Genomic DNA, 137,113 nt, shown 5'->3' on the forward strand with positions numbered 1-137,113 from the left:
GATGTTAGAAAATAATATCTTAGTTATCAGATGTAAGAATTAGTACGAAAGAGTATAGTTACAATGTACAAATCATAAACTAGATTGTGGATGGCTCATAACCAAGAGATTATGATTTGTAATCTTTCCATTTATCTATGACGGTGTAATCTCCTATATAAGGAACCTCTATGTTATGATAAAAATAGACTTTTCCATTACTTTTATAACACATTATCAACACGAAACTCTAAATCCCTAAGCTAATACCCAAATCAAAAAAACCCTAAAACCCTAACCGTAGTCGGCGATCCGACGAACCCTAAACCCCGATCGCGTCTCTTGTTCCCGCATCTGTTCCAGCTCGCGTCTCCGATCAGCTTCAGCCCAAGGCGTTCCTGATCCTAGCTCAGACGTTCGCGAACCGAGAGCAGCTCCAGCACGCGACCTCTTCCTCGTTCGTGACAGCATCAGACAGCTCGCGTCCGACGATCAAGGCGTTCCCGATCAAGCAACAAAGGACGTCCGCGACCCGATAGAAGCGACTCGATCCATTCCAGCTCACGTCCCGTTCGTGTTCACCTCGCGGCTCAACTCCTTTTGTGGTCCGATTCAACAATCATCTAAGGTTAAAAGGTAATTCAAAACCTAAGAACGCATAATCGAACATGGATTAATTGATAAAGAATGAAACCCTAAAACCCTAATCTTTATGAATTAAAACCATAGGGTAATAGAACAAAAATCCTAATTGAGTAAATCGAAGCTCTAAAAGTTCGATACCCCAAACCCTAAATCATGTTCCTACATGATTAAAACCTCAAATCGGTTTTTACAAGTTAAAATCCAATAAACCCTAACCCTATATCTATAAACCCTAAATAATATAAGTATCAGAATTAATTATACTATAATTATCAAATCACATATTAAAACCCTAATCAAATATTTTGAAATCAAAATTGTTTTCGGATTTGATCATTGAGGTTTTAAATCTGATTGAATCTGATGCTATGTTGATAGAATTGTTTGACCGTTAAATTGATAGATTTATTTTCTCATCCTGCTTGGTTAATTGTTCATCTGATTTAAAATTGTTTAAACCAACCAGCCTGTTAAAACATTGATTGAATCTGATAGGTTGCTAGCTTGCTTTGCTTATATAATCCGATAGGTTGATAGATTGATTGAGGTTTACTTGCTTAAAATTGGAATGATCTGATTGCATGATTCTTGAGGTTTAATATCATCTACTAGGATTGATAGTTTTGTAATCTGATCTGTTTTAAATAGAAACCCTAAATAATCCGTATGATAGGTTATATTGATCTGATTTGGATGTCTTTGAGAATTGAGAATCCGTATGCTAGGTTGATAGATTCATGATAAAATCTAATGTCTTGAGGTTTAAGATTGTATGCTAAGTTCGATTAAATTGATTGATCTGATTATATGTTTTTGAGGTTTGATAAATTCGGATACTACATAAATTATTTACACATGGTTTATGCTAAATACCAATCAGCCTTGAAACTGATTCATTGAAATTCATGCTTAAAATCTATATTCTAATATTGCTAAAATCAGCCTTGAAACTGATTCAGTGAAATTCATGCTTGAAATTTATATTCTAGTATTGCTAAAATCAGCTTTGAAACTGATTGAGTGATTAATAAATCTCATTACTAGTCTTGCGAAAATCCATTGATTGTTAAACCCTAATTGCATGATTAATTGAATCCGTTTTTGCTAGTCTTGATAAACCATAATATTATGAACACATAGAAATAGTATTGCTGAGACCTGCTAGAAATTGACTGATTGATTAAATGCATTTAAGATTGATAGTCTCATTATCCTCACAAGATTGAAATCCGCATTGATTGTTTTTAAGAGTAAGACCGCATGAAAATTATACCTAAATATTGAGTGATATATGATTTGAGATGTCGAAAATCAACCTGGATTTTGCTGCCCTAAATCTCTCTGGAGATAATTTTTTACGGTGGGCATTGGATACAAAGATTATCCTAAAGTCAAAAAGACTTGGTGAATGTATCATAGAAGGCAATAATGCCAATGAGAAAGATTGATACAAGGCAATATTAATTATTAGCCATCATCTTATTAAGAGTCTCAAAGATCAGTATATGACTATAGAGAATCCTCTAGACTTTTGGACATAGTTAAAAATCGAGATATGATCACCAAAGAACGGTGTTATTACCAAATATCTTATTTGATTGGAGGAATCTCAGAATCCAGAACTATAAGTCCGTGGATGAGTCTATTGCTAGCTGGGCAAAATAATGGATTACTGATGAGAAACAGTGAATTGAGACCTCCTGGATTAACCCCATTACCTGATACCAATAAGGCCGCAGAAGAAAAAAAAAGGTAACCACGTCCAGAATGATAGACCACACGGTCATGGCCGTGGAGGGTGGAAAGCACGTGGCCATGGCCACTATAACACATTTGGCCGTGGGAATCACTATGGCAGAGGTCGTGGGTATCAACCCAATTCGAGCCATGGTCAAGGCAGTGGCCGTGGTATATCCTTTAAACCACAAAGCTCGACCAAATCAGTGTGCCAAAGATGTGGAATGGGGAACCATTGGGCTAAGATATGAAAGACTCCCAAACATTTTTGTGACCTCTATCAAAGAGAGTCAGAAAGGGAAGAATCCAGAAACCCACTTGGTCTATAAAGATGGTGAAAATAATTTCGAACATGATCAAGATGATCTTATGGAATATGAGACTTATGATTGCCTAAAAGAATCAAGTTGATAATCTGATTTCGACATCAAACTTGTGTGATTGCTTTGCTTGTAAGCGTTCTCTGATTTTTATCTCCTTGAATTTATTTATATTACATTGTCTGCTTAGATTAAATGAATGAATGATTTTTCTATATGAATACACTGAAAAACGCCAATATAAGTACTAAAGCAGGTAACGCCAGTCTGAAAGAAGACTATGGCTAGGCTAATATATTATTTCCTAAGGGTATGCATCTAGAAATCAGTGATGCCTTATATTCACCCAGCTCTAAGAGCAAGAGCAGCCTATTGAGTTTTAAAGATATAAGAATAAATGGTTTCCATATTGAAACAATGGGCGAAGGAAACAAAGAGTTCCTTCAGATATATGTATAAAATCGCCTAAGGCCATAATAATTCCTAAAGACTATACATGCATTCTCTACTGACCTAGACTATGCATAGATCAGTATGATAGAGGCTAAAAACCTGCGAAAATATGCACTTTATGGCACGACCGGATTGGCCATCCTGGTCCAAACATGATGCAAAAATTGATATTCAAAAGGCACACATTAAAAGATAAGAAGAGTTATCCCAAAGAATCTCACGTGTGTAGCATGTACACAAGGGAAACTCATTAGGCCATCACCAGTAAAACGGCTACGAGCCCCTTTTTCATAAATAAAGACTATATGTCTAGATAATACTGGTGAATACATGTCCCAAGCGTTTAAATGATTATGGTATGTCCATGGAGGTAAGTGTGGACAATTCTGTGATACATGTCCATACCAAGAACGGCTTGGCCGAAATCTTTTAAAACTCAAATAGCTGATTGATAGACCATATCTTATAAAGTCAAAACTCCTATTCACAGCTTGGGCCACACAAAATTTACATGCACCTAAGTTAATACGTATCAGGCCATTTAGTGAGCATAGATATCCCCTATCATAATTATTAACGGGTCAAGAGCCAGATATACCCCATCATAAGACTTTTGGATGTGCTGTCTATGTACTAATTGCTCCACCACAGAGAACTAAGATGGGACTTCAAAAAGAGGATGGGGATATATGTTGGATATGATTCTCCCACAATAATAAAGTACTTTGAGCCAACTATGAGTGATTATATTTGAGGCCAGGTACACAAATTATTTTCAGACCAGGAGGAGAAAAAAATAATAAAGCTGGTAAAAGAATGGTAAAAAAAATAGAATGGAATCAACCATCAATGTCTTGGCAAGATCCTCGGACTAAAGAATGTGAAATAGACGTCCAAATATTATACATTTACAAAGCTAGCTAATCAAATGCCAGACACATTTGCTGACCTGAAAAAGAATGACGAAGTCATATATAAACCAGCTTGTAAAGCACCAACGAATTTGATGTCCAAGAAGAGACACAGTCTAGTTGCTACAGAGTCTAGACAAAGTATGAAACGTGGTAGACCAAATAGGTTCCAAAAGATAAGAATCCTCGGAAACAAAAGAAAGGTGCAGAGAATGATAATCAAAATCCAAATTCGAGGTTACTAAGGAAACCATCCCAGACATGGAGATAAGGCCGGCCGGCTCTAAGGTATAGGTACCAAACAATGTAGCTTGGGACGCCAAGATGCAAAGTAATAAAGGTCCTGATAATAATGAATCTCAATCGATTATATCATGTCTGGAACATAATGGAACCAATAAGGAATGTCTACATAAGATGATTTATTTGCATACAAGGTAGCACTTGAATTTATGAATATAAGCGAGGATCATGAACCCACGTCAATATAAGAGTGCGCACTCGTAGAACAGATTGGATTGAATGGAAACGTGGGGCTTAAATAGTTTAAGGAAGAAAGGCGTATTTGGCCATATGATTAAGACGCCATATGATGTTAAAACCAGTGGATATAAATGGGTATTGTGAGGAATAGAAATCGTTAGATATAAAGCTGATGTTGCACAAGGATTCTCACAAAGACCAGTAATAGATTATGAGGAGACATTCTCTCATGTGGTGGATGCAACTACTTTTAGATTTCTCATAAGTCTGGCTATATAAGAGAGAAAATTAGACTTGCAGCAAGTTGATGTAGTGACTGCATATTTATATGGTCCACTGGATAATGAAAGTACTAGAGGGTATTGAGCTGTAAGTACAGCAAGTTCTCGAGAACAATATTGATAATCATCAAAGTATATGATCTGAATATCCTATGAACCTCTGGATACAATTTCCCAAACAGTTGAATATCTCAAGAAAAAGTTTGAGATGAAAGATCTTGGAAAACAAAGTTTTGTTTGGGATTACAGCTTGAGTACATTAACAATGAAATCCTTGTGCATCAAATAGTATATACAGAAAAAGGTACTCAAGCGATTTAATATGAACCAGTCTCACCCATTATCTAGTACATGGGCGTGAGATCACTTGTTTTGGACATTGATCCATTCAGTCCAAAGGTGGACGATAAAGAAGTCCATTTAGTCCTGAGATGGACGATGCAGAAGTCTTGTTTTAGACACTGATCTGATTGGTCAATAAGAAGGACGATGAAGAAGTCTTTGATTTTGGTTTATTTTATACTAACCAGCCCAAAGAGGGGTTATTTGGTTTTGTTGATTTGTTTTCAGACAGGTTATGTTTTACACATATCACAGCAACATCATCCAAAATTTCGTGTGTGTGTATTTGAGGTTGATGACTCAATATGTTCGATCAGATTGTGGCATGGCCGATGGTAAAGAAGAACCAACTATCATGTCCGAGGACAAAGCATATTCTGCCCAAGATCTTCATCACCCACGGATTGCAAGAAATTGGAGAGGTCCAAGGGACCTTCAGTAATGTCCAAATCAGGGGGAGTAATGTGTGTTGTACTCTTTTTCCTTCACCGTGGTTTTGTCCCAATTGAGTTTTTCTGGTAAGGTTTTAATGAGGCAACATTAAAGCACATTACAAGCTCTAAATGGTTATGGCATCTAAGGGGGAGTGTTATGAACCAGATTGTGCATGGCTCATAACCAAGAGATTATGATTTGTAATCTTTCCATTTATCTATGACGGTGTAATCTCCTATATAAGGAATCTCTATGTTATGAATAAAGATAGACTTTTCCATTACTTTTATAACACAAAACAATGTTTGTTAACTGCTAAATTTATTATTATCTTTAGAATATTGCATACATCTACTTCACTTATGGTCCACACTTTTGCTCGGTTTTTAAGTGCTAAAAATATTATTATCAAAATAATAATATTTTTTTAAAAAATAGATAATATAAAAATATTTTATTAATAGAATAACAGTATAATTTATTAGTTGATAGGATTGACAACATAGATTACAATCGATTGCAAGATCTTAACATTTCTAAAATCTACAATTCGTTCTAAATTTTAATACAAGTGTTAAATTAATTATTATTAGTTAACTATTTTCTTAGAAACTGCATTTAGGAAATAACCTTGTTTGTTGCGGATACATAATTCTTTAGCTGATACATGTTCTGTTAACTGATACATTGTTTGATAGATAGTTTTCTAATTGATATATTGTTTAGCATATAGTCTTTTAGTATATGGCCTTTTAGATAATACTTGATACAACAATATATCAAAACATGTAGAATATTAAAATAGTAATACACATTGATGTACTCTTTTCTCCATTATACTCTTACATTCGCTCTCTTCTTTTATCAATTCTCTTTCTTCCTGTTTTTTTATCTCTTACATTGCCACTATTTTTAAAAAATTTGAATTTTCTCCTTTGCTCATTCATCGATATCAAACTATGTGTCACCTATCAAAACATAAACGCATAACAAATCATGTATCAGATATAAACATTAATCAATTATTTGGTATCAAACAATGTTTTAATTCACAAACCATGTATCAAACCATTTGACACGTAGTTTGATATCGATGTAGAACTACACAGCTACACACCAAATACAAGCAATGTAGAAGCTGACAAACCTATCATGTACACAAATCGTGTATCAATTAATGAAAAAATATTTTGTATCAACTAACAAAATATGTAGCAGGTATCATTTGCTAGATAACAAATGATTTATAAAACAATATACCAAATAACAAATCTTAGACCAATTTCAAGTTTAGACAATCAAAGTGAAAAATAACATCAAACTTATAGCATAATCACTATAAATTAATATTCACTCATGAAAAAAAGAACACGCTCAAACAAAAAAATAAGAAGTAAAAAAAAGAAAGAAAATTTACCAGTAGTAGAAGCATAGTCATGAGCTTGAAACTCCTTTGTTTTGCTTTTGATAAGAAATTTTACCAGTAGTAGAAGCATAATCATGAGCTTGTGTGACTTGTACACATGATTTTAACTTGTACACACGAATCTAAAGGACCAAAAAGATAAAAGAAAAAAGTTTTGAGGAGACTAATAAGAACCCAAAAAAAAATTCAATGGAAACAATAAACTTTAATTTGAATCTTTTACTAAGAAGAGTGAGAAAAGAAGAAATAAAAGCATAAAAGAATGAAAATAATTAAGAAAGAAGATGAGAGTGAACTAGGAAAAAAAATAAAAAAGAAATGAGGCACAAATGACTGACAGACTTACTGACACAGTCCACATGACACAGCTAAGATAGAGTGGTGGGATTAGGGTTAAAATCGTCATCTAAAATGCTTCTTTCACTTCAAGTGTAGTCCTCTAAATAAAAGATTGGTTATGGGCATAGACACCAATTATCTCAACTTTTTGTTCTTCTTTATTTTCTCACATGTTCGTTTCTTCAAAAACCCAAAATTCATCATCACATAAACTTTAAAAATATTAATTTTCTAATTTGACCACCACAACATTTCACTACCAATTCTAGACACTTCATTTTAATTAATCTTGTTGGAAAATGATTGTAAGAAAAGCTTGAAAGAAAGAGTATACTAAAAATTCTCTGATTTTATAGTTTTGATGTTAAATTTATGAAACAGAATTAGCAAAAATTTATTATGTTTTATGTTTTCTTGTTATAAACATTATTTTTAATATTTTTATTGTAATAGTTAATTTATATACTGCATGTTTCTCTTTAATATATTAAGGGGCATATTTTATAATTTCATCCCCCGGTCCATAATATTGTTGAGCTGGTCCTGTTAAGATGATGCATGCATATAGTATATTCCATCCGTTCCTAAAAGATCCATGTTTTAGAATTTTCTCATTTTTTAATAAAACATATTAAAACTTAGTTATAAATGCATGATTTTTTTTGTAATTTTATATTTCCTATATATTTTTAAACCAATAAGATTTTAAGAAATGCAATTAATGTTTTTGAACTTCACAATTTCTCATTATTAATTGACAAAAATTACATTGAAAATATAAAATATGTATCTTTTTGAAACAAAAGTTTTCTTTAGAATATGAATATTTTAGGAACGGAGGAAGTATGTATTAACCCTTTGTAGCGCAGTGGTAAATGTCGCAGAAAATGTTGTTTAGAGTGAAGGGTTCAATACTCTAGCCATGCAAACCATTTAGAATTTTTTTTTTTTTTTTTAAATGCATATATTATATTTTTCAAAGTATATACATTCTGAGGTTAAAAAATGGAAAAACAAGTACGAAAAAGAGTGAAGAACAGATGGCTTCCAAAAATGCTAGTGTGCATGATCTTTATGCGATAAGTGATTACTGATGATAAGAGACCAAGCAACATGAGTTGTGAAACTAACGTTTATAATTTTTAACATGATACAACTTAGTCAAACTGAATTCCAACTCAATCAAACTCTCTCCTAAATCCTCTCTAGAAACTCTCTTTTTATTTCCCAACTGTCTCCCTTCTCCCTCCTCGTTTGTATTTTGCCTCCCTTCTTCCTTCGCTTTCCCTCTCCAATATGACAAAACCCTAGTCTCGTCATTGAATCTGCAAAGCGGTTTTGGGGCCCAGTGAAGCTTTTCCTTGAAAGTGACCATCTCCGGTGTTGAGTCGATGCTAGAGAAGATTGGAAGCGGCAGTGGTCGGGTTTTAGAATATAGTTATTTTGGTAATTTGAGCTCTATCTCTTCTGTTTTAGTGATGCAGTTTTAAAATATACTTGTGAGTATGTTGATAATTTTGAGATATTTTCTTATTTTTGATTATCTGATAGATATAAAAAATTTAAAATAATTAATATATTTAAGTATATAATATTGAGATTTAGATATTTTGGTATCCAAAATATTTTAGTTTGGATTAGATTCGAGTCTGGTTATTTGGATATTAAACTTTTAGATCGATCCGAGTATACTTAATCAATTTTATTTTGTGATTAGTATTACTTTCAAATCTAGTTCAGTTCGGTTTTAGATCAAAATGAGTTAATTAAAAAAATAGTGTGTGAACATATTAAATTGTTTACGGTGGAGTTAAAAAATTAGTGTGTGAACGCATTAATTGTTAAATGATTGTGAGGCCGACACGTCATCATACTCAAATTGAAATCGATGTGAGACTGACACGTGACGAATATAGTGTAAACGCATTAATTACAATTACATCTCTTTTAATATATAGGGGATTCACCAACCATAAAGGTGAACTGGAAAAAAATACAGCATTTGATTGTTCTTCCATTATACGTTTTGATAGAACATGAGCAGCCATGTTTCTTTCTCTATTGACACTCCCCATTGACATTCCAACAGTAGTGACATCCAATGACGAATATCATGTAATATATGTTGCCCAACTGCACATGTTATGTTACCACAGTATTGATCGATACGATTAAGTTCTTTACTATCTCCTTCAAACCAAACATTTCTCCATACCTGTTGTAGGACATAAAGAAATTCCAGAGCCTTGCTTACGTAAAGGGGATGTAACATTCTTTATTTTAGCCATTCCAGAGCTTTGATACGAACCATGAACATCTCTTATGATCCAGCCAATTCCAGCAATACTTCAACCTCCTCTATAGCTACAATCAAAGTTACATTTAGCCAACCCGGGGGTGGAGGTTCCCAAATGAGGGATCTTAAAACCTCGTGAGGCACTTGTTTTTGAGGACACAAAAAGCAGATTCCACTCTTCGTTAGCTTCCATTGCTCGTTGATCATCTTCCATAGGATGTACATTTCTCTTCGCAAATAGGAATTCATTTCTTGATTTCCGGATAAACCAGATAACCTAAAATGAAAGCTACATACCCGTGATGGAGTATCATGCCTTTTCAAAAGATCGAAGAGAGATTTTATGTTCTATTCCAATTCAATTGATTGAATATCTTGGACCGGTAAACCTGAACATCTCCGTATTGCAAATGCATGAGGACATATAAAGAGAACATGATTTATGGTCCCTTCCTCCATACAACATCTCTGACATGTGGGATCAATATTGATTCCACTAGAACAAAGCTGAACATAAGTAGGTAAAATACCAGAATTACCCTCCATAGAAATTGTTGATTTTTAGGAAGTATTTCCAAATCCCAAATTTGTTGCTTTAGAGTTAATGATCGATGTTTGTGGTGGTACTATCATCTCACTTTCATTGAATATATGTGTAGATGTCCAATAACCTGACTTTACTGCATACTTCATATCCGAAGTAAAAGGCCACATGTACTTATCCTGATGATTAAATTTTGACAATCTGATCATCTCTGTTTCTTCAGGAAGAGAAATCTCCGTCAACTTATTCTCATTCCAAGAGTGAGATGATTGATTGATAAACTTTCATATTCAGGCAGACACACGGCGAGCTGAGTTTCCTTGCTGGAGTAGCTTGTATACATGATCTTCCCAAACTATGTTATTATGTCCATCAGCTTGTTGCATTATCAGTCCTTTCTTTAGGAACTCCTTACGCACTTGGATGGACTTCCATCCACTTTAATAGATATTTTACACAGTTTTCATTGAATAAGTGAAGATTAAATTTTGACAAAAAAAATTAAATGAAAACATTAAACATAAGAGGGTTCTCTTAAATTTTTTGGTTACCCAATTACCCAATTGGTCTTTTTTTTTAACGCTGATTTATTATGATATTGCAACAATGAGAAAAATTACATAGACAACAACCGACAAATACTACCTGTCTTATGAGATCTACGCTTAACTGAATCAGAATTTGATTTGATAGTTGATATAAAAATAAATAAACGCATTTCGGTCCATATAAAACAGCCACGGGTATCGGTCGCATGTATAGTTGCCCTAAAAGACCCGATAGAAACCAGTCACTGCATCTCTATTTCCTTGTTCTTTATCTATCTCAGTTTCGATAGTAAGAGATGCCAGTGGTTTAGATTTATCTGTTTCGATAGTAAGTGCGAAATTGTTTTCAGGTTGAAAATCATCGATTCTATGAATACGAACGAGATGAGTAACAAAAGGGCAAGGAAGGAGACAGAAACATTGGTGCTTTGGGACATCAATGGATGTCCGGTTCCCAAAAACTGTAATGCTGGTCTGGTCAGTTCGTGTATAGAATCGGTGTTGAAGAAAGCAGGCCTCACTAGAGGTCCTCTCACTGTTTAAACTGAGACTGTCAATAAACTAGTAAAGAGAAGAGACGAGTTCTCGTCGGTGGGTCAAGACAAAGACGTGTTTTATTAGATCAGTGAGTCGGAACCGAGTTACAAAAGGGGAAGAGAACAGAGGAAAAAGTCCGGCGAAGACAAATTCGTCAGACCGTACAAGTCGGCGAGATGTAAGATGTAAAACCCTAATTCTAGCCGAAAGTGAGTGTAGTAATTTGCGGGATCCCCTCCTTGTTGCCTTGTCTCCTCCTTTTATAGGTGAACGCTCGTTGACCTAATGTGTCTTGTCTCGATGGGCCTCCTCGAGTAATTGGGCCGACTCATCGGGCCGTTGTGTCAGGTCGGCGAGCCGATGATGTTCAGTCAATCATCTCATCGACTAAAAGTAGTCTGGAGCCGAGCCGAACACCGGCTTTCAAGTCGACGAGCCGATCTTCTTTGTTGTAATCATGTGTCTGGGTAATTGTGTTGCGGGCCTTTTGGGAGGGCTAGGCCCATACCCAACAGTAAGTACCCCCAGTTCGCTGGTGAGTAGCGTAGCCGACTCAGCGAATTTGATAGTAGGGTTTGCGAGACAATTATCTCAAATCTTTGATTTCAATCGACTCCTCGACTATCCAATCGACTCCTCGACTGTGCAGTGGACTTTGTATGCTCACATTCGAGGATCTGACTGATTTGATTTTGATGATGATTTTTTTTTATTTAAACCGGTGGTTAGTTCCAGTTTTGATTTGAACCGATTTCGGTTCTCCTCGAGAAGCTGAAAAGTCGCGACGTTTGGTGAGCTCCACGCGCCTTAATGGGCTGACTCTAGGCCCATCTAGGTCTAATGATAACGCCTCGGGGTGCGATGTGCTCCTCTCTCTATAAATACCCCTCTTCCTTCTCATTTTCTCCACTCTTCATCCGGCTCAGGTACTTTCTCTCTCTAACTCTCCGCTTCTCTCTCTAACTTTGTAGTCTTAGATCTGAGAATGTCGTCGGGCGGTAGAGGTAAACTTTCTAGGGCCAAGAAAGGGAAAGCCGCGGTGAATGCGACCGAATCGATTCCTGCACGTGTCGTCGAGTCGAATTCCTCGCCCGATTTTGAGACGATTCATCGTGTCGCCATGATGGATACGGAGAATATGGACACGCCCCAGCGAGTCCTCGTTGCTGATTCGGCGCGGCAGCTCCGCGAGGAGAGAGAAAATGTAACATTAATTCCGAGAGACGGTCAGGGTGGAGCTGATGTCGGAGAGACTTCCCTCCCCGATTTCGTTCCGTGTTGTTACCATCCGGGGGGAATCTTCGAGGATCTTCCGGCTTTGGCGGTTGAGCAGATACGTCCTTCTGTCGTAGAGGGACAATCAAGGGAGAATATCGAGGAGACTCGTTCGACTCCTAGTAGCGTGAAAGCTTTATTGAGGGAATGTGAAGGAACCGGGGTGACCTTTTTGATCCCAACTAAATCTCAGAGGCCGTGGTCCCCTCCTTTGGGATTTCAGTGCGTCTATGAGTCATACTTTCAGGATGAGACCAAACTTTTGTTTCCAATTCCTCGACTCGTTACGTCTTATGTGAGAAGTCGTGACGCGGCGATAAGTCAATTTTTCAATGGCGCGTTCCGTACCTCGGTGGCATTGATGGTGACTGCGGCGGAGATCGACGTTTCGATGAGTGTTCGGACAATCGAGGAGTTGACCTATACGAAGTCCATGGGCGATGGTATATTCTCGGTCCAGATGAGGCCCAACTACAACGTGATCGTCGATCACCCGTGTAGGACGGCGCACTGGCAGCGTTTCTACTTTTACGTCAAGTCTGACGGTTTTGCCTTCGAGGAGCCGCCCGACGTTTTCTTTCGATTTTTGTGGAATCATAAACTCGGTAGAACGCTGTTGTCAGCTCATCGACTGTCTCTTTTCCTTGTTTTCTGACGAGTTTTCGTCTATTTGCAGTTGATCACCCGGACACGGCCTCTTATCCGGAAGATTTCGTGTCTGATGCTCGTTCAGTCGTTTCGCGCGTCCAAGTGAGCTGGAAGGATATCACCATCGAGAGGATTCGACGAGTGCTTGACGGAATCTCGAGGAGTAAGTTTCCTCTTGCGATCACATATTTTCTTCCAACTCATGTCAGTTCCGAGATTTATCTGAACCAGCTTGCTGATCTTTTTCAGAGGATTGGAGGTCTGATCTACTGCCTTTGATTACCGGTAACAAGCAGCGGTTTTCGATATTCAGTAGCGCCGAGCAAAAGATCATCAACGCGGCCAGGGAAATGAAAGAGCTTCCAGACTTGAGTGCATTAATCAAGAAAAAACTGAGCGAGGCGAAAAAGGTATCCTCTGCGACTCCTAGCGAGACAACTCTTAGTGGGACGACTCCTCGCGAAGAGACTCCTCGCGTGAAGACTCCTCGTGGAGCAATTCCTCCCGCTCCTCTTTCTCTTGTGGTTTCCCCCGGACCGTCTACAGGCCCGGCTAACGTCGACTCTTCGAGGGAGGATCTCACATTGATCTCTGAACGAGAGACTGCTGAACCATCGGTGACTGGTGGTAATAAGAAGAGATCTGCTCCTGACTCCTCTGCATCGGCTGCTTCTCAAGCGAGGACTGAATCTGATGGTCCTCCAAAAAAGAAAAAGAAAAAAGAGAGGAAGAAGAAGAAATCTGTTGAGGAACAGTCGGAGCCTACCGAAGGCGCCGAGAATTGTGAGACCGTTATCGAGAAAGGTTCTTCTCGCGATGCTGCAGCTCGGGGAGTCGTCGACACGGACAACTCCCCGTCCATCTCTCTGAAGAAGAAGAAGACTGCCCGCAGCCATGAGTCATCTACTCCGACTGCGTCTGCTTCTGCTGCGAAGATTCCTCCAGCTGCACCTCGGACTCTTGTTGAAGGCGGTTCGGCCTCTGAGGATCGTCGGGTCAAATTTCATGACCGCGTGGAGTTCAAGTACGTCGGCGAGACTCCTCTTTCCTTTGCCCCGACTGACTGTGCTGAGCTTGTTCGACAAATTAAGGGTGGTCGCAAGGACTTGCCCGCTGTCAAGGACCTTATTTTCAAGGACGCATACGTCGATGCGGCGAGGACTAAAATTCTGGTAAGAATTATTCTCCTTATTTTATCTTTTTCATGTTCCTGGTTCTGATCTTTTCTTTCGTTCATGCAGAGCGACGGGAGCATGAACTACGTCGTCGAGTTATACGACTCAGCCCTTAAGGAGGCCACGTCCAAGTTAAAGCAAGCCGACAAACTCGCTCGAGCGAAGGATGTAGCTATTGACCGCAAGATGAAGGAATTTAAAGCGACAATTGATAAGGTCGCGGAGGAACGGGCTCAACTGATTGAGAGGAAGAAGGCTCAGAAGGCTCATTTCCTGGAGAGAAATTCGGGGAGTTGAAGGATAAATTTGAGGCTGTGGGTGCAAAGATACGAGGACTCGAGGAGGAGAAGAAGGCTTGGTTAAGAGAGAAGGCAGCCATGGAGGAGAAGATGGTGTCCACCGCGCTGAGACACTTGAAAGAGGTCAACAGATTGAGGGACTCTCGAGGTTATGAGGTTACTCACGAGCGGTTTCGTGTACAAACGGCCATGATTGCTAAGAGCAATAAGCGTTTCTCCCAAATTCGAGATCTCGAGAAGCATCGTAGTGAGTTCGAAACAGCCAGATCCTTGCAGAGCCAAGCTTTTGGGACAAAGAAATGTCTCGAAGCGCCTAAGGAGAGCGGGATCGACATTCCGCAAGAGACGATTGAGTTGTTCGCCGAACAAGAGAAGGAGTACGAGGTTGCGGCTGAACGCTTAGCTGTCTTTCTCCTCTTCATCTTCGATTTCCTCTTCTAAACGAGAATGTGTGGGCGACGATCGACCCATATGGATCGAATGCGGGCCTGATTGATGCTTGGACCGCTGCTTTCCTTCAAACTCCCAGTAGTTCTCAAGGAGATCATTCGAACGAAGGATCTGTAGAACCGACTGGAAGAGAGCTCGGGGAATTGCCTCTTCAAGAAGGTGGGATCGCTGGCGAGGTCGTAAGGCTCGAGGATATGACCGTTGCATCTGCTTCGGATCCGACTACGCTCTCCACCAGCCTCGTTGTGAATGAAGATCCGCTGGTCCCGGTTCTTGGGACTAGTGTCGAGACGGAGACAAAGCCTGTTAATCTACTTGAACTCTCAGACTCTTCGACTGAAGAAGAGGGTGGCAAACAATTGGAGGACACCGAATCCGGCTTAGTTGGTAACCCGCAAAATGAAGAGGGAGTGGTTGACGGAACTGATAATATGCCAGTTCTGCCAGCGGACGTGACTGGGGAGGCTTCGGATCGGCTCACTGCTCAGGTCGTCGAGGGGGGCTCCGACCGTGTCGAGGACTAGTTTAATATGTTGTTGTTGTTTCCTTTAGACTTTTGGTTTTTAGCCATCGGAGGCTTTTGTTGATGTAATATCTGGATTTATTTTGCTTTTGCGGCTATCCGTTGTTTCAGACTTTCAGTAAGTTTATCTTCCTTAGAAGTTATTTCTGAACAAGAGTTTGCCTTAGTCGTGAGATATAGTTTCGTGGACTCGAGAATGCGAGTTAGCCTTCGACGAGTCGCTGAAATCTATTTTGAATGTTGGGTTTAAACGATTTTGGTTTGGCAATCTGGTCGATGTCTTGAATTAAACCGAAGAGTCGATGACTCGGCTTTATCAAATTTTGACACATCATGCCGTCAGTTCGAGTCCTCGATAACAACATAAATTTTCTAGTTTCGAAGACAATCGTTTATAATTTCGAGCGACAACGGTTTTCAAATCGATCCTTAAGTAATCCAAAAAAGAATATTAGGTTGGCCAAGCCCGGCTTTAGAGGATTATAAGATGATTGAAAGTTGTCGTCTCGATCGCACGGGTCGGGACCGCGATACGACTGAAGAATCCCTCGAGCATGTGTCTGATCAGGACATGCCCGTTAGTGGGTGCGAGTGCTAGTACGTTTGTCCGAGAGACAAGGTTGTGCTCGTACGTAAGCATCGCTTAAAACAATTCGCGCTCCTACTTGTTGGGAGATTGTTTTTGTTATAGCTGGACCCGGTAAAGGGCTGCCTACGTACCTCTAGGAGAGGATCAAGCCATTCGTAGTTCGTTTTGGTTAGTGAAAGTGGCATTGGATGCGCATTCACTTTTTTTTTTTTTTTTGGGAGTGAAAGTGACAAGGGTGTCATTCACTCGTCGATTGAGCAAGACTCCTTGAGTGTTCGATCTTCGGGCTTGTGCCTAAGAGTAGTATCGTCGGAGGTACATTGAGTTCCACGCTCTGGGGACGGGTTTTCCGGTCGACGTCTCGAGTCGGTAGACTCCTGGTTTGACGACTTGAGAAATTTTGTACGGCCCTTCCCAGTTAGTTCCGAGTTGCATGCATTCAGCTCCTTGGTGTTTTCGAACACTTTACGTAGTACCATGTCGCCCAGTTCGAGAGGTCGAGACTTGACCTTCTTGTTGTAGTAACCTTCGATCTGATGCTGATAGTTCTGGATGCGGAGTAGTGCTTGGTCGCGGCGTTCTTCTATAGCGTCCAGGGCGTCGAAGAGCATTCCGCTGTTGAGCTCGACGTTTTGTGGCATCCTCTACCTTCGTAGACTGGTTACGTTGACTTCGGCGGGAGCCATGGCTTCGACTACGTGTGACATCGAGAAAGGAGTTGATTTCGTTGCTCCTCGAGGAGTTGTTCGATGTGACCCGAGGACAGCGTCGAGTTCATCTGCCCAACATCCTTTTTTAAGATCGAGGCACTTTTTCAAATCGTCTATTATGATTTTGTTGGTCGCCTCGGCTTGGCCGTTGATCTGGGGGTATCGCGGACTTGATATGAATTGGGAGCCGTTGTCAGTCACTATCTCGTAAGGTAAGCCGTGGCGACAGATGATGTTCTTCCACACAAATCGTTGGACCTCTTTTTCTGTAATGCTTGCGAAAGCTTCCGCCTCAATCCACTTCGTGAAGTAATCTGTCAAGACCAGGACGAAGCGTTTCTGTCGAGAACTCGGCATCGGGCCGATTATGTCCATTCCCCATCGCATGAAAGGGTATGGAGCTGTCATCGTTCAAAGCAACTGTGTCGGGGAGTGTATCGTTGAGGCATGTCGCTGGCACTGATCACATCGCTGGGCGTAAGCTTCGCAGTCTGCATTCATCGTTGGCCAGTAGAAACCGAGACTCTTTACTTTTAAAGCAAGTGCTCGACCTCCAGAATGATTTCTTGCAGCGCCTTCGTGCGTTTCAGCCATGACTAAATGCGTCTCTTCGCCATTGATGCACTTTAGAAGTACCTTGGTTGCGGTCCATCGGTGGAGTTCTCCGTCGAGGATGACATAGTGGGCACTCCGCGTCTTGAGTCATCGTGCAATCCATTTCTCGGGAGGTAGCTTTCCATCGACCAGATAGTCGATAAATTCTGTTCTCCAGTCGTTGGTGTCGTTTGACACCTCTTCGAGGACTTGGTTCGCGGGTGTGGCTTCGGTTATTGGTGCTACGATGGCAGTCTCGATGGGAGTCAGGTCGATGCTTGGTTTGTCGATCTTGTGGATAGGGATGGTACGTTTCACCTGATCGCGCAACCTGCTACCTAAGGCAGCGAGAGCATCAGCGCATACGTTCTCTCCTCTGGGGACTTTGATGAGTTCGAAGAATTCGAAATATTTGGCAAGTGTTTGAACGATCTTAAGGTATGCGTCCATTCGTTCGTTGCGGGCGTCGTAGTCACCACTAAACTGACTAGTTACGAGTTGCGAGTCGCAGTATGCGCTGAGGCGTTTTGCCTTGACTGCCTTGGCGAGTCTTAGTCTTGCGATCAACGACTCGTACTCTGCTTCATTGTTTAAAGCGGCGAAGCCGAAGCTGAACGACTGTCTGATCAGTTCTCCTGTCGGGGATTGCAGCTGCACTCCTGCTCCTGATCCTTTGTTTGTCGATGACCCGTCGACGTGGAGTATCCAATTTGGACTCGGGAGGATTAGATCTTGCTCGAGCTCTGGTGCGAGCTCGATGAGAAAGTCTGCGAGGACTTGAGATTTCGCAGCTGTTCGATTCTTGAAGACAATGTCGTGCTCGCTGAGTTCGATAGCCCACTTCGATAACCGTCCGGATTGATTTGTATTCTGCATTACCGTTCGCAATGGTTGATTTGTCAATACTTCGATTGTGTGCGACTGGAAGTAGGGACGCAGTTTTCTCACCGATGTTACAACGGCGAGAACCATCTTCTCAAGGGCGGGGTATCGAGTCTCTGGATCAGTCATGCGCTTGCTCGTGTAGAAGATAGGTTTCTGTTCTCCTCGATCCTCTCGGATGAGGACGCTGCTGACCGCGGTTGAGGATACGGCGATATAGAGTGAGAGTGTATCGCCAGTTTCGAGTTTGGATAATACGGGAGGAGTTGTAAGATACTCCTTGAGTTGTTTGAACTTCTCTGCTGGTTTTTGGGCTGGGAAGATCAAGTATGGCAGAGATCTGTTTAGGATTTGCCTCGATTCCTCGCTGGGTGACGATGTACCCTAAAAACTCTCCTGAGGTGACGCCGAAAGTACACTTGGCTGGGTTGAGTTTCATACCGTATTCGTTCAACGTCTTGAAGCATTCTTTAAGATGATCCAGATGGTTTGTTGCGCGGAGTGATTTTACCAGCATGTCGTCGATGTAGACTTCCATCGTGTTCCCTAATTTGTCGGCGAACATTCGATTGATGAGTCTTTGATAATTCGCACCCGCGTTCTTGAGACCGAACGGCATTGCTTTGTAACAGTACATCCCTCTATCGGTGATGAACGCCGTCTTCTCTTGATCATCCGGATGCATCATGATCTGATTATAACCAGAAAATGCGTCCATGAAAGTCAGGAGTTCATTCCCAGCAGTCGACTCGACGAGTCTGTCGATATGCGGGAGGGGGTAACTGTCTTTTGGGCAAGCTCTGTTCAAATCGGTAAAATCGACGCAAATGCGCCACTTCCCGTTCTTCTTCTTTACGACGACCGGGTTAGCTAGCCACTCGGGGTATCGCACCTCGGTGATTGAGCCAGCTGCGAGGAGTCGCTCAACTTCTTCGTTGACAGCTTTGCTTCGGTCGTGACCTAGCTTTCGTCTCTTCTAGCGAATGGGTTTGATGGTTGGATCGACATTCAACTCGTGGGATGTGATGGCGGGGTTTATTCCTTTCATATCCGATGTCGCCCAAGCAAACGTTGAAGTGTTCTTCTTGAGAAAGTCGATGATTGCGCGTTGCATCTCTTCGTTGAGGAAGGCTCCGACTCTGACTACTTTGCTCTTATCACAGTCGTCGATGGTGACTTCTAAAATTTCGTCTTTCTGAGGTTGAATTTGCTTTGCTATCGCGTTGATGCGAGGAGTTGATTGTTGCACTTTCACCGTTGCGATGAGTAGTTCGCGAGAGGCCTGCTGGTCTCCGCGAAGCGTCTGCACTTCACCGTTTGGTCCTGGAAACTTCACGCACTGATGATATGTCGAAGACACTGCCTTAACAGAATGTAACCAGGGGGTTCCGAGGATCGCGTTGTAAGGAGCTTTCGTTCGGATGACTGAAAATTTGACCGTGCGTATCACTCCACAGGCATAGACGGGGAGTTTGATTGTACCAATCATTGTCTCGGAAGCACCGTTGAATCCTGTAAGGGAGCGAGATGATGGTTTCATGTCGCGCAGGTCGACTCCCATCTTATCGAGCGTATCTCGAAAGATTAAATCGACTGAACTGCCTGTGTCAATCAACCCTTTAGCGACGTCACACTTCGCAATTCCTACCTCGACTAGCAGTGGGTCGGTGTGAGGTAAATGGACGCCGATGGCATCGTCTGGCGAGAAAGTGATTGAGGAATCGTTCTCGGGTTTCGGTGGCCATTTCTTCGAGGTTACTGCCTGTCGTCGATGGTCCTTTACAGACCGGACGGAATCACCGCAAGTAGGTGAGCCACCCATGATTACGTTTAGGAAGTTAGACTCGACGACTTGTTTATTTCTCAGTCGAGTCCTCAAGTCGCTAGGCGAGTCTTCGATGATAGGTGAATTTTTTACGTTGGGCGAGTCCTCGACAACAGATTTGTGTCCGTCCTCATTCTTGGACCTCGCCTCCTCGATTCTTTGTCGTAAGTATGAATGTTTTGGTCGGTTGAGCTTGATTCTGAGGTCTTCTGACTTTGAGTTGAGCTTCTCACGAAGATCGATGACTCGTGGCCGGGATCGAGCACTCGAGTCCTCGATTTTCCTAGCCTTGGATTTTTTGATGATTGAGCGGAGATCTCCGTGTGAGTCTTATGCACGATCAGATGTCTGCGACTTTCGCCTGAGCTTGTTTCTTAAGTCGTTTGACCCTTCTGATCCTATGCTCTCGTTTGTTCGTTTGCTGGAATACTCGCGTGAGTCATGGACCTGTTTATCCTCTTCTTCATCTGAGGAGGAACTGGGTCGTGCGAGGATGACTTGTACACGTCGACGATTACGCGGTTGCTCCTCGTCGATTTGTGCATCGCCGTCTTCTTCTTCATGCTCTTCTGGCTTGTTATCCTCAGTATGCTTCGGCCGGTTTCCAGACTTATCCTGATTCTTGTGAGTTTTCTTTTCTTTGTTTTTGCTCCAGCTCTTGGTGCCGTTGGGCCTAGGGTTAGGGAGTTCGACGTTTGACGTTCCCTTTTCGTACGACGAGAAGAGGGCATCTAACAAATGCCTGCAGTTCCTTGTATCATGTGCCTTAGACTTGTGGAAGCTACACTACATGTTTGGCTCAGCTGGTCCAGGACTTGACGCCGGAGGTTTCGAAGAGGTTTGCGGCTTTTCGTCGTTTTCCCAGACATTCCAACCTTTTTCGCGTACAACGACAGTGGGCTGTGGGGACGCGTTTTTGTCTTCAACCACGTAGATGAAACTTTTCGGCTGGTTAGGTTTACTGCATGAGGCGTGCTGACGAGGTTCCTGGTGTGCCTCGGGAGCTTTGGGGACAGTTGCCGGTTTGGTTGTCGTGTTCAGTTTCTTAAGTATCGCCGTTGTGTCTTCTTCCATTCGGATGAAGTTGTTAGACCTGGCGATTGCGTCCTGGAGCAAAGTGGTTGGATTTCTGAAAAGATCCTCGCGAAACAAGGACTTGAAATAGAGAGTGTTCATCAGTGCGTCGACGGCAACGCTCTCGGGGACTTGGAATTTCGAAGCGACTGCTTTGAATTTTTCCATGAAGTCGCGGAGGCTTTGGCTCGATCCTTGAGATAGATTCCATAAATCGGATAGAGTTGCTCCTTGTCTTGTAAACATGATGTAGTGCTTGAGGAACGCAGTCGTCAGATCGTGGAAATCGTTGATGGAGTCGCGCTCCAATCCAGTGAACCATCCGAGAGCTGGTCCTTGAAGACTTTCCACGAAGAGACGACAGTAGCCAGCGTCTCTTTCTTCCTCAGAGAAGTTGGTTCGACCCATCGTGATGTTGAAAGCAAGGATGTGGTCGGTTGGGTCCGCCTTTCCGGCGTAAGTCGGAAGGCGAATTTTCTCGGTCGGCCGGTAACGTACGTCGGTGATCTTCCGGGAAAATGGGGTTTTTAGGGTTTCGGCGAGGACACGTTCGATCAGCGGCGCTGAAGTAGGTCCTTCGAGCATCCGGTCTTTCATGTCCAGGACTGATTGCTTAAACTCAGCGAGTTCCCGGACGGTAACGAGGTCGACGCCGCCGGGAGTTTGGACCTATACGGCACTCGTGTTTGCGGGGTTTCCGGCACTGGCTGTTCAGTAAGTGTCGAACAGTTGTTTTCGGACCGTCGTAGCCGGATCTCCTGAGCCTCCGGCCAGCGGAGCTAGAATGGCGGCGATGGCGGCGAGTTGCTCGGTCGTCGCCTTTTGGGCGGCGTCTTGCTGCACCATCCTCTCGAGTATGGTTTCTGCAAAGGCCGCTGCTGTTGGAGCGCCTTCGGTCACAGGCGACTCGTCGTCGGACGGCGAGTCGGGTCGAGTCATGATCTTTTGCTGACGCTACTCTGTCTGCCCCACGGTGGGCGCCAACTGTTTAAACTGAGACTGTCAATAAACTAGTAAAGAGAAGAGACGAGTTCTCGTCGGTGGGTCAAAACAAAGACGTGTTTTATTAGATCAGTGAGTCGAAACCGAGTTACAAAAGGGGAAGAGAACAGAGGAAAAAGTCCGGCGAAGAAAAATTCGTCGGACCGTACAAGTCGGCGAGATGTAAGATGTAAAACCCTAATTCTAGCCGAAAGTGAATGTAGTAATTTGCGGGATCCCCTCCTTGTTGCCTTGTCTCCTCCTTTTATAGGTGAACGCTCGTTGACCTAATGTGTCTTGTCTCGATGGGCCTCCTCGAGTAATTGGGCCGACTCATCGGGCCGTTGTGTCAAGTCGGCGAGCCGATGATGTTCAGTCAATCATCTCATCGACTAAAAGTAGTCTGGAGCCGAGCCGAACACCGGATTTCAAGTCGACGAGCCGATCTTCTTTGTTGTAATCATGTGTCTGGGTAATTGTCTTGCGGGCCTTTTGGGAGTGCTAGGCCCATACCCAACACTCACCAATACTGCCATTGGCAACCACAATCACACCTTACAGCTAAACCCTGATGTTCTTCCGGCCATCTTTTCCACTGGAATTTGTATTTATCACGCCCCCCACGGTTAATCTTCTTATCGATTCTCATACAAATTAGGGTTTATATAATTACTGTTTTTAATTAGGGTTTAGATGGATTGTATTTTTCTTGTGGTTTTGAATTGCTTTGCTTTAACTGAAACAGGTTTTGGTGACTTTTTTGGTGAGTTATTGTTTTTTTCCCTTCAGCGATCCACTTCCCGTTACATTAATGATCTTATCCCATGAGAGTTATTACACACTAATGGCACGAGATGACGGATATTTTGTGATCGATTCTAAATTGTTTCTCTGGGAAAATATAATGAAATGCCTCTCTCTCTCTGTCTCTCTCACAACCAGCAATGATGTTTCTGAACTAAAAGTTTTTTTTCCACCAGATGCAGTGGGTTCAGAAGAAGAGACAAGAAGACAGGCACATCAGGCGAAGCACTCTGAATCTACCTGGTTATGCTCATTATGCCAAGTTGGTTTCCTACCCAGTATGCTGCAACGCGTAACCTCCGAGGGCGAAAGGTCTGGAGGCATACGCTTTGAGGATTTTACCAAACATATCAAGAGTAGAGAACATGCGATAAATGTAAGCATCTTTCCCTCGGTTTCAGAATTAATAATTTGTTTTTATACAATAAAATAGAGTATCATTTAGTATATAATTAAAAACAATGTAGCCACCATTGAAAATAGACAGTAGAATACAATTCTCTTTAACATCTCTATACATTTTTCATGCTCTATGTTCATTTGGCCGCACTTTCCCTCTCTCACTTCCCACTTACCTTTGCCTTTCAAAGAAAATACCTCGATATCTAATTTGACCTCCATGTTTCTTTTCGTCTGCTAAGCAGGAGATGGAGATGGTGAGATGTCCTCTAAGACTGGATATGGAGCGTTTTTACGCTTATGAAAAAGCCAAGGAAAAAGCTGAAGGAGAAGGAGAAGGAGAAGAAGAAGGAGAAGGAGAAGGAGAAGGAGATGTGGAGATGATGATGATGATGATGATGAGTGGGATCACCTCTCCGTCTAGAGGACATAAACTAATAATCTATGGATTAGTTGTATGGGATGAGCGGATGGCCCAAATGGGTGTTACTATTTAGTATTTACAATAATAATGCGATAAAAAAAAATTATTATGGCCACGCGTGTAGGGCGATATAAACAAGGCTGGTTGTTTGCCCTATAAAGGTTTTGATATATCATATAAGAAATAAAAATAAATGGTTGCGATTAATGGGCCACGGGTGCCGACGCATATAAATCAGTCACGAGTATCGGTTACAGATGTATAGTTTGCCCTAAAAAGTCCCATATTAATATTTCTTTTTCGGTTGAAAGTCTTGAATTCCATAAATACGAACGAGATGAGAGACAAAAAGGCGAAGAAGGAGGCAGAAACATGGGTGTTTTGGGACTTAAACAGCTGTCCGGTTCCCAAAGATTGCGATGCTCGTCTGGTCGGTTCGTCTATAGAATCGGCTTTGAAGAAGGCAGGTCACTGTGAAGGTCATCTTACCATCTCTGCCATTGGCAACCTCAATTACATCTTACAACTAAACTCTCATGTACTTCAGGCCCTCTTTTCCACTGGAATTTGTCTTTCACACCCCTCCCGGTTAATCTTCCTATCTGTTTCTCCCAGAAAAATAAGGTTTAGATTCATACAATTTCAAATTCGTCTTCATCAAACCTTACAATTAATCTCTATAATTTTTATTTTAATTAGGGTTTTTCACTGACGCTATTGATGATTTATTGCGGTATGACATTAATATTCCATCTCGGGCTACTGTAATGAGACGGGAACCGTAACGGATAATTCCCGAACTAGAAACCCTTCTTGAGGATTCGAAGAATGGGGATACACAAGCGTAGAAGAAGATCGTTAAGGTAGAGAGATCTTCTTAGATGAATGTGTTCGTAAGCGTAGTTTTGTAAGAGCTTTGCAAGATAACTTGAGAGATAAGGAAGTTAGGGAAAAATAGTTTATTGATGGTGTTCTCTTAGCTATCGTAAGAGTTACATATATAGTAAAACCAAAATATAGATAAGGCTAGAACTAATCCTTATCCTAATAGAAATCATAAATAAGAACTTGATAATGATAAAACATAACGATAAAGCCGTTAAAACCGTTAGTGACGTGTCCTGTCACAATACTCCCTCCTTCAGAACAGACTTGGCCTCAAGGCTGAAACTCAGGATATTGCGCAATGAAGTCTTGGTAGAACTCCCAAGTCGCCTGTTGAGGAGTAAAACCTTTCCACTGGACGAGAATCTTGGTCACTGGTTTATTTTGCCGATTGACCATTTTCTTTTCCAATATGAGTTCAGGTTCTCTACTTGAACCAATGTCGTTGAGGTATTGTGGCAGAGGAGGCATTGAAGTTGAAGCTGGTGGGTTGGGACACAGTTTCAGTTGACTCACATGGAATACATTATGTATGGAAGTAGTTGGTGGTAGTTCAAGCTTGTAAGCCCGCGAACCAACTCTGTCTTGTACGCGAAACGGACCGTAGTAACGTGGTGAAAGCTTGTGAGGCAAGTTACGACCCTTCAGCGAATGTTGACGATATGGTTGAAGTTTCAAGTACACATAGTCACCAACAGAGAACTCACGATCAGAACGATGAGAATCAGCGTACTGTTTCATTCGATTTTGAGCCCGCAAGAGGTGGAACTTCATCATATCAATGAGTGCTTCCCTTTTCTGAAGCGTTCGGTCAATAGCTTGTGATGAACTTTCTCCAGGCAAGTAAGGTATGTGTATTGGCGGAGGCTGACCGTAGACGATCTCGAACGGTGTACTGTGAATAGCCGAGTGATAGGTTGTGTTATACCACCATTCCGCGAGAGGAAGCCAAGAGCTCCAAGAACGAGGCGAGTCAGAGACCATACATCGTAAGTATGTTTCCAAAGTCTTGTTTGTAACCTCTGTCTGACCGTCGGATTGAGGATGATAGGCTGTTGAGAAGTTGAGATCGACACCATGGACACGGAACATCTCTCGCCATACTTCACTTAAGAAGGTGGGATCCCGGTCGCTAGTAATGTCTTTGGGCATTCCATGGAGGCGGAAGACCTGATCCAAGTAAACTTTGGCGACATCCATAGCAGTGTATGGGTGTGATAGAGCCATAAAGTGGGCGTTTTTACTTAGCCTATCAATGACCACGAGGATGCAATGTTTGCCGGCAGATGGGGGCAGACCTTCTATGAAGTCGAGACTTATTGACTCCCAAAATCCTGCAGGGACCGGAAGTGGTTGCAGCAGACCTGGCTTTGCTGCCAAATCGTATTTGTTCTTCTGACAGGTTGGGCAATTTCGAACATAGTTTTGAGTTTCTAAGCTCATCTTCGGCCAAAAGAACAGAGTTTTGATGCGCTGCAGTGTCGAATCACGACCCGAGTGTCCTCCAATAGCTGAATCGTGTAGCCATTTATATATGTGAAGCTTGACTGTTGGATCATCACCTACTATGAGTTTCCCTCGACGGCGTAGTTCTCCATTCACGAACGTGTATGACGGGTGAAGGGATTTGTTGTCCTGCAGCTCGGAGATGATCTTTTTAAGAGACGGATCAGTGTCCCACAAAGCTTTCAGTTCCTCATAAAACCCATGATGGGCTTGAGATAGCGTGATCTGAAGCAATTGGGAGCCAGAAACGCGAGATAACGCGTCTGCTGCGACGTTCTCCTTGCCTTGTTTGTATTGAATTTCAAACGTGTATCCCATTAATTTGGACAGCCACATGTGTTGAAAAGGAGTTGTGATCTTCTGTTCCAGGAGAAATTTGAGGCTCCTCTGATCAGTTCGAATTATAAACTTGTTATGAGCCAAGTAAGCATTCCAAGTTTGGACCACGTGAACCACTGCAAGAAGTTCCTTTTCGTAGACTGAAAGGTTTTGGTGTCGTGGTCCCAATGCTCTACTAATGTAGCAGATAGGATGGTTATCTTGCATGAGCACGGCGCCTATACCCGTCTTGGATGCGTCCGTTTCTACTATGAATGGCTTAGAGAAATCAGGTAAGGCGACGACAGGTGCCGTTATTAAGGCTGTTTTTAAATCTTGAAACGCTGAGTTTGCTTCTGTACACCACGAGAATCCATCTTTCCGGAGTAGTAAGGTGAGTGGTGGTGCGATTATACTGTAACCTTGTATAAAACGTCTGTAGTAGTTAGCAAGACCTAAGAAGCTCCTGATCTGCTTTTGGTTACTAGGAATGGGCCAATTTTCGACTGCTTTTATCTTAACTGGATCGGTGCTGACGCCGGCAGAAGATATAAAGTGGCCAAGGTATTCAATCCTTGTTGCTCCGAAGGTGCACTTGGATTGCTTGAGGTAGAGCTGGTGGTGTCGAAGTATTTCGAAAACCATGTCGATATGAATGAGGTGATCTTCCCAGGTGTTGCTGTATATCAGGATATATTCGAAGAAAACTAGCAGACACTTACGAAGAATCGGTTCAAACACATGATTCATCAGGCCCTAGAAGGTACACGGGGCGTTAGTAAGTCCGAAAGGCATGACGAGGTATTCGTAGTGGCCCGCGTGGGTTTTGAATGCTGTTTTGTACACGTCTTCAGGAGACATGCGTAGCTGATGGAAACCGGCGCGTAAGTCCAGCTTGGAGAAAAATTTGGCACCTCCCAGTTCGTCTAATAGATCTTCTAGTAGGGGAATAGGGTATTTATCTTTGATCGTCTGTTTGTTTAAGCCTCTATAATCCACACATAAACGCCATGAACCGTCTTTCTTTTTCACAAGGACTACTGGGGAAGCGTATGGACTGGAGCTGTATTGAATGATTCCTTGAGTTAGCATCTCACGAATCATCTTATCGATCGAGTCTTTCTGCATCGACGAGTATCGGTATGGCCGTAGGTTGACAGGGTTAGTTCCTGCTTCGAGTGGGATTTTATGATTGAAAACCGTCTCGGAATGGAGGAAGAGACGAAGGCTCATCAAAGATATCAGAGTAAGAGTCAAGGATTCGTTGGAGTGATCCGTTTTCGTCGAGCTGTGGGTTGCTTGCTTCTATGTGGTAGAAGATAGTCTCGGGGTTAAGTGGTTGCTGCGGTGAAGTAGTGTCGTTGATCTCGCGTAAGTGGAGGAGGGCGAGCTGAGGTTGTTGTAGTAATAACTTGTTTAAGCTGTTTCCTGTGACGACTTTGGGGTTGTTTGGTGTTGCTCCTCGGAAAACATGTTTTAGACCTTTGAAGTTGAATTCCATTCGTAGATTCAGAAAATCCCAAAGGATAGGGCCCAAGTTTGATAGCCATTGAACTCCTAGTACCAAATTACTGCATCCCAGCGCCAAAGTTCTTGTTTCAGTTGTAAAGTCGTAGCCCTGCATCTTCCACGTGAACGGGCTGCATTTGTATTTGGTTATCAAGTCACCGCTGGCTGCAACCACTGCCATTGGTTTGATTGGTGTTAAAGAACAGCCCAAGCTCTTGGCAATTTGTAGGTCGAGGAAGTTATGTGTGCTGCCGGGATCGATCAGAATATGCAGTTTTCTTTTTCCGTATTGACCCATTAGGCGCATACAGTTGAACGTCGGACAACCGTTTAATGCGTGTACCGAGATCGTAGGGACCTTATCATCATCTGCAATTGTTGTTTCGCGTATCTGTTCGTCGAAAGCGATTTCTTCGTCGAATTCTGTTTGGTCGGCTTCAAGAAGTAAAAGCTCTGAACGTCGATGTTTCAGTTGATGGCCAGGTGTGAAAGGTTCCTCGCAATACATACACAAACCTTTACGTTTTCGTTCCTGCATCTCGTCGAAAGAAAACCGTTTCTGAGGTGCATTAGGTATTAACGGTTTGTTGTTTTGATTGTCGCTGGTGTTGGACGATGTTGGTGTTGTTGTGCTGTATTGATTCTTGTTTTGTTGAAAGTTTGATCTCTGAGACGTGTTGAAGGTTGGCCGTGATGTCTTTGTCGGAGCATGGAGTAGGGATAGCTCGTGGAGTTTCGCGATTCGTGCTGCCTCTGGTACTGTGGAAGCTTTGAACTGGCGGACATGAAAGGCTAGATGCTGATTCATGTTTGTGAGGAAGATACTTAAGGCGTGAGCAGGAGCCAAAGTAATCCTTGTCATAGCACAATCAAACTTTTCCAGATAGATGTCGATGGAGTCGTTTGCTTGTTTTAGACTGACTAATTCAGAGAGAGGATCATCGAAAAGTTCGCTGAAGCGTTCCGATACAGCAGAGACATAGTCGGGCCATAGTGGAAATATGTTGTAGCGGTTGGCTATGTAGGCGTGATGCCATTGAAGAGCCTTGCCGGTCATATGAAGGGAGGCGAGACGAACCTTCAATTCTGGTGGAGTACTATCGATCGAAAAGAATTGTTCGCAACGGTAAATCCATTCACGAAGTGCTGTTCCATCAAACATCGGGAACCCTATTTTTGTTAACCGTGACGAGAGTGTATTGGGGAGCTGTGGAGTAGCGTTTTGGTCGGAGTTCATTGGTGTTGTTTTTGCTGTACTCTGTTCTCCTGTGAAGCGATCTGGTGGGTCTGGTTTCTGGGATTTGTCAGCAGCTGTGAGGCCGGAACTTCCCTCTTGTTGTGTTGACTGCGAATTGCTATTAAGGAATTTTTCCATCATAGCTTTAAGCTCGGCGATTTCTCCTCCAAGATCCTTGCGTATTTCCTCTGATTGTTGAGTTTGTGATAAACGCAAGTCGTCAAGGTTTTTGTTCATCTCGGCCAGCGCGGTGGTTTGCCTTGTGTCCATAGTTTGGTCCTAAGGTATTGAAATGCTCTGATACCACTGAGACGGGAACCGTAACGGATAATTCCCGAACTAGAAACCCTTCTTGAGGATTCGAAGAATGGGGATACACAAGCGTAGAAGAAGATCGTTAAGGTAGAGAGATCTTCTTAGATGAATGTGTTCGTAAGCGTAGCTTTGTAAGAGCTTTGCAAGATAACTTGAGAGATAAGGAAGTTAGGGAAAAATAGTTTATTGATTGTGTTCTCTTAGCTATCGTAAGAGTTACATATATAGTAAAACCAAAATATAGATAAGGCTAGAACTAATCCTTATCCTAATAGAAATCATAAATAAGAACTTGATAATGATAAAACATAACGATAAAGCCGTTAAAACCGTTAGTGACGTGTCCTGTCACATGTAATGATCATTACCGGTGCTGTGCACGTGGATCGTGTAACTGCTCATTTCCCCTACCTACGGTCTGAGGGATACACCCCTCTTCTGGCATATCCGGGCAATTCTAAAGAGCTTACTTCTAGAAAGAACTTTTCCTGGGAGACCTTATTGAAAGGTGTTTGTCCTCTCTCTGTCTCTCTCTCTCTCTTGAAGAGAAGCTGTTGTTCTGAACTAGTTTTTTTTTGTTCTACCCAAACGTTTAGAGGAGATGGGCCCCTCTGATATAGATGAATCTTTTCAGAGTTTGTTTTCTTGCAAACTATGCTCAGCTGATGGCGAAGTCTTTGAAGATTTCAACACGCATCTCAAGAGTAGAGATCATTTAGAGCGTGTAAGCCATATCACCCTTGCCTCCTTGTATCAATTACATGAGCACAAGATTCTCTTTCTCTCACTTCCTAGTTATGTTTTTCTTTCTAATTTGAACCCCAAGTTACCTTTTTTTTTTCTGTCAAGCAGGAGTTGTGCAAGCAGAGGAGACCTCCACTCAAGAGGAAGATGGAGAAGCCAGATTTCAATGTTTCTGAATACAATAACTGTTGGGGTCAAAATCGGTCACGACGGAATCAATGTTTAAAAGTACCCAGAAAATATTTACCGCAGTAAAAACAAAAAAAGAAGTCAAGAAAAAAATGGGTAAAAACACTTCTAGGAAAAGTAATTTTCGTAAAGAAACTCTTGCGGAAATATTTTCACATCGAGCCACCAAACACCAATTGTCCGAGAACATCGGACAAACCGATCAACGTTGCGACCAGTCCACACGGATCAGGTCGCAACGTTGCGACCGGTCCACGCACAGACCAGGTCACGAGTGTTGGGGCCAAAAACGGACACGACGAAGTTAACATCCAAATATTCGTAAAAATCAGCATGAACGTTTTCACGAAAAATATTCATCCTAAAGATTTCTTTTACGAAGAATATTGCGGTGAAATATTGCATTAATCTTGGTTCATTCATCGAAACTAAACACTCGCAGCCCACGATCACGTTCATGGAACATCAGAAAAGGATTCAAACAAGGTCGCCACGTAGCAATCGACCCGCGCACGAGTCGGTCGCTACGTAGCGACCGACCGGAACTACGTAGCGACCGACCAAGACGTCCGGTCGGTCGCTACGTAACGACCGACCCATGCACGAGTCGGTCGCTACGTAGCGACCGATCTGTAACGAGTCGGTCTCTACGTAGCGACCGACCAAGCCTCTTGGTCTGTCGCTACGTAGTGACCGATCCGCAATGAGTCGGTCGCTAGCGACCGATCCGCAATGAGTCGGTCGCTACGTAGCGACCGACCGAGCCTCTCGATCGGTCGATACGTAGCGAACGATCTGTAACAAGTCGGTTGCTACGTAGCGACCGACCAAGCCATTCGTTCGGTCGCTACGTAGCGACCGATCCATCGCGGACCCAGTCGCTACGTAGCGACCGAACTGTTTCGGGCATCGATCAACGGGTACGACCCAAAACTTTGCATTCTCGTCAATTCCTCAATGCAAGTTCCCGAGTACCGCAGCCATATCATTTCTCACTCCCATCGATTGGAGTTATGACTTAAACTTTACGATAAAAATCGTGGAAAGTTTATTTTTATCGATAAAGATCGTAATAAACGTTTCGAGTTGAAAGACGGCCCAAACAGGTCTAAAACACGATTAGAAACCCACTTACGATTTTTTAAGGAAAAGCCCATAGATACTATGGCGGTTTATACTTTGTCCGCAAGAAAGGATACATGTCAAATTTCCGCAGATAAATGTTAAGTTTCCGCGGATAATCATGAAGATCGAGAAAAATAGAATATCTCCATTTTCGAGTTATGACGGCGTAAGGGCAGGAAGGGAAAAGCTCAAACCGACATTGGAGGGAGTATATAAGGAGTCCTAGGCGAGAGACACGAGAAAAAACTACTTAAGAGCAAACTTAGCACTTAGAGCAATAAGGCAACTTTCCGTTTTTGTTATTTCGAGCTGCGACTCAACTAGGTTCTGCAGTCTTAGGTTATTAGAACTAGGGAACTTGCCGACAGCTCTTGTAGCCAAGGCTCCTACCTTGCTGTAAATGCTCATACGCAAATTCGGAATAAGATTTATTTTGCTCTCTTTACGATTTCTTATTTCTTTTCGTCTTTACTTTCGTGTTCTGACCGCTTGGCGTGTGGTTTAGCAGATATCCGGGACCTTTGGGAAATAAGGGTTTTCCTAACTTTCTTTATTTAAAAGGAAATCAACAGTGCGAATTTCGGTTCCCACAATAACGAACGATCAAAGGCAAATTTTAAAACCTCGACCGAGGAAACTCTTCAAAGAGTTTTCAGCCTTCAATTTCTTCTTCTTATATATATATATCGAAATCATGATTTTGATTGATTTTCTGCTTTGGTTGATGCTAATAGAGGTGTGAATTTGGGGAAAGAGGCACCGTCGGCACAGAAGAGAGAAAAGCGTCTAGAGGACTACATTGTTGTGGTGTGTTTTGTTTCTTCAAGGCAAACTAATGCTATTTATGCTTGCTTATAGTCTCCTTTATAATTTTTAAGTTCACTAATAAATTAGGTCATGCACATTTTTCCGAAACCGAAGAACCAAACCGAACCGAAAAAGAAATTTGGTTCGCAATTCAGCTTTAGTTCCTGTACCAGTTATTCAAACGAATCATATATCTTTAGAACCAAAGAACCAAACTGGAACTGAATCAAGAACCGAATCGGTACCCAAATTTGTATAATATAGTTTATATAATTATATATATAACTATATTTAGTTTTGTAATAATCAAATAATTTTAAATAATATTTATAAACCGAAATATCCAAAAATGCCTAATTACCAGAATACTCTTTATCAAAAATATTTAAATTTATCAGAATAATTCAAATTTGTATCCCTAAACCTTAAAAGTCTGATATTTGATATGAAAACCCCGAATTTCTAACATTTTAATTCAAACTAACAAAAAATCAGAACGGAACCAGAACCGAATGAGATCTGAAATTATCTCGGATATTACTTGGTTCCTAACTTTGTTACTAGAACCAAACAGAGAACCGAAAAAAACTAAAATAGAATCGAACCAAAATTTTTAAATACTCGAATGAATCCTAAACTTCTAAAACCGAAGAACCGGAGCCGAATTGCCCATGGCTAAGAGAAATCATTTCTTGCGAGATATGAAATGATGGAAATACCATCGTCGTTCGTAATTGAATAAGTAAGCGTGTATTCGTCTTGGCCAGGCTTGTAGAACACTTTTATGATACTTGTACATGCATCTAAGACGAGCAAGGAGCCCATCATATGTGTAGTTTCTTTTTTAGATAATTTAAATCAGAACTAATTCATAATTTATCGCTCTTAATATCTACGAATGAATTTATAATTTCTGATTTTCGTAGTTTTTTATTTGACCCTTCTAGCTGACACTGAAAGAAAATTAAAAATTCTTTAAAAAATTTCAACATGGTAATGATATTTCTCATGGTCCAGGTCTTCATTTGCCATACTCTTTACAGAGCTTATCTGTTGGGAATTATGATCGAGTTCACGTCAAGGAATTTGTCAGAGATTTTCTGTGGTTCAGCTTCCATTGGAAATTCCCTATCTCTTTGTAGCGGGTCTTTGAACGTATCCATGTATCCAACATTCTTTGAAACGTATCCATGTATCCAGGGGCGGATCTACTTAAGGTAAGTATGGAGCAGTTGCCTTCCATGAAATTTAAAACTTTCCTTTAAATGATGAGTATATATTTTAGTTGCCCCCATTGAAAAAATAATTTCTGCCCCGTAACAAAATCTGTTCTCAATGCTCAGTTCAAAATCTCCATTATTTCCATCTTTTACGAGGCCATTTATGATATTTCTATTAGAATTATTATGTTTCCATATTTGATTTACGAACATTAAACCATTGTTTCCGTTTTATTTAATAAATAAAATCAATTTGTGTTTGTTTGTTTTTTTTTGTTTTTTGAACTTAAGAAAATCAACTTGTTGCTTAAAAATAAGTAGTTTTATAACATCAAATAAATATCTATTTATTTAATAAGTTATAATAATCAGTTTTCTTTACTTTATCATAATATATGCAATGACAATAAAAATATTATTTTCATTTTAGTTTTTCATATATAAGTATTAGTCCATGATTGAGAAATAAAACACTATTTAGGAAAAAAATTATATGATCTGAATATATATACTTGTATTTTTCATATCATGAAAAACGTGACTTTTTATATTTATAATTTCTGATATTTTTTATTTTGTAATTCAATTATATAAGAACAGTTTTAGTTTTCTATACAATGGATCTTGTATAATACACTTATAAGTTGATAGAAAATATATTTATTAAATATTTAATACAAATTTTGTTAATGATTATTAAATGTTTGTCCCCCGTAAACTTTTCGGCTAGATCCGCCACTGCATGTATCCAACATAATACTATCCAAACGTTAACATTCCCAAATCTTTTGAAAGCTTCAAGTAATTGAAGAGGAATCCCAAAAATAAAATTCGATAAACACGCTTCTTTTAAATCAAAGCCAAAATCACATTCATTTTCATCCATAATATTTCTTTTTTTTTCTTTCTTTTTAATTTTTATATACTAATAATAATCCAATTCATTTTCATCCATGATCTTTCTATTCTTTTTTTTCTTTTTAATTTTTATAATAATAATACTATTCATCAATAAGTAACTTACAATAATCGTATGTATTAGTTTTAGTAGTTTTAACATACAAAAAACACTTCTAGTCACATATTTTCACTTTTTGCCGTATTTTAATCCTTTGCTTAACGTAGTTATATGCATTGTAAAGTCAGGGAGTTTTTTTTTCCTTCAAAACAATAACTAAACTAAGAGGTTGTATCTACAGGCTCGGAAGACCAAATCAGAGGTTATAAATCGACATAAAATATAGCTGAAAGAGGAATTTTCACACCGCGTACAAGATTGTCCGCCATTATATTTTGTGTCATTGTAATATGTCCGAACGTGAAAGTAGAGAATACATTTTTATTGCATCGTAATTCTTCCATATGCGTAGTATAGCCATTATTCAGGTGTAGACACCATCTTCACCAACTCAAAACAGTGTGGGAAAAACTATTAGAGAAATAGAGGGTCATCATACACTGTCTAGCCCAAATCAAATTAAACTTCACGCTCGGCATATAAATGTGACATACTTATGCTGAGATTCATCGCTCTCATCATTTTGTCATCAGAGCCAATGGTTCTACAGAACCTGACCTGTCTTGTAATAGAGTTTCTTTTCGTTGCCTTTTAATAAATCTAATAAAATTAGAAAGTCATTTTGGTTATGATCGATTTGTCATCTAGGCCCGCCTAAACCGTTTTTAGAACCCTGGTGATGCCGATTGAGAGGAGACTATCACATCCAGTTTAACAGAACAGTAAATCAAGCAAGCTCACTTGGCGTTCTTAATTAGTTATTGAAATTCGAAACCATAAATCTCAAACATTTCTTTGCTAGTACAACTTTCAAATGAAGAAACATTTTTATTTGTAAACATAACATAATAGTAAGCATTCATTATATAGAATGCGCCTTAATCAAGTAGCAGGCGACGCAATGACATAAAGAGGGTTCATGCGGCGAATCACAGCACCGATTGATTCAGGAACATCGGTCTTGGTCTGATCTTCTGTAGATTTCCAATCAAATCCAAGCATTAAGTTAGCCAAAGCTACCTCATTCAACACCACAGCAAATGATGTTCCGGGGCACATCCTTCTACCTGCTCCAAATGGAATCAGCTCAAAATCCTGACCTCGGAAATCAGCAGATGAGTTTAAATGCCTCTCCGGTTTGAACTCATCCGCATCTGGTCCCCACGTCGCAACCTCTCTCCCGACCGCAAAAAGATTTATCATAACCTGCGTACCGGCGGGTATGTGGTGACCTCTTAAGTTGACATCTTCTGTTGATATGTGAGGTACCATCAATGGAACTGGAGGATGTAGCCTAAGTGTCTCTTTGATCACAGCCCTTAAGTAGTCCATGTCTTGAATGTCGTCTTCTGATACACTTGATTTTCCCTTACAAACGGTACGGACTTCTTCTTGAAGTCTTTTCAGACACTTTGGGTGATTTAGAAGCTCTTGCATTTCCCATTCCAAAAGTGTGGAGGAAGTGTCTGTACCACCCACAAAAGCATCCTGAAAAGTGAAAACCAAAACAAGAAATGTGAAAGTCGGCTAGAAAATTGGTTTTTATACCAAATAATTATTGGATCTGAATTCGATTTTTTTTCTTTTTTTTGTTCTCCATTACCAAGATGATAGCCTTAATGCTCATCCGGCTGACCTCAAACCCCACACTCTTGTCTCTCTGAACGCCAAGTAATACATCCGCAAAATCAGCTTTATCACCGGCTCCATCTTCATGATCCTGAACAATTTTCTCCAAGAGCGTATCAAAATCGTTTGCCGTCTTTTCCAGTTTGCGCTCCAAACCGCAAATCCAATCAATCCACGCAAGTGACGGTACATAACTCCCGAAAGTAAACGTACCCAATTGCCTCATAAGCCTGTCTATCAACTCTTTGAAATCTGTTCCAGCACCATATTTTTGTCCCAAAGCAACTCTACATATAACATCGTTTGTTAAAGTAGTAGTGATCTTGCTTATATTCATCGGTGAAGAACTCTGTTTCCGGACCGTTTCCATCATCAGACTGATCTCTTCTTGTCTCACTTCTCGAAATGTCCGTACCATTTTGTTGCTGAGGAGATGGATGACACTCACACTCTTCATTTGTCTCCAATATTCTCCATATGGGGCTGAGGCCATATTACTGCTCCCATAAAGAAGCTTGTCGTAGATTTTGGAATGTGGACGACTCGCAAAGACCCGGTCATGCGTCTTCAAAACGTCTCTAGCAGCATCAGCGGAAGAGGCTACAAGAACAGGGACAGTGCCAAAGTGAAGTAGCATGAGGTCTCCGTAACGTTGGCTGAGGGAGAGTAGTGATCGGTGAGGATGATTGCCGAGCTGATGCATGTTTCCGATCAACGGAAGTCTCGGTGGTGATGGGAAGGTGTTACTTTTCTTCCATGTAGTCTGTTTTATGAAGACGAGAATGGTAATGAAAAATATCAAGCACAAGAGAAATATCATGATCATATTTTGTAAATTTGGATTCTTCAAATGTTTCTCGTGATCTTTGTGTTCTTCTTGTGGACTGAATATATAAGCCAAGTTTCTATACGTTACGTTACTACTGTCCACTCAAAAAAAAAATTTTCTCTTTTTGCTTCAGTTAGAAATACATTTGACTCAATATAAATCTTTCAAAAATCCATCTATAAAAGCTAAGGGAATCTCTCAATATAGTATGACACCCAACAATTAGATTGACACGATTACATTTTGCTATGTAAATATAAAATGAAGAAAAATGTGTTTGACCAAACAGAAGAAAAAAATGATATGTTACTCTATAATATTCCAAATACCTTATTGCAATATTTTTATAGTAATCAAAAGGTCAGAAGGTCAGCATAAAATATTTACTTACTATTAGATATATACATTATTTGCAAATAATGAAAATATATATAAAAAATATTTGACAATTCAGAAAAAAGATTCCACTTTTCTAATGTTTTAATTACCTTATTTCTTAGATTTTTAAAAGTCAAAGAGTCCACAAAACTATATATCTCCTAATATTACATTCTTTATTTGTATATTGAATTTTTTACTTTCTGAGACACTTTATCACTGTGGAAGTACATCCCAACACATTTTCAACATGTGACAACCTTTTAAGATAGTGAATGTCATATATGCCCTCTTCCAATAAAAAACCCAGAAACCAAACCAATCCATCAAACCGGTCAAATACTTTTTCGATTTTACTTTTTGAACCAAACTCATTTTGAATCTGTTTCCCAACCCTAATTTTTCATTAAAAATAGCAGCTTCTTTCTAAACAACATTTGCGGCGATTCTCAAAATCCCTAGATCTCTCTCACTAATTCTCAAAATCCTAGATCCTCTCTCACTATTCGTTCTTCACACTTTCCTCCTTTCGATTTTGCCTCTGTAACACACCTCCATTCTCAGCCCTCTGAATCACATCGTCGCTGTCATACCCTAATCTAGCATAAAAGAACAAAAGACCCATTTTTTTCCTCTTCTAGCCTACCCCTCAAACAGCGATGTCAAAGAACCCTAGATTTTCTGAAATAGTCCAATCTTCTAAATCCTTCGAATATCTGAAGCACAAACTTCATCTTTCTCCATAAATAAACCGATTTTCTCATTTCGTCTAATTCCCAAATTTTAATCCCACTCCGGTTTGCTTCGATTTCAAGACATGCGAGGTTAGTTTCTTCACAACCCATACATATTCTGATTATGGGTTTTAATTGGTTTATCCAAGTTTAGATTCTATAAGATTCGTCTTGGTTTTGTTTGTTTCTTAGTGTCGTTGTGGATTTCAAAACTTCAATTTTAGTTTTGATGGGTAAAGTGTGGACTCGGGAGGGGTGGACGGGTGGTGTGTGGATGGGCGGTGCGTGGATACTAGAGCGTGGATGGGTTGTGTGTGGACGGTTGATAAGGGGACGGGTGTTGTTTGTGGACGGTTAATAAAGGGACGGGTGATGTGTATGGACGAGGCTGTTGTGGTATTGGTCCGTGTGGATGCAATCTCCAGGGTCTAGGGGGTGGTTTCTGATGATGTCTTGCTTGGTGAAGTGGGTGCAAGTGAGCCGTCCAAAATTAGTAACATTGCAGTTGCTGTTGGAGTAATGGGAGCTATCTCATGGTTCCAATATAGGCTTCTCTTATCTATAAATCTGCATACGAAGACCTCTTTTGTTATCCTCCATGTAACGTATTTTTGTTCCCCTTTTCCAGTTTTAGAGTATGAATTATCATTTTGTAGTTGTATATCAACATAACCCAAACATCACTTCAATCTATTATGCAACTTGTGTTGTCCTTTATTGAATTCTCTATAATATGGATATAGCTATGACCACATCCACATTTCTCATGCCATCCACAAGTTCCATTCCAAACTACAGTCTTCTCCAAATTGGCAGCTTCTATCAATAAACTTAACACATTAATGCATCCTAGGAAACGAGGACCAAACCAAACCGGTTTCCCATATTGGAACATCAAACCAGCGAAACTCTCAACAGGGATATTGTTGTCCGACCACATAGAAAACGACAAAAAAATGTCTCAAATGTTGAATGTGTCTCTGAGTGTAAGACAAACTCAGAATGTGGTCCATGATGTAAACAACTCTTGTATATTTCACTAAAAACAAAAATAAATTAAGAATACGGAAGGAAGTTTTGTTTCTCTTGTTGTTGATGGCAGGGCCGGTGGTAAGAGTAGGGGTGGATACCGAGAGCTTGGTATTTTATGTGTAATTAATATTCAGTTTAGCAAAAATTTGGATTTGTACTTGATTTATCCAAAATGAGTATTTGTTAATTCAAGTATTTTCCAAAGAATGAGTTACTTGTAAGTTATTTGACATCTCTTATATATTAATAAGGAGAATTACAAAATTCGTTTGTACCCACATGTCATCACTATGATCATTCTGAGAATCTTTAGAAAAATTAGTTGGTTCAAGGAAACATATATTATACTTTTTATTAAACTAAATATAAAATTTATAGTAGTGTACACAAAAATATTTTCCTTTCTTTCCTTAAATAAAAGCTACAGAATTACCTAATATGATTAACATATATATGACAATTAATGATTTTGAATAATAAAGATTTGATAATAATTTGTGTATCCTTCACTATTTTTGTTTAATTTTATATTTTTAAAAGAAACTAAACAATCACATTAACCATATAATAAAAAAATTTATATTTTTTCATATATGTTATAATTTGAATTTTTTAAAACGAATATAAAATATTAATATTGTTAAAAGTCTCACATTAATTTTTTTTTCTTATGAATGGTTTAATTTTTTGTTATAACAAGATACAAATGATCATAAAATCTTATGAATAAGAAGTTTCATTTAATAGATATTCAGATTAAATATATATATATATATATATATATAAACACAGAAATATGTTAATTTTTTTGGTAAAACAAATATACAAATGTTAGTAAAATTGTATGAGTAGGAAGCTTCAATTAATAAATATCCATATTAAAATATACTATATATCTATTTCAATATCATTTCAATTTAATTATATAACATATAAAATAAATAAAATGTTTATTTATTTATTTACCAATAAAAGTTATTATAAATAAACAAGAAGAATTATTTTGATTTATGTGATTATTTCAATTTAATTATATAACAACACTTCACGGTCTGATATTCAAGTTGAGAACAATGAATCCTTGAAAAGTTAAACAGAGTACAGAACAAATAGCGCGTACAAAGCAAATAACGAGCATTCATGTCGAGCAATACTTAAGAGTAGATGTTGCTCAAAGAAAATATACCAATACAAAACTAAAATATATCAATGAATATAATGTAATGTATAATTATTTTCTTAAAATAAAAACTTCCAGTGTATTAAGTTTTGGCTTGTTGGATGTAAACCATGGTCCGCCATAGTTGAAAATTTGAAAAACACTTTTACCAAAAAAAAAAACTTGAATAACACTAGGTTTTCAAGTTGGCCGTGAGCTTCAAAAATTTTGAGATTCCTTTTAACATTGCTGGACCCACTAAGTTTTTAATTTGTTTCAATTGGATGATTTGCAAGGTGGGTTGAGTTTGTTGGGAAAATGGCTTATTTCTCGATAAATTATTTTTTGTTATAAATCCATGATATGGATATGTGGATTGCCATTAACCATCAGGGAGGTTTACATCCGACCAGACTATCCGGTCCGTCTACACCCGTCTCCGGTTCGTCTCATCCGTCCAAGACTAGTCAAGATGAAGACTCATTCAACCGGAGCATTTATGAGCTTTGACCAAGTCTAGATATTTGTGGTCAATATGTAATAAATGTGTAGATACTCTCCTTTATTGTAAACCCTTGGAACCTCCACTATATATTGATAGTGAGAGCTAATGAGAAAGACACAACTTTCAAAGCAACACTTCTCTCATATTTCTAACACGTTATCAGCACGATTGTGCTCTCCACCTGAGAAATCTCTCACAGCCGGCGATCCTCTTTCCGGCCAGCTCCTCCGGTGCTCAGCCTTTGCTCCACCGGCGCTCAGCCTTCTCTCCACCAGGCCACCTCTCTCTCTCCGCCGGAAAACTCCTCTCTCTCTCAAATTCCGGCCAACTCTCTCTCTCTCTCTCACGGTGGTCCTCTCAGATTCTTGTGGTGAAAAAGGTAAACAAATCAAAACCTTGAAATCTATAGAACACCATTATGTCTGAAACAATTCTAGGATCTATATGAATCCATAACTTATAAACAATCTATGGATTTAAAATATTGATCTTGTTTCTATGATCCATATGATCCATATGGAACTTGATTCTAAAAGTATCTTGAATCCATAAAACTTAAAATTCTCTAAAGGTTCTATGTTTCTCTAAAAACTTATAAACTTATCAAAATACCTAAAGATCTACATGAATCTTGTTTATAAAAACTTATGAATCATAAAATTATTAGAGAAAGCTTAAACTTTTTGATTCAATCCTTTTGTTTGGCCATTTTACCAGATGTGATAAACATAAGTGTATAATCTGGCCAAAACAAAATTCCATCAATCCCTTGCTGTGCCATTTTCGGCCAGATCTCCTAAAATCAGTCAACCCATCAATAAAATCGAAATTAAAATCATTCATTGCATATCCTTGACTATTAATATTTATTTTGTAACTATCAAAGTTTTAAAAACCTTTTATGATTTTTATAAATGCATAATCGATTTTATAAATGCATGTTTGAATTTATTAAGTGCATATCTTTGACTGAAAATTATTTCTAAAGTTTTATAAGCCATAGTCTTGATATGTCATAAGGTAGAATAAAATCTGGTTGAAATCATTTGAAATCATTTGATCATATTGTTAATTAAACCAACCATGAACAGATTTTATATCATACTGAATTTTGATCACATAGTTTGCTAGTTAAAATAAAACTTGATCTAGTTTCATCCTTGAACCTGATTCTATGATTAAATTATGAACTGATCATTTGTATACCTGATAGTATCATTTAGTAAATCATTAGATCGAACTTGAATCAGCCATGAACTGACCTTTGCATGCATCCAACTATCATATTGTTAAAACTGAACATAGGTATCACATAATTGAAACCAAACATACATGTTCGCATAGCTTTAGCAATGATGATACTAGTGCGTCTGAAGTGGTTCATGTTGTTTGCATCTAAAATGATTCACACTGTTTGCATATAGTTAGACAAAATCGGTTTCTATTTAAAATCTAGTACATTTTCTTTATTCGAAATTATAAACCAAGTTATAACCGATTTTGAAAATCTACTTTGGTTTACAAATATCTTGAACATTATAAAAGTTATTTGTCTTGTCCATGATGCATTTTAATCCATCCGTATTGATTGACAAAATTTTATCTTAATGCATATAAAATATTTTCTGAAAATAAAATGCATAATAAACCATCATTATTATAAATCATCAAACTCCTTGGCATATAAATTCAAATCCTGAATTATATTATGAATCCTTACTCCTTTATGGATATTTGATTCAGATGTCGAAAATCAACAACCTTGAATATGCTTCCCTCAATCTCTCCGGAGATAATTACCTCCAATGGGAGCTTGATACCAAAATCCTCTTAAGGTCCAGAAACCTTGGTGATACTATCACTGAAGGCACTGAGCCATCAGACAAGGATAATTACAAGGCACTTGTTGTCATTCGCCATCACCTTGCTGAAGGTCTCAAGGACCAGTATCTCACAATTGAGAATCCTCTGGAACTTTGGACAGAGTTGAAAACCAGATTTAATCATCAGAAAACTGTGATATTGCCAAAAGCCCTTTATGATTGGAGAAACCTGAGAATCCAAGACTATAAGTCTGTGGAAGAGTATAACTCGGCTTTGTTCAAAATAGTCTCAAAGTTGAAACTTTGTGGTGAGACTATTACTGATGCTGATATGTTGGAGAAAACATTCTCCACATTCCACACCAGCAATGTTGTGCTTCAGCAACAGTACCGAGAGAAGGGTTTCTCCACTTATGCTGCCTTAATCTCTTGTTTGTTGCTAGCTGAGCAAAACAATGAGTTGCTCATGATGAACAGTGAGCTAAGGCCTCCTGGTGCTAAAGCATTGCCTGAGGCACATGCGGCCGTAGAGCCAAAAGATGAGACTCCAAGAGAGTCATATTGTGGTCGCATGAGAGGCCGTGGTAGATGGCAAGGTCGTAACCGTGGGTTTCAACCACGTGGCCGTGGATTTCAACCACGAGACCATCTTGGTCGCAGCCGAGGCCGAGGCTATAGCCGAGGTCATCAAGCTAACCGTGGGTATAAGTCCGACTTCAAAACCCATGGCTCGAGCTCGACCAAATCTGCTTGCTATCGTTGTGGGATGACCAATCATTGGGCTAATAAATGCAAAACTCCCCAACACCTTGTTAAGCTCTACCAGGAGAGCATAAAGGGCAAGAACTCTGAGACAAATTTGGTCCATTATGATAATGAGAATGATCTGGACCATGAGGATGATCAAGCCCATGGCAGAGATGGTCATGAGGATTTTGAGACTTCAGACCTCCTTACAAGTGGCTGAATATGAAGATTTCGATATCATATTGCTTTTGTCTTTGCATTTTGAATTCTTGATTTGGCTTTATGTTCTATGACTTTGGCAATTCTATTTATGAAATAAAGTTTTTCTTACTTTATATATATGCCTTATACAAAGTCGAAATTATTAAGAACATAAAACAAAGCCATTAAAACATACTTTAAACCTTATGTAATATCTAAGGTGTTGACTCTTGTCTATTTTTCAGAAATGAAAGAAGACAAGAACCAGCTAGTAGTGGATAGTGGATCAAGTCACACTATATTAAAAGACAAAAGATATTTTGTTAACCTCATTTTAAAGAGTGCCAATATCAATACTATAGCAGGCACGGCCAGCCTTATTGAAGGCCATGGCCCGGCCCACTTAGTGATGCCTAAAGGCACGCATTTAGAAATTTCTAATGCATTATATTCTCCAAAATCAAAGAGAAATCTGTTAAGTTTCAAAGACATTCGCATGAATGATCTACATGTTGAAACTAGGGGCGAGGGAAAGAAAGAATTCCTCTTGATTTATGAAAATGCCCAAGGCCATAAGAAAGTCCTAGAGACTATCCCTGCTATATCAATAGGCCTCTATTGTGCCAATATAAAATCGAGTGAGGCTAACACTTCAATTCCTAATGAGTTCAGAGAAGCCTTTAAACAATGGCATGAAAGGCTTGGCCATCCTGGCAGATCCATGATGCGCAAAATAATCTCGAGCTCAACTGGCCATTCCTTGAAAGATAGGATAACTATCCCTATGAGCATTACATGTATTCCATGCTCACAAGGAAAATTAATAATAAGGCCATCACCTGGAAAGGTGAGTAAGGAAACATTAAATTTTCTGGAAAGAATACATGGTGACATATGTGGACCAATACACCCACCTTGTGGGACATTTCGATATTTTATGGTCCTCATTGACGCATCGACCAGATGGTCGCATGTTTGTCTATTATCATCTAGAAACTTAGCATTGGCAAGACTATTGGCACAGATCATAAGACTGCGAGCCCATTTTCCAGATTTTCCACTAAAGACTATACGTCTTGACAATGCAAGTGAATTCAGTTCTCAAGCTTTTAATGATTACTGTATGTCCATGGGGGTAAGTGTGGAACACTCCGTGGCACATGTACATACACAGAATGGATTGGCCGAATCCTTCATTAAAAGAATCCAGTTGATTGCTCGACCATTACTCATGAGGTCGAAGCTACCAGTATCAGCTTGGGGACATGCGGTATTACATGCTGCTGAATTAATACGCATAAGGCCATCCAGTGAACATAAATATTCTCCATCCCAATTACTCTCGGGTCATGAGCCAGACGTATCCCATATCAAAACATTTGGATGTTCTGTGTACGTCCCTATTGCACCACCACAGAGAACAAAAATGGGACCTCAAAGGAGGATGGGAATATATGTTGGTTTTGATTCTCCAACCATTATTAAATATCTTGAGCCTACTACTGGAGATTTATTTAAGGCCAGATATGCTGATTGTCATTTTGATGAATCAGAGTACCCAACATTAGGGGGAGAAAATAACAAGCTGGGAAAAGAAATTGTATGGAATCAAACATCCTTATCATGGCAAGATCCTCGGACTCAATCATGTGATTTAGAGGTCCAGAAAATAATTCATATGCAAAAGCTAGCTAATCAATTGCCTGATTCCTTTGCTGACCCGAAAAGAGTGACTAAGTCCTATATACCAGCTTGTAATGCACCAATAAGTATTGATGTCCAAGATGGACACAATCAAGTGGCTACAGAGTCTAAAGCACGTCTTAAGCGTGGTAGACCAATTGGTTCCAAAGATAAAAGACCTCGGAAACTAAAGAAAGGTGCAAAAGAAACCGAGGTCATAGATTGTCCAGACAAGGCCGAAATGGCCATGCCTAAGGTACCAACCAATGAGACTCGGGACGCCGAGCCTCATGGTACTGAAGGTGCTAATGATGAGATCTCAATTAATTATTTAATGTCTGGGACAAGATGGAACCGGAAAGATGTCGACATCAATGATATATTTGCATACCAAGTAGCCCTTGATGTTATGGACTTAGATGAGGATCATGAACCCACGTCTATACTAGAGTGCACTCAAAGATCAGATTGGCTCAAATGGAAAGAAGCCATAAACGTGGAGTTAGAATCTTTTAAGAAAAGGAATGTCTTTGGATCGATTATCCGGACACCTTATAATGTTAAACCAGTGGGATATAAGTGGGTATTTGTGAGGAAGAGAAATGAATATGGTGAAATTGTAAGATACAAAGCACGGCTTGTTGCACAAGGATTCTCACAAATACCAGGCATCGATTATGAGGAGACATACTCCCCTGTGGTGGATGCAACTACATTTCGATTTTTAATAAGTCTGGCCATCAAAGAAAATTTGGATATGCGGTTAATGGATGTTGTAACCGCATACCTTTATGGTCCACTGGATAACGAAATATATATGAGATTACCAGAGGGTGTTGAGCTCAAAGCTAATAAAGGTTCTCGAGAAGAACACTGCATAAGGCTGAACAAATCCTTATATGGACTTAAGCAAAGTGGTCGAATGTGGTATAATCGCTTAAGCGAATACCTTGCCAAAGTTGGCTATAAGAACGACCCTATCAGTCCATGTATCTTTATAAAGAAGTTTGCAAACAAAGGATTTGTTATCATAGCAGTGTATGTTGATGATTTGAACATCATTGGAACCCCTGGGGAAATCGCCCAAACAGTTGAATATCTCAAGAAAGAGTTTGAAATGAAAGACCTAGGTAAAACTAAAGTCTGTTTGGGGTTACAACTTGAGTACATAAAAGGAGGAATCCTTGTGCATCAAAAGGCATATACAGAAAAGGTACTCAAGAGATTTAACATGGACCAGGCTCACCCATTGACCAGCCCAATGGTCGTGAGGTCCCTTGGAGTGGACACTGACCCATTTCGTCCTAAGGACGAGAATGAGAATGTCCTGGGTCCAGAAGTGCCTTACCTCAGTGCCATAGGAGCGTTACTGTATTTGGCTAGCCACACTAGACCAGATATATGTTTTGCCGTGAACCTCCTAGCCCGTTTTAGTTCATGTCCGACCCAGAGGCACTGGAATGGAATTAAACATATCCTACGTTACCTTCAAGGAACTAAGGATTTGGGTCTATTTTATACCAATGAAACCAAAGATGGTTTAGTAGGCTTTGCTGATGCAGGCTACTTATCTGATCCACACCATGCTCGGTCCCAAACCGGATATGTGTTCACTCATGGTGGTACTGCAATATCATGGCGTTCCATGAAACAAACTATAGCAGCCACATCATCAAATCACTCAGAAATCTTAGCCATGCATGAGGCAAGTCGTGAGTGTGTATGGTTGAGGTCTATGACTCAACACATCCGATCAGATAGTGGAATGGTCGAGGACAATGGTCCGACCATCATATATGAGGATAATGCAGCCTGCATTGCTCAACTCAAAGATGGGTATATCAAAGGTGACCGAACCAAACATATACTACCCAAGTTCTTCTTCACACATGAGTTGCAGAAAGCCAAGGAGGTCAGCATCACTCAAATCCGGTCAAGTGAGAACTCAGCCGACCTCTTCACCAAGTCACTTCCCACCAGCACATTCAGGAAGACTCAAGGACCTTCAGTGATGTCCAAATCAGGGGGAGTAATGTGTGTTGTACTCTTTTTCCTGTCCTTGGTTTCCCTTTTTACCACATTGGGTTTTGGGTTTTCCGGGAGAGGTTTTAATGAGGCAACGTTAGCACATTACAAGCCCGATATGGTTATGGCATCCAAGGGGGAGTGTTATAAATCCATGATATGGATATGTGGATTGCCATTAACCATCAGGGAGGTTTACATCCGACCAGACTATCCGGTCCGTCTACACCCGTCTCCGGTTCGTCTCATCCGTCCAAGACTAGTCAAGATGAAGACTCATTCAACCGGAGCATTTATGAGCTTTGACCAAGTCTAGATATTTGTGGTCAATATGTAATAAATGTGTAGATACTCTCCTTTATTGTAAACCCTTGGAACCTCCACTATATATTGATAGTGAGAGCTAATGAGAAAGACACAACTTTCAAAGCAACACTTCTCTCATATTTCTAACATTTTTCGCCTTTTTATGTATACACGATTTATTCAACAATATCATAAAATATTAAATATTTAATTTTATACATACTCTTTTGAAATATGATCAATTTTATCAAAAATTGTAAGGTTTTCCGTGGATAATTACTGGCATAGATGACAAATGTAATACAAGTTTATTTTGTTTTAATGAACAATGCCAAAATACATAAATTACCTAAATGTTTTAATTTAGTATACATCTATATCTATCAATCTATATATCTATCTATATATACAAAATTAGTTTTTTTCATTTTTATGACAAGTGGCAAGAGAATTTGATGACATGTGTCCCCATGTATTTTTTTTTGTATACATTTTTGGTTTTTCTTCTTTTACACTATTGCAATTTGGCTTAATATTGCTAATTGCGCACTATAATTTTTCTCGCACTAACCATTATTATATGAAGTTTCATAATACATTTTATTGGTCAATAAAATTGAAGATGCATAAAGAAAAAATAAAATAATATAAATAGATTTTAAATATTTTATTTATTCACAACTAAAAATAACATAAATGTTTACTATTTTATTATCTACTATTCAAAATTATAAAATAACTAAACTAAAAAAACAGAGTAAGACACATAATCTAGACTTCAATCTCCACAATTACGAAGAAAAAATAAAATACTATAGTAACACTAACTCTGGAACACAAACGAACGCGATCAAGCACCAACCCAAAATATCAAAAAATGGATCAAAGGAAGAATAATCACCGGAAGACCAAAGTCACTACGAAGCAGGAAAACATATGCATAAAGCACAACCACCAGCTAAAAAGTAATACAAAGAGCTCATGCCAATGAAGAACCACAAAACTCTGAATAGAAGAGACCAAAGCACCAAAATACTAGCTCCACACACCTAGGGAAGCAGGGAAAGAAGAAAAGCAACAAAAGGAAGGAAGAATCGAAGCCAACCACAGAGAAACATAGCTCAAGTTTGAGGCAAGAAATAATTTTCCAAGCCAACAAAACATACACGAAAGAAAACACTATCCAAACCTGGAGTGGCAAACATGGTGAAATAGCGAGCCACCAGAGACGCAACCAGCGATGAAAACTGCAACGAGATGAGAAAACAAAGAATGAAAAAGAGACTACACAAAATCAGCAAACTGTGGAGCCATCCTCGAGCTATGAAGAGAACATAAAAGTCAGATCACCAAAAACCAGATCTTGAAAACGAAGACAAGCAGAGACTATCAGCGGCAAGCCAACTACGAGGAAGACAACTAAACTCTGACCCAACCCAAAGAGATGTAGTTCCTAACATTAGTCAAATCTAAGGAAGAATAGGAAAAATATTGACCATAACAGTGTACAACATCATGAGAAACAACCGCACAAATGGAAACTCATAAACCTGATCTACAATAAATATCAGATAATCTCATGAAAGAAGAAGAAGAAAAAAACAAGAGCAACAAAGGTGAGTCTTTTTCCGGTGATGGTAAGAAACACTGCATACCGGTAAGAAACACTGCATGCGGAGATGAAAAAAAAAATCTTAGAAGAATAATGTTCAATGTTGTTAAAAAAAAGAATCATGTTCACAAATGTAAAAATATGAAATACAATTTTGACGCTGAAACAGTTAATGTTAGAAACAACAAATGTTTAAATTCAAAGTTATTGAAATTCAATATACTTTACATCAAAAGCTCAATTCACCACTAACAAATACTACTATACACATAACAACACATTATTGAAAAGACGAACACATAATATATTAACCTATAACCTAATACTACATAACACAATAAAATACTAAATCATCTTTTTCACAAATAAATAGTGACCACATAATTATATCTTCCAAAAACATCATAGTTAATCATAATAAAATAATATTATGCGTGAAGCGTAGAAACCCACCTAGTATAAAGTACAGTTCTCTCGGTCCTCAGGTTGTCACGTCATCAATTATTCTCTTCTTGGAGTGACACGTGTCATTTTTAAAGTTTGAAATCTTTGTTTTATGTCGGGCTTCTAACTGGGTTTGTAATGTATTTGTAACAATTAGATTTGTTTGGGCTGGGTTATTCCTTATTGGTGGCCCATGGTCTTAGTTACGCCGTCTGTGCGAAAACTTCAGAATATGCTTCCGTTCATCTTCCCGACTAGGACAGTCAGAAACCATTACAAGAGTTAACACAGAAGCGAAGCGTCGTCTTCAGAGCATTCATCATCTATTGAATGCATCCCCCTTTACTTTCTTATCTCAGAATTTTCGACTATAAAAAGGTAATATACATCCGTTCAAGCTTCTGAATCATAAGTTTCTGGAAAATGGCTAACTCCTCTTTGGATGGTTTCTGGGTTTAGATCCTTTGTTAGTGGTTTGATTATATGACTGAATTTGATTGGAAGTTTTGTTAGATTAGGGTCTGTTGGTTTATCAATTTAATTAATATAAAATGTAAAAGCGTTATTTGTATCCGGAGAAGAGATTATATAGTTTATATTAGTCGCTTTGTAGACTGAGCTACATACAAACGTGTTTTAGGCAATTGAAGAATATAGATGAGGATAGAGTGGTTGATAACAATGAAGGTCTACCTCAAGCTTTGTTGGGAAGCTGCAATGATCGTGCAAGGCAGATATACATTAAGATGCCCATTAAAGATCCTTCAATCAATCCTCCCACTACATCTCTCTTTTGGAAGGTCCGAATGTTAAGAGGAGGTGAGGTGAGATCAAGGGATTTAATCTCACCAATGTTGGACAAGAAGCGTTTCCGCTCTCCACTGCCACACCTCACCAGATCGGACGGCTTGAATTGTATACTCTCTTTTTCTCTACACAATTGTTTTCTCCCGCTTTTTCTTTCTTTCTTTTCGCTTATGGTTTTGTTTGCAGAGCTTTCAATGAGTGTCAACATCCAGATGAGACACAGAGGATGCAACTTAGCAGAGAGTTGGGTTTGGCTCCAAGACAGATCAAGTTTTGGTTTCAGAACCGAAGAAAACTTAACAAGGTTTTGAACTTTTTACTTTCTCTCTTCCTCCCTTCTTCTCTTATCCAAAAAAAAGAAGTCCTTAGTTTTGCTTCTCCATCGTTTCTTCTTGCAAGCGCAACACGAGAGAGATGATAATTATGCACTCAAGAAAGAGAATGATAGGATTTGTTGCGAAAGAGAATGACCATTGAAGTCTATTATTTCATTGATTTGTAAATGTGTAAACACATTGTTAGCACATATATTATATTTTGGGAAACATTATTATTACTGATTTTACAAAAAAATCACAACTAAAAGAGTAGACATGCAAATCACAAAACATACCACAAACAAAACTATTATAGATCATTCCTCTACAAATACAAGCTTGGACTCCACTTGATATGGAAGAAGACTTTGTCAGAAGACTTCCTAGAAGTCGTCTAACGCATTATATTTTAGACGACTAACAGGTAAGTCATCCCAAAAGGCTTCCAGATCTGAAAAACCTGCATATCCAAATCCAGATCTGAAAAACCTGCATATAAAAAAACGTTCAAATGGCTTAAAAACAGAGAAAATGAGTGGAAAATTAGATAAATCTACCTTTATAGAACACTCAAAAATACATATCTAAAATTAATAGACATACCTTTAAATGAGTGGAAGATGAGAACCATCTGATTAAAAACCTACAAAAAAAAAGATAGATTAGTGAGAAAGACATAAGACAAAACTGAAAAATTCATATAAAATTTGATTTTTTTCAAGTCAAAGAGATTATAGTGGATTTGGAGAGTTTTAGTTTGGAAAAAAAGTAAGAACTTTATACAACAGGAAGTTACCAAATGAAGAAAAATCATACATAAAAACATACCAAAACCCTCAGATATGTTATGAAAGGGAGACCTCGTCAGAAGACTTCCAGGAAGTCCAGACGACTTCCTTGAAGACTTCCAGGAAGTCCAGACGAGACTTACTGGAAGTCTTCCTGGAACTCATCTGGAAGACTTCCTGGAAGTCGTCTAGCGCATTATATTTTAGATGACTAACAGGTAAGTCGTCCCAGAAGTCTTCCAGATCTGAAAAAACCTGCATATCAAATCCAGATCTGAAAAACCTGCATATCAAAAAACGTTCAAATGGCTAAAAAACAGAGAAAATGAGTGGAAGATTAGATAAATCTACCTTTATAGAACACACAAAAATACATATCTAAAATTAATAGATCTACCTTTAAATGACTGGAAGATGAGAACCATCTGATTAAAAACCTGCAAAAAAAAGATAGATTAGTGAGAAAGACATGAGATAAAACTGAAAAATTCATATAAAGTTTGGTGTTTTCAAGTCAAAGAGATTAGAGTGGGTTTGGAGAGTTTTAGTTTTGGAAAAAAGTAAGACCTTTATACAACAGAAGGCTACCAAATGAAGAAAAATCAGACATAAAAACTTACCAAAACGCTCAGATCTGTTATGAAAGGGAGACTTCGTCAGAAGACTTCCAGGAAGTCCAGACGACTTCCTGGAAGTCGTCTAGCGCATTATATTTTAGACGACTAACAAGTAAGTCGTCCCAGAAGTCTTCCAGATCTGAAAAACCTGCATATCCAAATCAAGATCTGAAAAACATGCATATCCAAAAACGTTCAAATGGCTTAAAAACAGAGAAAATGAGTGGAAGATAAGATAAATCTACCTTTATAGAACACACAAAAATACATATCTAATATTGATAGATGTATCTTTAAATGAGTGGAAGATGAGAATCATGTGATGAAAAACCTGCAAAAACAAGATAAATTAGTGAGAAAGACATGAGACAAAAACAATAAATTGATATAAAGCTTAGTGTTTATAAGTTCAAAGAGATAAGATAGAGTTTGAAGAGTTTTAGAATGTTGAACATTACATTTTTGTTGCAGCCATTTGAGAGGAGGAGAGAGAATGTGTAAATTTTTCTTTATATAGGGAGACAAAAAATCCAATTTGGTGAAAATATTTTTGGTTCAGACGACTTCCTAGACGAGTTACTTGTAAGTCGCCCAGAAAACTTTAATATTTTTAGCGGAAAATTAAAATATTTTTAGCGGGAACTAAAATAGAAGACTGCCCACACAACTTACATGTAAGTCGTCCAGCTAAAATTATTCACCAGGCGTCTAGACCCTAAACAAAACCCCTAAACTTAATTATCTAACTAAACACTTCATAAAATCAAATTAAACTTCAAAAGTGTTTACTATACACAAAATAAACACTTATAGGTAAAAATTTAATTTAAAAAAAAAACATTCAAGCTTTCCAAAATCTAACCCTAAGAATACATACAATACTATAACATATGTTGTCAAACCCTAGACCAAAGAATACCATGATTCACTACCTATACTCATCTATGTTGAAAACAATTCAGTTTTGTTATATTTTAATTTATATCACTTAAAACTGTTTATAATTACATGATTTTAATTTTTTGCTTATCAAATTATTTTTTTTAAAAATTTAAAAATTATTTTTAAGATCAGCCACACAAGAAAACTTACTTGGAAGTCGTCTAGAAGACTTCTAGCATCTCAGACGACTTACTGGAGCTATATTCGTAAAAATGGCTTCTGTTTTTTTTTTTGGTCACAAGGTGTTGGCTGTAATTTCACAAGACTTTTAGGTTAGTTTTGCATTTGATTCAAATTTGGGTATATATTTGTATTTAAAATCAAATTGTGAGTCATATTTGACAAATCCCTCTGTTTTCAAACTATAATATAAAAGGATTGCTAAAAGAAAATAAATAAAAAACTGTAAAAGGAAGTAAGTGAGAGAACATTGGTCCCATCCATATCTAGCCCTGGGACGGATCCGGATATCCGGGAAATTTAGGGTATCCGGATCCGGATCCGGATCCGTAGATTTAATATCCGGATCCGGATTCGTGGTTTCCGGATATCCGGGTTTCGGATATCCGTCTCGATATTCTATTATCCGCGGATATCCGGATCCGTCAAAATAAATAAAAATAATTTTTTTAACAAAAATATAATTTTTTTTAATATAATACGTAAATTAAATATTTATAAATATATTTATATATGTTTATAATATTGTAAAAACTAAAATATAATATTATAAGATTAATTCATGTATAAATATTAATATATCAAATATAAATATTAATAAAATATAAAAATTTAATGTATTTTAAAAATACGGATCCGGATATCCGGACCTAAAAATTAAGATATCCGGATCCGGATTCGGTTTGCACGGATCCAAGATTTTACTATCCGGATTCGGATCCGGGCACTCCGGATATCCTATTTTCGGAGCGGATCCGGAGCGGATCTCGAATCGAATCCGGATCTCGGATAATAAGTTCCAGGCCTATCCATATCGTATGCTTCAAGGAAGTTACGAAGTTACAGTTGAACAATATTCTAGATACAATTATATTTTAGATACAGCTATATTTTAAATTAGACACAATCTTTTATCAACTGATCATTCTGTCGTTTTAATAGAATAAATATTAACTGGAAATAATTGTCTGGTGCAGAGATAGTGAAGAGTTTCTAGAATTAGATTAAAGTGCTTCACAGTTTCATGAACTGGTTTTGTAAGCAAGAAGCCTACAAATAGGTACTTTGATCCAGGGCCGGCCCTGATAATTTGAAGGCCTTAGACCAATTAGTAAAGATTTCAAAAATTTGGGGACTTAAAATTTTTTTTTTACAAATTCGGGGGCTTTTTTATATATAAACTTTTAAAAAAAATTTGGGGACTCAAAACTAATGTTTCGTTGGGCTTGGCCTAGAACCGGCCATGCTTTGATCACGAAGAGGTTCAACCAATTAGTAAAGATCAAAACTGTTGTTCATATTAGGAACTTATTTACAAATGAACAGTATCCTACCTGCCAAGTACGACATATGAGATATTATTTATCATTTGCTATAAAGATTTGTGTTAGTTGAATACTGTTATGCTTTGGTGAAGCAATTTAGAATGTATTAGTTTTCGATAACGTATATTGTATGTTTTCTCTGTTTCACATCACAATACTCTGCAATAAAGTATCTGCCTAGCTTGAGAGCGAAGTAATATGTTAAAATATCTGCTGATGGAAATGAAACCTAAAACCATTCGATTGTTAAGATTTGGCTACCAATTGTGAAATTTGTGGGGAAAATGGTGGATATTTACTCTTTGGTTTAGAATGCTAACTGTAATTTTTTATATTGTTTGCAAAGGAAAGAGTAGTGCATGGGCAGGGGATGGTCTAACGGTGGTCACGAGCCGGAGAAGCCACGGTAGTTGCATCGGTGGTTGTACATATCTTCTTTTAATATTGAATTGTTGAAAATGGTAATGTTTTCATAATTTCATGAGATGAACAGAGCATACGCTCCATTGGATGTAATCATAAGTTGTGACATATGATAGGTGTTATTAACAATATATATATATATTTTTTTTTGGGGGGTAAAATTACAATATTATGTTATATATCTTTATATTTTTTATCATATAAATAAATATGTACTTACACGCTAGCAAACTCTCGTCAAAAAATTTCAATTATAATTTCTAGAGTTATATCAATACCTTCAAAAATGTTAGGAGATATATTGAATTGTGTACGCAATGATTTTTAGTAGGTGATGTCAAGCAAATCGGTTTGAGTAAGTTTTGCCATTTTGGTGTTATATAATTTAAAAAATTTGAATTTTTTTAATACCTCAAAACTATAAAAATTTATGTTATAATGATATGTTACATTATTTTATTATTATTTTATACTTCAAAATTAAATCTGTTTATTAAATATTTTAAATAAATTTAAAACAGCCTTTTCATCAGAAATCCTAACAAATAATAAATTTATTAAATTTATATTTCAAATATTATCAAATAATAATTTACTTTTAAATAAATATAAATTCAATAACAAACGTCTTGTTCATCAACATCTACTACATGTATCATGTTCAAAAACGCACTCTAGGCGAACGTTTAATCGCCGCAAATTCGTTACACGGCCATCAACCGTGGCGAGTTGACCATATTCGGTCTATTACTCGGGCTGTGTAAAATGTTCACGATTTTGAAGATTTCAATTTCAAAATAACATGCTATGTTAGAGATCTGATGAATTTTGATTAAATCTTAGAAGATTAAGGAAATAAAACCTTCAAATCGTCAAAATAAATAAAATGTAAAACGGGTGCAGCTTCAGAAAACAAAGGTTGAAGACGAGGGTTGTGTGGTCATTTTACTCATTAACCCTAAAATTGAAAAAAAGGATCAAAAAGTAATAACCTGGCATCGAATCGCTCAACACTACATGATTAAAGCCAATGTAAACCAATAGACTGACCTGAACAATTAGTTAACTCCCCATATTTAAATATATAGCCATTGAAATTGTATAAAGTCCATGTAATTACTCTCCGCTTAATCCCCGTATAATTTCCGAATAACAGATTCAGCGCTAGGGCTAGGCGGTACCTCACCGCACGCATTACGCCTAGCGCGATTCCGAACATGGCATGTATGCTAAATCATTATAATAGACAATTTACATAATTCAACAATGTATATATGTATATATATATATATATATATATATCTAATTAACAAAAGAAATGATTATATTGTTGTATAATAAAATATTGTGAGGATCATATTTTATAAGTTAGTGAGTAATATTTATTCCAAAATTATAATCATTTATTTTGGTCTAGAACAAACATTTATATGTATTAATAGCAATACATATATTTTGGTCTAGAACAAACATTTATATGTATTAATAGCAATACAAACATTTATTTTGGTCTAGAACAAACATTATTTCTTTTATATCGTGTATATTATTAGTTTATGAAAAAATGTATAAAAATAATTTAATTCATTAAAAAAGATATAACTGAGAGCTATTTTTTTTTTTACTCTACTAACTCCAATCTACTGCAATTATATTTTAAAAATGTATAGCATAATAAATAGTTAAAATTATTGTAACACATTTATGAATGCCAATACACTTTTAGTTAAAATAAATCAGACATTAAAATAAATTTGTACTATTAATTTATTTATTTGCATGCATGCAGGGCATATGATGTGTTTACCCTAGTAATCATATAAATTATGGTAGTTCCTTCAAAACTATAAAAAAGTTCATTTTCTTGATTACTACTGACGTGATGACAGGTTTGACATCAATTTAATCTGGATTTAAAAATTATGTAATTTCTTTCATATTTTTTTTTTAAATTTCGTTCATATTACTGGTTGTCTTTCATATTACTGGTTGTTTTTTAGAAAGACGTTTAATTATTTACCGATACTCTTCTTAGTTCTGCTTTGATTCCTACGCAATGATCTAAATTCTTATTATAATTTTTTCTCTCTCCTTTCACTTAACCAAAGCCGATTGGGGTCTCTGGATGGTTCATGTGCGTCCATTCCGGCGCCGGAGCCAACACCTTTATCCCTATTTATCCTTTGCCAGTTTGCTTCATTGGTGTTTCCTCCTTCCACGCCGTCTTGATTTGGTTCTGTTTTTGGATGTCCGAGCAGTGACGGCTTTGCTCGAGAGAGGTTCAGTCTCATTTCGTGTTCAGCTGCTCGTGGAGCTTCGGTACGGTGGTGTAGGAGTTTCGTCCAGCGGAGTCGGCGTTTTAGGGTTATGCGAACGGTCCTTTAATCCGTATCGAGAGTTATCCGCTCGGAAGGGAGTTTGCAGCTCCATCAGGTCAGATATGTGGTCTTTTGACCCCTTTGTAACACACTCGTCTCCTCCTCTCTCGAGAACGGCGTGTTACTACAGGTGAAATACCGAATTAAACCGATTTATAAAACCAAATAAAATGTCAAACCTTTTAATCAAATAATTTCCAAATGAAACGAGTTTATAATTTAAAAACCAAGTACTTTAAATCGAAAAGTTAATTAAAACTGAAATAAAATACAATGATCCCAAGACACCAAACCGTCCAGATATCCAACACTCGACAAGCTCACCTGCAATGGGAAGAAGGGGGGGGGGTGAGCAACATGAGAGTTACTCTGTGAGGTATGGGATGCTAAACACGCAAACCACTGACTTGAGTAAATAGATCTCCCACTATGAAAGTTTAGCTCTAACGTGAACACACACGACGCCTAGCGCGTCACACAAACACAAACAATGCGATGATAGCATATAGCTAGTCCATACACCCCGCATCTCCTCATACGGATATATATATACGCTGCGTCGCTAGTACAGTCTGTCTCTGTACCCTGCCCACCAAAGCTGCGTCGAATGCAAACTTCTCTGCACCCACGCCCCCACACAATCTACGTCGCTAGCCTAGACGTCTCTGGGCCCCCGCCCTCAAAAGCTGCGTCGCTAGTCCAGACATCTCTGAACCCTCGCCCTCGCACATAGTCCCTACTCATAACTATGTATTCATGTATAGAGCATTTCTTAACATCACACAATTCAATCAACGGTTGAATCTTCTAGACCCCTAGTTCAAATTTACAATGAATGATCTAACTAATAATCAAGACTCAAATAGACTCAATTCAAACAGACGGATCATGATTTGAAATCTAAACTAGCATAGGGAGAATTCTACACTGTTACGGGATTTACGGAATAGACCCCCACCTTCGCAGTGTTCCAAAGTGGATCATGAAATACTCTGGAACAAAACATACTTGACAAGTCTTGGACATAATAGAGACGAAAGATCATAATTGCTTCCTGCGAAAGAAACAAATTATACGCTTCAAGTTGGCAAGGCTGGAAAGAGACAAAAGGTCACTTAACCATCCAATAAAGATGAATTGGAGATTACCAACCAAAACCACAAAGCGGTTGATAACGAGATGATTACGAAGCTTGTAGCACAAGAATCAAGGAGGGAACCCCCACGACACTGCCTGGCAACGGTGGATCTCGGACTCCTGTGACATGGGAGGCGTCTCCGACGAGTCACAGTTGAAGGCCGTGTTGATCCGACACGGTGGTGGTGTGGATCGGCGGTGACGTCTCCCGCGGTGAAGAGGTGCAACAGATTTGGACAAAGGTGATTGACGGGGGTTACGGCATTGCTCGTCTCCATGAACGGTCGAATAAGCCACAAAGAAGAAGAAGCACACGCAATAGAGAGAATAATAAGATGCTAGAGATCGTCAAGGCTTTGCGGCTAGGCTTTGCGGCTAGGTTAGATAGAAAAAGATGCACACGTTTTATATATATGCAAACATGGTTTGACTAAACCAAAAGGGAATAATTTGAGTTTGGTCCAAATTAATTAAAGGGAGAAAATCAAACAAGATCCGGTTAAGAAAACCGGGTCGTTGCACCCGTATTGTCAGATACGGCGGAGAGGTGAGGATTGCGGCATGGCTGACTCTTACTCGGTGTCTTGGTGAGTTGAGGCCGTGGTTCCTTCACCATGGTTGCTTCGGAGGTTCCTACTAACTCGGAGGCGTGCCTAGCTAACGGCGGCGGCGGTTTCATTACTCGCAGTGGTGGCTCGTATGTGGTTGCTGTGTCGGGTTATTAGCGGAGTCATCTATGGCTCTCCGATATGGCTTAGCGATGTATCTTCCCTCTGATGGTTCATCTTCCCGGTGTCCATTCCAGTAGCACTGTGGCTATACATTGACTTTGGTGTCGTGGTGCTCAGCTCGTGTGTTGTGTTGTTTTGATTGTTGAGTTAGTTGAAGGTTCAATCCTTGGCGTTTCAAGCATATTTCCCTTTTGTTTTCGGAGGCAGCGATGAACGGTGGTTGTGGAGGTTCGTGTGGTCTTCGGTTCTCTCCCACCTCCTGGTGACTCCCACCGGCGAGGCGATGCATCCCAGGACCATGGACGGGCACTTGTTTATCCATGGTTGCTTTGCCTTGCTATTTCTTATTGTAGGTATATCAAGCTCTCACTGGTTCAGGTTGCAGTGGCCGGCTCTTGCCCGGTTTTTTTGCATTCCCATTCTCGGTTCAGAGATCTTTAACAGTCTTCTATCTATCCTCGAGCAGTTGGCGATAAAGGCTTGTTGTACAGTCATGTTTTTCAGGGTATTTTTCTTCAGTTAGTGTTCTTGGCCCTCCTCTCCTTCATTTCGACCAGATCTTCATTTTACGGTTTTGATTACAAGCTCTGATGATTTCATCTGTTACTAGCTACACGAAAGACGTCATGAGAAGTACCGACATCTGAGGAAACGAGGTCAATCTCACTTTCTCGTGGTACACGTCAAAGGTCGAGAACATTAACCGATTTCCTTAGATTTAGGATCCAAACTAGCATAACATGCTGGGGTGATGGGTAGAACAAAGCCAAGTAGGAGACTGTTGGGGTCAAAAACGGTTATTTCAAAATCAACGGCTATGATTATTTCTTATTCACGGATTTCTCGCAAAACATTCACCGAAAGAAAGATCGGAAGTGAACGAACGAGCGAATCCCACACAAAAGCCACTCGCCGGATAGCTGAACCGTCGCGTGGTTGTGTTCGCCGGCGAGTTCGGCCGTCACGCGAGTCGGCTCGCCCGGCGAGCTCGATCTGATCACGGCCTGTTCGATTTACTTCGACTCCCGTATCTTCCATATAGCTGTGATATCCGACCTTCGGGACCATATACTTCTCGTTTTGTTTTGATTAAAGTTATTCTCGAAGTTTTATGACCAAAACCGAGAAATCGTATAAACGCCAAAAGGCCTAAGAACGGTCCGCAAGGATCCAGACTGGTCTAGAGGCCCATCTACGCTCTCAGAAGGGATTCGAGCCGATAAAAGTTATGACGGTTTGTCCTAACTCGCAGAAATACGATAAATGTAAAGATTCGAGGATAACTATCAAGATCGACGAAAAATGGAATATGCCCGAAAGAGATAGACTTGCGCCCGAAGGCGAAGGATGGGCCACCAGCCTAGAGCGACTATATAAAGAGAGCAGGAGCATAAGAAAAAGGGATCCGAGAATTTAGACTTAGAGAACTCTTGCTAGCTTAGAGAACTTAGGGCTTATGTGGTTAGACTAGCACGGCAAGGCTTAGGACGTCTTGACCGCCTCTTGTCATGTTGTTCCGATAGTTAGCATATCTCTACTCCTCTCGGAGAAAATCTTGTATTCATAGTATTCAATAAAACGCATATGAGCGATTATCTATCTTTTTATCGTTCTAAAGTGATTACGCAGATAATTCGGACCTTCAAGGAAAAACGGGTTCAATCGGTTTTTCTCCATTATCATTTATTATAATCGACGGTGTGAATTTCGGTTCCCACAGAGACTTTAGAATTTGGTTATTTTGTATGATTCAGGTTTGTAATAAAAACTAATCCCCGGTTTACGAGTTGTTTAATAATTTTTTATTTAAATGATCTAAGTTCTTCGAATCTATGCATACCTGTTATTTTACAGCAAGCTGGGGTTCATTAGGCTCCTTATCCTTGTATTTTTCTTCGGGTGCTGTCTAGTACGGATCTACAGTTGCCTTTCGGCAACTCACCAAAGTTTTTCTTCTTAATGTGGCATATCCTTAACATTCTTTGACTTCCACGTACTTTTACGACTCCTTAGGCCGTCGGTAATTTTATGTAATGGTGATATATGGAAGAAAACGCTTACATGGTGTGAATCGAAGGAGCGTCGTGGACAACCACATAAATGTCAGGAGATTCTATAACCGTCATAACTCCACAACATAAGTTAGAAGCCGGACAATCCCTACTGCATCCGTTATTGAACAATTGAATGCCGTCAAAGGCTCATTAGCTGTCTTGATACAAATATCGGGGAGACCCATCCTGTCTATTGCATCATTGTAGATAACATTAACCGAGCTTCCAGTATCAACCAATTCCTTGGTTACTTTGTAATCTGAGAGTTTTACCTTCAATACCAATGCATTGTTATATGGATGATCTACGTCCTTTGTATTTTTTTTAGCAAATTTCAATATTGCATTGCTGTTGGGGATGACCTACGATTCTCGGATCACGGGGTTTACCCGTCGATCATTGCCGTCAAACACCCAAACCAATTCATTGTGGAACAATTTTACTCTCATTATCACTTTGTTTAATTTCTGAGAACAGGTGACCTGGCAGGTACTATGCTCTTCGCTTCCCGGTCTTGTTTGTTAGTGCAAGATGACACTACAATAGTACTGCAGAAAGTAAATCAAGGAGACAAAACAACTACAAGCAACACTTAAGCTTTATTAGAAATCGCCTTGTACACTCTATTACAAGATCTGCTTAATCAGCTTTACACAGTCTGTTACGCCCTAACAACTGCTTTTGAAAGATTCCTAAGCTACCCGCTTGTGTCTCTCTTCCATCAAGTACTTCAGCCACTGCTTCAGCACGACCCAGAACACTTCCAAGAGCTTATCTCTCTCTATAAGATCAGCCTCTGTGTGTCTGTCTCTATACAGACGACCCCATAGGTATCTAATAGTTATTCTCCACGTTCTCGAACCCTAATCTCCAAGGCAACACAACTCCAAGATACTCTCTTGCTCTCCAAGTCTACACGACTCCAGCTCAGCACCTTGACTCCACATGGTCTTCAACACTCACCACGACGTCTGCTTCAAAAACTACGTCAGCGACAACTTCATGGCAGACATCTTACATCTTCAATCTCCCCCTTTTAGCTTTGTGTGCCGATCAAGCACAACAATCTTCTGGTTCAGCAACCACGTTGCAACCACGTTCCTCACCTGGAAACTTCCATACCAAATGTGCTTTTCTCCCCCATGAGATATGCATTCCCTGTACCAGAACATCACCATTCTCCCCCTGCTTGATTGCATACTAAGCTAAAACAAATGCTTAGATGTCAAGCATTACAGACCCACCCATCTGTTTCTTCATGTTTAATCATGACACAGCCCCTGCTGCAGCGGAATAACAAGTACTGCATCACGACCTGACGCACCTGTCGAACTATCCTTCGACCAGATTCTGTTGAGGACCTGGCTTCCTTCATGTGTTGTCTTATTGACCATGAGCCCTTCCCCATCCACACCGAGTGCCCTCTGCACTTGTTGCTATTGTCTTGGAGTGATTTCACTATCACACCCCTGAAGATCATCTCGCATTACTTCCTGACGCACTTTGATCTCCTTCCCCTTTGTGCCACAAACAACCTCGTGTCCTGGCTCCAAACTCGATGCTTCTTGATCAACATCAAGATCACTCGTACCAGAGCTGCATCCATCTTTTGATGTCTCATCCTTGATCTCATCAAGTAAGCCACTCTTGGCTAAGGACACCTCTTCAACCCTCTTGAGTTTAGTGAACGTCTTGTTCACCTTCTTGGCCATGTTTCTGCTCTTCTCACGAGCAAAACTCTCCACCTTCATGTGTCTAACCTTCCCACAGAACCAACAGCACATCATATGTTGCTTCTTGCTTGGCCTGGCACAGTTGCTGATGCACCGATCAGTCTCCTTCCTTGTACCAGCTGCACAACCATGCTTCAGAACCTCTTGTCTGACCTTCATGTTGTTGCACTTATGTACTACTTTCGGCTTGTTACTCACAGCTAAACGCTGTAGAACTTCCTGCCTTACTCCCTATCGTACGTCCTGACGTACTTCCTGACAAGCTTCTTTGGCTCCACTTTTTGATGTGCTCCCATGCACGAAATGTGATAGTCCCTTCTGTTGTACTTTCTTAGTACTCTCAGCTCTTCGATATCCCAATCCCCAGTTCACCTTGGCTGGTAGTCCCATCGAGAGTATCATATCCAAGTCCTTGGATCCACTGTTGAGCATCCTGATCTGTTTACGATTTTCAGCCAAATCACGTTCCAGCATCCTTGCTCTCTCTTGTTCACCAGTACCAACTTCTCTCAGCTTGCTAACCTCCTTCTCTAGAGACTCATTCTTCTCATGTACAACAACAAGTTCTTCAGCAAGATCATCATACTGCTCACGACTCTGCACCAGTTCGTGTTGCAACCTCAGATTCTCATTCTTGAGATTCAACCATTGTTGAGCATCACGTGATAATCCTCAGAGTCTGTATCAACGTCTGAATCCGAGGATTCACTAGATTCCTACTTGCGTGCACCAAATGCAACAAGGTTCTTCATCACCTTTCCATCTTCTTCAGACTCTGAATCATCATACGACTGCAATGGAACACCTTTTTCCTTCTTTGAGTTTGGACATTCACGTCTTGTGTGTCAAACACATCTGCACTCAGAACACTTAAGTTCTCTCCGTTGTGCTACAGGACAATCATCCTTTATATGACCAACACCTTCACACTCATAGCCTCTAAGACGTTCTCTTCTTCTGCTATTGCCACAATCACCTCCTTGGCGACCATACTGATTCCTCCCACCAGAGGAATTCATCATCTTACCCATATTTCTAGCCAACATCCCCATGGCATCTTCAACATTCGGAGATCTATCTCCATCTTTGTCAGCAGCAAGAGCTATACTCCTTGATGCACCACCTGACGTAGAGACTGAACTACTGTCTGTCTCCATTTCTTCTGCCTTCAGCATACCCACAAGCTTGTCAAACTTGAGCTCATCCGTGTTTGTGGTCATATTCAAGACCACCTTGTGAGCTCCAAACTTCGTAGGAAGACAGCGTAGTAACTTCTTTACCAACTTCTTCTCCTTGTACTTCATCCCAAGTACAAATGCTTCATGCGCCATACCACTGAGTTTGACACTAAAGCTCGCCACAGAATCATTATCAGACCACCTGAAATTCTCAAACTGCGACCCAAGATGATCCAGACGTGTCCTCTTGACACTCTCATCTCCTTCAAACGAATTCAGCAGGATCTCCCACGCCTCTTTAGCCAAAGTACTCCCTTGAATCAGCTGGAACTGTTCTGCTTCAACCGCTTCAAAAATCACCGACAACGGCTTTGCATTAAACTTAGATGCATTGCGTTCTGCCTCTGACCAATCCTCTTTTGGCTTAGGCTTCTTCCCATCTCCTGTGACTATGGTAGGCTCCTCCCAACCAATCTCCACAGCTATCCACGCAACTTCATTGATTCCTCGAATCATCTGCTTCATATGAGCCTTCCATTGACCATACTGGTCCGAATTCAACATGATCGCCTTCTGCATCGAAACAATCGTGTCCATCTTCACCTTCAGGATTACACTGATAACTTAGGTGCCCCGCTCTGATACCACTTGTTAATGCAAGAAGACAGTACAATAGTAATGCATAAAGTAAATCAAGGAGACAAAACAACTACAAGCAACACTTAAGTTTTATTAGAAATCGCCTTGTACACTCTATTACAAGATCTGCTTAATCAGCTTTACACAGTCTGTTACGCCCTAACAATTGCTACTGAAAGATTCCTAAGCTACCAGCTTGTGTCTCTCTTCCGTCAAATACTTCAGTCACTGCTTCAGCACGACCCAAAACACTTCCAAGAGCTTATCTCTCTCTATAAGATCAGTCTCTGTGTGTCTGTCTCTATACAGACGACCCCATAGCTCTCTTATAGTTATTCTCCACGTTCCCGAAATCCTAGTCTCCAAGGCAACATGTATGGACATCTTCCATAACAATAAGTGCAACTTTCCTTTTCTTGGAATGCACTTATTCCTCTTTCTTTAAGTCATAAACTTGCTCCTCAAATTTATTCCTCTTTCCATATCTCCAAGATACTCTCTTGCTCTACAAGTATACACGACTCCAGCTCAGCACCTTGACTCCACATGGTCTTCACCACTCACCCCAACGTCTGCTTCAGCAACTGCGTCAGCGACTACTTCAAGGCAAAAATCTTACATCTGCATTGTTTTGGTGGGTTAGTGTTGTTGTGGCCCCTTGTATAGGAAAACAAGGTCTTCTTATTTGTACTTAGAAAAGTGGTGAAAGCAAAGCTCATGGCATCCTTAGGTGGGTGCCATAATAATTGTGTAGATCGCAACTTTTTTTGCGTTATCACTCTCGTGCTCACTTCTGGTCCATGTATATGACCTCGTTTATGTTAGTTCTGTTGGGGAAAAATATTCCATGAAGAGATTACTCCAGCTTCCGTCTTCCAGGTCCCTGCCCCCAGGGTCCGGGTTCCTGCCTCTGGGTCCCGGGTCCCTCCCCCCAGGTATGGGTCCTGCCTCTGGTCACGGGTCCCTGCCGCCAGGTCTGGGACCTTCCTCCGTCCTCCAGGCCAAGTGATTTCTCCTGCCTTAAGATAAATGGAAATCTTCCATTTATCATATAATCAGCTTAGAGAAGAAGAAATCTTCCTAAATCCAAGAGAAAGAGGAAGTATTCCAATATGATAAGGCGCCCTTGAGAAAAATGGAAAGATTCTATTATCTAAGGATATATGGAATATTTCCAAACCCTAAGAGAAAGGCACAAACTCCATCATAAATATAGGTTTCTAAACCTAAAGAGAGAAGAGAGGTCCATAACACAGAGAAAGACACGAGCTCATCATCTCCATAGCCGCCGAGGTAAGTTTCGCGACCTAGAGGGCCATCTTCATCAACATGCTTATAACCAATGAATCCCTGCGATTAATACCAACAAGATGAAGTTCTACATTCACGGAAGCACGTCTGCAACTCCATATAATGGCTCAGGCCACGATCACCAGCTCACCGACAGGGATACTCCATGCTCATCAAAGCATATCGAAGCTCCATGCTCCCTTCAGCATGTCGACTACTCCACCATCTGTTCCGGCCATGCGCCCCCTAGAACAGATGGCTCATATCACCTACAAAGCTACGTGCTCCCAAGGTCATGTGCCCATCAAGGCCACGTGCCCATCCAGGCTCTGTGCCTCCATTAGAGCTACGTGCTCCTTAGGCCATGTGCCCATTAGGCTACGCGCCCACTTAGGCTCCGCGCCCCCACCAATACATGAACTACGAACGGCTTGATCCCTCACTGAAGGGTACGTAGGAAATCCCCCCTGAAGGATGCAGCTATAAATCCCAAACATCTTCTTCGGTTCCTCAAGGACCAACCTTGGTAACCGGAACCCTCAACTACAGATCAGGAGGCACCCAGGGACCGACACTGGAATCGGGACCATCAATTGCAGACCCAGAAGACCCTGCGGCCTTCACCATAGACAAGCAGTCCCTGGCTAATGACCAATATCCTCTGCTATTGCTAACGCACTGACGACATATACTGGCCCATATCTAGATGGCAGTCTCCTAAGAGCAAGACCCCCCGGGTTCATCAACTATCAAGGCGGGAGAATACACTACGACGAGATGTCTCCTTCTCCCTATCATTCCGTAGAACTGAGCACGGATCGCTCGTACACAAAAATCCCCTAACAGTTTGGGGCTAGAAGGAGGGGCAGTCATATACTACGTGACGATGTGATAGGTAGGAGGAACATTACGTGTATCCTCTTGAAAGTCTCTTAACCCCAACCAACTGGGGGCATGGAACGACTTACTCTCATCAGATCTAAAGCTCGCACAACTGAGATCCCAAAACACTTCTCTAAGGAAGTATAACACCATGCTAACGGTTGTAGCATAAGTCGACACAAGAACTAGCACTGGGTCCCGGCAGGTTCCAGGTTCCAACTTGGAATCCCTCCTCAACCGCATTTGGTTTGACCGGTTCCATGTCTCAACCACGAGTCAGACCTCTACAGTCTTTGGTTCCTGCTGGCTCAAGCTCCATTCTTCTAGTATGACCTCTACAGTCCCTGGTCCCTGCCTACTCCCGGTCCCAGCCTGGAATCGACCTTCAATAATATTTGGTTCCCCCCGGCTCCAGGTCACAACCTCAAAGCCAGCCTCTACATTCCTTGGATCCAACTGGTCCCGGGTCTTAACTATATGTCACACCTCTACAAAAGTCGGATTCAATATTCCCAACCAGGGGTAGTCATCACAAACATGAAGATCAGTGGATAGTCCACTAGCATCAATCTAGCAAGCTCCAGACGCCACCAATGCGTCCAGGCTCATAACTCCGCCCCATAGAAAAGATGAAGGGCTCTGAAGCAGCACACAACACCTTTCGGTCGGGTTCACAGCTTTGATAAGTTACATAAGCAGGGGAGTCAAAAGAAGATTTCCTAGGAACACCGTAAGCACACCAGGCAACCACTAAGAGATAACTAGAGAACCACCTTTCTCTCCAGGTTCTAGAATCTAAGTGGTAGTGGAATCCTATATAAGCCTGATAGCTAGGTGGATATAACGCCTTTGAGTACTCGTCAAGTTCCGTTGGAGTTGTTCCGCGAAAGGAATCCTGCCCAAGCGCCGGGAACACTGCTGCTCCACCTCCTGCAAAGGAGCCAGAGAAAATGCTAAACTCTACATCAAGGGATGCTGGTCTTTATATCCTCAACTCATTTGAAGCAAATGGGAGTAAAAGGAGCCGGAGAACACTTGTTCCCGCTACTGTTCATCCAAAAGAAAAAAGCCAAACTTCTGGGTTCCAGATCCCAGCTTCCAGGTTCCTGATCCCAGCTTCCAGGTTCTAGATTCTAGCTTCCAGGTTCCAGATCCCAGCTTCTAGGTTCCGGATCTTAGGCTGTTCACCTTATAAGGAGGTCAAACCCAATGACCCCACGAATTAGCAAGCACTGATCACCTTACTACGCTTTCCTGGCAATGTACCCTGATATACTTCTAAAGGAAGCTAAGGCGACGTGCTTCTCAAGATTTCCAAGGCTACGGGCCTATACATATTTCCAATGGAAGACACGAACGCGGGGAAACCAGGGGCAAATGAGTTAAGCGTTAACCCAAGCGGCAACACGCATCAACAAATCTTATCAACATGCACGTGGCAAAGGAGATTCAAGACGAGGTGACGAGTCATCGAATAACGTCCAGAAAATGCTGGGAATGGCTCACCCAAGTGGGGGCAGAGAACGGCTTGGACGCATCATTAAATGACATCATAAAATGCTGAGAGTGGCTCACCTAATCAGGAGCAGAGAGCAGCCATAACGAGTCATTGAACAACGCCTACAAAAGAAGAATACACCAACCCCTGACAACGGATTCTGACTTCAGAACCGGATCAATTCCTACCTCTGGGTCAATTTGGGCTCAGGGTCTTAGAAGATAATTCAACCCTCGCGATGAAATCCCAAGGATGGAGAACTGATGTCACTACAAGATCCGAACATAAAGTCCTTCCGAAGATCATCTCCAGACGAGTCCAAAACCCGGGAATTTCCCCTAGACCCCTGTCTACCTAAGGAAAGCTGATCCTTCTCCAGGTTCAAACACGGCCCATACCAAAGAAGAACTCGGAAAAAGGGAAGCAGCGTCTTGTCCACTATAAGCATGCTGAGATGGAACGACTCCGGTTGGCCAAACTACACATGTTATCTCCCGACGTCACCCATGAAATCGAAAGAAAAGGGGCAATCTATTGGGAGTAAATAATTTTGGAAAATACTACTCTTGTTTCCGGGCAGGACTCTGGTCTCCATACACCCGCATGAAGAAGTTTTGACTCCGACTCCGACTACGAAGCTCCGGCTCCGACCTCTGCTTCTATCCTTAACACCAGGTAAAAATGAAAGGTAAAAACTTTCCAAACTCTTACGCAAACGCAATGTACTGTATTCAAACTCAGAGTTTGTACAAGGAGCGACAATAACAATGGGTATGAGACTTAAGGCATGAATAGGTCTGATCAACCTGAGTATGCTTGTCAAAACTACCTATAACCCCAGTATAGGCCTAGAGCCATAAAAATATCGGGGCCCCATAAGCAAGAGTACTGTGACACCTCCAGGTTAATTCAGGGAGTTTGCATATTGCATAAGTACTGCCACGTGCAGGGAGCAATACATAAATTCCTGCTTCTCCAGACGTGGAAAGCAGAAAAAGCCTGGCACTTGGGTTTCCAAATCCATAACCAGCACCCCTAAGTCTGATAGTGGCTTTCTGCAGAAAGCAACATGCAGCACGGGAACTCGATAGTGACAAGTTTCCGAACGGTAGAATGCGAAATCCCAACAGATACCGATAGTGGTCTCACCTAGGATGGCAGAATACAGTCCCTTAAAATACAAATCAAATACCCCTGGGTTATCAAGAACTTTCGGGTCCCCATGCAGTCTCCGGGTCCAGAACAAATTTCTTCAGGACCTGGAAAAGGTAAACCTCCAGGTTCTTTATAACCCCCGGGTCCAACAACAACCTCAGGGTCTGAAGGAACCTCCGGGTTCCCAAACGACCTCCGAGTCAAGAAGCAATCTCCAGGTTCAAAACGACCTCAGGGTCCTAAATACAACCTCAGGGTCCAGAGGAACCTCCGGGTTCCAAAACGACCTCAGGGTCCAGAGGAACCTCTGGGTTCCCAATCAACCTCCGGGTCCCAAAACGACCTCAGGGTCCTAAATACGACCACAGGTTCTAGAGGAACCTCCGGGTTCCCAATCGACCTCCGGGTCCCTAAACGACCTCAGGGTCCTAAATACGACCTCAGAGTCTATGAGGAACCTCCGGGTTCCCCATCGACCTCTGGGTCCTCACTCAACCTCCGGGTTCTAAAGGCGATCTCCGGGTCTAGGGCAGCCTCCGGGCTCCAGAAACGACCTTCGGGTCCCAACAACATCTCCGGATTCTGAAGCAGAACCACGGTTCCGTTCGATCCCAGGATCCTGCCATTAAATCTCTGGGTCCCTTAGAGAGACCTGCTATCTCTTCGGAAAAATTCACGAGTAACATATCTACGGAAGGTGGAATGTGAAGTATCCCTATACTCTAGGTTCACGAGTCTAACACATCTTGTTCCGTCTTTAAGACTTCCCAAAGGATAGCTGGACGACGTAAGTCTACCCGACGATTGGACGACTTTGAGTCGAAAAGATATACTGGAAGGTCCCCTTGAAGGTCCACACAACCATCAGGTTCTCGAATGAAAATCCGTATAACCTAAGGGTTCCTGGACTAAGGTCCATGCAAGCAACGGTTTCCTTGACTAAAGTCCATCCAGCCTCCGGGTTCCTGGATGAAAGTCTATACAACATCCTATCACATCCTCGAACCTATGGGTTTCAGAAAGATGTATCTCTAAACCTCCAGATTTTGGGAGAGCATGCCTAAGATCCTCTGGGTTCCATGAAAGCATGACGCAAGGTCATCCCAGCATTGATGGTGGCTTACCTCCGAGGGGCAGATTGCGGTACTACATAGTTGAGAGTGGCCAAGAATCAATGGCAGAGTTCAACCAATGTTTCCACCTTCTTTATTTGACATGGAAACTACTGCTCGCCGCCAATGTTTCCACCTTCTTTATTTGGCATGGAAACTACTGCTCGCCGCAAACAATATGTCAAAGAAATCTACTCCGGTACCAAGAATCAACTAGGTTATCTCCAGGCACCAAGACGAACATGCTGAACGTCCCCTCTGCCAAAAGTCAAGGTACAATCCTGGGACAACGCAAGAAGCTACAGCTACAACATCAACACCTCAAGGAGCATTCAAGTATGCTAAATGTAGCAAGGAAACCGGCACGGAGACCCTCCTGAAAGTCCATTACAGCCTTTACGAGCTTGAGAGGAACACGCAAGGCCGGTAGAATCAAGCATGAGAATCCTCAGTTTCGGCCTCCGGGTCTTGCTAAACCTACTCATCCCCCTGGTCCTTAGTCTCGCCAAGATTCTCCCTCTTAGAATTCGTGGGTCCTGACCCATACACTCCTCCTTACGATTCATGGAGCCAGAGAGCCTCAAGAAACGCAAACTGAAGTCAGGCCTGAACTAAGGCCGAGTACATCCACAAGAGAAGCACAAGCACTTGGGCATGAGCAGAAGCATCACCCTTTATGCAGGCATTCCTGGCTTCTTCATCAAACTTTCTGCCAACTCCGGAAAATCCCCACCGTTGGGGAAATGTCTCATCCTTATAAAGGAGAAGAAGAATGTCCTACAGGCCCGACCTGATCTCGCACGACGGTGATGTCCACCCTTAGAGTGTTTATTAGGTCCTACATTGTGGTCCTTCCTGATTCTCCACTTCCAGGTCATCAGAATCAAAGGTCATACATCTCTAACCAGGCTGCAAATCCTTTCACACCGAGCGCAAGTACATCTGAGAACGATCAACAAAGACAGCGTGATACTACGGTGCAACTTATAAAGTCCTATGAAGAAAGTCATGTTATTTCCTGCCTTCAAACATGAAGCCAGAAAATAATGGGCAAACTGTTGGGGAAAAATATTCCATGAAGAGATTACTCCAGCTTCCGTCTTCCAGGTCCCTGCCCCCAGGGTCCGGGTTCCTGCCTCTGGGTCCCGGGTCCCTGCCCCCAGGTCTGGGTCCTGCCTCCGGTCACGGGTCCCTGCCTCTAGGTATGGGACCTTCCTCCGTCCTCCAGGCCAAGTGATTTCTCCTGCCTTAAGATAAATGGAAATCTTCCATTTATCAGATGACCAGCTTAGAGAAGAAGGAATCTTTCTAAATCCAAGAGAAAGATGAAGTATTCCAATATGATAAGCCGCCCTTGAGAAGAATGGAAAGATTATATTATCTAAGGATATATGGAATATTTCCAAACCCTAAGAGAAAGGTACAGGCACGACCTCCATCATAAATATAGGTTTCTAAACCTAAAGAGAGAAGAGAGGTCCATAACACAGAGAAAGACACGAGCTCATCATCTCCATAGCCGCCGAGGCAAGATTCGCGACCTAGAGGGCCATCTTCATCAACATGCTTATAACCGACCTGCGATTAATACCAACAAGATGAAGTTCTACATTCACGGAAGCACGTCTGCAACTCCATATAATGGCTCAGGCCACGATCACCAGCTCACCGACAGGGATACTCCATGCTCATCAAAGCATATCGAAGCTCCATGCTCCCTTCAGCATGTCGACTACTCCACCATCTGTTCCGGCCATGCGCCCCCTAAAACAGAGTGCTCATATTACCTACAGAGCTACGTGCTCCCAAGGTCATGTGCCCATCAAGGCCACCTGTCCATCCAGGCTCCGTGCCTCCATCAGAGCTACGTGCTCCTTAGGCCATGTGCCCATTAGGCTACGCGCCCACTTAGGCTCCGCGCCTCCACCAATACATGAACTACGAACTGCTTGATCCCTCACTGAAGGGTACGTAGGCAATCCCCCCTGAAGGATGCAGCTATAAATCCCAAACATCTTCCTCGGTTCCTCAAAGACCAACCTTGGTAACCGGAACACTCAACTACAGATCAGGAGGCACCCAGGGACCGACCCTGGAATCGGGACCATCAATTGCAGACCCAGAAGACCATGCGGCCTTCACCATAGACAAGCAGTCCCTGCCTAACAACCAATATCCTCCGCTATTACTAACGTACCGACGACATATACTGGCCCATATCTAGATGGCAGTCTCCTAAGAGCAAGACCTCCCGGGTTCATCAACTATCAAGGTGGGAGAATAAACTACGACGAGATGTATCCTTCTCCCTATCATTCCGTAGAACTGAGCACGGATCGCTTGTACACAAAAATCCCTTAATAGGTTCAAGTTCTCGGAGTTCCTACATGTGCTTCTTTCACGATCTCGTTCCTCATCTGTCCAATGTCTTTCTCTTTCTCCTTTGATTCTGCCATGGTGTCTTCGTGGTACGTTATTGTCTTCTTGATTTTTTTTCTTTGGAGCTCTAGGTTAGAAAGTATAACTCGGCGAGTGTCTTCTTTTCTACCTCTATTTCCATGCACCTTAAAGCTCGGTCGCGAGCATCCTCGACGGTGACACGTTGGTCCCCAGAAGGTCATCACGAAAACGTGATTCGTGCCATATGACATGCACTCTCTAACATGTGACCCATTTGATACAAATGCCAAGTCGGATATGTTTACTCTAGTCAGTTTGATGTGTGTTTTTCACTTTGGATCTTAAGAGGGTTGTTTTGTGTTCCCAAAATCCACTCAAAATATAGGGTTAGGATTTGAACTAACGTGTTGAATAAAAAATGAATAAAATCTCTTTTATTATGAGTCGAAGATGAAAATGTATTTCTTATTGAGTATAAAAATAAAATATATGATTGTAAGTAAATCAAAGTACAAAAAGTTTATAGTATTGGTGCAAGAGGTTAATATCACCTTCTCTTTCCTTTTCTTTCTTCTTTTATATCTAGTTGTACGAGCATTTGTAACGACCGCATGATCTCCGACGAGGATCCTGCATGATCTCCTTTACTGCCTTAATTTCTTATACGTTTTTGATTGACTCTTTCAAGCTAGGATTGACTCTTTTTGGGATTCTGATGGGCCTCGGTTCTTTTATGGTTTGGGCGTCATCCTAGTGGACTGGACCTTCAGACTATTGAGCCGGATTTTTGAATCGAGTTTAGAGTAAGGTGAAACACACATCCAAGCTTTCCAACTAAAACTCAAATTTAAAATTTCATACATTAATTTAAGATCTTAAACCTAAACTCCACGATATTCAAAACTCCATTTTTTAAATCATAGATATTAAACGGTAAACTTTTAAGTAATATATAAATACTATAATAATGTACCTAAAACTTATATCCAACACTTGTACAAGATTATAACTTCGATTCTAATTTTAAAACCTTAATTCCATACCTTAAATCCAAACTTCAAATCCTATTGTCCATACTCCAAACTCAACTTCGCATATTCCAAATATCGGATTCGTTTGATGTTCCTTTTTAACATTGCTTGTTCAGTGAGTTATTGCGTTGTTTCAAATAAATGCATAACCAGCCGTGACGACAATTGAAAGGGAATCATGACATCCAGTTGTACCGAACAACAAATATAATTAAGCAAGCTCACTTGGCGTTCTTAATTAGTTATAGAAACTCAAAACCTTAAATCTTAAAAATCTCTTTAGTAGTGCAACGTTCATATGAGAGAACAATTTCTATTTGTAAACATAACATAACAGTAGACATTTATCATATATAATGCCTTAATCAAGTAGCAGGAGACGCAGTGACGATAAGAGGGAACATGCGGCGAATCACAACACCGATTGATTCAGGAACATTATTCTCTGTCTGATCTTCTGTGGACTGCCAATCAAATCCAAGCATTAAGTTAGCCAAAGCCACCTCATTCAACATTGCAGCAAACGATATCCCTGGGCACATTCTTCTCCCTGCTCCAAACGGAATCAGCTCAAAATCCTGGCCTAAGAAATCAACAGACGAATTTAAATGCCTCTCCGGTTTAAAGTCATCCGCATCTGGTCCCCATGTTGCAACCTCTCTCCCGACCGCATAAAGATTGATCATAACCTGTGTGCCGGCTGGTATGTGGTAACCTCTTAGGTTGACATCTTCTGTTGATACATGAGGAACCGTCAATGGAAATGGAGGATGTAGCCTGAGTGTCTCTTTGATCACAGCTTTTAAGTAGTACATGTCTTGGATGTCGTCTTCTGATACGCTTGATTTTCCTTTACTAACGGTACGTACTTCTTCTTGAAGTCTTTTCAGACACTCTGGGTGACTTAACAGCTCTGACATTTCCCATTCCAAAAGCGTGGAGGACGTGTCTGTACCACCCACAAAAGCATCCTGAAAATTGAAAACCAAAACAAGAACAATGGTTATATACTAAAACATTATTGGATGTAAATTCCAATTTGTTTTTTTTTCTCTCCATTACCAAGATGATTGCCTTTATGCTCATTCGGCTGACCTCAAACCCCACACTCTTGTCTCTCTGAAGGGTGAGTAAAACATCTGCGAAATCAGCCTTACCACCGTCTCCATCTTCATGATCCTGAACAACTTTCTCCAATATCTCATCAAAATCGTTTGCCGTCTTTTCCAGTTGACGCTCCAAACCGCAAATCCAATCAATCCATGAAAGACACGGTACAAAACTCCCGAAAGTAAACGTACCCAATTGCCTCACGAGCCTGTCCTTCAACTCTTTTAAATCTGTTTCAGCACCGTATTTCCTTCCCAAAGCAACTCTACATATAACATCGCTAGTACAAGTCATCATGATCTTGCTTAGATTTATAGGGGAAGAATTCTGTTTCCGGATCGTTTCCATCATCAGACTGATCTCTTGTTCTCTCACGTCTCGAAAGGTTCGTACCATTTTGTTGCTGAGAAGATGGAGGACACTCAGACTCTTCATTTGTCTCCAATACTCTCCGTACGGGGCTGAGGCCAAATTACGGCTCCCGTAAAGAAGCTTGTCGTAGATTTTGGAATGTGGACGACTCGCAAAGACCCGGTCATGCGTCTTCAAAATGTCTCTAGCAGCGTCCGCAGAAGAGGCTACAAGAACGGGGACAGTGCCAAAGTGAAGGAGCATGAGAGGTCCGTAATGCTGGCTGAGGGAGCGTAGTGATTGGTGGGGATATTGGCCAAGCTGGTGCATGTTTCCGATCAACGGAAGTCCCGGTGGCGATGGAATTGTGTTGCTTTTCTTCCATGCCCTCTGTTTTATGAAGAAGAGAATGGTAATGAAAAATATCAAGCACAAGAGAAGTATCATGACCATATTTTGTAACTTGGATTCTTCAAGTGTTTCTCGTGATCTTTGTGTTCTTCTTGTGGACTTAATATATAATCCAAGTTTCTGCACGTTACGTTACGACGGGCCAGTCAAATTTTCTTCTATTTTTGATTCAATATAATTCTCTCAAAATCTATATATAAAGCTAAGGAAATCTCTCAGTATGGTATGACACCTAAGAAAATTGACACGATTTTTTTGCTTTTTATATATAAGATGAACAAAAATGTCTTTGACCAAACAAAAGAAAAATATATATTAGTTTATTATGTTTCAAATACCTTATTTGTTACAACTTTTACTAGTCACAAGTCCACAGAAACTATTTACTGCCTAATATATATACTTTATTTTTCATAAAATATAATATATAAAAAAAATATTTTTGATAAAATAAAATAAAAATATATTTCTTTTATCATGTTACAGTTACCTTTTGAGATATATTTTTAATAGTCACAAGATCCACAAAACTATTTATCTTACTATAAACTAGTTTAACACCCGCGCCTTGCATAGAATGAACATTTTATATACAAATTATTTTTACGTATTATCATATTTTTAAATTTTTTATATATTATGAAATAAATTAATAAATATGTATTGAATAATTGAAACTATTAACTGTTTCATATATAATTAAATTGACAAAAATACATAAATTAAATAAATCCGATGTACAAAAACGCGGGCTACGCGGCCGCTTACGCACCAGAAACTCGTTTTTCGGTACGAGACCGATGCGAATATGGTGAAATCGGTTAAAAATCGGTTGATTTTGAAAACTTGATTTTTGTACCTTTTAGGCTTTAAATCGATTAATATATACTGAATCTACAAGTAATGAGTAAGGGAGTTGATGAAAAAATGGTTAAATCGAAGAAAAATGACTTAACACAAAGGGCTGTTGTATTTTTAAGGATTTAGAATTTCAAAGCTATCAGGAAGAAGATGAGTTAAAGTTACCTTTATGCCCCTCATTAATTGAAAAACCGAAAAAATAAACAAAAACACTTACCTACGGTCGAACCCAAGACCAGGGACATAGAAAATGGAATTTCCACAACCACAGTAGCCAAATCATTTTGTTCTCTATGCATATAAAATATATTTTATCGCTTTTATCAATAAAACTTTAAAAATCCCCGATTAGTCCTTGATTTATCTCTGATTTTATGTTAAGTTGCTAGGCTCGGGTGGACCGCCCCGCCCGCCTTGCGCCTAGCGCAATTTCGAACATGAAATAAATAATTTTTATTTATTTACAATCATTTTTTGGTAATTTAAAACAATTATTTTCTCTATTTTGTAAAGTTAAATAATAAAACATAAATATATAGTATATTCTTAATATTATGGTTTTTATGGTCATTTGTATTTTTTAACAAAAAATTAAACCATTAATAACAAAATTTTGGTGTGAAATTTTTAATATTTTTAATAATTTATAATCGTTCTTGAAAATCCAATGCAAATTTCGCAATTAAAACATTAATTTTTCAATATTTTTTCAATGCAAATTTTTAAATTAAAATATTTATGTATTTTATATGGTACATAGTTTAATATTTATATATATATATATATATATTAATCTGATATACATTAAAATATTATTTTTGCTCATATAGTTTATGGTCATTGTATCTTAGTTTAACAAATATTTTCAACCATTGATTACAAAATTTTCAATGCAAGACTTTTAACCGTTTTTGTAATTTCTAGTCATTTATGAAAATTAAAATATAACATATACAAAAATGTAATTTTTTATTAGAAAGTTAATATGATTGTTTAATTTATTTTAATAATATAACATTATACAAAATAAATGATATGTAAATTGTTATCAAATTCAAATATATATATATATATTTTTTTCATGTCAACTAAATTTTCATTATAACAGCTCAAAGAACATATTTACATGAATCGGGCTTTAATAATAGGAGGCCCAATAGCAACATTTAACAAATAGTATAATTTAAGCCCAATTATGAACATAGAAGACACGTTGACATAAACACATGTTTGATATCAGGGCTTCCAGAGACATGTGGTAGACATGCGGACATCATGCAAAATTTGCAATCTCCACCACCGCTCCTTCACTAGTTCGCCGCTGGAAGGTTTCTCCACCTTGATTGTCTTCCGCGTTGATCTAAGCCCAGCTTTGATGCCTCATCGCAACAATATCTTCCCGAACTCGTATTGTGCTTCATCTCCGTGCTCCTCTGCTCCCAAGTATCTCCAATACTCTTTGTCGGATGTGAGATTCTCCTAGTAACTTCAATTGATTCAAAGACCGCCATCGCCAAAACACTTGCAAACTAGCAAGCTTTGACTCTTCTTAGGTCGGCTCAAATCGCAAAGTCAACAAGCAAAACTCAGTCTTTACCTCCTAAGAATACTTTGCCATGGATATATAGAGAAAATATTGATATCGTCGGAGGATAAAGGTACCAACAATGAAGAAGGAGATCCGAAGAAATAGCCGGAATATGAAATCTTCAAGGAGAAGAAGCTTAGATCTAAACAGATCCAAATGATCCGCAACCGGAGAAAAATTAATTCGCCTGACGAAATCCAATTAAACGGAAGAGATATAATACAACAAAAAAAATAAAGAGTGTGGCGACCGGCGGCGGAAGGCCACCGGCCACCAGATCGTGAAATCAAAAATTGGTGTCTTTAGAAAGAGGTTAGAGGAAGTTCTAGAGAGAGAAAATGTGTAACGATGGATTAATCTGGCCTTGATGGATTAATCTGGCCTTAACTGACAAATATATATTTTTCATGTTTCATAATTCTGTAACTTTTATTCAAGGAAAAAAGAAAAAATATTAAGTGTGTTATAAAAGTAATGGAAAAATCTATCTTTATTCATAATATAGAGGTTCTTTATATAGGAGATTACACCGTCATAATAAATGGAAAGATTACAAATCATAATCTCTTGGTTATTAGTCATCCACAATCTGGTTCATAACACTCTTCCTTGGATGCCATAACCATTTAGAGCTTTTAATGTGCTTTAATGTCGCCTCATTAAAACTTTACCAGGAAAACTCAATTGGGACAAAACCATGGTGAAGGAAAAAGAGTACAACACACATTACTCCCCCTGATTTGGACATTACTGAAGGTCCCTTGGACCTCTCCAATTTTCTGCAATCCGTGGGTTATGAAGATCTTGGGCAGAATATGTTTCGTCCTCGAACATGATAGTTGGTTTTTCTTTACCATCGGTAATGCCACAATCTGATCGAACATATTTAGTCATCGACCTCAAATACACACACACGAAATTTTGGATGATGTTGCTGTGATATGCGTGTACCACCATGTGTAAAACATAACCTGTCTGAAAACAAATAAAAAAAAACCAAATAACCCCTCTTTGGGCTGGTTAGTATAAAATAAACCAAAATCAAAGGCTTCTTCATCGTCCTTCTTATGGACCAATCAGATCAGTGTCTAAAACAAGACTTCTGCATCGTCCATCTCAGGACTAAATGGACTTCTTTATCGTCCACCTTTGGACTGAATGGATCAGTGTCCAAAACAAGTGATCTCACGCCCATGTACTAGATAATGGGTGAGACTGGTCCATATTAAATCTCTTGAGTACCCTTTTCTGTATATACTATGTGATGCACAAGGATTTCATTGTTAATGTACTCAAGCTGTAATCCCAAACAAAACTTTGTTTTCCAAGATCTTTCATCTCAAACTCTTTTTTGAGATATTCAACTGTTTGAGAAATATCCAGAGGTTCCTAGGATATTCAGATCATATACTTTGATGATTATCAATATTGTTCTCGAGAACGTGCTGTACTTTCAGCTAAATATCCTCTAGTACTTTCATTATCCAGTGGACCATATAAATATGCAGTCAGTACATCAACTTGCTGCAAGTCTAATTTTCTCTCTTATATAGCCAGACTTATGAGAAATCTAAAAGTAGTTGCATCCACCACATGGGAGTATGTCTCTTCATAATCTATTACTGATCTTTGTGAGAATTCTTGTGCAACATCAGCTTTATATCTCACGATTTCTATTCCTCACAAGACCCATTTATATCCACTGGTTTTAACATCATATGGCGTCTTAATCATATGACCAAATACGCATTTCTTCCTTAAACTATTTAACCCCACGTTTCCATTCAATCCAATCTGTTCTACGAGTGCACACTCTTATATTGACGTGGGTTCATGATCCTCGCTTATATTCATAAATTCAAGTGCTATCTTGTATGCAAATAAATCATCTTATGTCGACATTCCTTATTGGTTCTATTATATTCCAGACATGATATAATCGATTGAGATTAATTATTATCAGGACCTTTAATACTTTGCAGCTTGGCGTCCCTAGCTACACTGTTTGGTACCTGTACCTTAGAGCCGACCGGCCTTATCTCCATGTTTGGGATGGTTTCCTTAGTAACCTCGGATTTGGATTTTGATTATCATTCTCTGTACCTTTCTTTTGTTTCCGAGGATTCTTATCTTTTGGAACCTATTTGGTCTACCACGTTTCATACATTGTCTAGACTCTGTAGCAACTTAACTGTGTCTCTTCTTGGACATCAAATTTGTTGGTGCTTTACAAGCTGGTTTATATATGACTTAGTCATTCTTTTTCGGGTCAGCAAATGTGTCTGGCATTTGATTAGCTAGCTTTGTAAATGTATAATCTTTGGACGTTTATTTCACATTCTATAGTCCGAGGATCTTGCCAAGACATTGATGGTTGATTCCATTCTATTTGTTTTACCATTCTTTTACCAGCTTTATTTTTTTTTCTCCTCCTGGTCTTAAAATAATTCGTGTACCTGGCCTCAAATATAATCACCCATAGCTGGCTCAAAGTACTTTATTATTTTGGAAGAAGCATATCCTACATATATCCCCATCCTTCTTTTGAGGTCCTATCTTAGTTCTCTGTGGTGAAGCAATTAGTACATAGACAGCACATCCAAATGTCTTATGATGGGGTATGTCTGGCTCTTGACCCGTTAATAATTGTGATAGGAGATATCTATGCTCACTAAATGGTCTGATGCGTATTAACTTAGGTGCATGTAAATTTCGTGTGACCCATGCTGTGAATGGGAGTTTTGACCTCATAAGTTATGGTCTATCAATCAACTATTTGTGTTTTAAAAGATTTCGGCCAAGCCGTTATTGGTATGGACATGTATCACAGAATTGTCCACACTTACCCCCATGGACATACCATAATCATTTAAACGCTTGGGACATGTATTCACCAGTATTATCTAGACATATAGTCTTTATTTATGAAAAAGGGGCTCGTAGCCGTTTTACTGGTGATGGCCTAATGAGTTTCCCTTGTGTACATGCTACACACGTGAGATTCATTGGGACAAATCTTCTTATCTTTTAATGTGTGCCTTTTGAATATCAATTTTCGCATCATGTTTGGACCAGGATGGCCAATCCGGTCGTGCCATAAAGTGTATATTTTCGCAGGCTTTTACCCTCTATCATACTGATCTATGCATAGTCTAGGTCAGTAGAGAATGCAAGTATAGTCTTTAGGACTTATTATGGGCTTGGGCGATTTTATACTTATATCTGAAGGAACTCTTTGTTTCCTTCGCCCATTGTTTCAATATAGAAACCATTCATTCTTATATCTTTAAAACTCAATAGGCTGCTCTTGCTCTTAGAGCTGGGTGAATATAAGGCATCACTGATTTCTAGATGCATACCCTTAGGCAATAATATATTAGCCTAGCCATAGTCTTCTTTCAGACTGGCGAAACCTGATTTAGTACTTATATTGGCGTTTTTCAGTGTACTCATATAGAAAAATCATTCATTCATTTAATCTAAGCAGACAATGTAATAGAAATAAATTCAAGGAGATAAAAATCAGAGAAAGCATACAAGCAAAGCAATCACACAAGTTTGATGTCGAAATCAGATTATCAACTTGATTCTTTTAGGCAATCATAAGTCTCATATTCCATAAGATCATCTTGATCATGTTCGAAATTATTTTCACCATCTTTATAGACCAAGTGGGTTTCAGGATTCTTCCCTTTCAGACTCTCTTTGATAGAGGTCACAAAAATGTTTGGGAGTCCTTCATATCTTAGCCCAATGGTTCCCCATTCCACATCTATGACACACTGATTTGGTCGAACTTTGTGGTTTAAAGGATATACCACGGCCACTGCCTTAACCATGGCTCAAATTGGGTTGATACCCACGGTCTCTGCCATAGTGATTCCCATGACCAAATGTGTTATAGTGGCCATGGCCACGTCCTTTCCACCCTCCACGGCCATGACCGTGTGGTCTATCATTCTGGACGTGGTTACCTTTTTTTTTTCTTCTGTGGCCTTATTGGTATCAGGTAATGGGGTTAATCCAGGAGGTCTCAATTCACTGTTTCTCATCAGTAATCCATTATTTTTGCCCAGCTAGCAATAGACTCATCCAGAGACTTATAGTCCTGGATTCTGGGATTACTCCAAATAGGGTCTTTGGTAATAACACCATTCTTTGGTGATCATATCTCGATTTTTAACTTTGTCCAAAGGTCTAGAGGATTCTCTATAGTCAGATACTGATCTTTGAGACTCTTAATAAGATGATGGTTAATAATTAATATTGCCCTATATCAATCTTTCTAATTGGCATTATTGCCTTCTATGATACATTCACCAAGTCTTTTTGACTTTAGGATAATCTTTGTATCCAATGCCCGCCGTAAATAATTATCTCCAGAGAGATTTAGGGCAGCAAAATCCAGGTTTATTTTCGACATCTCAAATCATATATCACTCAATATTTAGGTATAATTTTCATGCGGCCTTACTCTTAAAAACAATCAATTCGGATTTCAATCTTGTGAGGACAACGAGACTATCAATCTTAAAGCCATTTAATCAATCAGTCAATTTCTAGCAAGTCTCAGTAATACTATTTCTATGTGCTCATAATATTATGGTTTATCAAGACTAGCAAAAACGGATTCAATTAATCATGCAATTAAGGTTTAACAATCAATGAATTTTAGCAAGACTAGTAAAAAGATTTATTAATCACTCAATCAGTTTCAAGGCTGATTTTAGCAATACTAGAATATAGATTTCAAGCATGAATTTCAATGAATCAGTTTCAAAGCTGATTGGTATTTAGCATAAACCATGTGTAAATAATTTATCTAATATCTGAATTTATCAAACCTCAAAAACATATAATCAGATCAATCAATTTAGTCGAACTTAGCATACAATCTTAAACCTCAAGACATTAGATTTTATCATGTATCTATCAACCTAGCATAGATATTCTCAATTCTCAAAGACATCCGAATCAAATCAATATAACCTATCATACAGATTATTTAGGGTTTCTATTTAAAACAGATCAGATTACAAAACTATCAATCCTAGCAGATGATATTAAACCTCAAGAATCATGCAATCAGATCATTCGGATTTTAAACAAGTAAACCTCAATCAATCTATCAACCTATCGGATTATATAAGCAAAGCAAGCTAGCAACCTATCAGATTCAATCAATGTTTTAATAGGCTAGTCGGTTTAAACAATTTTAAATCAGATGAACAATTAACCAAGCAGGATGAGAAAATAAATCTATCAATTTAACGGTCAAACAATTCTAGCAACATAGCATCAGATTTAAAACCTCAATGATCAAAACCGAAAACAGTTTTGATTTCAAAATATTCGATTAGGGTTTTAATATATGATTTGATAATTATAGTATAATTAATTTTGATACTTATATTATTTAGGGTTTATAGATATATGGTTAGGGTTTATCGTATTTTAACTTGTAAAAACCGATTTGGGGTTTTAATCATGTAGGAACATGATTTAGGGTTTGGAGGTTTCGAACTTTTAGAGCTTCGATTTACTCAATTATGATTTTTGATGTACTACCCTATGGTTTTGATTCATGAAGATTAGGGTTTTAGGGTTTCATTCTTTATCAATCAATCCATTTTCGATTATGGGTTCTTAGGTTTTGAATTACCTTTGAACCTTAGATGATTGTTGAATCGGACTACCAAAGGAGTTGAGCTGCGAGCTGGACACGAACGGGACACGAGCTGGAATGGATCGAGTCGCTTCTATCGGGTCGCAGACGTCCTTTGTTGCTTGATCGGGAACGCATTGATCGTCAGACGCGAGCTGTCTAATGATGTCGCGAACGAGGAAGAGGTCGGGTGCTGGAGCTGCTCTCGGGTCGCGAATGTCTGAGCTAGGATCATGAACGCCTTGGACTGAAGCTGATCGGGGACGAGAGCTGGAACAGATGCGGAACAATAGGCGCGATCGGGGTTTAGGGTTCGTCGGATCACCGGCTAGGGTTAGGGTTTTAGGGGTTTTCGATTTGGATATTAGCTTAAGGATTTAGAGTTTCGTGCTGATAACGTGTTATAAAAGTAATGGAAAATTCTATTTTTATTCATAAATTAGAGGTTTCTTATATAAGAGATTACACCGTCATAGATAAATGAAAAGATTACAAATTATAATCTTTTGGTTATGACCCATCCACAATCTGGTTCATAACAAAGTGTAGTTTTTTAATTAATTTTAGGCTTAGTTTAATGAGAAATATGTTTAGATGACATGTGTCATAACTAAGTTTTAGGATTAGTTTAATCATGTTTCATAATTCTGTAGCCTATTTTTAAAAATGTTATTTTTTTTAGAAATTAAGTTATAAACTTAATTCTTTAAAAAATCAATTTATAAATTAATTCCGTTTGCAAATAAAATAAAAATAAAAATCTAAACCTAAATTTTTACATTTATTATAAATAATATTTTGAGAAATTAAATTATAATCGAAATCATTTTTTTTTTAATTATATATTAATTCGGTTTGTAAATAAAAATAAAAATAAAAATCGGTTTACAAAATGAAATTGGTTTACTCGGTTTAGATAACTAAACCAAATCTAAATAAAATAAACCTAAAAAAAAAAATCTAATCAGCTGTCATGCCCGGCCTTGTCACCTCCAGCCACCATGCCTGGTCTTGACTCCGCCACACCACCAGCACACCGACCACTGCTGGCCTTGCCTCATCCACCTTCCTTTACCAAAAACAAAACAAAATCAGATTTAAAAGAGAGAGATAAAGAGACAGAGGACATAGACAGACAGATAGAGCTAGAAAGAGGTAGAACTGTGGTGGTGGTGGTGGTGGTGGTGGTGGGACGGCAAGCGTGACGAATATCAGAAGATTGGGAGAATGGAAATGTGACAAACATAGATAAATGATAAAGAAGAAAAATGTTAAGAAGATTAACAGGTGAAGTGAGTTGAAAAAAGAAAAACAAATTCAGTTGACAGAGACGATTGGAAAAAACCCCAAGTGAATAAATGTAGGTCATTGGATCAAATTTAACCAAAGGCCTAAAATTGTAATTCTAGTGTTAAACTCTCTTTTTTTTGTGCAACAGTGTTAAACTGTTAATGTGTCAACTGATAGGAAAAAGGTGATGTTATTTATTATGTTTAGCTTAATTTTTATGTAATTTATCTAATTTATTATGCATATATTTTCTTTATTATGTTTAGATTTTGAATTTAATGATTAAAAGTTGTGCTTATGAGTTTGTTTGATTTAAAAAAAAGATTAAGTTTTATACCTTTTGTATAAACTTTAATGTTTACATTTAAAGTTTGGGTTAAAATTGGAAAAGTTTAGATTTGTAGATTATATTTTGTGGTTAAATTTTTAAAATTTATATTTGAAGTTTATATTTAGTAGATGTATGGTTTATGTTTGAAATTAAGATTTAAGGTTTTTTTTTAAGTTATATATTAATATTAACAAGATTAAATTTTGAGTTTGAGTTTTTTGTTTTTTGTTTTTGACAACAAACGGCTTTTTTATTACTCAAACTTAAGGTGGTATGGGTAATCAGACCGAAATAGAACAACTAATGTAACAAAGCTCACGATAAAAATATCTTGCGGTCTTACTTAAAGAGTCAGAAATTCCATTTTGCGCTCTTGCAGTCTTAGCTAGAGAGTCAGAAATTTCCATTTTGCGCTCTCGGGATATGCGATATCTTGAAGTGCGGAATATATATCAGCAGCGTCTTTATTTCCTCCAACTCTGTTGCAAACCTTGGCCAAGAGTGATGCTCTGTTATCATCGCGATCAGATCCTTGCAATCCGTCCCGAAGCTTTGACATGACGAATGTTGAAGCATACTCTCCATTGCCCATCGCAGTGCTTCTACTTCTGAATGTAAAGAAGTCTCTCACCGTCTTAAGTTTCGTGTCCCCATAAGTTGAATCTTTCCCAAGCTATCCATCCAAACCCAACCACATCCATTGAACTGTGTTGTGGAAGTCCATGAACCATCCACCATACATATATTATCCAAGCTTATGACTTTAAATTCTTCAATATTTTGCTCTTGTTGAATGGGGGTTACCAATTCATTTGCATTATACGAGGCTTGGCATTCACTTTCCGCATCGGACTAGCTCCAAAGGATCCATATCTATCCCTCGAAAGAGTTTATCGTTCCGAGCATTCCAAATATACCAAATTACACATGGATAAGGATCTATGACTAATTATTGCTCGACGATGCTATTATTTCTCTAGAAAAAGTAATCCATATTGGCATAAATATAATTGGTAGCAGAAAGATGTTAGGGCTAGATGGTGTTGTTTATAGGGACCATGCTTGCAAAGCTGGAGGACATTCAAATATGACATGAGTAACATTTCTTCTGGTTCACCACATCTGGAGCAATAATCATCACATCTCATATTACGTGCGTCAGTTTTTTTGTTACTGCCAAATGATCTATTATCAGTTGCCACATAAGATGACATATCTTCTGGGGTTCTTTAATTTTCCAAACAAAGACTTGGAGTATAGTATATTGGGTTCCAAGACCTCTGTGTCTTCCTCAATTTTCAGTAAATTCCGAGCTACCCAGTAACCAGACTTAACCGTATATTTACCGTTCTTTGTGTAATTACAACAGAATGTATCTCGGCGATGAGTTGAGGTTATGGCCAAACTTTGAATAAGAGGTATGTCATCAGGGACAACATAGTTCTCTAGTAATCCAACATCCCATTCCTTTGACTCTCCATTAATAAGGTCACTAACGCGCATTTTCGGGTGTAATACAAGGGAAGAAGGTCGAGCCGGCCTAGGCGGTGTGATAGAGATCAAAGGGTCCTCCCACACATTAATCTCATATCCAAAATGAACTTTTTGTCTAATATCCAGTAACAATAGTTTTCGTGCTGCTGAAATACTGGTCTACACAGGATATATTGTTTATAGAGCTTATTCGCAAAGGCGAGCTCATTCTGTAGTATTTTCCCCTCAAAACTCGAGCCACCAATGAATAAGGTTATTGGACAAGTCGCCACAGTTGTTTTGCTAATAGAGCCAGACTGAACTTATGGATAATACGAAAACCCATCCCGCCTTCTTTTCTTGGTAAACACACCTTTTCCATTTTGCCCAGTGAATCTCTCTCTTTGGAGGGTTTAAACTCCACCAAAATTATGCAATAGCACCTGATATGGGCAAAATCAGCACTTTTCTCAAGCTGGCTGGTCAGATGGGAGAAAGCACTTGGTCGTATAACCAACTTACTAACTCAAGGAATGAGATATGGCGGGAGGATGGAGAATGGATTCAGGCTGCTTGTTCGTATGAAACAACTCAGCAAGAACAATGGATGGAGATGAATAGAGAGATTGATTGAATCGCACAATCAGATGGATCGAGGTGTAGCCACAAACTCTATGGAAAGGAGTTTGATAAAACAGAAGTTGCTCTCAAGGCTGCTTCTCACAAACAACTCAGCAAGAACAATGGATGGAGATGAATAGAGAGATTGATTGAATCGCACAATCAGATGGATCGAGGTGTAGCCACAAACTCTATGGAAAGGAGTTTGATAAAACAGAAGTTGCTCTCAAGGCTGCTTCTCACAAACACTAGAAAGACTTAGGTTTAGTTGCTAGGGGCAAACTGACTCATATATTTCATAAAGGTTAAAAGATACAAAACTGCTTATAGGGGCTTATATAGATGCCGATGCAGTTATGCCCTTCTAGGGGTCTTTGAAGAAAATTTAATACATGACTCAATACTAGGACCTAAAGAAAGAAATAGGCTAAACAATGCTTTGATTTATTCAGAAAATAAATTAAAGAAAGACTCAAAACCTGCAAGAGAAATCGAATTATAATAAATATGAAATGTGCTTACCTTACTTACCTCTTTGGGTTGATTTGAAAGAAGTAGCTGTTGGAAGAGAGACAAGCTGAAGCATGGAGTGTTGTCATTTGAGGCTTGACTCTTTAGCCTTGATGCACACCGTTTCACTTAAAGGGGACAGATAGTAAATAAGGAAATCATCTCTTTATGTGGAATGATCGACCATAGGATAGCATCATCTCTAGGACCGTCATGTATAACATACGGTATGTCTTCTTTAGCTTCTGATGCGAATATGGAGAGCTTGTCTAAGCGGTTGCTGAGATCATCTAGGTTGGAGTTGAGGCTGGCCTTGATAAACATTCTTTCAACAGCTTCACAGAAACCAGCAGCCATTCTCTTTGTTCCTGATCTTGTTCTTGGTGCTTGTCTAAGGACAGGAATGTTGATATCTGGTTCTATGGCCTCATCATTCTCTCCCTCTTGAGAAGGTTCTGACCTCAGAACAGTTTCATCTGCATGAAAGTAAGATAAATCAGACACATTGAAAGTAGAAGACACATTAAACTCACCTAGCAGCTCCAGCTGGTATGCATTGTCATTGATCTTCTTTAGGACTTTGAATGGACCGTCTCCTCTTGGTGATAGTTTGGACTTCCTCTGGTTTGGGAACCTCTCAGATCTCATGTGTAGTCAAACCCAATCTCCTGGTTCAAAAGAAACCTCTTTTCTTCCTTTGTCAGCTTGCTTCTTGTTCAACTCATTCTAATGCTCCAAATTGGACTTAACTTTCTCATGGATCTTCTTCATTAGCTCGACCTTGGTCTCTCCATCAGTACTAACCATCTGATCTTTATGTGGGAGAATAGGCGAGAGGTCCAGTGGTGTATTTGGCCTAAAACCATACACAATATCAAAAGGTGAAAGCTTAGTAGCAGAGTGGGGCACGCAGTTATAAGCAAATTCAATGAAAGGTAAACAATCAAGCCAATTTCTCAAATTCTTACCAACCGTGGCTCTTAAAAGAGTAGAGAGAGTGCGGTTTACAACCTCAGTCTGCCCATCAGTTTGGGGATGGCAAGTGGTTGAGAAGAGTAGCTTTGTACCTAACTTTCTCCACAGGGTTCTCTAAAAGTGGCTTAAGAACTTTGTGTCCCTGTCAGAAACAATAGTTCTAGGTATACCATGAAGTTTAACTACCTCTTTAAAGAACAGATCAGCTGTTTGAGAAGCATCACTGGTTTTGTTGCAAGGGATGAAGTGTGCCATCTTAGAGAACCTGTCAACTACTACAAAGATAGAATCCTTGTTTCTGATCTTTGGTAATCTTAAAACAAAATCCATAGAAATATCTACCCAAGGTAGGTCAGGGATAGGTAATGGAATGTATAAACAATGAGGATATGACCTGGATTTTGCTTTGAGGCAAATAACTTCTCTACATCTCTTCTCAAAGTGTGGCCAAAAGAAGTGCTCAGCTACAATACTCAGGGTTTTATCTCGCCCAAAATGTTCCATAAGGCCACCATCACGAGCTTCTCTTAGGATCAGGTCTCGCAAGGATCCTTGTGGGATGCACAATCTCTTGTCCCTGAAAAGAAAATAATCATGCTTGTTAAAAGAACCAAAGGTGCCTTTCTTACATTGCACATAGATGCCTCCAAAGTCAGGATTTGAGGGTATTGATCTTTGATGTTCTCAAATCTCATGACTTTAAACTCCATAAGTGATATAAGCGCATGTCTTCTTGACAAAGAATCAGCTACAATGTTCTCCTTTCCCTTTTTGTACTTGATCACATAGGGAAAAGACTCCACAAACTCTAACCATCTGGCATGCCTCTTCTTTAAAGTTGTTTGCTCTCTTAGATACTTAAGTGTCTCATGATGAGTGTGGATCACAAACTCCTTGGATAAGAGGTAGTGCTGCCAAACCTCCAATGATCTTACTATGGCATATAGCTCCTTGTCATAAGTGGGATAGTTGAGTGTTGCTCCATGTAGTTTCTCACTGAAGAAGGCTAATGGCTTTCCTCCTTGAGTTAGCACAGCTCCTATACCTGTTCCTGAAGCATCACATTCAATCTCAAAAGTCTTATCAAAATTAGGCAAAAACCAAAACAGGAACATTAGTTAAGATATCTTTAAGTTTTTGAAAAGCTTTATCTTGTTCAGTTCCCCATTTGAAAGCCACATCTTTCTTGATTACTGAAGTTAATGGGGGCAGCAATGGTACTGACGTCTTTAACAAATCTCCTATAGAAGCTTGCTAGTCCATGGAAACTCCTCACATGGCCGATTGTTATTGGTGTTGGCCAATCTTGCACGGCTTTGATCTTCTCCTCATCCACTTTTAGTCCCTGAGAACTAACAACAAAGCCTAGGAAAACTAATTGATCAGTGCAAAAGGTACACTTCTTGAGGTTAGCATATAGATGTTCCTGGCGCAAGGTTTCTAAGACTTTCTCAAGATGTGCAAGATGATTTTCTAAGCTAGTGCTATAGATTAGAATATCATCAAAGTAAACAACTACAAGCTTACAGATGTATGCCCTTAAGACATGGTTCATGAGGCGCATGAAGGTGCTTGGAGCATTGGTGAGACCAAATGGCATGACTAGCCATTCATATAGACCTCTCTTAGTCTTAAAAGCAGTCTTCCACTCATCTCCCTCCTTCATTCTTACCTGATGATAACCACTCTTTAAGTCTATCTTAGAAAAGATAGTGGAACCACTGAGTTCATCTAGCATGTCATCTAGCCGTGGTATTGGATGCCTATACTTGATAGTGATGTTGTTGACGGCACGACAGTCTACACACATCCTCCAAGTCCCATCTTTCTTTGGCACTAGAAGAACAGGAACTGAACAAGGACTTAGACTCTCCCGGATGTACCCCTTGTCCATCAAGTCTTGCACTTGCCTCTCCAATTCCTTGGCCTCTTCCGGATTCACTCTATAGGCTGGTCTGTTTGGCAATGGGGCTCCTGGAATAAGATCAATCTGGTGCTCTATTCCCCTAATAGGTGGCAAACCGGTGGAGATATCTTCTGAAAGAGATCTTGGAACTTCTCAATAAGTTGAACAATCTCTGGTGGAAGTTATTGATCCTCATAACCTGTCAACACACCTTCCTTAAAGATCATTAGTAGCACCTGTGTGGTACACTCTAATGATTTTAAAACCTGATGGGAAGTAAGATAAAGATTGGTCTTACTTGCCTTGTTACCTTTGTCCATTTCTTTTTGCATGTCTAGGACTTGTTGTGGGGTTAAAGGAGCAAGTTGTGCTTGCGGTTGTTGTGAGTAAATCTGTAGTAGTTGGTGCGCTCATTGTGTATTGTCTCCTTGTCAAACTGCCAAGGTCTACCAAGCAAAAGGTGGCCGGCTTGCATAGGAACAACATCACAAGTTACCTGATCAACATATCTGCCTATGCTGAATGGTATCACCACTTGCTCACCAATCTTCAACTAAGTTTCATCATTTAGCCACTTGAGTCTATACGGCCTGGGGTGCTTAGTCTTCTTGAGACCTAGCTTATCAACCAAATACTTGCTAGCAACATTAGTACAAAAACCACCATCAATGATCAGACTACATACCTTGGAGTCTATGGTGCATCTAGTATGAAAGATGTTCTCTCTTTGGATGGTTTCTGGTTCAAACATGGCACTCAATGCTCTCTTGGTCACAAGTATCTCTCTCTCATCTGGATAATCAGTGATCTCTTCATCAGTAACAGGCGTATCCTAATCACCTTCTTCTTGGGTTTCATATCCTCCATCTTCTCTAAGGATCATGACTCTCTGGTTTGGACAGTCTCGAGCATAGTGACCCTTCCCTTGGCACTTGTAGCAAGTAATGTCACGGTTCCTAGGTGCAGTAGACTTCCCTTGGTCTTTCTTGTTTCCCTTGGATGCCTCTGGTGTTGCGCCCTTCTTAAACCGGTTCTCCACTTCAATAGAATTGCCTTTGTCATTGCTTCTTTGTGCTTGTGGAGTCCAACTGCTCTTGCCTCTACTGGTGGCTGCTGTCTTGCACTTGGTATGTTGCTCAGCTTGGATTCCATAGTGCAACAAGTCATGGAAGTGCTCATAGTTCTGCCTCTCCACCTTTCTTGTAATCCGATCTTGTAACCCATCTAGGAATTGTGCCATCAAAGTGTCCTCCGAATCTTGTACTTCCAAGCAGTTTCTAAGTGAATCAAACTCCTCATAATACTCTTCAACTGTTTTGTTTCCTTGAGTGAGTTTTCTGAACCTCTTTTGTAGATCCCGGTAGTAGTAGCTAGGCACATATCTCTTCCTCAGTAAGGCTCTCATGTCATCCCAAAGAACAATGGGATCGCGTCTAAGCCTTCTCCTTTCTGAAATCTCTCTGTCCCACCAAGTTAGAGCAGTCTCCGTGAGTTGAGCAGCAGCTAGTGAGATCTTTCTCATCTCAGTGTAGCTATAGTAATCAAAGATGTACTCCATTCTCGTCTCCCAGTCAATGTATGCATCAGGATTAACTGTAAGACCCGATCCCGATCGTCTAGGCCGCAGACAAAGCCTCACGTCGCTCGGTCCATAACCTGACCGAACCTCTCAAAATTTTTGCTCTTTATTTAAAACATCGCCCATAGGCGAGGGCTAACTCAGATCTTAGCTCAAGACTACCATAGTTTTTTCCTACCTTAGATCAATTCAACACATACACAGCGGAATAACATCTATCATCCATTGGTCTATAACCAATCTAACACTTGTATGGTCAAATCACCTCAGCTAATGATTAGTACTCTCAACTACCAGCTAGCTCAAAGGTCGATCCTAGACCCGAATCAAGTCATACGAATCTTAGGTTCCATTCCTCTAGTCCATTCTATCTAGAACTAAGCAAGAGTTACTAGATCATACCTTAGCCACATCCACGGAGCTTGTTAGCTCATCGGCCCAGCTGCTCTAGCTGAATGAACTCATAGACCAGCTGATCGAGCTGTCACACTCGAACTGAGCTAAGACCGAGCTATGGCCAGCTGCCATATACTGTGTACAACTCCTTTACGCATCAAAACAACTCCCTTAGGTACTTAGTCATTCAGCACACCATCCCCACAGACTTAAGTAACCCTTGAGAGCCTTCAAACAACTAAGGTTATGCATTTGGCCATTCCCGGCTTATGCATCATCCAACATCCTTTTGCATTATCAGCTTGTGATACCAAGTCCAGCTCACGGACTAACAATGCCAAGTACTCTCATGGACTAATAATGCCAAGTCCTCTCATGGACTAATAATGCCAAGTCCTCTCAAGCCCAAATCTGACCAATTTCGAAAGTACTCCAAAAACTAATTAAAATTCACTAAAACTCATGACAAATCTCAACTAAGAGATTCCCATAATCAGAATCCAATGAATCGACCCGGATCATATGGATCCTGATCATGAACAGCCCGGCTAAGGCCATGGGCTTCGTTCCTGAACCAGCCAAGGCCATGGTTCAGTGCCATCAAGTCTGAACCCACAGACTAAACCATAATCATCCATAGTATAAGTTGAAGTAATCAGAAAGTGGAGATGGGTGTAACCAACAAAACAGATCAGACCATAGACTTGGTCGGATCAACCACCGGCTATGTCCAATGGTTTGCGAACCACACCATTAACCTTAGGAGTCCGATCCCCAGGCGCCAAGTCCTTCTCCATCTCCTTCTCCTTCTCTTTCTGTCTGGTATCCATCCTTCTTCACACGGTCACGGTTTGATCGGAACAGATCAAGCCCCACCACACACGGTTGCTCTTCAAGTCGCTGGACACTCTCTCTCTCTTTTGTCTCACGATTTCTTCAGGGCTTTCCCTAGGAAATATCATGCCCAAAAATCGACCCCAAGGTATGTATTTATAGAGAGAGGGACTGGTAACTGCTCTGGCCGATCGGTTACAAATGATTGGCCAAGGAGATGCCACTTGTCCCCTTGTACCTTTTAGCCCAAAATCGCTCAGAACCGCTCCCACACGGAAACCAACTCCCCCAGGCCTTTGTCTCATTGCCTGGTTCAGCCAAGATCGAACCTGGGCTCATCGTCCCACACGGACCATCGGGACGGCTCGGTAACCGCTTAGACCCGGCCACACTAGTCCGGACCGGAACACTCCGCCAAGCTGAGGTGAGCTGATCACCAGCTGTCCCCAGCTGAGTAGCTAGTCCATCAGCTCCCATGAGCTAAACAAAACTGAGTGAGCTGACACCACACTCTATTGAGCTGGTTCCACACTCTATTGAGCTAATTGAGCTTGACCAAGGCTTCGTCCAGCTACTGAATCACTCGCCCAGCTCTATTTAACTTGTCTCCATCATATCCAGGTTAAGTCTCAGCTGTCTGACGTCCTTAACCATCAATTTGGGCCATGGTACGCTTGTCTCAAGGTTAGATGACCTGCTCAGTACATTGCCTCGCACCACAGCCCGTCCGGGCGATCCTATCTAGGATCAGGAACATGACAAGTCTCCCCCACTAACAATGGATTCGTCCTCGAATCCAAGTCAGGTGTTGTGTCAGGAAGGAACTGACTGTACCACTCAGGATACTCAGCCTTCATTCTTGCTTCCGTTTCCCAAGTGATGATGTCTTGTCTCAAAACAAAAGATTCCAATCGAACTCTTTGCATCCGGAACATGGAGCATGCTCGATTGGTTCTTCCTAACCATTTCGTTGCATCTCCCTCCTTGTTCCTTCTCACTGATCACGTCTTGATCATCATATATACAAGTCTCCCCAACTGGATAGAGATTTAACCTAAAAATCTTATCAAGTGGTCCATCAAGCACCCATACCAAGACATGACTTGTGACACTGACCCAACTCTCCAAATTACGGTCCTAGTAGGCACCAAGTCCATATCTCTCTTTAGAATGTCGTCTACTCTAGACTTTTTTCTTTTTCGGATCTTAGTCCATGACTAGATCAAATTCAGTCCCTAGGAACATACTGCGTACTCAAGTCTTAGTAGATTCAACCAATCTCCAAACCAATCGATGCACCCGCCAAGTCCTAGCGAACATGTTCCAATCTTTAGGCTGCTCACTCTACCATGAATCCTAACAGGTTGTTACGTTTCCTTAAGTCCTTCCCGGACACTACGGTTTATGATTTAGCCACCAATTACTGGATCATTCCTTAGCCAGCCATAGCCTTTCCCAGCTTGGCCATACTGCGATCTTAGTCCTTACAAGACTAAACCGCCTCAACTTGACTTTTGTCCACACCAGACTGTCATATTTCGATCCTGGTCCATTTAGGACGTGATCATATGCCAGTCCTGGTCAACTCAGGGACTCGACCGTGCATTCCGACCATAGGTCCATCTCCGAGTAGGTCGTGTCCTGACCCTCGTCCCTTACCGGACTTGATCATATTGATGTTCTGATCCACTCCGGGACTCAACCGTCTCACCCCAACCATAGGTCAATCTCTGACTTGGTTGTGCTATGATCCTCATCCCTCACTGGACTTGATCGACTTCAGCTCAGCCATCTCGGCAGGAGCCATACAATAGGGACTTTTGGACATTGGGGCCGTCCCTGGTTCCAGTTCTGCTATGAACGGGTCAGCCCTATCAGGGGGTGTTAGGGAAAAATACCCCGGTATCATTTCCCCCAGCTTCCAGGCAGAGCCCAGACCCTCGGGTCCCCGATAAGGGAACGCTCAAGGTCCCCGATAAGGGAACGCTCCAGGTCCTTGATAAAAGGAACCCCAAGTTCGGTCCCTGGAACCGAGCTCCCTTCCAAAAAATGGAAAACTTCCGATGAGGAGAACCTTCCATATTTCTGAATATGGAAGAGTTTAACCTAATGGAACCGACTCCCAGACGACAATATAAGAGCTACTAAAACCCTAAAGCAAGGGATCGACCTCTCCATGGCTTAGACACTAATACTAGACGGCTAGAATTAGGGTTCTTACTTAATACCTTGTAATCTTGCTTGTTTTATCTAATAAAAGTCTTTTCAAGCCTATCTTTCCATTATTCTCTAAAACCCCTACGAAATATATACAAACTCACCCGGTTTACCAGCCTATCCATTGTTATGTAGTACTCACAAAGAGCCTACACAAAAATCCCCTAACAGTTTGGCGGTAGAAGGAGAAGAGTAAACTAACTACGTGATGGTGGCGATGGATGAGCACGGCGAACCAACTGAAGCTGCTCAAACGACAGCTGAGCTTCAAAAGCAAATAGACGGCTTGCAAAGCCAAATCACCGACATGCACTGAGTGTTGGGGTCAAAATAGGTCACGATGGAATCGATGTCCGAAAGTCCTCAGAAAAACCGAATCTCGGTCAAAACTTCAAAAGCCGAGAAAACGAACAGCCGAAACGGATCGCCCGGCGAACTCGGCCGCGACACGAGCCAGCTCGCCCGGCGAGCACGGCCGTGTTTCCGGTCGAGTCACCGGCGAGCTCGGCCGTGACACGGGCCAGCTTGCCCGGCGAGCACGGCCGCGGCACGAGCCAGCTCACCCGGTGAGCATGACCGTGTTGCCGGTCGAGTCGCCGGTGAGCTCGGCCGTGACACGGGCCAGCACTCCCGGCGAGCATGGCCGTGTTGCCGGTCGAGTTGCCGGGGAGCTCGGCTGTGACACGGGCCAGCTCGCCCGGCGAGCACGACCGTGTTGCCGGTCGGCTCGCCGGTGAGCTCGATCGTGCCGCAAATCAGTTCACCAGGCGAGCACGGCCGATTCTCCATGTACCATTCCGAACCCGGTCCCATCCCATAACCATGCATCTTCGTCCAAAGTTTCCGTAACTCATTCTTTGGGTCCGTGGATACGACACCAATATTTCATCTAAAAAATATCGTCAAAAGTATTCGGGAAGTTGTGAAGGTTATGTCTCTCGAACAGTTTCCTATTCTTCGTAGTAGAGCAGGTTACGGTTAACTTGACACCAACTACCTCGGCTATGCGAAGAAACAGGGTTCCGTTGGAAGAACCATGCCTATACCAACGGCTACTTCGCGAGTAAAATCGTAAAAACGCTTAAGTCTCGATACGGCCCAAAGAGGGTCCGAATTGCGGACAAACGGCCCATCTTTGGTCCCAAAAGACTTGATCCCAAAAATTGGTATGACGGTTTATCGCATCCGCGGGAAGAAATAAATGTCAAATTTCCGAAGATAATAACAAAGAAGAAGGAAATATGGAAAAGCCCGCTTCGCGACAAATCCGGCCCGTGAAGAGGTAAACCGACCTAAGGAGGAGTATATAAGAAGGACCTAGGACGAAGAGAAGAAAGAGAGCATTCTAAGAGCAAACTTAATATTTAGAGGAATTTAGGCATTTTTCCGTTTTTACTATCGAGCTGCGACTCGACTAGGTTAGAACTTAGGTGGCTAGACTAGCGAACATACCGACAGCTCTCGTGGCCTAGGATCTTACCTGTTGTTCACGCTCAAAAGCGAATTCGGAAATAAGACCTCTTTGTTCCCTTTTTGCTCTTTTACGATTTATTACTTTCGAATCTTTCATATTGATTGTGTTGTGTGTGGTCCAGCAGATAACCGGGACCTTCAGGGAAGGCTAGGTTAACTTAGCTTTCCTCCGATTAACAAAACTCGACGGTGTGAATTTTGGTTCCCACAGTTTGGCGCTAGAAAGACCACACACGCTCAGTCCGATATGACGACCAACGCTGACAAAGACCCGCAAACGCACGACGGGACTCCCGTTGATGCCAACGCTGATAAAACTCTAGCTGGAAACGTATCAACGGTCACTACCGACGCCGCGATACTAGACCAGATGAAGGAAATGTTCGCCTCCGCTCAGAAAAAGACAGACGAACAAGGAAAACTCGTGGCCTCTCTCGCAAAACAGATGGAAACCTTAACGGCGAAGGCCGGGAGCAAAGCCCCGCGCGGAACCACAAGAGCCCGCAGCTGCAGAAGACTTGATTTCGAAACTCCGGGAAATCAAGCTGCACACGTGGACAAGGCTTTCTCAGGCCAAAACCCTGATGGAACGCTCCAGCCTGGTGCACAGCCAACTGCGGAGAACCTTCCACCTCTTACCGGGAGCAACGAAGGAGAAGAAATCGAGCGCATCGACCTGGATATAAGCGACCAGTCCGAGCACTCGGACGACGGTGCTGACACCCACCCAAGAAGAACGCGAAGCCAGTCCGCTCGGCAGGACGCGTCCTTCGAAAAACCCATGACCAAGGAAGAAGAAAACCTCTATTGGGTAGAACAGGAGGAGCTGGCCGAGAAGCAGGCCAGGATCCACCGCGGCCAACACAGACAAGCTCGCAAGGCTGCCAGAAATCCTGATGAGATCCACGATCTCCGCGAGTACATCGCGAAAACCGCAGAGGAGGTGAAAGCGGTAAAATCACAAATCCACCACGCGACAAGCGCTGCGCCCGAGATCGACAGACTTCTCGAGGAAGCACGCAAAACCCCGTTCACTGCCCGGATTACTGAGACCAACGTCTCGGACCCGGGGAAGATCAAAATGCCCATCTACGATGGCACCACCGACCCCAAAGTGCACCTGCAGTCTTTCCAGATCGCGATGGGGAGGTGCAAACTCAAGGAACGTGAACGAGACGCTGGCTACTGCCTCCTCTTCGTCGAAAACCTCAAAGGAGCCGCGCTCGAATGGTTTTCTCGCCTAAAACGAAATTCCATCGGAAGTTTCCGCCAACTTGCTTCAGAGTTTCTCAAGCAGTATTCCATGTTCATGGACAGAGAAACCTCGGACGTCGATCTCTGGAGCCTGTCTCAAAGAGAAGATGAGACACTTCGCGAGTTCATGAACAGATTCAAGCTAGTAATGGCAAGAGTCACCGGGATCAGCGATAAAGTGGCGATCGATGCTCTGAAGAAAACTCTCTGGTACTGGTCAAAATTCTGGCAATGGTTATCCCTCGAAAAACTGAGAACGATTCAGGATGCTCTTTATAAGGCAACGGACTTCATCGTAATGGAAGAGGAGATGAAAATCCTCTCCCAGAAGTACAACCCGCAGAAGACGCCCACGAAAAAGAAAAGCTCTCGAAACGACAAGTATGTCCACCACGAGGGAGAAGATATCCAGGGCGAGCACAACTACACTATCAATTCCGAACAAGGGAAGACCTCCGGAAACACCTGGTCCAGGAACCAGTATAAGGATAACTCCTACTGCAAGTTCCACCAGACCAAAGGTCATTCCACTACGAACTGCAAAGTTCTCGGCGCAAGGCTAGCCGCAAAACTCCTCGCTGGCGACCTCTCGAAGGTCACTAGCATAAAAGACCTCATCCTGGATTCCGACCGCCCTCCCAGGACTGATAAAGAGTCTCCCGAGAGGGACGCACGCGCAAATCAGTCTGGCAAAAAATGCGGAAGAAGGCAGGATGACCTTGGAGACAATAGTACCCGCCGGAGGATAAACATGATCATTGGAGAATCGCAATTCTACCGTGACTCTGTTTCGTCCATCAAGGCCTATGGAAGAAAGGCGGAAACAATTTCTAACTGGACGACCCGGTCCCTGACCGACAACGTTCCAAACGATACGAATGTTTTCGAGGAGGAGGAAACCGTCAGACTCGATAAACCTCACTGCGACCCGCTGGTCATCGACTTGGTGATTCGAGACCTCGAAGTGGGAAGAATCCTCATCGATGCAGGCAGCACGGTCAACGAAATTTTCCGCGACAATCTTCGGAGAATGAACATCGAACTCGGGGAAATCATCGTGGAACCAAAACCACTAACCGGTTTTTTGGGCACAACATCAATGACCCTCGGATCGATCAAACTTCCGGTCATGGCAAGGGAAGTCATGAAAATCGTTGACTTTGCCGTAGTCGATAACCCGACCATCTATAATGTTATCATGGGAACCCCATGGATCAACGCAATGAAGGCAGTACCGTCGACTTACCACCTTAGCATCAAGTTCCCAACACCAAACGGAACAGCAGTAATCTGGGGATGCCAGAAACAATCTAGGCTCTGCTTTTTGGCCGAGCATAAGCTACGACAAACTCGGAACACCCCTGCGGTTAGCCCGAAGCGAGTCAAGAAAACTCAGAGTACTCCCGAAGGTTCCACAAAGAGCGATTCAGAATCACTCGCCCAGGCAACGGGTCCGGAGAGCGACGCGATCCCTGAGCCCATCGCCCTACCAGCGGAAAACCCGACTCACGAAACGGCCGCCGATTTAATTAAAGCCTCAACGGCCGAAGTAACAGAAACGGCCCTATCCAACGAGCAGGAACGCCCGCAACAACAAAGCAGAACTACGAGATGGCTTGATCCTCGAAAGAGGTACGTAGGCAGCTTGTCCTATTGACAAGTTCAGCTATCCCCCTCTCCAAAAAGGGGGGGGGGGAGTGGGTACGTATACTCGTATACTCCCACAAAGTTTGGAATATCCACACATGTACTCGATATTTTCAAAACTTTTCCAATAAAACTCATTTTATTACGGTCTCCCGATTCACTTGCAATAATCCACAACAATCGGAGATTAACCTGAGAAACATCCAAGACAAGGGTCTCCAAACACGCATACCTTTCAAGCAGTCCTTCGATGGGAACTAACTTAAACAACAATCACTGCGTATCAATGGTCAAGCAAGACCAAATACATCTTCTCTAAAAACGAATATCATAACTTTCTCACTACAAAGGATATACCTTTCGGAAAAATAGAGACGTCGTAAATAATTTCGAGAGATATTATCCAAACGCACGGTCCGTCTGCGACTCTAAAAATTGGCCGTCGATTGGCCCCGATGGACAAACCCAAAACGTTCTAAAAAAAGAACACGTAGTCTTACCTTTCGTAAAAGTAAAGGTTCTCTTACATCCGACAAGGATACCATAGTGCGCTATACAAGAAATCAGAAATTTTGGTCAGCACTCCAGACAGTCTCTGGAGAGTGCTCGGTTCGTTCCATACAAGTCATATAAGCCGGCGCCAAGTCGCGGACTTTAAATCGGAAAGAACCAGGTAGAAATCGCCCACAGGCAAAACGAGAGCCGATCAGTCATTGCACAGCCTTAGAGCCGAAAGTAAACCTAGGTCTTGCCCTAAACCTAGTCCTACTGGTCTACTAACATCTCAAGACATGATACGAGATCTTAAAAACATGTCTACTCGTCTATATCTAATACGCTCACGAAACTTCGCGAAACTCCTAAACGTTTACGAACGCCCTCGTTCAGTAAGAGCAAACGAACAAGACGATAAACTAAGAGTTAAGATACGAAGTGACTACTTGTATCTTTCCCTCACATTTTGCAGAAGTATAAACTAAAACGCACAGAATGTCGATCATTCATCATATATATAGAAGCCGCAAAAAACGGCTAGGACCCAAAGCCACCAAACGGCCGGTCTCAAACACATAGTTCACATAGCCTCGCAAGGCCATAACACACATAAATCAAATACGGCCACACTCGGCCTAGATACATCAAACCTCGAAATAAAACTAAGGGAAATAATCCCAACAATCCTCAAAGCTCAAAGTCGAAGAACCCAAACATGGAGACCCCGAACGAGCTCGCAGGCTGGTCCACCTCTCCGTCCGCAACTCCGGCACCTTCATCACCGATACCAGTTCCCGCTTCCGCCGTGTCCTCCCAGACCTCGATGGAATCCCAAAGCTGTCGGACCCTTCCTTCGATCGGAGGAATCTAGGATTAGGCATGGGCACACCCGTTCATAAGATCCGACATCTCGGCGACCTCGGCAAGAAAAGAGAAGTCCTCGTTCTGCGACTTGTAGAGGGTAGCAACCTAGCCATGGCACTCGCGAAAATCGCCCACGAATTCTTGAGCATCCTTAAATCTCTCGAATTCGGGGGCAAACAAAGCAGCCCTCCGCTTCATTTCGGAGACAATCGCTTTCTTTCCTCTCCTCTCCGCACGGACAAGGGCCCGAGAATGGAGCTCAGCCTGTCTCCGGTTCTGTTCTCCGACCTCCTTCCGAAACCTTTTCTTTGAGCAAAGAGAGATCTTGGAGAAAAAATTTCTATCTTGAAGGAATATTTTCTTAAGGGAAGAAGTGAGTAAAGAATTTGAAAAACTTACTTCCCTTACTTATACAATTTTTTTCTATTCACCTTCAATCTTTCGACAAACGATTACGTCTAATTACACCTAGAATAGACCATACCGCAAGCTAGGACCTAACACCCAGGTCCACGGATCCTAGCTAGCTGGGAGGCTAACTGTTGGGGTCAAAATCGGTCACGGCGGAATCGATGTCCGAAAGTCCTCAGAAAAACCGAATCTCGGTCAAAACTTCAAAAGCCGAGAAAACAAACAGCCAAAACGGATCGCCCGGCAAACTCGGCCGCGACACGAGCCACCTCGCCCGGCGAGCACGGCCGCGACACGAGCCAGCTCGTCCGGCGAGCACGGCCGTGTTGCCAGTCGAGTCGCCGGCTAGCTCGGCTGTGACACGGGCCAGCTCGCCGGCAAGCTCGATCGTGCCGCGGATCAGTTCGGCCAGCGAGTACGGCCAATTCTCCATGGACCATTCCGAACCCGGTCCCATCCCATAACCATGCATCTTGGTCCAAATTTTCCGTAACTAAGTCTTCGGGTCCGTGGATACGACACCAATGTTCCGTCTAAAAAACATCGCCGAAAGTATTCGGGAAGTTGGGAAGGTTATGTCTCTCGAACAGTTTCCTATTCTTCGTAGTAGAGCAGGTTACGGTTAACTTAACACCAACTACCTCGGCTATGCGAAGAAACAGGGTTCCGTTGGAAGAACCATTCCTATACCCACGACTACTTCGCGAGTAAAATCGTAAAAACGCTTAAATCTCGATACGGCCCAAAGAGGGTCCGAATTGCTGACAAACGGCCCATCTTTGATCCCAAAAGACTTGAACCCAATAACTGGTATGAGGGTTTATCGCATCCGCGGGAAGAGATAAATGTCAAATTTCCGAAGATAATCACAAAGAAGAAGGAAATATGGAAAAGCCCGCTTCGCGACAAATCCGGCCCGAGAAGAGGTAAACCGACCTAAGGAGGAATATATAAGGAGGACCTAGGACGAAGAGAAGAGAGAGAGCATTCTAAGAGCAAACTTAATACTTAGAGCAATTTAGGTATTTTTTCGTTTTTACTATCGAGCTGCGACTCGACTAGGTTAGAACTTAGTTGGCTAGACTAGCGACCATACCGACAGCTCTCGTGGCCTTGGATCTTACCTGTTGTTCACGCTCAAACGTAAATTCGGAAATAAGACCTCTTTGTTCCCTTTTTGCTCTTTTACGATTTATTACTTTCGAATCTTTCATATTGATTGTGTTGTGTGTGGCCCAGCAGATAACCGGGACCTTCAGGGAAGGCTAGGTTAACTTAGCTTTCCTCCGATTAACAAACCTCGACGGTGTGAATTTCGGTTCCCACACCGAGCTCGGGAGACTACCAGAGAGAACCCCGATCTCTCTAAAGAAGTTCAAAATATGAAGGAGAAACTTGACGAACACTCCAAACAGCTGGTGCAAAGCGCCGAGAAGCTAAGCCAGCTTCAGTCGGAGAACACTGTCCTCCGGGACCAGAATCAAGCCCTCAATGCAACAGGCAACAAGAAGCGTCGTTTCATTACCCAAATTCGGCCCACGGGAAACCTGGACACTCCCAACTCCAGAGAGGGCACAACCGATACACCTCCTACGTCGGGAGTAGCTGGGGCAACTCGGGAAGGGACCGATAATCATCAAATCGATGACCTGGAAGAGAGTGATTCCGAGCCGGAACCCAAGAAGGAAGCACCCAAGAAGGCTGAGGCGACAGAGTCCTCCATAACCGCCTACCTGGAGCATATTTTCTCTAAGAGATTTGACGCCAGGTAGTCCATGGTAGAACGCCTACCGGGAGTAGCTCCCCCATTCCGGAGGAGCAATCCAGATTCCTACGCCGATACCCCCTTCGTGGAGGAAATCGCCTCAGTCGAGATGCCTAGAAAGTTCTCCTTCCCTAGCATCAAGATGTATGATGGTACTGGCGACCCCGACGATCACATCACGCAGTACAAGCAAAGGATCTTGGCGGTTGCACTCCCTAAGGAGTCTCACGAAGCCACGATGTGCAAAGGGTTCGGTTCCACTCTGATCGGACCTGCCTTGCAATGGTACATCAATTTCCCCACCGGGTCCATATCTTCCTTCACAGGCCTGAGCGACAAATTCGTGGAGCAATTCGCAAGCAGTAGGAGCCTGGAGAAGACTTCAGATGGTCTCTACGAGATCCTCCAGTATCGAGTGGAACCCCTGCGAGACTACATAGCCCGCTTCAACCAGGAGAAAGTGGCGGTCCCCGAATGCAGCATCCCTACCACGATCTCTGCCTTCAAAAGAGGTCTACTTCCAGATGGGGGGCTATACAAAGAGTTAACCATGTACCCTTGCAAGACCATGGAAGATGTGTTTTCCCGAGCCTGGGCGCAGGTGAAGTGGGAGGAAGATGTGGCTAGCCGTGCCAAGGCTCAGCCAAAGCAGGACCAAAGGTCAGCCCGATCAGATCGAGGAGACCGAGAGGAAAGATCCTCCCAGAAAGGATCCAAAGACTCTGGTAGTAGGAACAGGGGCAGGTTCCAGTACCGGCCTCAAGAGAAGGAAGAAGGGATGTCGGTATCTACCTTGCCCGATATCCTCCATCTCTTAGTATCAACGCTAGAGCTAGTCAACGCACTGAAACAGATGGGCCAACATGTTAAGTGGCCTCCAAAGATGAAAGCACCTGACTCGTTCCGGAACCCGGAACTTTGGTGTGACTTCCATCACGATCATGGCCACAAAACCGAAGACTGCATCGCCCTGAGGATCGAGGTCAACCAACTACTCCAAAAGGGGTATCTCCGAGAATTCTTCTCAGAGAAAGCCAAGGCCCACCTCAGCAAAGAGACAGCAGGGAAACCCAAAGGAGCTGCACCAACCTCACCACCTCGCCAAGATCGGGTGATCCATGTCATATCCGGAGGTTCGGAAGTAAGCGGAGTGAGTCACGCAGCCGCAAAGAAAAGCACCTGTAACGCTAAGCATGGTCTGGAAACGACCCAACCAAAGCGCCTACTTCTAGGCACCGACGAGATAAGCTTCACAGCTAAGGAGCAAGAGAAGATCCTAGCTCCCCACCATGATGCTCTAGTTATCTCTCTCACCGTAGCAAACTGCTTGGTGAAAATAATACCAGTAGACAACGGCAGCTCCAGCAACATTACCTTCCAGACGGCATACCAAGATCTAGGGCTGGAGGAGAGCACCCTGACGCGCAAGGTAACACCACTCATCGGGTTCAACGGCGAGGTCAAGCAAACCGCCAGAGAGGCTATCCTCCCAGTATACGCTGAAGGGGTCAACATGTCTACCAAATTCCTGGTCGTAGATTGCCAATCGGCATATAACATGATCTTGGGACGACCATGGATTCACGCCATGGGAGCAGTCCCTTCAACCTTTCATCAGATGGTGAAGTTCCCTACACCCTGGGGCATCAGAATAATCAGGGGAGACCAGGAGAACTCTCGATCCTGCTACCAGACCACCCTAAAGGGGAAGACCAAGGTCTTATAGCAATTACAGAGAAGACCTCGGACCCCACAAACCCAGGGATCAGAGGTCAATGATACAAGTAATTCGGGGTAGTTCTGGAGAAGGCGGACCCTGAATCATTCCAAGAACCCGAGGAATCCTCAGAGAACCCATGTCGACCGCTCCGCATGGTCTCCCCCGAAGCCCTTCAAAGTCGCATCTGCTCGCAAGACCTAGTCCTCGCAAGACCCTCGTCCCCCGCCTCACATAGACAAGATCAGCGAAAACCTTATCAGGTATCAGCCAGTGGTCTCGCGGATAAACAAGTGGGGCACGAGTACTTCAAGGAGACCTCCTCAGAGGGTATATCGGATGGATCCGGAGCAAAGGGCGCCTCGCAAACACAGGACGGAGACACTTAGCCATGCAGGAGGCCTCCGGACCTGGTCGCTCCGGTGGATGAATGTGACTACACGTTTCATGGAAATGCTGAAAACCTTCATCAACAAGAGACAATGGTCCCCAAACATTAAAGTCCGGGGCATGAAACGAGTCTCGACTGCGGTCCCTAAACCCAAGAAAGAGGCAGAAACCTGCAGAAGAAGGAGGAACCCTCCAGCTAGGACACTCGTCCCAAAAGCAAGTCAAACCCTGCGGATCACCTAGCAACAAGAAGTAAAACATGGCCTTACCACCGGGGTACCTCGCAAGCTGATATCTTGTATGGTCTCCGGACCATGATTTCTATTAATTATTTTATCTATTATTTAAGCATTATGTTTTCCTACTCCTATGTACGCTGAAACGTCTCCGGACAAAGCTTATATAATAAAATAGTTCCGACTATAAAAGAGTAGTAGGAATGCCATAATACTTAAAGGGGCAAACGAGCTGGATCAGGTCCAAGAGACCTTCGATCCTGGCCAACCCTTAATGACAAGTGGTACGACCACGAAAAAACAAAACGGGTATGAGACATAAGGTAGGAATGGGTCTGCGCAAGCCCGAGTATGCCGTCAATACTACCTAAAACCCCTGTACAGCCTTAGGCATATCGGGGTCCCAAACAAAAATACCAAAAATGTGAAAGTACCTGTATTAAAACGCTACATGCTAGAATAATTGCTGGGGTCGAAAACGGTTCCGGCGAAGTTAACGTCCAAATCCCCGTAAAATACAAGTATGTCTTTTCGCAACAAATCATGCTCGGTCAAGAGAGCATCGCAACGTATGTTCCCGAGATAAAGCTTCGTTCGAATTCTATTTAGATCGAACAAAAGCCATTGGAAACATACCCAGACTGGTTACGGATAGGTCCGAGTATGACGATCAGAACACGGACGAACCAAGCTCGGTCATTATGCTACTACCGCACATGCACGCTGTTCGGTCTCTACGTAGCGACCGAGCTCGAGCCAAAGCTCGGTCTCTACGTAGCGATCGAGCTCGAGCCAAAGCTCGGTCGCTACGTAGTGACCGAGCGTTCGACCGAGCAGAACGAACGCTCGATCGCTACGTAGCGACCGAGCTCTTCCGACACGTCGATACGACATTAGTCCATGCATTCTCGTCTACCCCTCGATGCTATCTCCCGAAGACCGTTGCGGACCCATTTCATGTTTCCCGCCATTCTAAGTCATCGATCAAACTTTACGGCAAAAACCGCGGAAAGTTTGTTTTTTATCGAAAGAAGCCGTAATAAACACTTCGAGTCAGAAGACAACCCAAAGGGACCTAAGACATGACTTGAGGCCCAACTTACGATTTCATAACCAACAGCCCGTAAGCCGCATGACGGTTTACGCTTGGTTCGCAAGGAAAGATAAATGTCAAGTTTCCGCGGATAAATACAAAATTTTGAAAATAATTACGAAGATCGGAAAAAAATGGAATATCTCCATTTTTATGCTATGGCGGCTTAAGGGCAGAAGAGGAAAAGCATAAACCGACCTAGGAGCCAGTATATAAGGAGTCCTAGGCGAGAGGCATGGGGGAGGACTTTTCTCAGAGCAAACTTAGCACTTAGAGCAATTAGGCATATTTCTGTTTTTGTTATTCGAGCTGCGACTCAACTAGGTTATTATCGTCTTAGAGTTTTAGAACTAGGAATCTCGCCGACAGCTCTCGTAGCCCAGTCTCTTACCTTGTTGTAACACTCAAACGCGAATTTGGAATAAGATCTACTTTGCTCTCTTTTCGATTTCTTATACTTTATCATTGTCATTCTTGTGTTCTGATTGCTTGGCGTATGGTATTAGCAGATATCTGGGACTTCTGGGAAATTAGGGTTTTCCTAGTTTCCTTATTTAAACGGAAATCGACAGTGCGAATTTCGGGTCCCACAATAATGCAGGGGACACGAGGTATAATTGCCCTTGAGCAAGTGCAAAAGTTCGGGAGCACCACATAATATTCTACTTCTCCAGACGTGGAAAGTAGCAAAGCCTGGCACTTGGGTTTTCGCCCACACCAGCACCCTCTAAGTCTGATAGTGGCTTTCTGCAGAAAGCAGCATGCAACACGGGAACTCGATAGTGACCAGCTTCCGAGTGGTAGAAATCGGTGCCCCAACAGGTACCGAAAGTGGCCTCACCTAGGATGGCAGAATGCGGTCCCTTTAAAACCTTAATTCCGGGTTCTGAGAAAGAACTCCGGGCTCAGACAGGCCTCAGGGCCAAGAACTTATTGGTTCCCTAAAAAGACTCCAGGGTCCAAAGACCACGTGTCCAACTCAAGACCTCAGGGTCCAGGACCCACGGGTTCCCTAAGAAGAGACCCCCGGGTCCTAAGATTATTAAAATTCTCCAACCGACCCCAGGGTCCCCAGAGGAGATCTAGTCATCCGAGACCCACGAGGTCTGATCATTGCAAGGTCCAAAGGTTCCAAGGAACCTTAACACCCGGGATCCATGGGTCCTCCGACAACCATAACATCTAGAGCCCATGCGGCCCAGGTCCTGTAAGAGACCCTCAAGCAATCAACGCTTAGCTCACTAGCAGTATTCACCAGCTCTCCAATCCTGATCTGAGTTAGCCCTCGCCTATGGGCGATGTTTTAAATAAGGGGCAAAAATTTTGAGAGGTTCGGTCAGGGTATGGACTGAGCGACGTGAGGCTTTGTCCGCGGCCTAGACGGCTGGGATCGGGTCTTACAAGTTGGTATCAGAGCATGTTTGATCCTGTTAAGGACAGTGCTCAAAGAAGTTTAGTTCCAAACCGAAATTATTCTAAAAACTAAGATGACTTGGAACCTTAGCTCTGGTGAGTCAAGTGAGAGTTGAGGTAAGATTGGGTTTCATGCTTGTGAACGGGGAAGTTCCAAGATGAGCTGACTTAGCCAAGATGCACTCTCCAAGGGTAAGACCCTGAAAACAAAAAGGTTAGTTTATCTAGTTATTTGGGAGTAATAGACAGATTGGACGATGTACGCAATGCAAGATATTTGTATGAAAGACCTGGGCAAAGGAAGTAACATGGACCAGAGAGTGGCTTAGGTTGAAAGAAACATGCAGCACTCTCTTGGAGGTTCGTGTTATCCCTTGGTGGCCGTTCAAAACAAGTGAGCATATGTGATGTTCATGTTGGTCTAAGAGAAACACTATATTGCTAGTACATGAGTGGGCTTAGGATCAGATGGATCAGCTTGGACTCAGTGTAAGTCAAGGTAGGATTCCTTAAGATTAAGTGAATGAAATGGATCAATTCCAAGAGGAATTGGAAACACGATGCGATGTATCTTAGTATGATGGGGATGGAAGTATATTATAAACACTCCGTGAATGGTATGGGACATTCATGAAAGTGTGACACTTTGGAGAATGGTATGAGACGTTTTCCAAATGTTGTGGAGGTATTTAGTGATTGGCAATGTCATGAGGGATGTTATGGGACGTTCCTTATGGTATGGTCATGACCTGAGATGATTCCAAGAGAATCATATTGAATGATTACAACAAGATGTTTTGAATCAGTCTGAGGTAGGCAATGCTTATGGAATGAGCAGCATGGGAAACATGGCAAATCCGGTAAGGAAGAGTGACTTAGGGATTGCATGATTTTACCAGGACTCAACAGAGATAAGCATTACTCCTTGTGGATCCATATGTATCGGTTGGGGCTTGACCGGTATGTTCGCTAGTCTAGCCACCTAAGTTCTAACCTAGTCGAGTCGCAGCTCGGTAGTAAAAACGGAAAAAATTCTAAATTTCTCTAAGTATTAAGTTTTCTCTTAGAATGCTCTCTCTTTTTGCTCTTCGTCCTAGGTCCTCCTTATATACTCTTCCTTAGGTCGGTTTACCTCTTCTTAGGCCGGATTTGTCGTGAAGCGGGCTTTTCCATATTTCCTTCTTCTTTGTGATTATCTTCGGAAATTTGACATTTATCTCTTCCCGCGGATGCGATAATACGTCATACCAGTTTTTGGGTTCAAGTCTTTTGGGACCAAAGATGGGCCGTTGTCCGCAATTCGGACCCTCTTTGGACCGTATCGAGACTTAAGCGTTTCTACGATTTTACTCGTGAAGTAGCCGTTGGTATAGGCATGGTTCTTCCAACGGAACCCTGTTTCTTCGCATAGCCGAGGCAGTTGGTGTTAAGTTAACCGTAACCTGCTCTACTACGAAGAATAGGAAACTGTTCGAGAGACATAACCTTCCCAACTTTCCGAATACTTTCGACGATGTTTTTTTGACGGAACATTGGTGTCTGTCCACGGACCCGAAGACTGAGTTACGGAAACTTCGGACGAAGATGCATGGTTATGGGATGGGACCGGGTTCGGAATGGTCCATGGAGAATTGGCCGCGCTCGCCGGGCGAGCTGATCCGTGGTACGATCGAGCTCGCCGGCGAGCCGACTGGCAACACGGTCGTGCTCGCCGGGCGAGCTGGCCCGTGTCACGGTCGAGCTCGGCGGCAAGTCTACCGGCAACATAGCCGTGCTCGCCGGGTGAGCTGGGCCGTGTCGCGGCCGAGCTCGCCAGTGACTCGACCGCGTTACGCAGCCGTGCTCGCAGGGCGAGCTGGCTCGTGTCGCGGCCGAGCTCGCCGGACGATCCGTTTCAGCTGTTCGTTTTCTCGGCTTTTGAAGTCTTCACCGAGATTCAGTTTTTCTGAGGACTTTCGGACATCGATTCCGTCGTGACCGATTTTGACCCCAACAGTTAGCCCCCCAGCTAGCTAGGATCCGTGGACCTGTGTGCTAAGTCCTAGCTTGCGGTATGGTCTGTTCTAGGTGGAATTAGACGTAATCGTTTGTCGAAATATTGAAGGTGAATCATTTTCCGATCATAAGTTCGTGTAGGGGATGAGGGTGTTTAATGCGGCGCTCGACGGAAGTTTCCAGGAGTCGCGTATCTCTCACTTCAAAGCCGAGGAGGCTGAAAGAGAACTCTTTCGGTTTCGGAAGGAGGTCGAAGAACAGAGCCGGAGACAGGCTGAGCTCCATTCTTGGGCCCTTGTCCGTGCGGAGAGGAGAGGAGAGGAAGGAGAGCGATTGTTGCCGAAATGAAGCGGAGGGCTGCTTTGTTTTGCCACCGAATTCGAGAGCTTTAAGGATGCTCAAGAATTCGTGGGCGATTTTCGCGAGTGCCGTGGCTCGGTTGCTACCCTATACAAGTCGCAGAAAGAGGACTTCTCTTTTCCTGCCGAGGTCGCCGAGATGTCGGGTCTTATGAACGGGTGTGCCCATGCCGAATCCTTGATTCCTCCGATCGAAGGAAGGGTCCGACAGCTTTGGGACTCCATCGAGGTCTCAGAGGACACGGCGGAAGCGGGAACCGGTGACGGTGATGAAGGTGCCGGAGTCGTGGACGGAGAGGTGGATCAGCCCGTGAGCTCGTTCGGGATCTCCATGTCCGGATTCCTCGACTTCGAGCTTTGAGGATTGTTGGGATTATTTCCCTTAGTTTTATTTCGAGGTTTGACGTATCTAGGCCCACTGTGGCCGTATTTGATTTGTGTGTTATGGCCTTGCGAGGCTATGTGAACTATGTGTTTGAGACAGGCCGTTTGGTGGCTTTGGGTCCTACCCTTTTTTTGCGGCTTCTATATATATGATGAATGATTGACATTCTGTGCGTTTTAGTTTATACTTCTGCCAAGTGTGAGGGAAAGATACGAGTAGTCACTTCGTATCTTAACTCTTAGTTTATCGTCTTGTTCGTTTGCTCTTACTGAACGAGGGCGTTCGGAAACGTTTAGGAGTTTCGCGAAGTTTCGTGAGCGTATTAGATATAGACGATGGGACATGTTTTTAAGATCTCGTATCATGTCTTGAGATGTTAGTGGACCAGTAGGACTGGGTTTAGGGCAAGACCTAGGTTTACTTTCGGGTCTGAGGCTGTGCGACGACTGATCGGCTCTCGTTTTTCCTGTGGGCGATTTCCACCTGGTTCTTTCCGATTTAAAGTCCGCGACTTGGCGCCGGCTTATATGACTTGTATGGAACGAACCGAGCACTCTCCAGAGACTGTCTGGAGTGCTGACCAAAATTTTGGATTTCTTGTATAGCGCGCTATGGTATCCTTGTCGGATGTAAGAGAACCTTTACTTTTACGAAAGGTTAGACTACGAGTTCTTTTTTTAGAATGTTTTGGGTTTGTCCGTCGGGGCCAATCGACGGGCAATTTTTAAAGTCACGGACGGACCGTGTGTTTGCATAATATCTCTCAAAAATATTTACGATGTCTCGGTTTTTCCGAAAGGTATATCCTTTGTAGTGAGAAAGTTACGATCTTCGTTTTCAGAGAAGATGTATTTGGTCTTGCTTAACCATTGATACGCAGTAATTGTTGTTTAAGTTAGTTCCCATCCAAGGACTGCTTGAAAGGTATGCGTGTTTGGCGACCCTTGTCTTGGGTGTTTCTCATGTTAATCTCCGATTGTTGTGGCTTATTGCAAGTGAATCGGGAGACCGTAATAAAATGAGTTTTATTGGAAAAATTTCGAAAATATCGAGTACATGTGTGGATATTCCGAACTTTGTGGGAGTATACGAGTAGATGTGTGGATATTCCGAACTTTGTGGGAGTATACGAGTATACGTACCCACTCCCCCCCCCCCTTTTTGGAGAGGGGGATAGCTGAACTTGTCAATAGGACAAGCTGCCTACGTACCTCTTTCGAGGATCAAGCCATCTCGTAGTTCTGCTTTGTTGTTGCGGGCGTTCCTACTCGTTGGATAGGGCCGTTTCTGTTACTTCGGCCGTTGAGGCTTTAGTTAAATCGGCGGCCATTTCGTAAGTCGAGTTTTCCGCTGGTAGGGCGATGGACTCCGGGATCGCGTCGCTGTTCGGAGCCGTTGCCTGGGCGAGTGATTCCGAATCGCTCTTTGTGGAACCTTCGGGAGTACTCTGAGATTTCTTGACTCGCTTCGGGCTAACCGCAGGGGTGTTCCGATTTTGTCGTAGCTTATGCTCGGCCAAAAAGCAGAGCCTAGATTGTTTCTGGCATCCCCAGATTACTGCTGTTCCGTTTGGTGTTGGGAACTTGATGCTAAGGTGGTAAGTCGACGGTACCGCCTTCATTGCGTTGATCCATGGGGTTACCATAATAACATTATAGATGGCTGGATTATCGACTACGGCGAAGTCAACGATTTTCGCGACTTCCCTTGCCATGACCGGAAGTTTGATCGATCCGAGGGTCATTGATGTTGTGCCAGAAAAACCGGTCAGTGGTTTTGGTTCCGGGATGATTTTCCCGAGTTTGATGTTCATTCTCCGGAGAGTGTCGCGGAAAATGACGTTGACCGTGCTGCCTGTGTCGATGAGGATTATTCCCACTTCGAGGTCTCGAATCACCAAGTCGATGACCAGCGGGTCGCAGTGAGGTTTATCGAGTCCGACGGTTTCCTCCTCCTCGAAAACAATCGTATCGTTTGGAGCGTTGTCGGTCAGGGACCGAGTCGTCCAGTTAGAACTTGTTTCCGCCATTCTTCCGTAGGCCTTGGTGGATGAAAGAGAGTCGCGGTAGAATTGCAATTCTCCAATGATCATGTTTATCCTCCGGTGGGTACTATTGTCTCCAAGGTCATCTTGCCTTCTTCCGCATTTTTCGCCAGACTGATTTGCGTGTGCGTCCCTCTCGGGAGACTCTTTATCAGTCCTGGGAGGGCGGTCGGAATCCAGGATGAGGTCTTTTATGCTAGTGACCTTCGAGAGGTCGCCAGCGAGGAGTTTTGCGGCTAGCCTTGCGCCGAGAACTTTGCAGTTCGTAGTGGAATGACCTTTCGTCTGGTGGAACTCACAGTAGGAGTTATCCTTATACTGGTTCCTGGACCAGGTGTTTCAGGAGGTCGTCCCTTGTTCGGAATTGATAGTGTAGTTGTGCTCGCCTTGGATGTCTTCTCCCTCGTGGTGGACATACTTGTCGTTTCGAGAGCTTTTCTTTTTCGTGGGCGTCTTCTGCGGGTTCTACTTCTGGGAGAGGATTTTCATCTCCTCTTCCATTACGATGAAGTCTGTTGCCTTATGAAGAGCATCCTGAATCGTTCTCAGTTTTTCGAGGGATACCCATTGCCGGAATTTCGACAGGTACCAGAGAGTTTTCTTCAGAGCATCGATCGCCACTTTGTCGCTGATCCCAGTGACTCTTGCCATTACTAGCTTGAATGTGTTCATGAACTCGCGAAGTAGCTCGTCTTCTCTTTCAGACAGGCTCCAGAGATCGACGTCTGAGGTTTCTCTGTCCATGAACATGGAATACTGCTTGAGAAACTCTGAAGCAAGTTGGCGGAAACTTCCGATGGAATTTCGTTTTAGGCGAGAAAACCATTCGAGTGCGGCTCCTTTGAGGTTTTCGACGAAGAGGAGGCAGTAGCCAGCGTCTCGTTCGCGCTCCTTGAGTTTGCACTTCCCCATCGCGATCTGGAAAGACTGCAGGTGCGCTTTCGGGTCGGTGGTGCCATCGTAGATGGGAATTTTGATCTTCCCCTCCTCTGAGACGTTGGTCTCACTAATTCGGGCAGTGAACGGGGTTTTCGTGCTTCCTCGAGAAGTCTGTCGATCTCGGGCGCAGCGCTTGTCGCGTGGTGGTTTTGTGATTTCACCGCTTTCACCTCCGCTGCGGTTTTCGCGATGTACTCGCGGAGATCGTGGATCTCATCAGGATTTTTGTCTGTGTTGGCTGCGGTGGATCCTGGCCTGCTTCTCGGCCAGCTCCTCCTTTTCTACCCAATAGAGGTTTTCTTCTTCCTCGGTCATGGGTTTTTCGAAGGACGCGTCCTGCCGAGCGGACTGGCTTTGCGTTCTTCTTGGGTGGATGTCAGCATTATGGTCCGAGTGCTCGGACTGGTCGCTTATATCCAGGTTCATGCGCTCGATTTCTTCTCCTTCGTTGCTCTCGGTAGGAGGCGGAAGGTTCTCCGCAGTTGGCTGGAGCGTTTCATCAGGGTTTTGGCCTGAGGAAGCCTTGTCCGTGTGTGCAGCTCGACTGCCCAGAGTCTCGAAATCAAGTCTTCTACCGCTGCGGGCTCTTGTGGTCCCGCGCGGGGCTTTGCTCCTGGCCTTCGCCGTTAAGGTTTCCACCTGTTTTGCGAAAGAGGCCACGAGTTTTCCTTGTTTGTCCGAATTTTTCTGAGCGGAAGTGAACATTTCCTTCATCTGGTCTAGTATCGCGGTGTCGGCAGTGACCGTTGATACATTTCCAGCTGGAGTTTTATCAGCGTTGGCATCGACGGGAGTCCCGTCGTGTGTTTGCGGGTCTCTGTCAGCGTTGGTCGTCATATCGGACTGAGCTTGTGTGGTTGCGAGAGAGATAGATCCGTACCCCCCCCCCTCCTTCTAGCGCCAAACTGTTGGAACCGAAATTCACACCGTCGAGTTTTGTTAAACGGAGGAAAGCCAAGTTAACCTAGCCTTCCCTAAAGGTCATGGTTATCTGCTGGGCCACACACAACACAATCAATATGAAAGATTCGAAAGTAATAAATCGTAAAAGAGCAAAAAGGGAACAAAGAGGTCTTATTTCCGAATTCGCGTTTGAGCGTGAACAACAGATAAGATCCTAGGCCAAGAGAGCTATCAGTATGTTCGCTAGTCTAGCCACCTAAGTTCTAACCTAGTCGAGTCGCAGCTCGGTAGTAAAAACGGAAAAAAGCCTAAATTGCTCTAAGTATTAAGTTTTCTCTTACAATGCTCTCTCTTTTTGCTCTTCGTCCTATGTCCTCCATATATACTCTTCCTTAGGTCGGTTTACCTCTTCTTGGGCTGGATTTGTCGTGAAGCGGACTTTTCCATATTTCCTTCTTTTTTGTGATTATCTTCGGAAAATTGACATTTATCTCTTCCCGCGGATGCGATAAACCGTCATACCAGTTTTTGGGTTCAAGTCTTTTGGGACCAAATATGGGCCGTTGTCAGCAATTCGGACCCTCTTTGGGCCGTATCGAGACTTAAGCGTTTTTACGATTTTACTCGCGAAGTAGCCGTTGGTATAGGCATGGTTCTTCAAACGGAACCCTGTTTCTTCGCATAGCCGAGGCAGTTGGTGTTAAGTTAACCGTAACCTTCTCTACTACGAAGAATAGGAAACTGTTCGAGAGACATAACCTTCCCAACTTCCCAAATACTTTCGACGATTTTTTTAGACGGAACATTGGTGTCGTATCCACGGACCCGAAGACTGAGTTATGGAAACTTTGGACGAAAATGCATGGTTATGGGATGGGACCGGGTTCGGAATGGTCCATGGAGAATTGGCCGCGCTCGCCGGGCGAGCTGATCCGTGGTACGATCGAGCTCGCCGGTGACCCGACCGGCAACACGGGCGTGCTCTCGGGGCGATCTGGCCCGTGTCACGGCCGAGCTCGCCGGCGAGTCGACCGGGAACACGGCCGTGCTCGCCGGGCGAGCTGGCCCGTGTCATGGCCGAGCTCGCCGGCGACTCGACCGGCAACGCGGTCGTGCTCGCCGGGCGAGCTGGCCCGTGTCGCGGCTGAGCTCGACTGCGTTACGCGGCCGAGGTCGACCGCGTTACGCGGCCATGCTCGCAGGGCGAGCTGGCTCGTGTCGCGGCCGAGCTCGCCGGGCTCGCCGGGCGATCCGTTTCGGCTGTATGTTTTCTCGGCTTTTGAAGTCTTGACCGAGATTCGTTTTTTCTGAGGACTTTCAGACATTGATTCCGTCGTGACCGATTTTGACCCCAACACTGGCCTGGAAAGCATAGGGCCACCCTTGACTGTCACCATGTACGGGTGCAGTTTGAGATGGGTTGTGAAGCCCCGATTAGCTTCCAAGGAATTTGTTCGACCTCTGTGGTTTCAGCAGTCCGTGCGGAACGGATGCTTGCAAATGGTTGAGAGGCCTACTTGGCTACCATTACCACTGGGGAGGTCGTGGGGGGGGGGGTACCCGGACGGGATTCCGCTGGTCTGTGAGTTCGAGGACGTGTTTCGGGCGCTACAGGACATTCCCCCTGTTAGGGGATTTTTGTGTAGGCTCTTTGTGAGTACTACGGAACGATGGATAGGCTGGTAAACCGGGTGATTTTTTATATATTTCGTAGGGGTTTTAGAGAATTAAGGAAATATAGTCTTGAAGAGACTTTTATTAGATAGAACAAGCAAGATTACAAGGTATTGAGTAAGAACCCTAATTATGGCCGTCTAGTCTTAGTCTTAGTCTCTAAGCCTTGGAGAGGTCGATCCCTTGCTTTAGGGTTTTAGTAGCTCTTACATAGTCGTCTGGGAGTCGGTTCCATTAGGTTAAACTCTTCCATATTCAGAAATATGGAAGGCTCTCCTTATCAGAAGTTTTCCATTTTTTGGAAGGGAGCTCGGTTCCAGGGACCGAACTCGGGGTTCCTTTTGGCGGGGACCTGGAGCGTTCCCTTATCGGGGACCCGAGGGTCTGGGTCCTGCCTGGAGGCTGGGGGAAATGATACCGGGGTATTTTTCCCCAACAGTTTGCCCCTTATTTATCTATTTCATCATCGAAGTTGGGGAATAACCTGTGCACTCAAGTCAACCGAGGTTGCTCATTCTCAGCAGGCTCCCCTTAGGCAGGACCCCGTTGCATTGGTCTTGCTAGCCTGGGTTCCACTCAAGCCAGAAGTCATTCTGAACCCAAGTGAGGATCGACTCCTTCGTGTTTGACCGGAGTCTAGTAGTAGCTTCTCTTATCTTCTGGAGATGACGAGGCTGGAGCTCTGGATTTTGAACCGCGCGTGGGCTGCAGAGAGTTCTTGCTGGGAGAATCCAGGGATCTTTGAGGCTATGAACCTTTGCTTTGAGGAAAGGCGGGAGTGCTAGGGAGTCGATGCTTCGACTCTGCAGATGAGAGAGTTCCTATTGGAGAGGACCGGGGCTTCTTAAGGCTGAGATTCCATGAGCTGGGGAAATAGTAAGGGGGATCCTTACGGTCCCCGTATTTTGGTCCAAAATTTTGGCGGGAACAGGGGGAGCTCTTCGATGTTTGTCTCGGGATTCGTAATCACGCGTAGTCTTCCCCCCCCCCCCGACACGTGTAAAGTGTTTCTAGGGTTTTTGATTCTACCCCTACGATTCCTCCTCCTGATTCCATTAGTTTCCTTTTCTCATGAGCAAAGCAGCATTAAAGCGTTGCAGTATATGGGGAAAGCTTTCCACTTTCTTCCATACCTCTTCTTATAGTTGCTGACTTGATCTACTTTCATGTGCTAGGTGAGATGTCAGGATCCAAGGGTGACGAGGCTCTGGCAGAGTACAAGAAGGCTCTTGAGGTGATGTCCGCAAGGAAAGCTGCCCCCAAGTGAGTTGCTCCTACCGAAGATGATGACGAGGTGCATATTATCAGGAGTAGCAAACGCCAGGCGGTTGCTGCTGCAGCTCCATCCTCTTCCAAGAAGAAATCCAAGGCGTTGGGCTCTTCTCCTATTGGTTTTCCCTCTGCCATTTATGACTGGGCAACAGTACTGACCAACCTCAACGCGAAAGTGTTCCCTTCGACTCCGGTGCTTCTGGCATCGGAAGAAGATTCTTCCATGGCTATTCAGTCGCTTCAGGGTGCTGATCAGAGCTTATGCTTTGGTGGCGTCTCAACTATACCATCTCGGGGAGAGGATGGAAGGTGCAGCTTCTACAAAAGTCGAGATGGATACTCTGGCCTCCCAGCTGCGCGAGGAAAAAGATGCTTCTCTAGCCAAGGACAAGGAGATCAAGGCGTTGAGGCTCAAGGTGAGGAACCAAGAGGAAGCAGGGGAGCTGGCGGCAACAGAGAACGTCTCTCTGAGGAGCCAACTGAAGAATAGAGAGGAGGAGCTGAACGATCTGAAGGATGCCGCATAAACCTTTGAGGCCGAGAAGGCCATGGCAGTGAATGGTGCCAAGGTCGTGGCCCGATGGGAGCTGATGCGGGAGTGGCTTAGTGGTCAGACCGATAGCTGGGATCCCGTGAATACCCTAGAGCAGTACAAGACGGTGAAGATCACCGAAGACTAGGACTCCCAGCTCCTTCCTTTGAGTATGAGCCTCAGGTCCCTAGTGAAGAGGAAGTGAAGAAGACGCCAGAGCCCGCTGCTGACGACCCTCCTGCCAACTGATCCCGATATTTTGTTGTTCGTACTCCTGACCCCGCAGAGGGGTTTTATTTTGTAACTGCCGTTGGTGAAGGCTTTAAAACTATGGACCAGGCCTTTGTGCCTTTTTATTTTGCTGTTTCAAACGATGGCCCTGTTGTGGCCTTTTCATTTATGCTTTCCGGATTTGCATTTTTCGTTTCCTTGCTTGTCCTTCGTCTTTGGGATCTTTAGCTCCGTGATTTCCAACAATCTTTCGGAAGTTTGCAGCGGAATAACATCTATCATCCATTGGTCTATAACCAATCTAACACTTGTCTGGTCGAATCACCTCAGCTAATGGTTAGTTCTCTCAACTACCAGCTAGCTCAAAGGTCGATCCTAGACCCGAATCAAGTCATACGAATCTGAGGTTCCATTCCCCTAGTCCATTCTATCTAGAACTAAGCAAGAGTTACTAGATCATACCTTAGCCACATCCACGGAGCTTGTTAGCTCATCGGCCCAGCTACTCTAGCTGAATGAACTCATAGACCAGCTGATCGAGCTGTCACACTCGAACTGAGCTAAGACCGAGCTATGGCCAGCTGCCATATACTGCATCCAGCTCCTTTACTCATCAAAACAACCCCCTTAGGTACTTAGTCATTCAGCCAACCATCCCCACAGACTTAATTAACCCTTGAGAGCCTTCAAACTACTAAGGTTAGCATTTGGCCATTCCCGGCTTATGCATCATCCAACATCCTTTTGCATTATCAGCTTGTGATACCAAGTCCAGCACACAGACTAACAATGCCCAGTCCTCTCATGAACTAATAATGTCAAGTCCTCTCATGGACTAATAATGTCAAGTCCTCTCATGGACTAAGAATGTCAAGTCCTCTCATGGACTAATAATGCCAAGTCCTCTCATGGAATAATAATGTCAAGTCCTCTCATGGACTAATAATGCCCATAAGATCCTAAGTCAATCAACCAACCACCCCACATGACCCAGAACTGATGAGTCTTCACACTTACCCAACCGGCCATGGAACCATGTCCCAATTGGGCCGATTAATCTTGCTTTAACATCCGGTGCATCCTTTGATCAATCAGAGCAGACATATTATTCCATCACCAATGGATCATGTCGTCCATCCTTGCCCGAGATTAGATAACACAAGGCCTTCCTTAATAATAACACCCAAGCTCAGTACTTGGGGTCCATGCCACCAAGTACTAGCTATACACTTCTTTATGGCTCTTAGCCAGTGCTTTGCACATAGCCTACCAACATTAAGGTTGGTTGCTAACATTCCTTATGAGCAATAATCATAAGTGACAAACATAACCCAACCCACAAGCACCTGATCAGATAACCTAACACAAAGATCTATCATTGCATGGATGGTTTCATATCTAATCATGAAATTACTCATCATGCCCAAATCTGACCAATTTCGAGAGTACTCGAAAAACTAATTAAAATTCACTAAAACTCATGACAAATCTCAACTAAGAGATTCCCATAATCAGAATCCAGTGAATTGACCCGAATCATATGGATCCTGACCATGAACAGCTCGGCTAAGGCCATGGGCTTCGTTCCTGAACCGGCCAAGGCCATGGTTCAGTGCCATCAAGTCTGAACCCACAGACTAAACCATAATCATCCAGAGTATAAGTTGAAGTAATCATAAAATGGAGATGGGTGTAACCAACAAAACAGATCAGACCATAGACTCGGTCGGATCAACCGCCGGCTATGTCCAATGGTTTGCGAACCACACCACTAACCTTAGGATTCCGAAATTCGCACTGTCGATTTCCGTTTAAATTAGGAAAGCAGGAGAACCCTAGTTTCCCAGAGGTCTCGGATATCTGCTAATACCACACGCCAAGCAATCAGAACACGAAACCAGAACAGTAATAAAAAAAAAAAATCGTAAAAAGAGCAAAAGGTGTCTTATTCCGAATTCGCATATGAACGTTACAACAAGGTAGAAGCCTCGGCTATGAGAGCTGTCAGTGAGATCCCTAGTTCTAACAACCTAAGACTGCAAAACCTAGTTGAGTCGCAGTTCGAAATAAAAAAATGAAAAGTTGTCTAATTGCTCTAAGTGCTAAGTTTGCTGAGTAAAAGTTCCCTTATATACTCGCTCTTAGGTCGGTTTTACGCTTTTCCCCTTCTGCCCTCAAGCCGTCATAGCTTAAAATGGAGATATTTCATTTTTCCCGATCTTCGTGATTATCTTCGGAAACTTCGGATTTATCCACGAAAACTTGACATTAATCTTTCCTTACGAACCAACCATAAACCGTCATACGGCTTATCGGATTTTGGTTTAAGAAATCGCAGGTGGGCTTCGAGTTACGTCTTAGGTCTCTTTGGGCCGTCTTTGACTAGAAACGTTCATTACTGTTTCTTCGATAAAAACAAACTTTCCGCGGTTTTTATTGTAAAGTTTGATTAATGACTCCGAATGACGAAAAACGTGAAATGGTTTAGCCACGGTTTTCGAGAGATAGCATTAAAGAGTAGACAAGAATGCATGGATTCGTGTCGTATCGACGTTTTGAGGGAGCTCAGTCGCTACGTAACGATCGAACCGTACGCATGCTCGGTCGCTACATAGCGACCGAGCTTGGCTTGAACTCGGTCGCTACGTAGCGACCGAGCCATACTCGTGCTCGGTCGCTACGTAGCGACCGAGCTTGGCTCGAGCTTGGTCGCTTTGGTCGCTACGTAGCGACCAAGCATACGTAGCGACCAAGCCGTACGCGTGCTCGGTCGCTACGTTGTGACCGAGCCGTGTGCAGGCTTGGTCGCTGCGTAACGATCGAGATTGGCTTGTCTGTGGTCCGATTGCCATACTCGAGCTTGTCCGTGGCTGATTTGGATACGTATCCGTTGCCTTGAAATAATCGGTACTTCGCTCGATCGAGATTTAGAACAAGATTTTTCCGCAAAATTCTTTGTTGTGACTTTTTTTACGAAGTATAACTTTCGTAAAAAGATACTCACACTCATTTTTGCAGAGGTTTGGACACTAACTTAGTCGTAACCGTTTTCGACCACAACACCGAGCTTGGCTCGAGCTCGGTCGCTACGTAGCGGCCGATCCGTGCGTATGCTTGGTTGCTACATAGCGACCGATCTTGGCTTGTCTGTGGCCGATTGGATACGTGTCTGTTGCCTTCGGACAATCGGTATTTAGTGGTTCGATTTAGGTTGGAACAATATTTTATCGCAAGGCTCTTTGTAAAGATTCTTTTTTTTAAGAAGAGTAACTTTCGTAAAAAATGTTCATGTTGATTTTTACGGAGATTTGGATATTAACTTCGTTGTGACCGTTTTTGACCCCCACAGTTAGCCCCCCAGCCCGTTAGAATCGTGGATCGTTGATGAGATTCTAGCGTGCGGTTAGGCGAGTTAGGCAAGATAGGCATGTTGGACGAAGTTCATATCCGAAGATTCGTAGAGAAACATTGACGAAGAAAAACTTATGCATATAAAGAAAAGTTTATTTTTTATTGGGGCTGCGCCTTATGAAGGCTGCCTACGTACCCTTGTCGAAGGGATCAAGCCTTTCGTAGTTCGTCTTGGAGTTAAAACGCTTACGACCTGTTTTCCAATGAGACCTTTTACGGTCCGGTTATCTTGCCGTTGATGGCATTTTGTAGTGGACCTTTGTCGGCCTCGAGATTAGCCTTGAAGGCTGTTTGCTTTGACCGAGTGTGGCCGTATTTACGTTTTCAGGACTGAGCCATGCGGCTTCGAATCCCTGCCGCTTTGCGGAATTTTATTGAATTGAAGATTTTTTTTTTTAAGAGCAAGTTTGTATTCGTGCGAATGTAGAGGGAAGAATACGAGTTGTCATCTCGTATCTAACTCTTTAGTTGGATCGTCGTATTTGCTGCTCGTTCTAGATGGCATTGTTAGAAGAATTTGATTTTTCAAATATTTCCGAGAGAGTTAGAATACTGACGAAGGGACATGATTTAAGATCTCGTTATCACTTTTGGATATCATGCCTTGAGATGTTAGAGACCAGTGCGCTGGGTTTAGGGCAAGACCTAGGTTTACTCCTGGTTTTAGAGGGTGCGATGACTAATTCGACTTACGTATCCCGTTTCAGTTTCATCCTGATTCCATACCGATATAAATTCTGCGATAGTTTCTCGGCTTATACGACTTGTATGGTTGGAACCGGGAATCTCTCCAAGGACAATTCAAGCCTCCTGGAAGTGTTGACCAAAAAATTTGGGTTTCTTTTATAGCGCTATTATCCTTGTGTCGGATGTACGAGAGTCATCTCTACGAGATGGCTAAGTCTGTTTACGACGTTAAGAGTTTGTTGTGATCAGCAGCAAACTTAATGGTAAAAATTACCGTTTTGAGTCTTTTCGAAGGATATGTTTTGAAAAGATGTTAGTGCGTATGACTGTCTGGTCTTCCAAGAAGGTGTTTTTATCGAGGAAGAATATTTCGTCGAAGAACGAATCTTCAGGCGTCTGCGACGTCTCGCGATGCTGAAGATTTGTTATTCTTTCGTACGCCGCGTTTCGTGCTTGAAATATTCGTGGGCTTGAAGGTGTTCCGGTGTTGTAAAGGTTTAGTCTTAACCCTGCGTTGGTGAAACGTCTTGGTTTATCTGCGGATTTTGGCAACCAAAATTGTAGTTCCGCTTTTGAAGTTAAGTATTTATGATTGAGGGATTAAGATCAAGGCGTCGCGTAGATTTGTCCCTGGGAAGAAGCGTTTTTCTTAACTGTGCTTTGTGAAGGCTCGGCCCTCCGATATTTTATTTCGTGCATTTGAGGATGTTTTGTATAGCTCTAGGAGCTCTGTTACGAGTTTTTCTTGCATGCCGTATTTTACGAGTAAAACATAGCGGGCTAAAAAGTTATCGGTGGAACGTATTGAACTTGGTCGATTATCGACAAGTTTAGGTTTTCCGTTAACCGTTTGGTTGTTAGGACTGAGTTTTGTTACGAAGGATTTATCATATGATTTCCGACTATGGGTTATACGATAATTATTTTCTTGATAGGCACACGACATTTTTTAGACAAATTGCGGATAGTCGTTTAACCGTTAAGTGATGGAGCGATGGTTTCTCAAATACTTTGGCTTGGCGTGAAGGATGTGTTCACTCAGATAGCCAAGGACGTTGTAGGTCATGCATCAGACCATGGTACTTTCGTGTTAACATTAAGGTCGTGTTAGTTTACGATTGTCTTAAAGGGGATGCCGAATTCTGGTTTGGATTTTTACTGGAAGGCGTAATTGACCAAGGGCCAAAGAGCGCTTGTCGAGATTGATAGGCCAAGTTTGTCGGGGTTATCCGTGCTAATATGCCGATAGTCATAGAAAACGATTCTCCGGTCTAGGTTTCAGTTATACGACGAATATTTCGTATAATGTGACCTATAGTCTTATGAAAATCGAGTCTTTTTTGTCTGAGGAAGACGAAGCCCAAGAGGTTTGCTACATAACCAGTATGGAGTCAGCGGCGGGATTTTTACTGGAAGGCGTAGTTGACCAAGGGCCAAAGAGCGCTTGTCGAGATTGATAGGCCAAGTTTGTCGGGGTTATCCGTGCTAATATGGCCGATAGTCATAGAAAACGATTCTCCGCTCTAGGTTTCAGTTATACGATGAATATTTCGTATAATGTGACCTATAGTCTTATGAAAATCGAGTCTTTTTTGTCTGAGGAAGACGAAGCCCAAGAGGTTTGCTACATAACCAGTGTGGAGTCAGCGGCGGGATGACTGCCTTCTCGGATGTGACCGAGGGAAAAGAAAGGCAGAAGCCAGCAAGCCGCAGGGCTAAAAAATGAGATCTATTAGATCGTAAGGCGAAGAGATAAATTTTAGATTGATCATCGAAAATCAGATCTTACAGGTTTGTGTTTGCTATACAAAACATACTTCTTCATAAAGCTTGTTATGTTAACTTTAGAAATTTTCTTCGTAAGACTTGGTCTGATTTTACGAAGGATTTTTCGCGTAAGTAATGGGGACCGGTTTTATGAAGGTTGTAAATCGGCGATATGTATACATGTGTCAAAGTAGCGTTGTTTATGCGGGTTTTACGAGAAACGTTTCTGCTATAAATTTTGGCCAAGAGACAAATTTTGGGATCTCGTATCAGGGTGTTTGACACTATGCCTAGAGATGTTAGAGACCAGTGCGCTGGGTTTAGGGCAAGACCTAGGTCTAATCACGGCTTTAGGGGGTGCGATGACTACTTCGACTTACGTTTCCCGTATCGTTTTCGACCTGATTCCATCCCGCTTTAAAGTCCGCGATATGTTCTCAGCTTACGTGACTTGTATGGTAGAAATCGAGCATCTCTTCGAGGACTATTTTTAAGTCTCCCGAAAGTGCTGACCAAAATTTCGGTATTTTTTTTTATATAGCGCTATTACCCTTGTGTCGGGTGTACGAGAGCTATCTCTACGAGATGGCTAAGTCTGTTTAGGACGTTAAGAGTTTGTTGTGATCATCAACAAACTTACCGGTAGATATTACCGTTTTTGAGTCTCCGCGAAGAATTCGTGTTTGAGAAGATGTTTAGTATGTATGACTATTTGGTCTTCCAAGAAGGTGCCTTTATCAAAGACGGAAATTTTGTCAAAAAATGGTTCTTCAGGCGTCTGCGACGTCTCGCAATGCTGGAGATTGATTTTTTTCTTTTGTATGCCGCGTTTCGTGCTTGAAATGTTCGCGGGCTTAAAGATGGTTCGCGATATTGCAAGGGTTTAGTCTTAGCCCTGCGTTTGAGAAACATTTTGGTTTGTCTAAAGATGTTCGCAGCCAAAATTATTGTTCCTGTTTGGATTTGATTTGCGATCGAGGAGTTAGGACCAAGGGGTCGCGTAAATTTGTTCCCGGAAAGAGGCATCCTCCTATACAGTGCTTTGTGAGGTGTTGGCCTTCCGAGATTTCTTTCGTGTCTATTTTACGATGTTTCGTATAGCTATAGGAGCTCTGTTACGAGTTTTCTTTACATGCCATATTTTACAAGTAAAACACAGCGGGCTTAAAGTGAATCGTAGTATATGGAACTTGGTCGATTTTTGACAAGTGGAACCTTTCCATTAACTGTTTGGTTGTTAGGACAAAGTTTTGTTATATGACGAATTTACCGTATGATTCTCGTTTTTGGGTCATACGATAATTTTTTGTGTAATTGTTACTTGGCGTTTCAAGACAAATTGCGGTTACCCGTTAAGTTATTGGAGCGGTGGTCGCTCAATTGTTTTGGCTTTGCATGAAGGCTGTGCTCAGCTTTATAGCCAAGGACGTTGTTGCCAAAGGATTAGACCATGACACTTTCGTGCTATCAATAAGGTCAAGTCAGTTAGAATCGTCCTTAAAGGGGATGCTGTAACCCAGTTCGGCTTTGAAGGAAAGGAGTAATTGAGCGAGGGACGAATGGCGTTTATCGAGATTGATAGGCCGAGTATGCCCATGGTGGTAGAAAACGTTTTTCCACTTTAGGGTTAATTTATACGATGAAAGTTTTGTATAATGTTTCCTTTATTCATATGGAAGTTTTTCCTTTGTTTCCGAGGGAGATAAAGCCTAAGAAGCTCAATACAGAGCCCGTGCGGAGTCAGTTGCGGGGTGATTTCCTGCTCGGACGTGACAAAGCGGAATGAGAGCGGATGCCAGTGAGTCGCAGGGCTAAAGAATGAGACCTTTCAGATCGTGGTGCGAGGAAATAAAGTTTAGATTGGTCGTCCAATGTCGGATCATACAGCTTGCTTTATACTATAAGGAAAGTACTTTTTCGTAAACCTGTTACGTTTACTTTCGAAAGTTACTTCGTATGACATGATTTGATTATACGAAGTATTTTTTGCGTAAGTAACGGGCGACCAGTTTTTACAAATTTAGTAAATTGACGCGACGTATGAAGATGTCAAAATAACGATGTTTCCGCAGATTTTTGAGAAACGTTTCCGTTTTGTTTTTATTCTCCGGTGAAAGTTTCTTTGAGTCACTCATGGATTTTTACAAAAGGTTATTTCACCGAGATATAGTCGTGAAATGTTTTTGCAGGTTTCTTGAGCTAAATGAATCAGTTAAACAGCGATAGACTTAGTCGACGAGCGGGGAGGACGTGTTCTCTTTGTCGTATTTTCTGTTACTTTTGTTCTTGATTTTGCTTTGTCGCAAATGTTTTTGATGTTTTTCCGTGAGTTGGTTGGTTCAACGGAAAATGAGAGTGATGCTTTGATGCCTGCAGATTTCTCGTATAATGACTCTTATACGAAACTCGTTTTATCAAATCGGAAAAGATCTTTATGACTTCAGCAAATCATCGACTTTCATTCTGAAGTTTGGCAGAGGTTTTCTAAACGAATGATTGCAATGATAGATGCTGTATAGTCTTTGAGAATTTTTTCAAGATGGTTTGGATCAGTTCCTAGCGTTTAGACGAATCTCAGATTGTCGGTTGCTTTTAGAATGATCTTGACGAGACATCGCATTGTTTGAATATTTTCCGCAAATTTCTACGGGAGTTTGCTTTGTCGAAAGCGTTTTCTTGTCGAAAGCGTTTTCTTGATCTTGACTAGACATCGCATTGTTTGAATATGTTTTTAAAGTATGGGAGTATACGAGTATAGTATACGCACCTACTCCGTCCCTTTTTTCTCGAGGAATAGAATGATCGACAGTCCGGGTCGGTTTGAAGACGACGCTTGGACTGTGATTTGGTTGTTTCCACGTTGACGACTTTGAATATGTCGGTTCCGAGAAAATTGCCAGAAACGAATCGGTTTTAAGACGACGTTCATGTCTCTAGTTTTTTCTCTCCTTAGTAAGCGAGCTTGATATGCGTGACGATCGTTTCTCGATTTTCGGAGAGTTTAGATCGGTTTGCAGGATCTGGATGAACAGTTATGGAACAATATATCGTGACAGGAAAAATCGCCTAAAACTTTGTTCGCTAGACTATCCACCTAGGTTTTACATTCCCTAATGTTCTATGGCAGTCTCAAAGGCGTTTTTATTTCTTAGTAATTTCCTACGAAAATTCCAAGTCTGATTTCAAAAATTTCAAGTCGGAAATACCTTAGTTCTCTCGAAGATGCAGTTTTGTCTCTTTTCAGTTTTGCTTGCTCATTTCCCCTTCTTCTTCTCCTGTATGTTCGCCTTTTTCGATATTGGTGTTTATCCTTTGAAACTTGACATTTATATTCCAAACTTGACTGTTATCTTCTCCCTAGATACGACGTCAATTTTTATAAAAAGGTTCAACGTAATCGTATAGTTGAGGCGGCGAAGGTGTTAAGTTAACCGTTGCCGTTTTATACGATTAATCTGAATCCATGCGAGAAAACAAGTCTTTGCGGGGTTTTTTTAACGTAAAGTTTCAATGGTAACTCCAATCGAGACGAAACAAGAGATGTTTCGATAGAGATTTGAAGGAGAACACAAAGATGGAGGTAAGGGTGAGCAGGAGCAAGCGAAGGAGTTTAGACGAGTCTTACTTGTTTCCGTTGTAAAATCTCAACGGAAACTCCGATTGAGACGAAACGAAAAGCGTTTCGATCGGCATTCAAAATAAAACACAAAGGAGGAGCTTTTTGAGGCCTGACAGGTCGCTATGTAGCAAGCTTGACGTCTGACAGGTCGCTATGTAGCGAGTAGAAGTAAGCCAAGAAGAGTCCTACTTGTTTTCGTCGTAAAATCTCAACGGAAACTCCGATTGAGACGAAACGAAAAGAGTTTCAATGAGGATTCAAAAGAGAACGCAAAGGAGGACCTTTCTGAGGCCTGACAGGTCGCTATATAGCGAGTGGAGGTCTGACAGGTCGCTACGTAGCGAGTAGAAGCAAACCAAGAAGAGTCCTACTAGTTTTCGTCGCAAAATCTCAACGGAAACTCCGATTGAGACGAAACGAAAATCGTTTCGATGAGAATTCAAAAGAGAACGCAAAGGAGGACCTTCTGAGGCCTGACAGGTTGCTATGTAGCGAGTGGAGGTCTGACAGGTCGCTACGTATCGAGTAGAAGCAAGCCAAGAAGAGTCCTACTTGTTTTCGTCGTAAAATCTCAACGGAAACTCCGATTGAGACGAAACGAAAAGCGTTTCAATGAGGATTCAAAAGAGAACGCAAATTAGGACCTTTCAGAGGCCTTGCAGGTCACTACGTAGCGAGTGGAAATTTGGCTTGAGCTCGGTCGCTACGTAGCGACCGAGCTGTGTGCGTGCTCGGTTGCTACGTAACGACCGAGCCGTGTACTTGCTCTGTCACTACATAGCGACCAAGCTTGGCTGGATCTCGGTCGCTATGTAGCGACCGAGCCGTGTGCGTGCTCGGTCGCTACGTAGCTACCGAGCTGTGTGCGTGCTCGGTCGCTACGTAGCGATCGAGCTGTGTGCGTGCTCGGTCGCTACGTAGCGATCAAGCTTGGCTTGAGCTCGGTCGCTACGCAGCGACCAAGCCGTATGCGTGCTCGATTGCTACGTAGCGACCGAGCTATGTAATCAATTTGTTGCGCTTCCTTTTTCCGCGATTAACCTATGGGTTTTCTGCGGTTTTTGGGGGAACCAGTTTTACCCTTCCGAAACTGTGGGATCCGAAATTTGCACTGTCGATTTCCGTTTAAATTAGGAAAGTATGAGAACCCTAGTTTCCCAGAGGTCCCGGATATCTACTAATACCACACGCCAATCAATCAGAACACGAGATAACAACGATGAAAATATAAGAAATCGTAAAAAGAGCAAAAGGTGTCTTATTCTGAATTCGCGTATGAGCGTTACAACAAGGTAGAAGTCTCGGCTATGAGAGCTGTCAGCGAGATCCCTAGTTCTAACAACCTAAGACTGCAAAACCTAGTTGAGTCGCAGCTCGAAATAACAAAAACGAAAAAGTTGCCTAATTGCTCTAAGTGCTAAGTTTTCTCTCCAAAAAGTTCTCCTTGTGCCTCTCGCCTAGGACTCCTTATATACTCGCTCCTAGGTCAGTTTACGCTTTTCCTCTTCTGCCCCTAAGCCGCCATACCTTAAAAATGGAGATATTCCAGTTTTCACGATCTTCGTAATTATCTTCGAAAACTTCGTATTTATCCGCGGAAACTTGACATTTATCTTTCCTTGCGAACCAAGCATAAACCGTCCTACGGTTTATGGTCTTTTGGTTAAGAAATCGTAAGTGGGCTTCGAGTCACGTCTTAGGTCTCTTTGGGCCGTCTTTTGACTCGAAACGTTTATTACGGCTTCTTTCGATAAAAATGAACTTTCCGCGGTTTTTATCGTAAAGTTCGATTGATGACTTCAAATGACGAGAAACATGAAATGGGTTAGCTACGGTCTTCGGGAGATAGCATTAAATAGTAGACGAGAATGCATGGATTTGTGTCGTATCGACATTTTAAGAAAGCTTGATTGCTTCGTACCGACCGAGCTTGGCTACGTAGCGACCGAGCGGTACGCGTGATCGGTCGCTACGTTGCGACCGAGCTTGGCTCGAGCTCGGTTGCTACTTAGCGACCGAGCGGTACGCGTGCTCGGACGCTACGTAGTGACAGAGCTTGGCTCGAGCTCGGTTGTTACGTAGCGACCGAGCGGTGCGCATGCTCGGTCGCTACGTAGCGACCGAGCTTGGCTCGAGCTCGGTCGCTACGTAGCAACCGAGCTTGGCTTGTCCGCGGTCCGATTGCCATACTCGGGCTCGTCCATGACCAGTCCGGATACGTGTCCGTTGTCATGGGACAATTGGTATTTGGTTCAATCGAGATTCGAACAAGATTTTGCCGCGAGATTCTTTGTAAAGATTCTTTTTACGAAGAATAACTTTCGTAAAAAATGTTCATGCTGATTTTTACGGAGATTTGGATGTTAACTTCGTCGTGACCATTTTTGTCCCCAACATTTCCCCTTCCTCTTCTCGTGTATGTTCGCCATTTTCGATATTGGTGTTTATCCTTTGAAACTTAACATTTATCTTCCAAACTTGACTGTTATCTTCTCCTTAGATACGACGTCAATTTTTATAAAAAGGTTCAACGTAATCGTATAGTTGAGGCGGCTAAGGTGTTAAGTTAACCGTTGCCATTTTATACGATTAATTTGAATCCATGCGAGAAAACAAGTCTTTGCGGGTTTTTTTATGTCAAGTTTCAATAGTAATTCCAATCGAGACGACACAAGAGATGTTTCGATCGAGATTCAAAGGAGAACGCAAAGATGGTGGTAGGGGCGAGCAAGCCAAGGAGTTTAGACGAGTCTAACTTGTTTTCGTCATAAAATCTCAACAGAAATTCCAATTGAGACAAAACGAAAAGCGTTTCGATGAGGATTCAAAAGAGAACGCAAAGGAGGACCCTTTTGAGGCCTGACAGGTCGCTATGTAGCGAGTTGGAGGTCTGACATATCGCTATGTAGCGAGTAGGAGCAAGCAAAGAAGTTTAGACGAGTCTAACTTGTTTTCGTCGTAAAATCTCAACGGAAATTCCAATTGAAACAAAATGAAAAGCATTTCGATGAGGATTCAAAAGAAAACGCAAAGGAGGACCCTTTTGAGGCCTGCCAGGTCGCAATGTAGCGAGTTGGAGGTCTGACAGGTCGCTATGTAGCGAGTAGGAGCAAGCCAAGAAGTTTAGACGAGTCTAACTTATTTTCGTCGTAAAATCTCAACGGAAATTCCAATTGAGACGAAAAGAAAAGCATTTCGATGAAGATTCAAAAGAAAACGGAAAGGAGGACCCTTTTGAGGCATGACAGGTCACTACGTAGCGAGTTGGAAGTCTGACAGGTCGCTATGTCGCTATGTTCGTTCTCGGTCGCTACGTAGCGACCGAACTGTGTGCGTGCTTGGTCGCTATGTAGCGACCGAGTTTGTCTTAAGCTCGGTCGCTACGTACCGACCAAGCCGTGTGCGTGGCGACCGAGCCGTGTGCGTGCTCAGTCGCTATGTAGCGACCGAGCTTGGCTAGAGCTCGGTCACTAGGTAGCGACCGAGCTGTGTAGTCGATTTGCTGCGCTTCCTTTTTCCGCGATTAACCTAGGGGTTTTCTGCGGTTTTTGGGAGAACAAGTTTTACCTTTCCGAAAAAATTTTGAAAAACGTGTTTTGGTAACACCCTTACGCATTGAGACTTCTTTAGCTCGGAAATGAGCCAAACTTACGGGATTTGATAAAATTTATCCTTTTCCTTTATGTTTAGATAGAGAAATCGCGAGCTCATTTCGTAGCACTTCCTGTGGCGAAAAGTCGCGGCTAGGTTTTCGATTTTTTCAGGCACTGTGGCGTTTGCGTAAGTGTTGGCCATAGGCGCAGTGGCGGCTGGGGTTGTCTTACCAGCGTTGTTTTGAACTGCGATTTTGTCTTTCGTATTTTCAGACATTGTTGTGATCAAGCGTTTTGTGGCTGAGAGTTAGATTGATACGTACCCCCCTCCTTCTTGCGCCAAACTGTGGGAACCAAAGTTCACACTGTCGATTTCCGTTTAAATTAGGAAAGTAGGAGAACCCTAGTTTCCCAGAGGTCCCGGATATTTGCTAATACCACACGCCAAGCAATCAGAACACGAAACCAGAACAGTAATAAAAAAAAAAGAAATCGTAAAAAGAGAAAAATGTGTCTTATTCCGAATTCGCGTATGAGCGTTACAACAAAGTAGAAGCCTCGACTATGAGAGCTGTCGGCGAGATCCCTAGTTCTAACAACCTAAAACTGCAAAACCTAGTTGAGTCACAGCTCGAAATAACAAAAACGGAAAGTTGCCTAAACTGCTAAGTTTGCTTTGAAAAAGTTCTTCCTTCTGCCTCTCGCCTATGTCCCCTTATATACTCGCTCCTAGGTCGGTTTACTCTTTTCCCCTTCTGCCCCTAAGTCGTCAAGGCTTAAAATGGAGATATTCCATTTTTTCCGATCTTCGTGATTATCTTCGGAAACTTCAGATTTATCCGCGGAAACTTGACATTTATCTTTCCTTACGAACCAAGCATAAACCGTTATACGGCTTATGGGCTTTTGGTTTAAGAAATTGCAAGTGGGCTTCGAGTTACGTCTTAGGTCTCTTCGGGCCGTCTTTGACTCAAAACGTTCATTACGGTTTCTTCGATAAAAATGAACTTTCCGCGATTTTTATCGTAAAGTTTGATTGATGACTCCGAATGATGAAAAACGTGAAATGGTTTAGCCACGGTTTTTGGGAGATAGCATTAAATAGTAAACGAGAATGCATCTATTCGTGTCGTATCGACGTTTTGAAGGTGCTCAGTCGCTACGTAACGATCGAACCGTACTCGTGCTCAGTCGCTTTGTAGCGACCAAGCTTGGCTTTGAGCTCGGTCGTTACGTAGCGACCGAGCCGTACACATGCTTGGTCGCTACGTAGCGACTGAGCTTAGCTCGAACCCAGTCGCTACGTAGTGACCGAGCCGGCTGCGTAGCGACCGAGCTTGGCTCGAACTCGGTCGCTACGTAGAAACCGAGCTTGGCTCGAACTCGGTTGTTACGTAGCGACCGAGCTTGGCTCGAACTCGGTCGCTACGTAGCGACCGATCCGTACTCGTGCTCGGTCGCTATGTAGCGACCAAGCTTGGCTCAAGCTCGGTCGCTACGTAGCGACGGAGCCGTGTGCATGCTTGGTCGCTGCGTAACGACCGAGATTGGCTTGTCTGTGGTCCGATTGCCATACTCGAGCTTGTCCGTGGCTGATTTGGATACGTATATGTTGCCTTGAGATAATCGGTACTTGGCTCGATCGAGATTTAGAACAAGATTTTACCGCAAAATTCTTTGTTGTGACATTTTTTACGAAGTATAACTTTCGTAAAAAGATACTCACACTCATTTTTGCGGAGGTTTGTACATTAACTTCGTCGTAACCGTTTTTGACCCCAACACCGAGCTTGGCTCGAGCTTGGTCGCTACGTAGCGACCGAGCCGTGCGTATGCTTGGTTGCTGCGTAGCGACCGAGCTTGGCTTGTCCGTGGCCGATTTGGATACGTGTTTGTTTCCTTCGGACAATCAGTATTTAGTGGTTCGATTGAGATTGGAACAAGATTTTACCGCAAGGCTCTTTGTAAAGATTCTTTTTACGAAGAGTAACTTTCGTAAAAAATGTTCATGCTGATTTTTACAGAGATTTGGATGTTAACTTCGTTGTGACCGTTTTTGACCCCAACAGGCGCTAAGTCCTTCTCCTTCTCTTTCTGTCTGGTATCCATCCTGCTTCACACGGTCACGGTTTGATCGGAACAGATCAAGCACCACCACACACGGTTGCTCTTCAACTCGTCGGCCACTCTCTCTCTCTTTTGTCTCAAGATTTCTTCAGGGCTTTCCCTAGGAAATATCATGCCCAAAAATCGATCCCAAGGTATGTATTTATAGAGAGAGGGACCGGTAACTGCTCTGGCCGATCGGTTACAAATGATTGGCCAAGGACATGCCACTAATCTCCTTGTACCTTTTCGCTCAAAACCGCTCAGAACCGCTCCCACAACCGCCCAACTGCTCCCTTGGCAGTTCCCACACGGAAACCAACTCCCCCAGGCCTTTGTCTCATTGCCTGGTTCAGCCAAGATCGCACCTGGGCTCATCGTCCCACACGGACCATCGCGACGGCTCGGTCACCGCTCGGACCCGGCCACACTGGTCTGGACCAGATCACTCCGCCAAGCTGAGATGAGCTGATCACCAGCTGTCCCCAGCTGAGTGAGCTAGTCCATCAGCTCCCACGAGCTGAACAAAAATGAGTGAGCTACCACCACACTATATTGAGCTGGTTCCACACTCTATTGAGCTGATTGAGCTTGACCCGGGCTTCGTCCAGCTACCGAATCACTCGCCCAGCTCTATTTAACTTGTCTTCATCGTATCCAGGTTAAGTCTCAGCTGTCTGACATCCTTAACCATCAATTTGGGCCATAGTACGCTTATCTCAAAGTCAGATGACCTGCTCAGCACATTGCCTCGCACCACAGCCCGTCCGGACGATCCTATCTAGGATCGGGGACATGACATTAACCTTTCCGGCAAATGTGGGTGGCTTGAGCTTCAAGTCTTTGCCTCCTAGCCATGGTCGTTCCTCTTCCTGATCATAGTCTCTGCCTCGGTTCCTACCTCTGTTTCGGGCATTCCTCCTAGGTGGAGGTCTGTGATCCTCTTCTTCCAGGCTCGGTATATCACTATCAGTTCCACTTCCAACTTGTGGATTCTCTTGTTGTTGCTGTTGGTTGTTGTTCCAGTTATTGGCCTGAGCTTGCTGGCCTTGTTCAAAACGAGTCATCCTCTCACTGATGGACTGGACAGCAGCCAAAAGCTGAGCCAAGGTAGCGGCGGTTTCAGTTGATGATGAACTGTTGTCTCCCATTGTTTATCCTGAAATGACTTTCAAGAACAAGTGAAAGATGTGGGAAATAAAAGTGTCAAGTTAATGACAAGATGCAATAATGGTTAAAATGTAGCTAGTATGCTTATGAAAATGGACCGGCTATGAGAACAGTGTGCAAGCAATTTCAATATGCAACAAGTTCTAAATATGGAAAGTATGGACTGACTTTATGATATGAATGTTTTTTTTTTTTTATAAAATATGAAATGTCAAAGTTTAAAATCGAAATGGCAAAATAAAATAAAAGAAAGTGACTTTTTTTTTTGAAGTTTTCGAAATGCAGTGCTAAAAAATGGAAACCGGATGGGAATCAAGATTGATTGATATGCAATCAACTTAATATGGAAACTAGATGCAGACAACTTAATACTAACACTTTTTTTTGAATTTTCTGGTTGGCTTTTGCGGATCAAATCAAACTCAAATCATCTTCTTTGTTTTTCTTTTTACTTTATGAATCAAGAACACAAGACTATAATAATGGCGGAAATCAAACAAGTAATCAAAACAAACGATTTTTATGGTTTTTCTTTTTAAAACGAAACGATCTAAATGAAAAGGAAAGAGATAACCTGATAGGAGCTTTTAGCTCTGATACCAAAATGATATGGGCACAATCAGCACCTTTCTCAAGCTGGCTGGTCAGATGGGAGAAAGCACTTGGTCGTATAACCAACTTACTAACTCAAGGAATGAGATATGGCGTGAGGATGGAGAATGGATTCAGGCTGCTTGTTCGTTTGAAACAACTCAGCAAGAAAGCAAGAACAATGGATGGAGATGAATAGAGAGATTGATTGAAACGCACAATCAGATGGATCGAGGTGTAGCCACAAACTCTATGGAACAGAGTTTGATAAAACACAAGTTGCTCACAAGGCTGCTTCTCACAAACACTAGAAAGACTTAGGTTTAGTTGCTAGGGGCAAACTGACTCATATATTTCATAAAGGTTAAAAGATACAAGACTGCTTATAGTGGCTTATATAGATGTCGATGCAGTTGTGCCCTTCTAGGGGTCTT

At 42.0% G+C, this 137,113-nt stretch overlaps 4 protein-coding genes and 3 long non-coding RNA genes across 7 annotated transcripts; 1 reads left to right on the forward strand and 6 right to left on the reverse strand.

Annotated features, from left to right (window-relative positions):
* Window positions 1–27,823: 27,823 nt before the first annotated feature.
* Window positions 27,824–29,653, reverse strand: LOC125579896. Its single transcript, XM_048743798.1, has one exon. The coding sequence runs from the start codon at window positions 29,651–29,653 to the stop codon at window positions 27,824–27,826; it is 1,830 nt and encodes a 609-aa protein (XP_048599755.1).
* A 5,873-nt stretch (window positions 29,654–35,526) lies between these two features.
* LOC106376561 (cytochrome P450 71A23) lies at window positions 35,527–37,301 on the reverse strand. The gene is made up of 2 exons (XM_013816658.3): window positions 36,405–37,301; window positions 35,527–36,289 (listed from the first exon to the last, which is right to left on the reverse strand). Exons 1-2 carry the CDS (start codon window positions 37,254–37,256, stop codon window positions 35,684–35,686), a joined length of 1,458 nt encoding a protein of 485 aa, XP_013672112.1. The 5' UTR covers window positions 37,257–37,301; the 3' UTR covers window positions 35,527–35,683.
* Window positions 37,302–57,824: 20,523 nt separating this feature from the next.
* Window positions 57,825–61,220, reverse strand: LOC106374689. Its single transcript, XR_001275038.3, has 3 exons — window positions 58,838–61,220; window positions 58,644–58,739; window positions 57,825–58,009 (listed from the first exon to the last, which is right to left on the reverse strand). It is a non-coding gene; the product is annotated as an uncharacterized LOC106374689 (long non-coding RNA).
* A 13,014-nt stretch (window positions 61,221–74,234) lies between these two features.
* On the reverse strand, window positions 74,235–76,817 carry LOC106374690 (cytochrome P450 71A23-like). The gene is made up of 2 exons (XM_013814662.3): window positions 75,588–76,817; window positions 74,235–75,496 (listed from the first exon to the last, which is right to left on the reverse strand). The coding sequence occupies exons 1-2, from the start codon at window positions 76,437–76,439 to the stop codon at window positions 74,891–74,893; spliced, it is 1,458 nt and encodes a 485-aa protein (XP_013670116.1). The 5' UTR covers window positions 76,440–76,817; the 3' UTR covers window positions 74,235–74,890.
* Window positions 76,818–78,413: 1,596 nt separating this feature from the next.
* On the reverse strand, window positions 78,414–79,336 carry LOC106376562. The gene is made up of 2 exons (XR_001275547.3): window positions 78,925–79,336; window positions 78,414–78,816 (listed from the first exon to the last, which is right to left on the reverse strand). It is a non-coding gene; the product is annotated as an uncharacterized LOC106376562 (long non-coding RNA).
* A 5,989-nt stretch (window positions 79,337–85,325) lies between these two features.
* On the reverse strand, window positions 85,326–87,127 carry LOC125580770. The gene is made up of 2 exons (XR_007318532.1): window positions 85,674–87,127; window positions 85,326–85,580 (listed from the first exon to the last, which is right to left on the reverse strand). It is a non-coding gene; the product is annotated as an uncharacterized LOC125580770 (long non-coding RNA).
* Window positions 87,128–104,562: 17,435 nt separating this feature from the next.
* Window positions 104,563–106,278, forward strand: LOC106373554. The gene has a single exon (XM_022694044.2). It carries the CDS (start codon window positions 104,563–104,565, stop codon window positions 106,276–106,278), a length of 1,716 nt encoding a protein of 571 aa, XP_022549765.2.
* The last annotated feature ends 30,835 nt before the right edge of the window (window positions 106,279–137,113 follow it).

The sequence above is a fragment of the Brassica napus genome, chromosome C1 (genome assembly GCF_020379485.1).
Source record: "Brassica napus cultivar Da-Ae chromosome C1, Da-Ae, whole genome shotgun sequence".
Classification (NCBI taxonomy): Eukaryota; Viridiplantae; Streptophyta; class Magnoliopsida; order Brassicales; family Brassicaceae; genus Brassica; species Brassica napus.

Coding starts and splice junctions, on each gene's coding strand:
- LOC125579896 (XM_048743798.1), bottom strand. CDS start 29,653: ATGGACACAAGGCAAACCACCGCGCTGGCCGAGATGAACAAAAACCTT.
- LOC106376561 (XM_013816658.3), bottom strand. CDS start 37,256: ATGATCATGATATTTCTCTTGTGCTTGATATTTTTCATTACCATTCTC. Junction 36,290..36,404: donor GCATTAAGGCTATCATCTTG/GTAATGGAGAAC, acceptor TTCACTTTTCAG/GATGCTTTTGTGGGTGGTAC.
- LOC106374690 (XM_013814662.3), bottom strand. CDS start 76,439: ATGGTCATGATACTTCTCTTGTGCTTGATATTTTTCATTACCATTCTC. Junction 75,497..75,587: donor GCATAAAGGCAATCATCTTG/GTAATGGAGAGA, acceptor TTCAATTTTCAG/GATGCTTTTGTGGGTGGTAC.
- LOC106373554 (XM_022694044.2), top strand. CDS start 104,563: ATGGTAGAACGCCTACCGGGAGTAGCTCCCCCATTCCGGAGGAGCAAT.